Source organism: Taudactylus pleione, unplaced genomic scaffold (assembly GCF_031769625.1).
Source record: "Taudactylus pleione unplaced genomic scaffold, aTauple2 ptg000087l, whole genome shotgun sequence".
NCBI classification, from domain to species: domain Eukaryota; kingdom Metazoa; phylum Chordata; class Amphibia; order Anura; family Myobatrachidae; genus Taudactylus; species Taudactylus pleione.
Genome location: NW_028284489.1, coordinates 6,075,974 through 6,220,152, shown reverse-complemented (window position 1 = coordinate 6,220,152; position 144,179 = coordinate 6,075,974). Strand labels below are relative to the sequence as shown.

At 41.9% G+C, this 144,179-nt stretch overlaps 1 protein-coding gene across 1 annotated transcript; it reads left to right on the top strand.

Annotated features, from left to right (window-relative positions):
* Positions 1 to 23,441: 23,441 nt before the first annotated feature.
* On the top strand, positions 23,442 to 141,808 carry LOC148529055 (disintegrin and metalloproteinase domain-containing protein 10-like). The gene is made up of 16 exons (XM_088469003.1): positions 23,442 to 23,515; positions 30,869 to 31,019; positions 48,903 to 49,021; positions 50,349 to 50,495; positions 57,677 to 57,762; positions 69,232 to 69,354; positions 74,391 to 74,483; positions 80,111 to 80,279; positions 85,115 to 85,284; positions 90,932 to 91,103; positions 93,276 to 93,420; positions 105,984 to 106,167; positions 112,032 to 112,131; positions 112,815 to 113,032; positions 136,958 to 137,054; positions 141,499 to 141,808. The coding sequence occupies exons 1-16, from the start codon at positions 23,458 to 23,460 to the stop codon at positions 141,588 to 141,590; spliced, it is 2,124 nt and encodes a 707-aa protein (XP_088325129.1). The 5' UTR covers positions 23,442 to 23,457; the 3' UTR covers positions 141,591 to 141,808.
* The last annotated feature ends 2,371 nt before the right edge of the window (positions 141,809 to 144,179 follow it).

The following is a 144,179-nucleotide window of genomic DNA, read 5'->3' as shown; positions in this document are numbered from 1 at the left end:
AGTGCCAATGGCGTTTAGAGTGTGTAATTGGTATAGTGTGATTGAAGTGTTTGTGAGGAAATTTGATTTATTAGGGGTGAGTGTGAAAGACTTCAGAGAAAGGAAGAATGTTATTAAAATGTTGAAGGGGCGTGAGGAGGTTTGTCTTATTGATGGTTTGACTTCCACAGATAGTGTGAGAACATGGAAGATGATTAATATGAGTGGTTTGAATAATAGACAGAGGGAGCTGGTATGGATGAAGCTTCATGGTTTGTTGTCTGTGAGACAAGTGCTGTTGAAAAGACATTTGGTTAGGTCAGAAGAGTGTCCATGGGAAGGGAGTAGAGGGTTTGAGAGTGTGATCCATTTGTTTTGGAATTGTTCATATGCACAGCGTGTGTGGAAGGATTTGGGTGGTTTGATAAAAGTTGTTTGGGATTCAGGTGATGTCATGGAAGGTGGCTATGTTTGGGCTGGGTGCGTGTGGTAGTGTGAATGAAAGGTTGCTGTGGTTAATTATGGTATGTGTTTCTGAAGTTTTGTGGGATGTTAGGAATATTTGTGTTTAGAAGAGATGATATTGATGCATGGGAATGTATTCATATGATACTGGGGAAACTTTACACATGTTATATGTGGGATAAGCATGCTGGTGGGGGAGGATGCAGAGGGGTTGTGGAAATATAGGAAATAGAAAGAAATTGTTCGTTTAGGTTAGCTGGGGTGGGACGAGTGCTAGTGGTTTAGGGATGGTTAATTTTTTTGTAGTACGTTTATAATTTGTTTAAGGGGTTGTGTTATTTTAGCGATAGTACTTATTGGGATTTTTTTGTTTTTGATAAGTTTTGTGGAAAGGATCTATGTCTTGCGTTTGTTTTTTGTTTTTTTTCTGGTAAGTTAAAATGATGTACAGTAATTGGAATTTTTCTTCTGGTGGATGGAACCTAATGATGAGTTGCAAGATACTTCAAACAGTGGTCGTTTCCCATTTGGGAATGGAGAAGTTATCTCACACCTGAACGGTTTCAAAAAAGAAAAAAAAAGATGAAACAAGGTGGGAGTTTGTTCCCAGGGATGTCAAAGATGGGCTTTCTGGCTCTGTGTTGATGGGGAGAAATGAGGCTCATGTGCCCAGTGCATTTTTGCAGTTTCTGGGATGATTGGAGCCAGGGGTATAGCTATAGGGAGTGGTGCACTCCCCTAGGTCACTTCAGGCCTAACACTATGAAGATGTACTGCTGCAGCCAATAGGTTTTGCTTGGTACTGTGGAAAAATCTACCTTGTCCCAATACAGGGAAGACATAGTTGGAGACAGTAGCGTAGTGCATCACCACAATCTCAAGAACATCACAGGTCCTATATCATTTTTTTTATTGAAGCCATAAATCTGTGCTCCAATCACCCAGGAGAGTGTAAAAGCATGTTTTGTAAATAAGCACCTTTTCTCTTTAAGCCACAAAAGCCAAAGACCCATCATCACAGAGAGCAGGGGTGCATCTAACAGAGGAGCCAAACAGCACCTTAGATGCAGGGCCTTCAGGCTCTCTTATGTCTCAAAGCTTGGGGTTGCGCTTCTGATTTGTTACTTTTTTTTTTTTCTCTTTTCCATTCAGATTTTAAGACTTCGTTTTATTCCTCATTAGGATAAACATCCTTACCCTTCCAATAAACAAAGATCTTTAAATCATCATCATGATATAAATATACTTAAATATGTTTTTTTCCCCAAAGTTTGTTTAGTTAGGAAACAAAAAATCCTTTAAAAACCCCATATACTTATTACCTTTATTTATGCACCAAACCACCATGAAAGAACAAAATACACTACACCCTCACACTCCTCCCTCCCCATCTAAGTATATTTAACTAAATACTTCCATTTCTTATACTTCCAAATCCCCTCCGCGTCACTCCCATTCCCAGTCTCTCTATCCCACTTATAACAAAAATATAATTTACCTAACACCCTTTCTATGCACTCATTAACTTTGATCTCCTCTTTCTTGAACACATATACATTCCTTGCATCCCACAGACATTCCACTACACACACCATTATTAACCATAAAATCCTCTCATTCTTTTCCCCACATACTCCCATACCATATAAAGCTGCCTTCCATGTCATCTTCTGCAACCCAGTCAGCTCCTTGCATATACCACCCACACCCTTCCATACTTTTTGTGAATATTTACAATTCCATTCCAGATGAGCAATGCTTTCATATTTCCTACATTCACCTCTAGGACACTCATCAAACATTACTAAATTATGCTTTTTCAGAACCTCTTTTACTGGCAATATGCCATGCAAACTCATCCATACAATATCCCTTTGTTTATTATTCATCCCATCCATACCCACTTTCCCCCATAATTCCTCATATTCTTTCGATCTCCAACCTCCAATATCACATATAGTCTCTCTTCCTCTCAACATTCTCATAACTTTTTTCCTTTGTTTAAAATCTTCTTTACTCACACTCAACAACTCCCATCGTCTCACAAACTTCTCATATACTTTATACCACTTACATACCTCAAAAACCATTGGCTCATTCAACTTCCTTTCATACCACTTCAAACCACATAACATCCACCCTGCCCTATACTTTATCATATATGCCACCTTACTTTCTTTTTCAATCAAAACCAACATCCTCGCTATACCATTCAACATCAGATACACTTCCACATTTGGAAAATCCAAACCTCCATTCTTCCTTTCTTTCATCACCCATTCTCTCTTCAAGCGCTCTATCCTGCATCCCCACAAAAACAAGAACAACATTCTGTTAAACCTTCTTAGTAGCACATCATTTGGTGGAAAAACATTTGCAACATACAGCATCATAGGCAACACAATCGTTTTTACAATCAGCACTTTCCCAGTCATAGACAAATTCCTCATCTTCCAAAACCCCAACTTTCTATCAACCTTTTTTCCTAATTCTCTCCAACTTTCTTCCCCTTTCATATCTTTATCAAACACTACTCCTAACACTTTAATTCCTTTCTTCTCATATTCACTCCCCCTCTCACTTCCCCCATCCTGCCCAAACACTTTAATTTTGGATTTCTTCCAGTTTAGTTTAAAAGCCGATGCTCCACAGAAGATACTTATTAATAATTTAGACCTTTTCAAAGCAGCCTCATTAACCCCAACTATCACAACATCATCCATATATCCAAGCACTTTCACACTCCTTCCATTACTCCCAGGTATCATAACCCCCCTCATTACTTTATCATTCCTTAACATACATAACAAAGGTTCTATCACACATATAAAAACAATTGGTGATAACGGACACCCCTGTCTTACTCCTGATTCAATCCTAATATTCTCAGTCAAAAACCCATTCACCAATACTTTACTACTCACACCTTCATACATACTTCTTATTTTGCTCACAAACACACTTGGAAACCCCATTCTTATCAACATCCTCAACATAAACTCATGTGAAACCCTATCAAAAGCCTTCTCAAAATCCAGCGCCATCAGAAACATTCTTTGCCCTCTATACACACAATCTTCAATCACATCCCTTAACAACACCAAATTATCACTTATTCATCTTTCAGGCACTGCACACACTTGATCCTCTCCAATCACCTGATCAATCACTCCTCTCATTCTATTCGCAATCACTTTAGCATAAATCTTATAATCCACATTCAACAATGTTATTGGCCTCCAATTTTTCAAAAACTTCCTCTCACCTTTCTTATGTATCATAACAACCACACCTTCTTTCATAGAAACACTCATCTTCCCATTCTCAAACATATACTTAATAACTTCTACAACATCCTTACCTACTATCTCCCACCAACTTCTATAGAATTCCACAGTCAAACCATCATTCCCCGGCGTCTTATTTTTTCCCATGCTATCCACTGCTTCCTTCACCTCTTTCTCAGACACATCACCACATAATATACTCCACTCACTCTCATCCACTTTGTCACTAATTGCATTTAATACTTCACTCTCCATACTATCATCCCTTGCTTTCTTTCCTTATAAACAACTATAAAATTTCTCCACTTCTTCAATCACTTCCACACCTCTTCCTTCCATTCCATCCTCTTTCATTACCACATCCATATCTTTCCTTCCACCACACACTTTCTTGAAAAAAAACCTAGTACATTTCTCATCCTTTTCCATACATTCTACTTTTGCTCTATAAATTATCTGTCTCCCTTTCTCTTCCATTCTTCTTTTAATCTCCTTTCTCTCTTGCATTCTTAAGAAACATTAAATCCACATTCTCTCATTCTATATAGATATTCCAGTCTTCTATTCATCCATTCATCTTTCTCTCTCCTCACTCTCGCCATTCTACATGCATTCTTTCTAAAAAAACATCCAATTTCCTTTTTCACCCAATCCCACCATTTTAACTTACAATCATACTCTTTCATTCTTCCTTTCCATTCTGCATAGCATTCAACAAAACGATCTTTCACATCAGCATTCTCCAACACACTTACATTTAACTTCCATACTCCCCTACCATAATCCACACCTGTTTTATATTCAATCTTACACTTAATACACTCATGATCAGAAAACTCCACTTTATTCTGTTCATAACTAACATGTGAACTCTTGTAATAAAAAAATAATCTATACGTGACACAATCATTCCCCTATCTGCCTTATAAGTAGTTCTTGGTTCTCCTATACCACACACTCTCGCAACATCCTTCAGTGAAAAATCCTCAATCATTCTTCTTAACATACCTCCTGTGACGTCAATCTTAACTTCACTCATTCCTCTCTTCACACCTCTATCGCACAATTCATGTCTCCTGCAATCACTACCGGCATCCTTTCAACCAAAAAAAACCATTCTCAAACAATTCTTTCCTTTTGTTCTTATCAGCATGTGCATATATGTTAGATAAATTTATACCTCCACCCACCAAAATTCAAAGTAACAACAATACATCTACCTGGTTCAATAATTGTGTAAGATTCTATTTTAATATGTCTACCCTTCACCAAAACACCTATACCATCACACTTATTTTCCCCTGACCCACTCCACACTGAATCCCCATGTGCCCACTCATCCTTCTCTGGTGCATGTGTTATCCCACATTCCTGCAAACAAATAACCTCACCCCCTACTCTACTTACATAGTCTAACACAGCCGCCCTTTTATTCCTGTTTTTACATCCCCTTACATTAAGGGATGTCAGGCATATACTTTTTACAGCACTAAATGCTTACTAATAAAGACCCTTCCCCTTAAACTTATGTTATTCCATTCCCTGTTCCACAATGGGAGACTTTATTTAATTCTTCCATACTCCCTTCATCCAGAAAAGGCTGTTCTGGTGAATCTGGGGCAGGAGAAAAACAGGCAGAAGAGGCTCTGGTCTCTGGACTAGACCCCACTCCGCCTATTAGTGAAGGAAAATTTTAAGCATTGTTCTTGTATCCATCAAAACTTCAGGTGCTTTACCCTCAACTGGATTTTCCTTACAGGGCTTTTTGGCATTACAAAAATCAAGTCTTCCTCTCAACTGTTCTGGAGTTCTTCTATAGTCTGTGTCACTGTCTCTCTCATTATGGTGCCGCACATTTCATTTGGCAATCCCCTGTTCTGTGCGCATTTCATCCTCACTGCTGCCGCCGGACTCATCCGCCTCTGCCCCATCTGTTAGAGCAGCCTCATCCATACTACTTTCAATTCAAAATCCTCTGCTATTTCTTTGCGCGGGGAACCCCTGTTAGAAAGCATGGGAATGTCCCTGTTCACTGCCGGGACAGTTGCAGAGACCCCAGGGCTCTCAGCTCTAACCACACTTTTAACCCCTGTCTCTGCAATAACTCTTACCCGCGTCCTGCCTTCTTCAAAGTCTTTAGCCACGGATTCTGCTTGCATATGAGTCTCTTCCTCCTCTTTCTGTCTCCTCATTTCAGCTGCTGCCTCTCTCCTCCGATACTCCTGTTGCTTTTCCTTTCTTTCTTTAATTTATCACAGTCTCTTGCCATATGCCCTTGTTCACCACATAAATCACATTTTTTTGGAAGGTGACACTCTCCCACTTTGTGCCCTGGTTTACCACAATTTCTGCAAAAATCCAGATTTGGACACTCATCTCTAGAATGATAGTGTTGCTGACATTTTCTACAGAACTCTGGCTGTTTCTGGTACCATAAATACCCCCTGAAACCTCCAACTGAGAAAGAGGCTGGGGGGTGCTTTACCCCCTGTCTGTCCTCTTTATCCACCTTCAGCCTCACCCAGAATTTCCAATTGCCATTGAAAATCCCACAGCAATTTGTCTGCTGCAGACCTCCACGAACCATAGAGCAATACTGTTTCAAGAAGACATTAATTACTTCTAGATCCGTAAAGGGATCAAACAAGTGTATGAACAAAACTCTTTCCTCGCACATTTCTGGCACTATTTCAACACCATCTAACTCTGTGTTTTTGGCTTCTCTCAAAAACCTGTTTTGCACATCTTCCAACACCCCGTGTTCCAAAAAAGTCACAGCAAAAATACTTAGAGATGGGATTTCTTGAATGCAATAAATTTCCTGCCTTTGTACATGGAAAAGTCCCTCCAATACATTTTCAACCAAATACCTTAGAGCTCCATTGCCTGTATGCCTCTTCACCCGCAGTCTCAAAGTGTTCTTGATATTCGACATCCTGGCTGTCCTTCTGGAACACCGAAAAAAGAAGAAAACCACACTCCTAGCACAGACCAGAGCCAAAGAAAGGCCTTCAATGTCCCCTTCCACTACATAGCTGCAAAACAAGCAGCTACCTCACATAGAGAGACATTGATATTTGCAGATTAACACAATGGGTAGTATAAATCATATGCTATTACAATTAGTGAGAGCTTTTCTTTAATAAAAAATAAAGAAATCTATATATATATTATAATTTGCAGTACATATCATATGCTAACCACCCATAATTCAATGCTTAAATGTTAACTAAGCAAATAGATCAGGGTCTTCAAACTTGGCCCTCCAGATGCTGTGGAACTACACATCCGAGCATGCACTGCACATAGTTTTAGCATGCTGTTATATCAAAAAGGTGGCAGTGCAAGCTGGGATGTGTAGTTCCACAGCAGCTGGAGGGCCAAGTTTGAAGACCCCTGAAATAGTGCACACATTACTTCATTTATAAGCATAAAGTTTAGCTGCAAAATATTTTGCATATATTCAAATTATTTCACAGCTTGTACATTTTAAGTGTAAATGAAGTAATATTTGCACTGTTTGCCCACTTAGTTGACTTTAAAAGATTAAATATATGGTGATTAGCATATGGTAAGTATTATAAATGTAAACACATATACATTGATTTATAATGATATATGATATAAAGTGGTTTATAAAAATGATTATTTATGCTTTGTTCTCAAGTATGGTCGGCTCATTATGTCAGAGCTTGGGCTGGTAGTTAGAAACTGCAGCAGTATATTAGGAGCTGGGTATCTAGAAGAAAGCACTGCAACTCCCAACCAAGCAGCAGATTTGTCTTTTTCTCCTATATATGTTTTTTCATTTGGCCTGGTTCTTTTTTTCCCCCATCCTTTCGTCCTCCTCCTTAATCTATACTTTCATTTCTTTCATTCATTGTTACCAAAAGAGAGCAGAGGATTTCAATGTCATTTAGAGCCTTGGAGTTATAATATTTTTTTCAGTTCATCTCTGTTATCAAATTAACATATGCAGACTTCTTTCTCTCTGGCTGCATGATTTGTGAATGCACTGCCTCCTGCAAGCCTCTGCCACACCCACAAGCCAACTGGCAGCCTTCCTTTCTTCATGTCTTGTCTCGGCAGTTAATCAGATGTTCTAAAACCTTAATTGGAATGTTAACAGTGTTTACAGAATGTTCACATTGTCCACAGAATGTTCAGGAGTCTACGGAATATTCATACTGTCCACGGAATGTTCTGGAGTGGCTGCCATGCAGTCACCATGGCAACAGAATGTAAACAGTCAGCTAGCAGATTCTGCCACTATAACAACATTCTTCTATGATGTCACAATCTACTGCTGCTTATAACCATTGCACTTCCTCGAAGAAGCCTATTTGAGGGAGACAAACACCTCGAGATACATCATATCACTGCTCGTTCTTGCAAATGGAGAAAATGAATGCCTCCCGCTGGTCCCAAGTTAAACAATGAGGAAAATTCAAGCGTTGCAAACCTAAAATATATTTTCAAAAGATGACAGAAATTTTCTGAATAGATAATGTGAACTACTCTAGCAAATTTTGCCTCAATATAGAAATGTAACAAATATCCAAGTTGTGAGAAGTAATGGATAGCAATTCATGGCTCCAACAGTTGTATCCATGTGGTTGCCCCCACAATGGTGCGAAAAAGTAAAAACAGGAGACCTGATAATCAATTTCTAAATGGCATTGCAAAAGTGTCTTAGGGGTTGGATAATCATGACACAAACAATAGAATATATTCATTATTTAATTAACCAATCCTCTGCAAATACATCCACTTTACAGGGACTTTGACTTTAGTCCCAGAATTAGGCTTAAATAGAGGCAGATAAATGGAGACAAGACATGGAGACACCAAAAGATCAGTCCTCTTATCAGTTGTTTAATGAATCATATGAAGTGTTTATAAATGCAAAAGTGCAAGCAGATGAGTGCAGCAGCAGGTTGTAGTCAAATGTGATTGTAGAACACGCACTGGGGGCATAGGCCCCATTTCTCCCCATCCACTCAAAGCCAAATGACCCCCATTATGGTGAAAAAACTGAATCTTCAGGTCCCCCTTCACCGATGCTAGTGGGACCCTTGGACATACTTGATCCCTGGAGCAATTTAGTTTTTTTTGTGTTTTAAATTGTAGTGGTATATGATTTATACTACCCCTAATGGCATTTGAGTTTTCTGTTGATTTTTTTTCCACATGTTACATGGCTACTTGTGTATGTCATGTAACAGGATGTGATTCTCGGCCATTTTGGCTAGGACCAGGTGTGGTGTAATTGCTGCATCTGGTCTGATTGGAAGGAATCAGGGTCTCCTTGCTAGGGGATCCTGGGACATTGATTTGTGATTGCCTATTGCTGTTTGGAGTCCTTGAGGCTGCCAGGATGTCTGGATTGAAGAATACCATTCGCTTTAAGTATGCTGAGGAGGTTATTGGTCAAAGAAGAACCCTGCGTACTTTATGGGACAGAATTTTGGTTGGTCTGGCTGGGGTAAGTAAGGAGGAGATTTACTGTATTCAAGAGTTTCCTTCAACTGGGATTTATGATGTGACTTTTTGCTATCCTGAGAACTGCCTGAATGCTTTTGAGAAGGTTAAAACCTTTGCAAAAGACCCTTTATTACATGGAATTGAGGTGTTGCCTTTATTTATGGGAGCTAATAGGCCATTAACAGTGCACATGTACAACCCCTTTGTGGAGCCAGACATTATTAGAGCTTTTCTGTCCAGGTATTGCTCTTCAGTTCATGGAGGAATTCGCCTAGAAAATTATGTCGGCATATTTAACGGCAAGACTAAATTTTGGGTACGCTTGAGACTTGACCCCAGTGGCATTGGTGGAGTTATGCACCCTCCTGGGAACTTTAATATTGGAGGAGCTAGAGGGTATTTATTTTATCCTGACCAGCCATTTTTTTGCAGGAGTTGCTTTAAGTATGGCCATACTAAAGAAAATTGCAGTGTGGGAAAATGTTGCAGAAACTGTGGTTTGCCTGGGCATGAAGCTGCAGAATGTCCTTAGGCACGGAAGTGTGACATATGTGGGGATACTGGTCATGTTATGAGGAGCTGCCCTAAAGGGCCTGAGGAAATGGCTAAGGATACGAGAAGGCTGCATGAACAGCTTAATGTACCATCACATTCTTGGAGTGGAATAGTTAACAGGAGTGAGAGTAATGCTGAAACACCTGCTGTTAATGAGGCTGAGCTGCTGGAACAGGAGCGGCAGTTTAAGTTTAAAGTGGAGATGGTGGAAAGATATGGGTTTAAGACTGTGTGGGAGGCTGAGAAAGGCAATGTGCCTGCTTCAGTTGTTGGACAAGTTGTCTCCCCTGTTTCACAAGTCAGTTCCTCCCCTCCTGCTTTGAGTGGCACTGCTAATGTAGCAGAGTTTCCAGACACCTCAGCAAGTCCTTCTGAGAGCAATGTGACAGCATCCTTGAAATGTAATTGGAGTGAATTCGAATCTGATTTTGACAGTGTCTGGTTGTGGAAGTAGTCCTGCAACTGTTAGGAGTTCAGACGAACTGGATGGTTCTACCTCTGTAAATAGGAATCGTGGAGTAGCCACTGGTAGCGCTTCAAAGCACCCACGGCTGGATGTGAAGGTTGCAGTAACTACAAGTAATCGTTTTGAAGGCCTGCCAGTGGAAGAGGGTGATATGGAGGAAGCCAGCCAGGAGGTGGTGGTGATGGCGGGTGAGCCTGTCTCAGATACTGGCATGCAGTCTGCTGGGTGTTTTCCTGGCACAATTGTTGCTACAGTCCCTATGGAAGCTATTGATCAGCTTGTGCAGTGCATACAGACTGAGGGTGGTGTGCAGGGGGATTTGCCTGCTCAGCCTTTTTTTTTTTTTGCACTGGTGATGTTGAATCCTTTATTGATATAAGTAGTGGGAAATTAATGTTGGCAATGTAGTCATGATGTAATGTGCTGCATTCTTTTAATTTGCCTGGCGAGATGTCTATATCTATAATTTCCCAAAATGTAAGGGTATTTAAGTTCAATGCCAGGAGAGCCGCAATTTTGGAAGATATTAGGGCTAAAGGGGGGGATTTAATTTATTTACAGGAGTGTGGCATATGTGAAGCTCCTAAACAAGATGAATGGCCACATGGTGCTGCAATATGGTCTGGTTCTGCATTAAATAGAAATGATGGCGTGGGGGTATTCGCCCAGAGTAGGGAGATTTCTTTTGAATCCTGTGTCATTATTGAGCAGGGTCGTTGCATTTTGGTTCATATTTGTTTTAGAGGGTTAAAATTAAGGGTCATTAATGTTTATGTGCCAGTTAATTTGATTGAACGCAAAGAGTTGTTTGAAAAGATTGTATATTTTTTACCAGGTAAAACACCTGTTGTTATTTTGATTGGTGACATGAATTGTATAATTGAGGTGCAGGGGAGGCAGAGCATTTGTACGAGTAAGGTGGATGTGACTGGTAATATGTTAAAAAAAAATGATTGTGGATTTTGATTTAGTGGATGCTGCAAGTGTGTGTACTGGTGGTAAGCCATTATTTACTTATAAGGCTGATAGAGGAATGATTAAGTCTCGTTTGGATTACGTTTTTGTTACTAAAGTTTTGAAGTGTGTTAGTTTTGTTCAAGTGAGTGTGTCTTACTCTGATCATGAGTGTCTGATATGTAAGGTAGAATGTAAGAATGGTGTGAGGCATGGGAAAGGTGTGTGGAAGCTGAATGTACGGTTGCTTGAAGATGACCAAGTTAGAAAACATTTCTTTAAAAATTATGCTAAATGGCAGATGTGTAAAAGTGAGTTTGTGAAATGTGCTTGATTGGTGGGAATGGGTGAAGATGAAAGTGGGTGTGTTTTTCAGAAGAAGTGGCCATATTGTGGCTCGGCGCAAGCGTAATAGGTATGAATGGTTGAATAAGAGATTGTGGTTTTTGTGTAGGATGAGAGAAATGGGGCAAGAGGTTGCGGTTCATATTAAGGCAGTGAGGTTTGAGGTGAATAAGATGTTGGAGGAGAGGGGTAGACAGATTATATATAGTGCGAAAGTTGAACATATGGAGAAGGATAAAAGATGTAGCAGGTTTTTTTTCAAAAAGATATGTGGAGGGTCTAAGGATATGGATGTGGTATTGGATGATAGTGGTATGGAAGTGCGTGCGGAAGATGTTATGTTTGAGGTTAAGAAATTTTATAAGAAATTGTATGAATGGAAGGTGGGTGATGGAGATATGCAGAGTGAGGTGTTGAGTGCTGTTAGTGAAAAAGTCAATATGGGTGATTGTGATTTATTATTGGATGATGTGTCTGAGGATGAGGTGAAAGATGTATTGAAGAGCATGGGGAGGAATAAATCTCCTGGTAAGGATGGTTTGCCTGTTGAATTTTATATGAGTATGTGGGATGTTGTGAAAGTTGATTTGGTTGAAGTCATGCGTTATATTTTTGTGAATGGCCGGATGAATGATTCTATGAAAGGTGTGGTTGTTTTAATTCATAAAAAAGGTGATAGGTGGTGTTTGGCAAATTGGAGGCCTATTACACTATTGAACTCTGATTATAAGTTGTTTGCAAAGCTGATAGCATGTCGTATGAGAGTGGTTATTAGTCAGGTGATTGGTGAGGAGCAGGTATGTGTGGTCCCAGGATGTCATATGCATGATAATTTAATGTTGTTGTGTGATATGATAGGTGATTGTCTAGTAAGAAAGCAGAAGATGTATGTGATGGTGCTTGATTTCGAAAAAGCATATGATAGTGTCTCATGTTTTTATGTTTAATGTTCTGGTGCGGATGGGTTTTCCTGGGGAGTTTGTGAATAAGATTAGATGTTTGTATGCAGGTGCTTGTAGTAGATTGTTGGTGAATGGGTTTTTGAGTGAGCACGTTAGTATTGAGTCTGGTGTACGTCAGGGTTGTCCTTTGTCTCCTATTATGTTTATTTGTGTGCTTGAGCCTTTGTTATGTATGTTGTGTAGGGATAAGGTTGTTAGAGGTTTTTTGGTGCCTGGAAGTAATGGGAGATGTGTGAAAACACTAGCTTATATGGATGATGTGGATGTTGTGGGTGGAAGTAAGGTTACTTTGGACAGAGCAAAATTATTAATCCAGTTGTTTTGTGGGCATCTGCCTTTAAAGTTAATTGGGACAAGTCCAAAGTGAAAGGGTTTGAGGACAGTAGTGTGAGGGATAGTCAGATGGAGTGTGTGACAGGTGGGTTAAAGGTGTTAGGGGTTATTTTTGATGAGTGGTAAGGAAAGTTGGGATGAAGTAGGGAGGAAAGTGGCTAAAAAGCTTAACTTTTGGAATTTAAGAAAATTGACTATGTTTGGGAAGGTTCTAATTATTAAAGCAGTGGTGTTACCTATGTTATTGCATATTGCAAATGTGTTTCCGCCAGGTTCCCGATGTGTGAGGAAGATTAATAGAATGCTGTTTCTTTTCTTTTGGGGATGTAAGATGGAGCGTCTGAAACGTGAACATGTGATGAAAGAGTGGCGGAATGGAGGTATGAGGTTTCCAAATTTAGAAGTCTATTTTGGGTTGAATTATATTGCTCAAGTTTTGAGATTGATGGAGATTGATAGTAAGGCTGCTTATATGATGAAATATATGGCTGGTTGGATGATGTGTGGCTTGAAGTGGCATGTCAGGGAAAATGCAGTGCCAATGGCGTTTAGAGTGTGTAATTGGTATAGTGTGATTGAAGTGTTTGTGAGGAAATTTGATTTATTAGGGGTGAGTGTGAAGGACTTCAGAGAAAGGAAGAATGTTATTAAAATGTTGAAGGGGCGTGAGGAGGTTTGTCTTATTGATGGTTTGACTTCCACAGATAGTGTGAGAACATGGAAGATGATTAATATGAGTGGTTTGAATAATAGATAGAGAGAGGTGGTATGGATGAAGCTTCATGGTGTGTTGTCTGTGAGACAAGTGCTGTTGAAAAGACATTTGGTTAGGTCAGAAGAGTGTCCATGGGAAGGGTGTAGAGGTTTTTAGAGTGTGATCCATTTGTTTTGGAATTGTTCATATGCACAGTGTGTGTGGAAGGATTTGGGTGGTTTGATAAGAGTTGTCTGGAATTCAGGTGATGTCATGGAAGGTGGCTATGTTTGGGCTGGGTGCATCTGGTAGTGTGAATGAAAGGTTGCTGTGGCTAATTATGGTATGTGTTTCGGAAGTTTTGTGGGATGTTAGGAATATTTATTTGTTTCAACGAGATGATATTGATGCAAGGGAATGTATTTATAAGATACTGGGGAAACTTTGCACATGTTATATGTGGGATAAGCATGCTGGTGGGGGGGAGGATGCAGAGGGGCTGTGGAAGCATAGGAAATGGAAAGAAATTGTTTGTTTAGGTTAGCTGGGGGGGAGGAGTGCTAGTGGTTTAGGGATGTTTTTTTTGTAGTACGTTTATAATTTGTTTCAGGGGTGGTGTTTTAGCGATAGTACTTATTGGTGTTTTTATTTTTGATAATTTCTGTGGAAAGGATCTATGTCTTTGTTTTCTGGTAAGTTAAAATGTTGTACAGTAATTGGAATTTTTCTTTTGGTGGATGGAACCTAATGATGAGTTGTTAGATACTTCAAACAGTGGTTGTTTCCCTTTTGGGAATGGAGAAGTTCTCTTACACCTGAACTGTTTCAAAAAAATAAAAAGTGATGTAACAAGGTGGGAGTTTGTTCCCAAGCCTTGTGTTGGATGGGAGCCTTTTGGCTCCAGGGGTGTCAAAGATGGTCTTTATGGCTCTGAGTTGATGGGGAGAAATGAGGCTCTTGTGTCCAGTGCATTTTTGCAGTTTCTTGGATGATTGGAGCCAGGGGTATAGCTATAGGGAGTGGTGCACTCCCCTAGGTCACTTCAGGCCTAACACCATGAAGAGGTACTGCTGCAGCCAATAGGTTTTGCTTGGTACTGTGGAAAAATCTACCTTGACCCAATACAGGGAAGACATAGTTGGAGACAGTAGTGTAGTGCATAACCACAATCTCAAGAACATCACAGGTCCTATATCCTTTTTTTTTTATTGAAGCCATAAATCTATGCTCCAATCACCCAGGAGAGTGTAAAAGCATGCTTTGGAAATAAGCACCATTTCTCTTTAAGCCACAAAAGCTAAAGACCCATCATCACAGAGCAGGGGTGCATCTGACAGAAGAGCCAAACAGCACCTTAGATTCAGGGCCTTCAGGCTCTCTTATGTCTCAAAGCTTGGGGTTGCGCTTCTGATTTGTTACTTATCAGACACAAGCAGCTATCTCACATAGAGAGATATTGATAGTTGCTGATGAACACAATGGGTAGTATAAATCATATGCGATTACTATTAGTGAGAGCTTTTCTTTAATAAAAAATAAAGAAATCTACATATATATTATAATTTGCAGTAAATATCGTATGCTAACCACCCATAATTCAATGCTTAAATGTTAACTAAGCAAATAGTGCACACATTACTTCATTTATAAGCATAAAGTTTAGCTGCAAAATATTTTGCATATATTCAAATTATTTCACAGCTTGTACATTTTAAGTGTAAATGAAGTAATATTTGCACTGTTTGCCCACTTAGTTGACTTTAAAAGATTAAATATATGGTGATTAGCATATGGTAAGTATTATAAATGTAAACACATATAGATTGATTTATAATGGTATATGATATAAAGTGGTTTATGAAAAAGATTTATGCTTTGAATTTAAAAATAAGGTCGGCTCATTGTGCCAGAGCTTGGGCTGGTAGAAACTGCAGCAGTATATTAGGAGCCGCGTATCTAGAAGACAGCACTGCAACTCCCAACCAAGCAGCAGATGCACCCCTATATTTGTGTCTTTTTCTCCTACATATGTTTTTTCATTTGGCCTGGTTCTTTTTTCCCCCATCCTTTCGTCCTCCTCCTTAATCTATACTTTCATTTCTTTGATTCATTGTTACCAAAAGAGAGCAGAGGATTTCAATGTCATTTTGAGCCTTGGAGTTATTATTTTTTTTCAGTTCATCTCTGTTATCAAATTAACATATGCAGACTTCTTTCCCTCCCTCTCTTTCTCTCTGGGTGCATGATTTGTGAATGCACTGCCTCCTGCAAGCCTCTGCCACACCCACAAGCCAACTGGCAGCCTTCCTTTCTTCATGTCTTGTCTCGGCAGTTAATCAGATGTTCTAAAACCTTAATTGGAATGTTAACAGTGTTTACAGAATGTTCACACTGTCCACAGAATGTTCAGGAGTCTACGGAATATTCATACTGTCCACGGAATGTTCTGGAGTGGCTGCCATGCAGTCACCATGGCAACAGAATGTAAACAGTCAGCTAGCAGATTCTGCCACTATAACAACATTCTTCTATGATGTCACAATCTACTGCTGCTTATAACCATTGCACTTCCTCGAAGAAGCCTACTTGAGGGAGACAAACACCTCGAGATACATCATATCACTGCTCGTTCTTGCAAATGGAGAAAATGAATGCCTCCAGCTGGTCCCAAGTTAAACAATGAGGAAAATTCAAGCGTTGCAAACCTAAAATATATTTTCAAAAGATGACAGAAATTTTCTGAATAGATAAAGTGAACTACTCTAGCAAATTTTGCCTCAATATAGAAATGTAACAAATATCCAAGTTGTGAGAAGTAATGGATAGCAATTCATGGCTCCAACAGTTGTATCCATGTGGTTGCCCCCGCAATGGTGCGAAAAAGTAAAAACAGGAGACCTGATAATCAATTTCTAAATGGCATTGCAAAAGTGTCTTAGGGGTTGGATAATCATGACACAAACAATAGAATATATTCATTATTTAATTAACCAATCCTCTGCAAATACATCTACTTTACTGGATTTTTTGCAAAACATTTTTTTCCTGATTCTTCTTCATAATTTCTTTTTTGGACTTTTCTTGGCATGTTCTGTTGTTCTTCTATATCTTCTAACAGTGTTCTAAAATTCTTCTGTTCTATTACTTGCTGATTCTGCTCCTTGTTGATATGATTGTCTAATGAGTTTGTATGGATTATGTTGTTGATATGGTTGTTTTTTCTGATATGAAAAGTTCCTTTGACCATATGGTTTGTACTCTCTTGGTGTGTTCGTTCTTTGTGGGTGATCTTGTAGGTTGGGTCTTCTCACTTTATGTGGGTTTTGAGTTTTCTTAAACTGTTGATACCCTTGTCTTTGTTTCTTATTATCCACAGTGGATGTGATAGTCTTTTTTTCATTGTTGGTTTTGGTGTATAGCTTTTTCTTCATAGTCTCTTAGGAATTTTCTTTTCTTTTGTGAGATGACATCGTCTTCCAGTTTTTCCATTTTATTTCTTGTTAGTTCCATTAGATTTTGGTAATCTTGCATTGTAGTCAGTGGCTCGAATTTTTTTTCTATACGTTGGATGTTCTCATTTATATCTTTCATTGAGCACTCTTTGTACTTGATGATTTGTTTTATTAATTCTCTGGAACAAATATCTAAAATGTTGTTCCATTTTTAAAAAAAAGTTTATTGTAATGGGTATGAATGTTGGATTTTTTTGCATCCTTAGGCCTTTTTGGGATAAGACCTTGTTCTAAATATTTGATTAATGTGGTGTTTTCCCACCATTGCTGTGTCTCTTGTGCATAATATTTCTCCAATTTGAGGAACTGTTTACAGAAGCCATCTTCTTCGGCAATTGGTTCGATGGGTGCTGTTGTTGTTGAGAAGATTTCTGCGATGTTGCAAGTGTTACTGAAGTCAAAATTATTGATTGAATGACAGTAGATGCAAACCAAATGAAATAAAATCTGAAAATGGAATTTAAAAAAAAAAAAGTTTTTTTTTTTCCCTCAAATGAAAAAAAAAAAATTAAGATAAAATGAAAGTTCAACAATAAATGATTAATAAACACAGTGAGCAAAGAAAGAAGGAAAGGAAGGAGTCAAGAAAAGAGATTGGCATACAATTGTTAAAATAATGTTTATAGTCTTAATAGACTATTTGGAGGTGTGCCAGTTCTGTAAGAAGCCCAGTTGGATCCACTATGATGCAATGCTTCTAAACCGGTATTACGAGGTCAGGTTATGGAACATGTGGCCAGGAGACATAAATTACTGGCCTCTAGGCTAGAAGATGTTAGTCAAACACTCTCAAAGCTTATGATGCTCATATTTTGAGTGAAGCCTCGGAGACTAGACAGGTCTATTTAGATGCAAAGCACTAATATGATTCATTGTGCACTGAGCATGCTCAGTTCTCCTACAATATTCAACACAGTAAGTTTTTTTGTGGTGCCAATAAATCTGGTGAATTATTGGCAAATTTAGCTCATCTTACTCAGCTCCCTCCCACATTTTATAACTGAAAACTGGTACCTCGCAATGCATTACTGATTCATTGGCTATTTCTGAGACATTTTTACGCAATTATCAGATGTTGTACACAGCTCTCCAAGATGCTCCAGCTTTGGATATGCAATTTAGTAGTGATGTTGGTTTGCCTATTTTAACTGATGCAGAGTGAGACTCTTCAATGGAAATGATCACAGAACTCAAACTTCTCTTCTTAATTAAATCATTTAAGAAAGGGAAGTTACATGGCCCTGATGCCTCATTTATTAATTTTCTTTAACTCATTACTGGAAGGCCACCCCCCTCCATCTAGTTTCAATGAAGCCAGAATTGTGTTTTTTCCGAAACCTAGTAGAGACCCTAATCTTGTACAATCTTATAGGCCTATACTGTATCTCTCTTAAATCAAGATTTTAAAATGTTTACTAAGCTTCTTGCCCAACGTCTTCAATGTATCCTTCTCCGTATCCTCGATCATGCGCAAAATGGATTTATTTAAGGTTGAACGTCAGTACATAATATTTGTGTTTTAATCGCTGCAATGACCCATTCACAACAAATGGCCAATCATGAGGTTATTATAGTTAGCTGTGATGCGGACAAGGCCTTTGATACATATTTCTCAAATGCTCTTCGCTCAGCCGACTGCATTCCTTACAATCAATGGTCTCAATACCTCTCCCTTTACATTGCACTGAGGTAACCGACAGGGCTGTCCCCTTTCCTCTTTGCTCTTTAATATTGCTCTAGATCCACTGACTCAAACCTTTGTCCAATATATATCTTGGAGGGGAATCTCGGTCAGATATCATGATATTAAAGTCTCTGCTTTTGCAGATGATCTCTTGCTGTACTTTAGTGAGCCCGTGTTGCACTCCCTTCCTTAGTGACAATACTCCAAGACTTTAACTCAGTGTCGGGCTTCCTTATTCATTTTAATAAAACTGAGGCTCTGGCACTTCATGACACGGCTAGGACTGGGTGGGGTGATATGTTTCCTTATTGATGAGCTCAGGGACATTTGTAATATTTGGGTTTAAGGATTCCTCCCTCACCCTCTGATTTTATATTCCTCTAGCATCCCGCATTTAATTCACAGAATGCTAGATGATTTTGAGAGATGGAAATATCTTCAGATATCATATCTAGGATGATGTCATTTATTTAAAATGGTCTATTTCCCTCACCTCCTCTATCCACTCCAATTACTGCCCGTTTCCCTCACTAAACGTGATACAAAATCAGTTAATATGACTTTGAATAAAGTCATTTGGACCGGTAAATGTCCTTTCACTATTTAAATTACAACAACCATTGTCTCTAGGTGGGGTTAATCTCCTTGTGCGCAAGATTATGCTTTAGCGGAAAATTATAGTAGCAATCGTGCACGCAGTTCGGCTGCAAAAGTATGCTAATAATTGCAATAACAAAGCACTCACTGACAACATATAGATACCCTCTTCCCCTCTCGCACATCCGTAATACCATACAATCCAGCCAAAACATCGGTAACATTGAAGAACATTGGAGCCACTCGTACATTTAAGGCAGGACTGGCCCTAGAACTAAATTGCTAACTTTTCTGCACGCAGTGAAAGCTCAAGCTTAGTATGCCATCGCAGTGGCTAATTTATGCATACCCCTGCAACAGCATTCAAACACACTGGCATGCCTAAGTTTCTTCAACAAACCCCCCGTCACCACCCCCAAATGGTGCTTCCTGTCAATCACTCTGCGATGGGTCTGCGTAGTCACTGTGATCACAGTGCTGATCACAGTGGTGCCTTCATGCATGTGCACTGTGATGCATACGCAGTGCGCAACATTTGGCCATCTGCGGACGCTTTAGCAGTTGTGATCCTTGCTAAATCAGGCCCTATGTCTGTATGTGAACCTAGTGAGCTTGTTGCACTCACCCCCTCATTTTTTTACCCCCAATTTAATGGCTAATCCTCTTCTTCACACACCATCAGGGGCAGAACTATAGGAGACAATGGAGGCGCCAGCCGCCGGGCGTCAGCACTGAAGTGGCACCTTCTCCATTGCCCACAATATATTCACCCCACTTAGGGCTGTAAATATGTACCTGGAGTGTACCATCACAGCCGCCAAATACATGACAGCTCTTTCCAGCACCTGAGAAGCTACCATAACCATATACTACTTGCGGGCTCCATGTTGGACCCTCAGATGATCTATCTGTAGCCTGTCCCCGCTCATTGATGTTGCTGCTCCTCAGCAGCTTCTCATGCCAGGGTGACTCTGGCGCCCCCCCTCACCCACAACTCCTTGTCCCACTCCTCCCTGGTGGCAGCTCTAGCCACGGACCTGTGTGGCTGACCCGAGCATAAGTGCGGCTGCAGATCTTCCAGGAGCTGGATATCAACAAGGATTCACCAGACGGAGCTGCAGGTAAGAGGGTATGGGAGGCGGTGGCCTGGGGCACCAGCGACTGAGTCTGGGGGCAGATCTTTGGTGGAGCAACCACCCAGCATGTGAAGTGGTCGGTAATAGACTGGGCATTTTATGATTTGTAGTTCCACCATAGTAGCAGTCTTACAATATCTAGACTCAAACTCAGTCCTCAAAGTCCTCAAACATCAGTTGTTTTTCCCCTCCATCAGGGGTGTCAGGAGAGCTCCCCACCCCACATCAGATGGCTTTTGCCTCCATCAGGAGGACTCTGAGCCTCATGCTAATTGCACTATACAGGTCACTATCTTATCTGTCACTAATACATAGCTGTATATACACGAAAGGGGGGGTATCCTGCAAATTTACTTTAGTAAATATACCTAAAAGAAACAAATTCACATATTCTATATTAGCATTTTTGTATGGATAGATGGATAGATATGCACCATATTTATTTTGCCTTTTTTTTTTTTTTTTAGAGGGGGGGCACCAAATTATAACTTGCCTTTGGGCGTATGGGATGAATTTACGCCACTGCACACCATGTCATGCCTGGCGTACACTCTGGCTTGGCTTGGCCCTTTCCCGACTCACTCATTGTGGTGAGTCACTGGTGAGTCTAATGTGGCGGTTCAATCTTGACACTTCCAGTGACTCAAACTGGTATTTCAATTTCTGGATTTAGAATGCTCATCAGTCCTTACCCTGTCACAGCTTAAAAAGAAGTACCTCTCTCTTGGCTTCCCACTTTTGCTTACTTTCAGGATCATAGTTATATTACACAATTATTATCCGGTCTGAAACCGACTGATTTGTCCTGCTCTCTAGATGGTATTGTAAGACTTAGACCCTGGTGCCCTCACCCCATATCAATGCTTTATGACCATACATAACGTAGGTTAGATTTATCTAAAGTGACTACAGGGCTGGCCAAATCGAAAGATAATTTTACAGACATAGATTTGAAATCTGTTATTCAATCCTGTATGCAACTTAATAAGCAATTGGTATCCTCCTCTTATACAGAAATGCATTATAAATTGCTACATAAGGTGTATTATACTCCTAGACTTCGGTTTCTCACTGGAGTCTATGATAATTCCAATTGTTTTAAGTATACCACCCCTGATGCTGATATTATACATTGTATATGGATGTGTTCTGTGGTGCAGACTTTTTGGATTGATGTAAAAAATTATATAATGAGTTAGATATATCTTTTATGGTCCATATGTCCTGGGCGTAGTGGAATCAAAAAGTTTCATCAACTCCGTCTCAGATATCTAAGGGAGTTAAATTACTATTGGCTTACATAGCAGCAGCTTCAAATAAAACAATTCTATCCCAGTGGAAACATTTTGACCCTATTTCTATTTCTCTTATGCTACTTTGTTTAGCCTATCTCTACCAGATGGACTGGATCAAGTGTTCCATTGATGTAGAATCCCGAGCAGAGATATTATTTCTGATTTGGCTCCCCTATTTAGTCACTCTTCCACTAACTTCTAGAGAAAATGTTAGAAAAGTGGTTAGAATGACCACATGGTATAATATGGAGGTGCTTGCTAGAGGGTCTCCCCCATTTTAGGTAGGACGGTTACTACACATATTAAGAATTTGTCTGTTGCCACAAGTTTCTTAAATATTCTTTTTCTTTTATTGTTGTTCTGGACTTTGTTTTATTTTTTCTGTATATGTTTGTCTGTTTTGTTCTTATAGGACAGTGTATTTTTCTTACTGTAACTGTCATGTGTTTTTCTACAGTATCAACTGTATTGTATGATGTGATTTTCTTAATAAAAATATATATTTTTTAAAAATTAGTAATGCTGCTGGAGTGCTAACACTGTCAAGTCCTTCTATATCTGTATACTATTGTGGGACATAAATTTACACACTTGGGGGTATATTTACTAAAGTGCGTGTTTTTAGAAGTGAAGATGTTGCCCATAGCAACCAATAAGATTCTAGCTATTATCTTCTAGAAGGTGCAAGATAAATGTTAAGTAGAATCTGATTCAGTGGCAAACGCAGGATTTCCAGAGGGGGGTTTCCAAATGCTTAATTTTAGAGCGAGTGCGGCCTGTCAATGAAGAGGGCAGAATTAACTTAACCAGCTTTAATAAGCGTCATACAAAGTGTATTGTGTGTATTAATTCCAGCATATACAGGACCAGTGATCACAGTAAGCCATAAGATGCGTCGGTAGGCCATCCTGCCTGAGGTGAACGTATTTATTTTAGATGTGGGCACCATTCCAGACTATTGGAGCAAGTTCAGGAGCCTGGAGGAACAGAAGAAGAACCTACCGTAGAACGGCCCTGGACATATATGTACATATTTGGCTCTATAGCAGTGCATGTTTTCTAGATCTTCTAGTTGATGCACAGGTTATTTATTACTGGCTGATACATGTTGAAAGATCCACAGGTAGTGCTAATTATTTCATTTGTGATACTGAGAACATCATGCAGCACTAGTAACAATCTATTATATTACTATTTCTATTGTGGTCATGGTGTGGGCTGGGGAGGGGGGTTTCCAGGCAGACGGAAACCCCCCCTGCGTTTGTCTATGTGATTGGTTGCTATGGGCAACAACTCCACTTCTAAAAAGAAGCACCTTAGTAAATATACCCCTTATAGTAAGCCTGACATATATCTACAGCAAATGCTACTGTTTTGCAGTTGGATGCAACTTATAGCCCAATTGTATATATGCATGTTAGTACAGCTTTTCTTCTATGCATTTTTTAAATGTATTGCAACTACTTATGAATATCTGTTGACAGTCGTGTGTTATAGTGCTGGCCTTTCACCTGAAACTAAACTAAAATAGGTAAAAAAAACATGTTTGAATTCAGAACCAAATGTTTGCAAATACAAATTGTTTCATATTTGACTCTTTTCTCCAAAGCCAACATGTCCATGCATGTGCTATTAGGTAAGGGCTTGGCAATGCACTTCCTGATCCCCTGCAGCAAAATACTGTACCAGAGCACATACACAGCAGCACCATGCTCCTACTTCTGTGTGCTCCTGTTTTTCTGATATCTGCAGCTAATTTCCTGAATGGTGAGTACTTATATCACACTTTTTCACCCACAACTGGTGTTCTGTAAACTCACCCTCCCCTGTCAAACTCAGTAAATGTCAGGTAAACCTAGAGGTTTTTTTGTAACTCAGATCTGTAACATTCTCTCACAGTGATGGGTTCCTCACTGCAGTCCATCCTGTTTCCAAGACTGTAGATCAGTTGCAATGACAATTAGTTTTGCTCTTGCTGAAAATGGTCAGCTCACCCCTGGCTGCAATCACTGCCATTCTGTGGTCTGAGTATACCTAGTGCATGCAGTGTTCTTAGCATTTTGTGACCTCTCAAATAACATACATAAGGAAGAGGACTAATTTATGTAGATTAAATACATGAAAAAGGCAATTGTGTGTAACTGTCTTTGTAATGTAATGTAGAACATGATTCCTTTAGCTATACTTCCACAGTGATACTACTATAGCAACATTTTAAACCCTTAGTGTCTGCCTCTATGAAGGGACAGAACATCTTTTTGAATGAATAAACTATTCCCTGTGTTCTTTTTCTCATATTAATCTTTGTGGATGTATTGAAGAGTAATATTATTGTGAAGTGACAATACTGTATTTTGTTTGTAACTATAATATAAAAATTAAATTGACAGCGAGTTCTCTATTACAAGCACGATGCAGTTATGTAAATGTCATGCTGTATATCAAATTTTATTACATATATATAGCTGCATAAATGTAAGATACTATCAGAGGAGGTAACATTTGCTCCTGTTACTCCCCCATATCACTGATAAATGCCATGCATAAACATAGCTTAGTGGCAGCACAAATATTGGGGGTACTTCAGCACACAGAGCCAGTATGCTTTAAATGAATGTTACACAGCTGCCTTTGCTGAATGTACTCTTCTACCTTTCCTACAGTATGTTTATTCAGAAATTGTGTGCTGCTTATGCTATACAGGGGTCTATTTACTAAGCAGTGTTAGGAGACAGAGTGAAAAGTGATAAGAAAGTGATAAGGTACCAGCCAATCAGCCCCCAACTGTTATTTTTCAAACACAGCCTGTAAGATGGCAGTTAGGAGCGGATTGGCTGGCACCTTATCACTTTTCACTCTGTCTCCTAACACTGCTTAATAGACCCCACTGTATGTAGCACACACATGATGCTAGCTAGTATATATGGGATCGTATACTGCTTGAGTGTGAATTATAACGAAGCATGTTAGAGGTCACAGGGGAGTTCCACAAACATGTAAATGAGTGTTGTTAAACAGATTATTGCATTCAAACTTTTTATCTATTAATTATCAGTAAGGGATAATTTTTTGGGGTCTATGTATTAATAATCGCGGTACTGACGCGATTATTAACGGTCCATCTCGCCGGGGATATTTTCATTTTTAATAAAAATATCCCGGCTATGTACAACCGGAAAATCGCAGGGAAAGCGGTTGCAGTAACAGCTGCCCCCGCGAGTTATTACCCTGGCATTTAGGAGAAGTCTTTCACAGAAGTGAAAGACTTCCCCGGGGGAATCTGACACTGCGTATGCACACAGCGTCAGCTTCCGGAACTGGCCAGATGACTGCGGGGGAGAGATTGAAAGATCTCTCTCATGCATCGGGAGCCCCCATAGGCTAACAGTATTTTACACCATCTGAAGAAAAGCTTTGCTTTTTGGAGTTTAGTACATACTGTAGTGGTCAGATCATAGTTCCCATTGAAAATAATTGGGACTGCGATCTGCAGTGCTAATTAGCGCTTTGTTGGAGATTTCTGTGATGGTACATAGGATCGATAGATATTATTTTATTTAGAAACTTCAGTTTCTGCACAATTTTATGTAAAAATCAGCTTGATACATATGCCCCTTTATTACAATATCAAACAGTGAGTTTAACAATGCATTGCACATCTTTTCAACTTACCAATGACATGCAAAATAGAAATCATTAAACATCAGTGCTATAATGTCTGCATTTTATAATTTATATACTGTATATATATTTAAAGAAAAAAAAAAACCCCAAAAATTAGATTAGATGTGGAAGCAACTGACATACAAAAGAAAACCTATAATAATTCTAAGTAACAGAATAAATGTATTAGATATTTGAATAGAGTTACAAATAAACCATGGTTCCTATATGTGATCAAACTCATGTTTGTGGATTAGTTAGATGATGTTCTCCATGCTCGCTATAAACCATATATTGTTATGACTGTATGGATATGGGTCAGTGTTGACTATTTCCATAATATTGCAATAGAACATCTAGCTGTCTGAAGGACATTTACTATATTATAAACTTGTTATTGCTCTCAGCAAATCTTAACTTTGGGTGTCAAAAGGGATATACAGGAATTAATATTAAAAACATGATTATCTCACTTAAAAGAGAAAAAAATTCAGACTAGAATGTAAAATACTGTAAGTGCACAGTCTCACCAGGAGGGGAGAGGTTCCCAGACGCAGTCCTCAAGGCTCCCCAACAGTACAGGTTTTAGAGAAATCCATGGTTGAACACAGGTGGATTAATTAGTACCTCAATCAATTTGATTTAACCACCTGTGCTCAACCATGGATATCTCTAAAACCTGAACTGTTGGGGAGCCTTGAGGAATGCATTTGGGAACCTCTGTTTTATGTAATCTAATCGGGGACAAATACCATTTTGTGTGAATTTGATATGAATTCTCATTAATTGTAATAGAAATGGAAGATTTGACTACTAGTTGCTTGAAAGTCTGTTCAGCAGGGGTCTACACCTGGTGGATGGACAATATCCTGTTCCCGTTCTAAAGATGTGTCCACGCTCATCTTTGCTGCCACTGCGACTTGCTGCGGCATGCATGCTGCAAGTCTCGTGCCCGTTAATGGGTGCGTGCATCTCGTTTTCTCCTGTGATCCATAGGATCGCATGGTGTGAAAGCTGCTACGGCCTGACATATTGTGACATACAATTGCATGGAAAATCGCATGCCACAATGTGTGAGCACGTTTGCTGCACCGGCAGCAAAGATGAGCGTGTACACTTCTGTACCTTGTTTGAAAGCCGATTCTGCTGTGGAGGAATAAAGTATACAAAACAGAATACAGATAATACCCTCTTTCTCAACAATTTAGCCTTATGAAAAGTTTGTAAGAAAGAGCATATATGACAATAATAAAGAAATGTAGTTTGAGAGATACAGGGGGAATTCAATTAGCCGCGATAATGCGGTAACTTATGTGCAAAGGTTTTGCATCCTTTGTGTGCGAATTCTGCTTATTGCATCTATGCATGTACCTGTTTTTTGTGCAATTCAATCCCAAAAGTCACAAAGCGGCATTTGCCCGAAAATTATTCCTGCTTTTACCGGCGATAAGTATAAGTGACATTGGGGAATTCTGCCTGTACCCCACCCCCCCAAAAAAAGTGATATAGGTTAACAATATATAAGTTTATTAGTGGCCCTAATAAAAGTATATGGTGTTCTTAATTTGTGTCAAATGGCTGTTATATTTATTTTTCTATAACAGTGAAATAATGATAGAAAGTAAGTGTTTTTCACAAAATAAATGTTCTTTATAAATTGGGAGTGCCTAAATATGCCTATAAGTATATATTTTAAGACACTTTTACAAAGCTTCAAAATATGCATCTAACACCCACCTGCAATATTAAAAACACCTGCCCCATTTATACAGCAACCCCCAGTGGCTGGTTGGTACTTTATCTCCGTCCACTTTATTTCTCTTCAAGGCTTAGTTAATACATAGACCACTGTATTTGATAGATGTTAGGTAAAAGCTGATTTGTTGATATTGGCAATGTCTGCTCTTGTCCACTTATTCACTCTTTAGAAGATTTGATACATTTTCTCCATAGGTACAAATGTATTAGCATGAAAAATGCCTTTAAAAAAATTGGCGTATTAAATCCAGCAGCTACAGCATCGAAATATCACAGTTGCCCACATCTCACAGGCTATTATTGTCACAGACGTAGGATTTGGAGGCTGTGTTCCAGGCTGTGTCTTGGATCTGTTTAATTTGGTTCAGGTATGCTCTGGAAAGAACTGGGTTTGATGGAGTTCCTGCTCATGTAGTAATATGTCAGTTTCAGGGACCTTTGAGTAAATACTGAAGATCAACTAAGTTCCAGTTAGGAATGGAGGGTGACTGGACTCCAGGTATAATGGAGGATGGCTGGAACTCCAGGCAGGACCGGAGAGTAACTGGACTCCAGGTTCAATGAAGGATGGCTGGAACTCCGGGCAAGATCGGAGAGTATCTGGACTCCAGGTTTAATGGAGGATGGCTGGAACTGGCTGAACCGGAGAGTAACTGGACTGATGATATTATGGAGAATAGCTTGATACACACAGTAGCGTAGCAGTGAAAAATCAGCAGATACCTGATGGAGCACAGTAAGGAAGCTCACTAGATGAGGCTAAGAATCCTATTGCACTGGCAATTTGTTAGTGGGACAGGAGGTCCCTTTATATGGGCTGCTGGAAGCTGACTGGCTGAAAATTGAGGGGCAGCTGCTCCATAGGTGGAAACAGTGTCACATGACTCAATCCAAGATGGGTGCGCCCATCGTCCCCGGATAGCGGCAGCCAGACCATGTGGGACGCCCGATCTGCCGCAGTAGAGAGACTGCAGATGCCTGCGGGGACTTGTTGGAGAAGACAGAGCTGCTGCAGCACCATGTGAGTGCCGAAGATGCCGCGGGAGAGCGCCTGCAAAGGTAAGTAGTGGGGTCTGGTTCTGGAGTCTCTGTGGTAGCGTGTGACAATTATACAGTATTTGGACCAGAGGCAGATTCAATTAGGGGAACCGCACCAACTGCCAGTGAGCCCTGGCCAGTGATGTTTGGAAGGGCGATTGGTGTGGCCCCCCTTATTTGAATTTTAGAATGCACACCACCTCTGGAACTGCCACTGATGTGGACCATTGTATTTCTGTGCTAAGGAATCTAGGGAGTGCCAATTTGTGCTATCTGTGAAGTCATAGACAAATTTTGGTATACTTGGTAGACTCTTGCTGTCCCATATAGAACTTAAAGGAGAAGGAACAGGAATACCAGATTGAGCAGGACAAATTAGTTGATGGATTATCAGTGATGTCTTTATTTCTTCCTATGTACTTTTTAGTTAAAATTGAAGACATGGATGAAAACCCTGCTCCATCTGTTTCAATTTGGACCAGAGATGCAGGCTTTGGTTTAGCTACCTACGTAAGTGGTTGCCTTAAATTTGAATATTTGGTAGACCTCTGCCTCAAGTGCTTCTAGTAAGTGTCAAGAATTTAAGACTAGGGGGTTTGTCTCACCAGACAAATTTGGAAATTAATTTCTGTACTTGGCACAGTGCCTCAGATGGCAAACCTACTGGTATTGTCTCTACAAAATAAAGAATTCTTGGTAAAATATGAATTTATTTGGCAGTCATCTTTTATTGACCATTAAATCAAGTTGTGTCTCCATGACAATATATATCTCAATTTAATTTTTGCTAAGAGGCTAAGGATATTTAACCAGTTAAAGTTTTGGGCCAAATGTAGTTTCTCATTTTGAGCATTATAAATAGGTAATGTCTCTGATTTAGCATAAGTTAATCAGTAACCTAATAGAATATGAGTAAGCTCATTGTCAGAACAGTCCAAGATTTGGTACAAGGGTGCACAAAGGTTCTGTATCAGCAGAAGTAGGAAGGCACTTAGCCTTATACCAGTCCAAGGTTTTGTACACTAATTTATTAGATAACAAGGGTCAGGCAAAGCAAGGTCAGGTATTATCAGCAGTTCTGGTACACAGGAATCAGAATGCAAGTGACCAGGCACTAAAGAGATTACTGTAGGTCAGTAATCAAAGCCAGGGCTGTAACTAGAGTAGTGCGACCAGTGCCATGGCACAGGGCACTGCAAGACAGGGGGTGCTATTTGGACCTGTCAATTTTCCTGTTTATTATCATTTTCACTTGTAGCTTCCTCTTCTTTTATCCCCAGCATCTCCTGACTTCCCCTATCTCTTCCCTGTCCCTTCCCCATGAGGCTGTGGTCCTTTTTCAGATGTCCCTATTTAAAAAATGGGAAGGGGTGGGGGGGCACCAATGCTCTCTCTGGCACAGGGCACCAAAAAGTCTACTTACGGCTCTGATCAAAGCCATTATATCAAAAACCATGCTAGAGTCCTCCGTCAGAGACCCCTGCATCTTCCCATGCGCTGGTGTCATCGCGGCTTGCTGAGTCACCGGCCGCTGCTTTCAGGGGAATCCAGAGTGGGGCCTATGCCAGAAGGTGGTTCCTTGCATCCCCGCTGTTGCCTAGCTGTTCCTGCTGCCTCTCCATGCACTTCCTGTGCTTCTGCATGCCAGACATCCGGATCATGGGCGCGGCCATCTTGGATCAGGTCAGGTGATCCAACCCCATCCAGTCAGCAATGCTCTCAAGTGACTCGAGCCAATCACCATCTGGCCAGGGGTATAAAAGCCCTTCCCTGACTCTGTCTCATTGCCAGTACAATAGTGCTCTTGCCCTAACCAGACCTATGCTTTTGTGCCCTGCTGTTTCCAGTTCCAGTTCACCTGTGACTCTGTTCCTGTGTACTCCAACCGGGTATACTTCTGCCCAATCCAGCACACTCCATCCCAGAGTTCTATTCCAAGTGCTCACCCAATCCAGCACACTCCATCCCAGAGTTCTATTCCAAGTGCTTCCCCAATCCTGTATACTCCATCCAGGAGATATAGTCTACTCTACTACAGTATTCAACTCATCTACAAGTTCTACAGTATTTAACCCTGCAATTGTCCTCCACAGTACCCCCTGAACCTCAGAGACTTTTTTGTTTGTTTTAAGTATCTGCAGTTGTGCATCTCTGCACCAAGGACTTTATTTACCATCACTCAGTTAGTCCTCTTTCATCTGTATGTTAAATAATTACATTAAACCATCTAAATTCAAACTCCCTTCTGGTCCAAGTGTCTGTCACTCAACCCAGCTCGGGTTCACCCTTTCCAATTTCCCAGCCCATGACACATGGTCAGAATACAGAGACTTTTTCCAGAGCATGTTGTGGAGTAGTGGTGCAAGTAACACTGGCAATTACCTAGCACTGACCTTTTATAGTACTAGTGGTTGGAGACTTCGGGCAATCTGTGAATGGGTGATTTGGATTCCATAAAGCTGGAGACTCGCCCCAGGTAAGACTTTCCTGCTGTCAACCTTTTACTTGTCAAAGCAAACAGATGAAGAGAAAGCACTAACACATCAGGTAGTATTTTCAGATTTAGTTTCCTATTAATATGCTACAGTGAGGAATTAGAATAAATAAAAAAAATATATAATGTGTTATATGTAACACTTGTATCCATAATTCATTTTATAGGAAGTTATTGTGGCAAAACCAGACCATTTCTGAAGTATTATGAGACCCTATCATATGATAGGGATAGACTTCTTCAAAATCACCAGAGATCAAAACGAGCTACAAATGAAGTGGAAAGAATAATACCCCTAGAGCTTTTTGCATACAAAAGGTAACACCTGGGAATAACATAGCGTGCAACTTTTTGCAATATAAAAAAAATTGTGCAGTTGTAACTTGTATACTCAAAACTTGTGCAGTCCTAAGGAAACCTTGTTTGCAACTACAGAGGTAATTATTGGAGGAGATGGACTTCAAATATTATATACTTTTTCATAATTTTTTTAAATTGTATTTTATTGCTTTTTCAATATAAGTGACAAGTACATAAAACATAAACACAATTAAGACATGTTATTACAGAAAATGTTTCGATGAAGAAATCCCACTAGACATTGTTTGTCTCAAAAATAAAATTAATACAACTAATACAAACTGTATTGCAAGACTAGAAACAACATAAAGACATCAGATTTGTATAGTTTGCATATAATAGATCTTTGGATTACTGTAATATTGTAATATTGAATTAATATATCACAATTAACAAATGAGAATTATGCTTTCTTCCATCGATGAAAAAGGAAAAGACAAATTACAAACAATTTAACAGACTAAATTAGCTAGACATTGCCAAATGATACAAGAAAGAGGGGGGAGGGAACACCGCTTTGAGAGATAAGGGAGGGAGGGGGGAGGCATAAACATTTCCCAGCCTGAGTATTCTCCAATATATATTCAATAATCATTAAAACAAAATAAAATCACTGAATGCTTCTTAGAAGGAACCAATTAGTATCTTTAAACAAACTAACTATATGAGTTTGGGATAAGGAATCCAATGACTCTATATATTTCCCCCATTTCTTGTAGAATCTTTAAATTCCTCAATCCACTTCTGGTACTGTTGCTTGTCTCTCAAAATAAAGAGTTTTTAATAGCATTATCTTAACCGTTGCCAGTAAAGGGGCTTTTTTGGAAGTCCACTTCTGCAGAATCACCTTCCTTGCAATGGTAACTATGATGTTAGAATAGGTAATAAATGAGTAAGGGAAGTCGAAATCTACCAATTTCAGAAATCTGTGCATAAAAGTGCTAAAGGATCTAGAAATATATGAATTCCAAAGGTTAGGTTTATAAAATTAATTATTTTGTGCTAAAATCTTTAATTTTTGAACACCTCCAAAAGTTATGATGGAAAAGTGCCTTTTGGGCTGTGCATTTTGGACATTGACCAGATTCCTCTATAACCATATGCATGCGTTGGCCTTGAGTAATATAAGCTCTATGAATGGTGCAAAAATGTACTTCTTGGAGATTTGCAGAGGGGAGATATTTTAAAGGAAGTTCCATTGAGGTCAGTAGCTCTGCTGACGTGAAACCCACTGGAAAATCTTGTATCTATTTATCATGTAGCTTTTCCATAATTTGGTTTTGTCAGTAGACATAAGATCTCAATAAAGGTATTTATTTTTATAAGAGATGGTTGATATGAAAGACAATAATTTTTGCAGAACATCATCATTCTTTAATATACGGATTTGAGTGGTAAAAGTTTATATAATGTCTTATTTGCAAGAACATATAGAGATGAGTATTTGGAAGGTCAAAAGTTGTTTTTAACATTTTTTATTGCAATAATACCTTTTGATTTCTATAATTTAAATTGAACATTGTCAAGCGCTGGAGAAAAGCAAGGATTACCACATAAGGGTATGTATTTAGAGACTGTATGGTTCCCAGTTACAAGTTTATTAATTTTTATCCAATAAAGATAGGTGTCTTTAATAAGAGGGTTATCTTTTAACACTGTAGGGAAAAGATTGTGGGGCGTATGTAAGAGGGCCTCAAGTGAAAGTGGAGAAACCAAGGCTTCTTCGATGTGCAGATTAGTATAAATAGATCGGTTAAGTATCCAGTCAGAAATGTATCTAAAAAATATAGCATACATATATAATTTTAATATTAGGAATGGCTAATCCTCCCTCACTTCGCCTTAAATATAATTTGGACATCAAAATTCTGGCTTTTTTCCCCAGACCAAAAAAATTTTGAGAATATTTTTGAACAAAAAACCAATCTGAGGTTGTGAGGCTCAAAGGTATCATCTGTATAATATACGATAATTGGTGAAAATGATATTTTTTTATAACAGCCGCACGACCTAGCAAAGACAAGGGTAATGAGACCCAATCTTCAAGTTGTTTAGCAATTTTTTTTACTGGGGTAAAATTGGTTTTGTATAGGTGTCACGATCCGGTGCAAGTGTTCGTCTGTGGAGGACGGTGAGCCGGGGGGTTCGGGTGACTAGGAAGTGACTGTAGCTAGGTCTCCTAGTTTCAGCCGAACCCAGGTTTGGCTAGACCTGCCCAGAGGCGCGGAGTCTAACTCACTTTGTAGTTTTCTCCAGAGACCCCTCCAATTGGGATTTGGAATTCCACTGCACCAAGTGAAGAGGTTGCGGCCCTCTGGACAGGTACCTGGGAATGGCAAAAGACCGGAAACTATATTAAACTAAGCAAATGCTAGAGCACTGGAGATAAACTGGATGCTTTGAATATTAGAATGGAACAGAATACTGGAACACAATTAGAAATCCTGATCACAGGCTTGCATGAGATTACTGAGAAAAGTACTGAGAATCGCTGAGAAATCCAGGGTTGAATAGCACAGCAGCTCAGGGAGAAGTGGACACTGGCAGGTACTGGAGTTTGCTAAATGTGCAGGTGCTGGCTTACACAGACAAACACAGAGCAGACTGGACACATGCATATACTGGTAATAGTTACATATGCAGGTGCAGATTTGCACAGAAAAACACAGATGTAGACAGGCTGAGAATGCTAAAATGCAGCTGGGAGCTAATAGTAATAGCAGGTAATCTGACACCTCAGTGACGCAGGGTAATAGCCACAGAACTTAACAGCACTAAACAAGACACACAGTCATAGAAAACATGAAAGACAGGATACTGGGAGGGATCTAATCTCTCAGACTGAGAATAGTATGGAAGCTATACTGGAAACTATAGAACTGTGAACAGGCTGAGCAACACTCTAAAGGAAATAGCACAGAGCTACACTGGTGAGTATCACAGGCACTGGAACAATGAAGTTGAACAGCAGGTTCCTGTTCCTAGAGTCAGACTTAAATACCCCTGGGTAGCTGATCATTGGATCAGAGGGTCAGCAGATTGACCACAGGACTACCATTTGGAGAGACTAGACAGGTGATAAGAACCAACATGGCTGCACCCATGCCCAGCACCCCGGAAACCAGGACACACACATGGAAGCCCTAGCGGACCCCAGGGAGAATACTCAGTCACCACTCACCTCCACTCCCAGCGTCTGGACACCTAAGCCCAAGGACACCAGCGCAGAGGTGAGTAGTGGCCGATCCCAGGCCGCATCCTGACAATAGGTCAGACAATTTAGTGGGAATATGCATTCCCAAATATTTCATAGGGGATGATAGGAATTTAAATTGATCTAACTTTTCCCGAATTGATTTCGGGACAGGAATTCCACCTAATGATAAAATTTCAGATTTCTCTGAATTTATTTTATAGCCTGCAAAGGCTTCAAATGGTGAAATAGTATGTAGTAAGTTAGGTATTGAGTGGAGAGGGTCTGTTATAAAGAGCAGCATGTCATCTGCATATAGTGCAAGTTTGACTTCTTCATTATTTATCGAAATTCCTTTAAAGGATGTGTTGGAGAGTAAGGCAATAGCTAATGGTTCTATGGCTGCAGCAAAAAGAAGGGGAGACAAGGGGCACCCCTGTCTTGTCCCTCTATAAATATTGATCGATTCTGATAGATATCCATTGCACATGAGTTGTGATTGGGAACTAGTGTATATTGTTTCTATAAGTGCAACAACTTTGTTGGGAAAGCCGAAGCGAGAAAGGGTCACAAACAAATGGTCCCACGAGACCATATCAAATGCTTTTTCAGCGTCTATGGCCATTAAACAGGGGGATTCACATGAGTTCTAGATTCAGCCCAGTAAGCCACGGCGTAGGCTTTCCTAATATTACAGGTTGAATGACGGCCCCATATAAATCCCGTCTGGTTTTGGTGTATTATATCTGGGAGAAGTAGCTTAAGCCAATCAGCTAATATTTTGGTAAAAATTTTGTAATTGACATTTAATAGAGATATTGGTCTGTACGACCCAGGTTGCTCTAAGTCCCTTCCCGGCTTCGGCAATACCCGAATAAGAGCCGAATTAAAATACCGGGGACTTTTACTATTTTCCAATATATAATTGAAGACAGTAGTGAGTGTCTCTGAGACTGTTAAGCTGGCCATACACCTACATGACCAGCATAAGATCCAATTCATCATACGATTTCCCTGTGACTCCCCGGAGCTCCCTGGCAGTCCCGACAGTATTTTTGTTGTTTTTCTTAGCACAGGATCTGTCGTAAGACCGATCCTGTGTCTCACAGTCTCATAAGGGAAACAGTCATTGAAATGACTTGAATTTCCGCACGATGGATCGCATGAACAAAACAAATGGCACGATCTGCACATGATACGATGGACAAGATGTGCTGCACATGTGATCATAAGATCTGATTATAGGAGCTGCGGGAGCACGCATCGGATCGTATCTTGCTAAAAAAATACACGATTTTCACAAGATCCATCTTATGACCTGTCGCAAATCGGGCAAACGGACCAAAATTGTGCAGGTGTATGGCCAGCATTTGAAAGAATTTTATAAAAATCACCAGTAAATCCGTCTGGACCTGGGGCTTTAGACTGCTTTAAACGTGAGATACCATTTTGTACTTCTAATTGAGTGATAGGGGCTAGTAAAGTGGAAACATTTGTGGGGTCTAACATGGGTAAGGAGACATTTGACCAAAACAATTCCTTTGCTGTTGGATTTACAGTAGGTTTGGACAGAGCCGGCCCTAGCCAATTTGGTGCCCTAGGCAAAATTTTGACTGGTGCCCCCTAGCAGATAATCCCACCACCTATGTTATGGCCAGTATACACTAGTGTACCGAGCTCATTAGTGATGAGACCCGATGGGGTGCCGGCATCGGCAAATGCATACACAATTGCCGATGCTAGCAGCAAAGAAATTATGGCCGGGGCCATGCTGCATTTGGCAGCATAGCCTTTGCTAACGATGCTGCCCATCAGACCTGCATGTAGGTCCGAGGAGCAATGTCGCTGTCAACGAGCGGGGTATTGAGTAAAATGCACTCTCACCATCAATCTTCACAGAAGTGGGCTGCACAGCTTCTTACACACACATATGTATATGTATATATATATAAATATATATATATATATATATATATGCACATATATATATGAAGCAGAAGGTGCGGCACTCACGGACCAAACTTGAAGAATACAACGGTGAACCAGGTAATAACGTTTCAGTTTTTTATAACTGTCTTCAGAAAATGCAAACATATAAAAGACACATACCTTAAATAGCCCCTCACCAATCACCAGGTGGATAATTACCGGCGTTTCTACAGCGTGGACATCACCACTCTTCCTGCTGTATCTGGCCGTAAGAGATGACATCACCACGATCGACACACACCATGTGATTCCCCCAACCAGCATTGCTAAGCAACCATATAACAAATAACCAAATGTCAGTAATCGAGAGCATATTACATTATGTAACAGACAGAGCATGTTCATACAATGATAACAATAAAAATGAAAATAGCACACATCTGAGAATAACACTGCCCATATAACACTGCTAGCTAAGATGAAAATGAAGCTGATAAGTGGCCAATTTGCATAAAGGTATCGACTTGCCCAGTCAGAGATCGTGAATACCATAGCACTATGCATTTGCATAATGACAACGTAGAATATGCTACTCTTATATTAATACACACCGTAAGGAACCCATATACAGAGATAAAATACAGAAAGGAAAAATAAAGGAAAAAATATAATAATAATAATAATAATAATAATAATAAATAAACTGACCCTCCGACCAAAGTAACTACTAAGGCAGATTACATTCAAACTAGCTCACTAACTAGTAGAATAACATCTCTCTCTCTCTGTATATGTGTATGTATGTGTGTGTATGTATGTATGTGTGTATATACATACATACATACACACAGGCGTAACTGGAAATATGTGGGCCCAATAGCAACATTTTAAGTGGCCCCCACCAACTCTCGTGTGTGTGTGTGTGTGTATATATGTGTGTATATATATATATGTGTGTGTATATGTATGTATGTGTATATATATATATATATATATATATATATATATTTATATTATGTGTGTGTGTGTGTGTCTATACAAATACATGCAGTGATTGTGCAGAACGGAAATATTTGAGTGCCGAGGAGCCCTCGCTTTAAAAAATTGGGGTCCTACTCAACTATTTCTCGGTCCCATTACATATTATGGAGGGTGAGGGCAGGCAGCAGGGGGTAAAGCTGGGGTAGAGGGGAGCAAGAGCAGGCAGTGCTGGGGATAGTGAAAGGGTAAGGGGAGATACCAGCTGGTACAGTACTGTGGGCAAGGAGGGGGTTAGGGGTAGGCAGTGCTGGGGGTAGAGAGGGGGTAAGGGTGAGTAGTAGATGGGGCAATACTAGGGGCAAGAAGAAGTTAGGGGCAGGTAGTGCTGGGGTAGGGAGCAGCTGGGGCAGTTCTGGGGGGGGGGCAAGGATTGGGTTAGGGCAGGCAGTACTGGAGGAGGGAGGGATCACTGGTAAACAGCATCTGGGGCAGTATTGGGGGTCAAGGAGGATTTTAGGGGTAGGCAGTGCTAGGGCTAGGAAGGAGGTAAGGGTAGATAGAAAGGCAGCTTTCTTTAAGTAGTAGTATTAGTAGCTGGCCTCCACCACCAAACATCCAAATGTACTTTTGTAAACTATTGCTACGTTACTTATGTGCCAGGGCCTACCTCCCACCTGGTGCCAGGGACTGCCGCTGGGTGCCGGGGCTGTCCTGCCTCTGCGCCTATCCTGCTGCTGCCAGGTGCCATAGCCTACCTCCCGCTGTAGCCATCCTGATGCTGAGTGCTGGGGCTGTCCTAACACCGGGTGCGGGGGCCAGCCTGCCGCCTGGGCCATCCTGCCAGAGGCTACCTTCCTGCCAGGGCCATCCTGCCAGAGGCTACCTCCTGCCGGGGCCGTCCTGCCAGAGGCTACTTCCCGCCGGGGCCATCCTGCCAGAGGCTACCTCCCATTGGGACATCATGTGCGGGGGCCAGCCTGCCACCTGGGTCTTCCTGCTGCCGGGTGTTGAGTAAGTGGCCGCTGGGTGCCGGGGCCATCCTGCATCTGGGGGCATCTTGCTGCCGGGTGCCAGAGCCTACCTTCCGCCGAGGCCATCCTAACACCGATTCCTGGGGCCGTCCTGATGCCGGGTGCTGGGTCCAGCCAGCCGCCTGGGCCATCCTTCCAAAGGCTACCTCCCACCGGGGCCATCCTGCCAGAGGCTACCTCCCACCGGGGCCATCCTGACGTCATCGGCGGGGGCCAGCCTGCCGCCTGGGTCGTCCTGTTGCCGGGTGTCAGGGAAGCGGCCGCTTGTCCCTCTCTGCTGATGTGATGTAAGATGGAAGGTACGGGGCACCTACTGTAGCTGCACGAGTGCACATGGAAGGAGGAGGGGAGGACACTAACACTGAGTGACACCTACACGGTCCAACTTTTATTTTTCATAAAAGTTTTATCAAATATTTAGTGTTTGCATGCTGGAGGATGATCTAGAACCGTCCTCCCATCTTATTGATGGAATTATAGGGGATTTGTAAGAACTATGTAATAGGTTAGATAGCAGTTTACCCACTCGATTTCCATGTTTATGATATCTAAAATCCTTTTGGAAGGAGTATCTCCATAAAATTGAAGCGTTTCATCATAATGCTGTTTTATCGAGAGTATGCCAACCTGGATTGGGGAGAGGCTAATTGTTTATAATTTTGAGTAGCATCTGTCAGATTTTGCTCGGCCGTACAAAATTTCTTGGTATATTGTTATCGAGATTGTGTGGTATATGAAATTATTGAGCCTCTAATCACGGACTTGGCCGTCTGCCAGAATAAGAGGGGATCTGAGGTGGCATGCTGAAGATTATCAACTTTATATTCTTCCCAGAAAGATTCCATCTTATTACGGAATTTAATAGAATCTGCTAAATGATTTGGGAAACGCCACTGCCTATGTGACCCTCGATCAATCCCGGTTGCAAATGAAAACCATACTAATGCGTGGTCGGAAACACTCATTCGTTCAATTTCAGAAAATATAATTCTAGAAAACAAAGAATCTGACACAAATAAATAATCGATTCTAAATAAGGTCCCGTGGGCAGCTGATAGGCAGGTAAATTCTTTGTCAATAGGGTGTTTAGCCCTCCACACATATATAGTATTAAGTTGGTCACTAAGCCAAGTAATATCATTTTTGGGGAGGTGAGAGCTGGCAGGAATAGGGGTGTTTCTATCCATATACTCAGAAGTAATTAAGTTAAAATCACCCCCTAAAATCATTTTGCAAGATGAATAAGGCAAAAGAAGATTGGAAATCTGCTCGAAGAATGATCTCTTGTATAAATTAGGGGCATAAACGTTACAAAGAATATATCTGTCATTATTAAGCATTATGGGGGTCATTCAGACCCGGTCGTTAGCGCCGATGCGCTCGGACCGGGTCGATGGCCCCCCACAGAGCATGCGCAAGCCAGTGCCGGTCGTAGCGGGTCTCGATCTAAAGGGGGCGAGCTGTCGATGTTGATTGACAGCTCACCCCGTTTGGAAGGCGGGCCGGGGGGGTGGCAGCCCAAACGGAGGCATTCCCATGGGGACGCCTACCGTTTGTGGGAGGCCCCACTGACATCACTAGTGATGTCAGTGGAGAGCTTCCGGCTCAGACAGAGCCAGAAGCTCTCCGGGGCTTACGACAAGGGAGACCCTACCCTAGGGTCTCGTTCGTAAGCCCCGATGGTCGCAATGGTCACGATGGCCTAACGACCGCAACAGAGGCGGGCGGTCAGGAAACAAGCGGCCGCCCAGTTTCTGAGCGACCGCTTGCATCCTCCAACCGAATGAGGCCCAATGTCTGCCAGGACAAATCTACCCGTGGGATCTGTAACAATATCATTAATAGAAATATTAAGATTCTTGGATACAAAGATTGCAACACCTCTCGATTTAGAATAAAATGTGAAGAAGCAATTACCATCATATTTGAGGAATTTAATTTAAGCATCTCTGGAGGGAGTAAGTGTAGTTCTTGTAGAAATACTATATCTAAATAAAGTTTGCGTAGATAAAGTAATATCTTTTTTTTCTTTTGATAGGTGAGTTGATACCACCTACGTTTAGAGAACCAATCTTAAGTTCCTCCATTTATTGCAGCATTTTTTGTATATAAAATCAAAAGAGAAAAGGGTTTTGGAGTTGATTCAAGATCAGGAAACTTGTATTTCCAGTTGGTGTTATTGAGTAAGGTAAGAAGAAGGGTAGGAAGACACAATAGGTAGGGAAGACCAATACAGACAAAAATTTGCAATATATAAGAGATAGGTGAGGCCTAAACGAGGCCATAAGAAATATTGACTATAGAACTTCACGGTAATAGCCATTTTAGTCAAATTATTAGGGAATGGAGCAATTAGCTCCTAACCCATATCCAACATTTTACATATAGTTAGTTTTCAACCCTAGTATGTTAGGGACCTACCCTAATGAGGTTACCTGGATATGGTGGGTAGGCCCATAACCTTGGCCATGATTATGCTAAAAACCTCTCTTGATTGCAAAATTTTATTGCATTTATATATTATTAATGATTTGGAGTTGTGCACCTGAGATTTGTCTGTTTCTGTGCCAGCTCCGGTGAGTAGTCTTGGAAGATAAGGATTTTTGAATCTTTCCAAACAAGATCTCTCTTCCATCTGGATGCATGCCACATATCTTCTTTATGCAGAAATTTAAGGCATTTAAAGAGAACTACTCTTGGTCTGGATGGATTCGATTGCCTAATTGGACATGTTCTGTGTGCCCTTTCAATTACTAGATCTCCGCATTCCTCGTCTATATCTAGCAATTTTGGGAGAGATTGCTTTAGAAATTTGTATAAAGCCGGTCCCTTAATAGACTCAGGTATGCTGACTATTCTGAGATTGTTCCTGCAGGATCTGTTTTCCAGATCGTCTAACTTCTCCCATACCTGCGAAACTGATTTCTGTAAAGAGGCTGTAAGATCTTTCAGAGTGTTTAACTCTTGAAATTGTCCCCTACTGGATGTTCAACAGTGAAGAGTCTCTTGACAGTTGTTTATATTGACTCTTAATGTCATTAACCGCCTGTTGTAATGCTGCTGCTGCTTGTGTTTTAGCCTGTTCAGCTAATAATGGCTGAACTGTTTCTTTCACTGCCTGTATTATATAAAAAAGTAAGGGGAGCAATCACAGTACCTGGTGGGGCTGGAGAAGCAGCCCTAAAGGATATTTTGCCCTGTTTCTTCAGGTCCTGTTGTGGCAAAGGCATTTGCTGACTGGCATCTGTGACAGGAGCGGTGGCCATCTTGGGCGCGGCTGCGCATTCACTCTCCTTTGCTTTCCGCGGTTTCCCCGGCATCATGGAGGAGAAAAATCTCTCCATCCGATAGGAGACAAGTCTCCTACAGGCAAGGCTGGCAGGGGGGCTGCAAACTGGAAGCCACTTGCGGCTTTAGCAATGGTAAATGGCAGACGGGTAACAGAGCTCAGCAGAGATGCTTCCAACTCCATTCTCGCCGAAACTGGAAGTCAACATTATATACTTTCTAAACTCAAGGAGTGCCTAATGAACATAGGATATCTGTTTTTCCCCCCCAAAAAAACAAATTTCTAGCAGCTTATTTATCACAGAAACAGTTTAAGCATACAATGTATGAAATATCAACCTTCAGTTTAACAAATATGAGGAAGCCTGAGCAGAGTTTGGACTTGGTAGGCTTTACCTTAAGTGAACATAAAGTCAGAGCACATGTAAAACATATATCAATTTTACAAGTGGTGATAAATGTGATCAGTAACCACCCACTCAGATGTTAATGAGCCCATACCTGCGGCCAAAGCATCTTTAAATTTATTGTAATCTGTAGCTATTTGATGAATCACTGATCCCTTTAAAGAAAAATTGCCTGTTCACCACTTAGGGCTATACAGTGGATGCCAAGCCCAAAATGTGTTTTTCTGTATGTTGCATGTGCAGTAAATGTTCTTCTGTGTGATCCAAACACCTCAAACTTCGATTCGTCTGTCTATAACACTTTTTTCCAATCTTCCTCTGTCCAGTGTCTGTGTTCTTTTGCCCATATTAATCTTTTCCTTTAATTGGCCTGTCTCAGATATGGCTTTTTCTTTGCCACTCTGCCTAGAAGGCCAGCATCCCAGAGTCACCTCTTCACTGTAGGTGTTGACACTGGCGTTTTGTGGGTACCATTTAATGAAGCTGCCAGTTGAGGACATGTGAGGCGTCTATTTCTCAAACTAGAGACTCTAATGTACTTGTCTTCTTGCACAGTTGTGCACCGGGGCCTCCCACTTCTCTTTCTACTCTGGTTAGAGCCAGTTTGTGCTATTCTCTGAAGGGAGTAGTACACACCGTTGTAGGAAATGTTCAGTTTGTTGGCAATTTCTCGCATGGAATAGCCTTCATTTCTAAGAACAAGAATAGACTGTCGAGTTTCACATGAAAGTTCTTTTTCTGGCCATTTGGAGAGTATAATCGAACCCACAAATGTGATGAGATACTCAATTAGCTCAAAAGAAGGCCAGTTTTATAGCTTCTCTATCTAGCAAACCCGTTTTCAGCTGTGCTAACATAATTGCACAAGGATTTTCAAGGGTTTTCTAATCATCCATTAGTCTTCTAATGCCCTTAGCAAACACAATGTACAATTAGAACGCTGAAGTGATGGTTGCTGGAAATGGGCCTCTATACACTTATGTAGATATTCCTTTAAAAAAACAGACGTCTGCAGCTAGTATAGTCATTTACCACATTAACAATGTATAGAGTGTATTTCTGATTAATTTAATGTTATCTTCATTGGAAAACACAGTGACCCCAAACTTTTGAACGGTAGTGTATATTGCCAGACTCCTCCATATACCACTTTTATGCCATCAGAACAATCCAGATACCTGTTATATGCTTTCAGACCTGTCCCCCCAGGATGCCTCATGTTGTCAGACCCCTTCAGGTGAACGCATGCAATGAAGTGGGTAAGCACTCTTTCCTTCTCCCACTCCCACAGGAGCACACCGATTCTGACCTCCCTGCATTGTGAATAGGAGGGGGTCACTTGACGCATCAGCAGGTGCTATCCAATGCCATCTGCAATGTCACAACCCTGTTTCTGCTGGTCAGAGTGTCATGCCTGGCATACATTCTGTGGATTGCAGATGCATGTGCTATAGTGTGATGATTTATTCCTTTCATAAAAGTGCTGTCGATTTGTTGTTGATTTATGTTAAGTAAGCTTAAGCATGCTTTAGTGAGATACTTGACTGGACATGAAAATATGGGCCTGATTCAGAGCCGCTCATAAGCGGCCGCTCGTTCTTTCTGACCGATGTTCGCACATCTGCGCATGTGTACGGATTGTAATACGCATTTGCGAACCAGTCAGTGCGGCCAAAAATCGTTTGTTCGCTATATAGCGAATGCCTGCTACTTTGAGTGACAGAAGGAGGCGTATGTGGGTGGTAACGGGAAGGTGCTTGAAAACGGGGAGTGGAGAACAGAACGCAGGCATGCTTAAAGGTCAAAACGGGCGTTTTAAGGGAGTGCATAATTAATCCAGCAGCGTCATTGACCACGTCACTTGGTTTTTTTTAACTCAGAACTGCTCGCAAAATAGCGGTTGAAAAAACCAACCACAAGAATAGCGAGCAGTTCATACGCTGTACGATGTACTCGATTAATCTAATAAATAGCGGACATGACGTATGGTGCGAGCGGCAAGGGGCCGTTTTTTTCAAAATCACAACCGCAAGTTTTGCTCGCTCGTTCAGACTTAGAGGCGTGAACAGACCACAAAGTGCGAACGGTTCATTTGAATAGCCACCCCTTTTTATAAAACGAACGACCGCAAATAGCGAGCGGCTCTGAATCAGGCCCTATGTTCTTATTAGGGGTGTGCATCGGCCACTTTTCGTGTTTTGGTTTTGGATCTGGATCTTTCTTCGTGTTTTGGATCTGGATTGGTTTTGCCAAAACTACCCTTCTGTGTTTTGGGTTCTGTGTTTTGGATCTGTATTTTTTTAAAAAAAAAAACATAAAAACAGCTAAAATCACAATTTGTGGGTTTTCTGCTCCTATGCTATTATTAACCTCAATAACATTAATTTCCACTCATTTTCAGTCTATTCTGAACACCTCACAATATTGTTTTGAGGCCAAAAGGTTGCACCGAGGTAGCCGGATGACTATGCTAAGCGACACAAGTGGGTGACACAAACACGTGACCCATCTGGGAGTGACACTGCAGTGGCAGACAGAATGGCAGTTTGAAAAACTAGGCCCCAAACAGTACATAATGCAAAGAAAAAAAAAGGTGCAAGATGGAATTGTCCTTGGGCCCTCCCACCCACCCTTATGTTGTATAAACAGGACATGCACACTTTAACAAACCAATAATTTCAGTGCCAGGGTCTGCCACATGACTGTGGCTTAAATGATTGGTTCGTTTGGGCCCCCACAAAACAAGCTGGCAATGAATCTGTCCCTGCACAAACTGGCTCTACGGAGGCAAGATGTCATCCTCATCCTCCTCATCCACCGATTCCTCACCCTCTTCAGTGTTGTGTACATCCTCATCCTCACAGAGTATTAATTTATCCCCACTGGAATCCACCACCACAGGTCCCTCTGTATGTTCTGGAGGCTGGTCTCCCTGAAAGAATTGATCATTCATTTTGATGAACAGCATCTTCACATTTTGTGGAAGCAACCTCCTACTCCTTTCACTGACAAGGTTCCTGGCTGCACTAAACACTCTTTCGGAGTAAACACTGGAGGGGGGTCAATTTAGTTAAAATAGAGCCAGTTTGTACAGGGGCCTCCAAATTGCTTCTTTTTCCTGCCAGTACAGGTATGGACTGTCTGACATGCCTACTTGGATGCTGTCACCGATGTAATCCTCCATCATTCTGTCAATGGTGACAGTATCAAATGCAGTGACAGTAGACATGTCAGAAATTGTTGCCAGGTCCTTCAGTCCGGACCAGATGTCCAAACTTGGTCCTGCCTGCCCTGAATCACTGCCAGCGGGTTGCTTAGGATACCTAAGTTGTTTCCTGGCAGCCCCAGTTGCGGGAGAAAATGAAGAAGGAGCTGTTGACGTGTCACATTCCGCTTCAGCTGACAGTGTGTTCACCAGCAGGTCTTTACACCTCTGCAGGCTTGTGTCGGCCGGAGAGAGAGACATCACATAGGCTTAAACCTAGGATAAAGCACGGTGGCCAAAATGTAGTGGTCTGATTTCAACAGATTGTCCACCCTCAAATCCTGGCAAAGCGAATGAAGGGCTTCATCCACAAGTCCCACATGCCGAGCGGAATCGCTCCATCTTAGCTCCTCCTTCACTTTCTCCAGTTGCTTCTGCAAAAGCCTGATGAGGGAAATTACCTGACTCAAGCTGGCATTGTCTGAACTGACTTCACGTGTGGCAAGTTGGAAGGGCTGGAGAACCTTGCACAACACGGAAATCATTCTCCACTGCGCTTGAGTCAGGTGCATACCCCCTCCTTTTGCCTATGTCATAGGTGGATGTATAGGCTTGATTGGCCTTTTGCTGCTCCTCCATCCTCTGAAGCATATAGAGGGTTGAGTTTTACTGCGTCACAACCTCTTGCTTCAGGTGATGGCGGGGCAGGTTCAAGAGTGTTTGCTGGTGCTCCAGTCTTCGGCACGCAGTCGCTGAATGGCGAAAGTGGCCAGAAATTTTTCAGAAAATTCTGCACAACCAAATTTATTGTGTGAGCAAAACATGGGATGTGCTGGAATTTGCCCAGATGTAATGCCCGCACATAATTGGTGGCGTTGTCAGATATTGCAAATCCCCAGGAGAGTCTAAGTGGGGTAAGCTACTGGGCGATTATTTCCCTCAGTTTCTCTAAGAGGTTATCAGTGGTGTGCCTCTTACTGAAACCGGTGATACACAGTGTAGCCTGCCTTGGAACGAGCTGGCGTTTCTGAGATGCTGCTACTGGTGACACTGCTGTTGTTGCTGCGTAAGGTGATACCCAGTGGGCTGTCAGTCATATAGTCCTTAGTCTGCCCTGTTCCACTTGTCCACATGTCCGTGGTTAAGTGGACATTGGGTACAACCACATTTTTTAGGACACTGAGGACACTTTTTCTGTTGTCTCTGTACATTATCGGTATCGCCTGTCTAGTGAAGTGGAATCTTGAGGGGATTTGGTACCGGGGACACACTACCTCCATCGATTGTCTAAATTCCACTGCACTAATGGCAGATACCGAACATACATCTAACACAAATATAGCAGTCAAGGCCTCAGTTATCCGTTTTGCTTCAGGATGACTGCTGTCGTACTTCATCCTCCTTGCTAAGGACTGTTGGAGGGTCAATTGTTAAGTAAAAGTAGTGGTGTTCCTACTTCCTCTCTGGGATTATGAACGACTCCCAACAGCAACAGCAGCAGCGGCAACAGTAGACATAGCAATGCAGGATCCTCCTAAGGAATCTCGGATAGGAGAGTCAGTCATGCCAGTGACATGGCCTGCAGGACTACTTCCGATCCTGACTAAGGAGGAAATTGACAAGGAGGGAGTTGACGGTGTGGTTTGCAGGCACTTGAATACAACAGGACAAAGGGATTTAGGTGTCCCTGGACTGCTTAGTCTTAGCCAAAGTTTCTGAACTTGACAGTAACTTTTTATGAATGCGCTGCAGGTGATGTATAAGGGAGGATGTTCCTAGGTGGTTAACATCCCTACCCCTACTTATTTCACCTTTACATATCAAATCACATCACCATCAGAATCCTCCTCGTCAACTTCCTCCTCAGCGCCAGCTACACCAATATCCTCATCCTTTTGTACTTCAACAGTGACATCTTCAATTTGAATATCAGCAAGTGGACTGTGGGTGCTCCTTCCAGCAATTGCAGAGGGCGTGCAAATGGTGGAAAGAGCCACCTCTTCCCGTCCAGTGTTGGGAAGGTCAGGAATCGTAACCGCCGCCACACTTGGACTCTCCTTGGGGATTTGTGATATCCTCTTAGAACACACAGTTCTTTGCTGTAGTTTTGCCAGCTTAACTCAATTGATTTTTGTAGTGGGAGGAGGGCTCCATCGTCTTGTGAAGCTGAACCACTAGTTATGAACATAGGGGAAGACCTTAGCCATTCCTTGCCACTCCGTGTCGTAAATGGCATTTTGTCAAGTTTACGTTTCTCCTTAGATGATTTTAAAGGTTTTTTTTTAAGGTAATTTTCCTGAATTTTGTCATTTGGGATTTTATATGCCCTCTACTATGACATTGGGCATCGGCCTTGGCAGACGACGTTGATGGCATTTTATCGTCTATGTCATGACTAGTGGCAGCAGCTTCAGCACTAGGAGGAAGTGGTTCTTGATCTTTCCCTATTTTATTTTTATCGGACAAAGTTTTGTCCTCCATTTATGTTATATTGATATATACGTGCGGCTAAGGCGCACACAAACACACAAAAGAAGAATTTTTTTTTTTTGGGAGTGCACTTTGGGGGTTACACCACCCTTTAACAGACTTATGACACAGGCGCACGCTTGGCTCTGCTCCTTTGTTGATACACATGCAGCTACAGTGCACACAATTCACAAACACAGAAATATTTTTTTTTTGCACTTGGGGGGAGCACCCCTGCTGGACAGATCACCCCCTGGACAACACTACAGCACCCCTTTAGGACTACCGCCTTTATGGGACACTGCACAACACAGCCCAGCAAGCCCCTATAGACTTTTGGAGTGGACACAGCCCCTATGGACAACTGACTGCACAACACAGCCCAGTCAGCCCCTATGGACAACAGCAGCACAACACAGCCCAGCCAGCCCCTATGGAGTATGGACAACAGCAGCACAACACAGCCCAGCCAGCCCCTATGGAGTATGGACAACAGCAGCACAACACAGCCAAGCCAGCCCCTGTGGACTTTGGAGGAGTGGACACAGCTCCTTTGGACAACAGCAGCACAACACAACACAGGTCAGCCAGCCCTAACTCCCACCCTCCCTCTCCACTGTCCAGAGCCGGAGTGAGAAATGGCGCCGACGCGAGGACCTTTTATAGAGTCCAAAACCAGCGAGATCCGGAAGCGGGATGATGACATTTTGCCTCGATTTCAGATCCGAGTTAGGCGGGAAAACTCGAGCCTGCCTCGGACCTGACTTGGATCGGGGGGCTCAGGGGGGTTCGGATTTCAGAAATCCGAACCCGCTCATCCCTAGTTCTTATGTTCATGGTACTCAAGTGATAGACTAATAAAAAGTTTATGGAGTATTTTAATTTGTAATTTAATAAAATATAACTTTATTCTTTTGATATTCGACATTACAGACTACGTTGTGCTGGTCTATGTAATAATTCCAAAATAAATCTATTTTGAATCTATGAAGTAGAAGATGAAATGTGAAAAATATTAAAGGGCATTACATTTTTTAGAAATGGTCTATTTCAGCTCTTAATCAGTGGTTAATTCTGACATTTAGAGGTAAATTTACTAAAGTGAGAGTTTTTAGAAGTGGAGATGTTGCCCATAGCACCTAATAAGAGTCTAGCTATAATCTTCTAGAAGGTGCTAGATAAATGTTAAGTAGATTCTGATTGGTTGCTATGGGCAACATATCCACTTCTAAAAACGCTCACTTTAGTAAATGTACCCCTTAATATTTTTGTTTTTTGCTAATGATAATCCGTATGTGTTTTGAAACATTAATTAAAATTTTTTGTATTCTATGATAGGAAATTTGAACTGATGTTAAGAAGAGATAGAAGTGTTTTTGCAGCTGGTTTTGAAGTGATATCTGATAAAAGGCGTCTACCCATGGATATCTCATTTCTATACACAGGAAAACTGAGAGGTAAGAGATTACCAAATTATCTCCATAATAGACACTAAAATATAAATAAGGTATATATTATACCATCTGTGATTCTGGCAAGTGACCATGAACCTCAAAATCACTGTACTTATATGTTCTATATACAACTACAATTTCCCACAGGTCAATAGACTAAAAAAAAAAAAAACCAACTCTTCTTACATCCAATTTTCAGTTAACTTCAATGCAGCAGCTTTGAGTGTTGGTCAGTAAATTTACTATAAAGTGGTAAGTGGTACTGCATTGAAGTCTTATAGATGTAAATATTGGTACTTAATTGATTAGCCATTACATTCATCATTAAAAAGTATTAGTGTATGCATGTGATGGGTATTTATTTGACTGAAATATATTTGGTGTACTATTTCAGGAAAGTAAAGAAGAAAAGAGCAATGTATTAAAATAAACAATGCTAGCAGTATAAATATATAGAAGCTCATAGAGGAGTGTTATATGAATTTAGTTTTGTGCAAGAGTAGTGCTTTCAACCCCAGGGCCGATGCTACCATTAGGCAGCCTTAGGCGGCTACCTAGTGGCGCCAGCCACTGAAGGGCACCGCTGAGTCCACAAAAAAAGAAGGCTGTCTCTTTCAGTCCAGGCAGGTATGTGTGAGTGTGTGTGGGAGAGTAGTGGTAATTGGTTCTGATGTATAATGGGGCACAGATGTGTGGCATAAGTATATATTGGGGCATGGATATGTGGCATAATGTATTGGGGGTACAGCTGTATGGCATATAAAGAATGTGGGGCACATGTGTGGCAAATGTACTAGGGGAATTGTATAGCATAATTTATAGCTATGTGGCATATAATATATTTTGTGCTCAACTGTGTGGCATATGTATTGGGGCATTGATGATGTATAGCATAATTATGAATTGGGGATACATCGGTGTAGCATTTAATTAATTTGTGGCACAAATGTGTGGCATATTATGAGGGCAGTGTTATGAAACACAGTATGATTTGGGGGTTCTGCTGTGTGGCATATTAGTTGGTGCATTTCTATACAGTATACTATGAGTTTGGGACACTGCTGTGTGGCATATTAAAAATTGGCATCACTAAAGTGTGGCATAGTATTGAAGGGAGCAGGGGAGATGAATGAAATGTTGCCCAGACACCTTGCACCACTTCTGTTCAACCCCACTCTACCACCATATGTGAAAAAGGGACAGCAACATTCTATTACTATACTTTGTCAAGGCAAATGTATGCACACATTTTTCACTATTTGTGTTGTGCCTCTACTTGTATATCTGACTGGTTAATATTATTATTATTATTATTATTATTTGATTTTAGATGAGAACGATTCATTTTGTCATGGTTCTATCATCAATGGCCATTTTCACGGTTCTATTGAAACAACAAATGGCACATTTTATGTAGAATATGAAGAAAATAACAATGGCACAATTGATTCATATATCTATCATGAGACAGACATCGGTAAGTAATGTACTTTTATTAATGGTATGTAGTTATAATACCGACAGCCTGGGATGCAATCTGTATAAAACCCAGCTTCAAAATCCCGACCCGGGACTAAACATAGATGGCTAAATCCTGACGCCAGCCGACATATTGATGCCAGAATCCCGAGAGATGGCATCCCGATCGAAGGTAAGCCGGGGCATCTTAGCCGCGCGGGTTGGGGGGGTGTTAGGTATAGACACCATGGGGGAGGGGTTAGGGTTAGGTTTTGGGGGGGAGGTTAGGCACCACTGGGGGGGGATTAGGGTTAGGCACCAAGGGGGGGAGGGTTAGGTTTAGGCACCAAGGGGGGGAGAGTTAGGTTTAGGCACTAACAGGGAGGGTTAGGTTTAGGCACCAAGAAGAGAGGGTTAGGGTTAGGGGAAGAAGAGGGGAGGGTTAGTAAACTTACCCAACCCCTGTTGGGAATGCTGCTGTTGGCATTTTGACAGAAGGCATCCCGACTGCCAGTATTTCATACCCAACCCATATTAATTTAACTTTCATACAATAAGAGGACTAAATATAGAGAATTAGGACTTTTTACAGGCCAGTAAAATGCAGAGATGAAGCATATTCCCCAACTGTCCCCTTACATACACACTTGCAGCAAACTTTGTGCTCTCACTTGCATCCATTCAGATGTTTTGCAGCACTGTGGTCCTTGAAGTGCTGGGTAGAAAAAGTTAGAAGACATCGATACAAGCAATCCCTTAACCGCCAATGAATGACATGAGAATAAGGGGGCATTGGGAACTGTTACATTATTTTTCGCGATTTTTATATATTGTTGCAAAGTTAAAGTGCTTTCCATTACTAAATGAACAAATGGCACATAAAGACTAAAATAGACACAATGATGCGTCGTCACTGCCAGAAATGTAAAATTAAGATGTTCTGTGAGTCTTAAAATGTACTTTTTTTCTCCCATGAGGTCAAACATGACATCTAATTTATTATTATATTTATTTGCAGCTGCTATAATATGCAAATGTTAGTTTCTCCCTTCCCCATGTGTACTTGCGCGCGCCGAACATTGCAAACACACTAATGTCCATAGACAGTGCAAATCCACCAATGGACTCCAAAACTCCACCATCTGCACACCATCGCAATTACCAACCATAGTTATGACGTCCTATGGCTGGCACAGTGTATCCTATGGACTTTCTCTAAACATGACCTCTGTGGCTGCAGCTCTGTGTTTGAGAACACAGTTGCATTCCCTGGCACACCCATGACACACCAATAAAATGGCCATGAGATGGCCTTTTTTGTGATCACTTCAAGTCACCTCCTACTCTCCTAGGAGCTCCAATGGCTTTCTTCCGCCAGCTGAAATGGTAACAGTCACCTATGCATTAGAGATCTCTGTGTACACTCAGTGGTAGGCATGTGCTGTAGGGGTTTCCAGGACTATTTGCACATGCTCACTAGCAAATAATCTCTCAACTTCGCAAACATCCATACTGCATCCATCTCCGAATCAGGACAATAATCAGGTGTACTTGTGTCAGACTTACATTCAGCGAAGAAGTCACCCGTCTGCGCACTTATGATGCAGAGTTGTTCGCCATTACGTTCCAAATTGCAGGGACAAATTGTCTTCACTATAAAAGTCACAATTCTGACCATATGCAAACTGGCAACTATCTTAAGATGGGTTCTGTCAGCAACATTACCATATGCCCCTGCTTTACTGCTGGCAAATGTTACAGACACATTTGCATCCTTGTACTAAACCATTTCTTTTATGACCAACAAATACATTTACTATTTTGTATCAATTAAACAAACGTAAAACACCCCTGTAGTAGGGGTGTGCACCGGCCACTTTTTGTGTTTTGGTTTTGGATCTGGATATTTCTTCATGTTTTGGATCTGGATTGGTTTTGCCAAAACCACCCTTCCGTGTTTTGGGTTCTGGGTTTTGTGTTTTGGATCTGTATTTTTTTAAATAAAGCATAAAAACAGCTAAAATCACAGAATTTGTGGTTTTTTTCTGCTCCTGTGCTATTATTAACCTCAATAACATTAATTTCCACTAATTTCCAGTCTATTCTGAACACCTCACACCTCACAATATTGTTTTTAGTCCAAAAGGTTGAACCGAGGTAGCTGGATGACTATACTAAGCGACACGAGTGGGTGGCACAAACACGTGGCCCATCTAGGAGTGACACTGCAGTGGCAGACAGGATGGCAGTTTGAAAAACTAGGCCCCAAACAGTACATAATGCAAAGAAAAAAAAGAGGTGCAAGATGGAATTGTCCTTTGGCCCTCCCACCCACCCTTATGTTGTATAAACAGGACATGCACACTTTAACAAACCAATCATTTCAGCGCCAGGGTCTGCCACATGACTGTGGCTGAAATGATTGGTTCGTTTGGGCCCCCACAAAACAAGCTGGCAATTAATCTGTCCCTGCACAAACTGGCTCTATGGAGGCAAGATGTCGTCCTCATCCTCCTCATCCACCGATTCCTCACCCTCTTCAGTGTTGTGTACATCCTCATCCTCACAGAGTATTAATTTATCCCCACTGGAATCCACCACCACAGGTCGCTCTGTACGTTCTCGAGGCTGGTCTCTCTGGAAGAGTTGATAATTCATTTTTATGAACATCATCTTCTCCACATTTTGTGGAAGCAACCTCCTACTCCTTTTGCTGACAAGGTTCCCGGCTGCACTAAACACTCTTTCGGAGTACACACTGGAGGGGGGGCAACTCAGGTAAAATAGAGCCAGTTTGTACAGGGGCCTCCAAATTGCCTCTTTTTCCTGCTAGTACAGGTACGGACTGTCTGACATGCCTACTTGGATTCTGTCACCGATGTAATCCTCCACCATTCTGTCAATGGTGACAGTATAATATGCAGTGACAGTAGACATGTCAGAAATTGTTGCCAGGTCCTTCAGTCCAGACCAGATGTCCAAACTTAGTCCTGCCTGCCCTGCATCACCGCCAGCAGGTTGCTTAGGATACCTAAGTTGTTTCCTGGCAGCCCCATTTGCGGGAGAAAATTAAGAAGGAGCTGTTGACATGTCACGTTCCGCTTCAGCTGACAGTGTTTTCAAGAGAGACACCACATAGGCTTTAAATCTAGGATCGAGCATGGTTGCCAAAATGTAGTGGTCTGATTTCAACAGATTGACCACCCTGGAATCCTGGCAAAGCGAATGAAGGGCTTCATCCACAAGTCCCACATGTTGAGCGGAATCGCTCCATCTTAGCTCCTCCTTCACTTTCTCCAGTTGCTTCTGCAAAAGCCTGATGAGGGAAATTAGCTGACTCAAGCTGGCATTGTCTGAACTGACTTCACGTGTGGCAAGTTTGAAGGGCTGGAGAACCTTGCACAACACGGAAATCATTCTCCACTGCGCTTGAGTCAGGTGCATACCCCCTCCTTTGCCTTTGTCATAGGTGGATGTATAGGCTTGAATGGTCTTTTGCTGCTCCTCCATCCTCTGAAGCATATAGAGGGTTGGAGTTCCACCGCGTCACAACCTCTTGCTTCAGGTGATGGCGGGGCAGGTTCAAGAGTGTTTGCTGGCACTCCAGTCTTCGGCACGCAGTCGCTGAATGGCGAAAGTGGCCAGAAAATTTTCAGGCCACCCAAAGCGTCTCCTGCACGCCTCTGTCAATTTTCAGAAAATTCTGCACCACCAAATTTATTGTGTGAGCAAAACATGGGACGTGCTGGAATTTGCCCAGATGTAATGCCCGCACATAATTGGTGGCGTTGTCGTCAGATATCGCAAATCCCCAGGACAGTCTAAGTGGGGTAAGCCACTGGGCGATGATTTCCCTCAGTTTCTCTAAGAGGTTGTCAGTGGTGTGCCTCTTACTGAAACCGGTGATACACAGCGTAGCCTGCCTTGGAACAAGCTGGCATTTCTGAGATGCTGCTACTGGTGACACTGCTGTTGTTGCTGCGTAAGGTGATACATCTACTCAGTGGGCTGTCAGTCATATAGTCCTTAGTCTGCCCTGTTCCACTTGTCCACATGTCCGTGATTAAGTGGACATTGGGTACAACCACATTTTGTAGGACACTGTGGACACTTTTTCTGATGTCTCTGTACATTATCGGTAAATCGAAAATTTTTCAGGCCACCCAAAGCGTCTCCTGCACACCCCTGTCATTTTTCAGAAAATTCTGCACCACCAAATTTATTGTGTGAGCAAAACATGGGACATGCTGGAATTTGCCCAGATGTAATGCCCGCAAAATATTGGTGGCATTGTCAGATATCATAAATCCCCAGGAGAGTCTAAGTGGGGCAAGCCACTGGGCGATGATTTCCCTCAGTTTCTCTAAGAGGTTGTCGGTGGTGTGCCACTTACTGAAACCAGTGATACAGTGTAGCCTGCCTTGGAATGAGCTGGCGTTTCTGAGATGCTGCTACTGGCGATGCTGCTGTTGTTGCTGCGTAAGGTGATACGCCTACCGTAAGGGAACGCCTACCATCTGAAGCCGGCCCCACTGACATCACTAGTGATGTCAGTGGGAGTGATTTTGGTTCTATGAGAAAAACTCAACCGCAGGCTTTTGCTCGCAGTTTCGATGGTCGCGATGGTCAAGACCATCGCGACCATCATCCTGCACGCTCGTATATGCTGTGGGTGGTGACCCACAGCTATACGAGCGTCCAGGAGGACGCTCCATATTAATAGAGGTGGGCCCTGATTCAGAGCGAGCGCTCTGGTCAGAGCGTCCGGCTCTGAATCAGGGCCAAAGTTTGGTCCTCCATTTATGTTATATTGATATATACGTGCGGCTAAGGCGCACACAAACACAGAAAAGAAGGATTTTTTTAATGTTTTTGGGAGCGCACTTTGGGGGTTATACCACCCTTTAACAGACTTATGGGACACAGGTGCATGCTTGGCGCTGCTCCTTTGTTGATGGACATGCGGCTACAGCGCACACAATTCACAACACAGAAAAGAATAATTTTTTATTTTTGTTGGCGTTTACTTTGGGGGTTACACCACCCTTTAAGAGATGAGCCAACCGGCCCTTTACTTATGGGACACAGGCGCACGCTTGGCGCTGCTACTTTGTTGATGCACGTGCAAACACAGTGCACACAATTCACAAATACAGAAAATATTTTTTTATTTTGTTTGGAGTGCACTTTGGGGGTTACACCACCCTTTAACAGATGAGCCAGCCGGCCCTTTACTTATGACACAGGCGCACACTTGGCGCTACAGTACTTTGTTGATGCACGTGCGGCTACTGCGCACACAATTCACAAACACAGAAAATTATTTTTTTTTTTTTTGTGCACTTTGGAGGTTACAGCACCCCTTAATGGAAAAGCCAGACGGCCCTTGATTTATGACACAGGCGCACGCTTGGCGCTATTTTGTTGATGCACGTGCGGCTACTGCGCAGTGCGCACACAATTCACAATCACAGAAAAAAAATATATATTTTTTTTTGGAGTGCACTTTGGGGGAGCATCCCTGATGGACAGATCACCCCCTGGACAACACTACAGCACCCCTTTAGGACTACAGCCTTTATGGGACACAGCCCCTATGGACAACTGACTGCACAACACAGCCCAGCCAGCCCCTATGACAGCAGCACAACACAGCCCAGCCAGCCCCTATGGACAACAGCAGCACAACACAGCCCAGTCAGCCCCTATGGACTGAGTGGACACAGCCCCTATGGACAACAGCAGCACATCACAGCCCAGCCAGCCCTAGCTCCCACCCTCTCTTTTCACTGACCGCAGCCGGAGTGAAAAATGGTGCCGACGCAGGGACCTTTTAGAGAATCCAAAACCCGCGAGACCCGGAAGGCAGGATGATGATGTTTTGCCGCCTTTTCAGTTCAGAGTCGGGCAGGAAAACCCGAGCCGGACTCGATTCCCGACTTGGATCGGGGGGTTCAGATTTCAGAAATCCGAACCCGCTCATCCCTACTCTGTAGTATAGCAGATCTCCCTGTCTTATGTGCTGTGTGCCATAAAAAAAGAAAGTTTTGGTTAGGAATGCTCATGAAAGCATAATATGTCTGAATAATCAAGAAATCACCAATCAGAACCAGCAATGCATTTTCAAACAACCAGTAAGAAGGGTTACAGTAGATAAGGAATGTTGACAAGCACATTGCAGACAATGTACTTTTTGGCAGCATAATATCAGTAGCACTACAGTATGTGGACCTCGTTAAAATGGTAATTAAAGCATTTTAATGCTGTTGGTAGTACAACTGGATCTATACTGTAACAGATGTTTAGTTATACTGTCAGCAGCGTTAAAATGCTTTCATTAACATTTTAATGAGTTCAATATAGGGGTCGGGGATTATGCTGTCTGCAATGTAATGTGGACATTTTGACCACATGCTCTCATGATCTGCTATTTGCATCTGCCCCTGACTACCCTCATATAATATAAAGTATAAGAGCATCTTTTTCTGACCTGAATGTTTTTGAAATTACTTTAAACCCTTTACTATACTTGTTCTACCTTAGAATACACCCGTACCACCACAACCCATCTGCCCAGACACAAGCAGGTGTACTTATACAGTAAGTGGGGCATGTGAAGGATGAATTCACACAAAATATGTTATGTCAAAAGGCAAAGTACAGTACTTTGGCTCATTGAAGCTCTTTTTATATATTTATATCTTTTTATATGTAAATATCTTCCTTAAAAAATGCGGCAAATGCATGTAGAAAAGTACAGTATTATCCAGCTCTAAAGTTTATTTACTTATTTCATGGAAAACAGATTGCCCTTGCTTTGTGACTTTCTGGTTCCATTGTGTCTTGAGCTTATATTTAGAATTTTTTATAACAAAGTTGACTGTATATGGTTCATTGCATCCTTCATAGTATTCATGACTCTGGCTCAATTAGTCTAAACTACCTGTTTGTGCACCAACATCTCACAACATGCAGCTATGGCAAACTTTGGGCAGAGGAGGTTGCCCTGGTACATTTCACAATCTGCTTCTCAGCCAGGCTTAAGCAGTAACCTCTGCCTACAACTCATAGACCGCATGAATGATAAGCACATATTAATGAAAACTGACAGATATTGGCCAACAAATTTGACAGTATTTCTAAAAAGAGGTGGTATTAAATTTTTTATAAGATTCAATTGTCCATTCCTTCTCTCTATAGATTACACTCTTATGAAAGATGACAATGCTTTTGAAATTAATTTAAAAAAATATAAATTTTTGGAGAAAATGAAATGGAAACCAAAGGTAGGTACTTTGTATATTGTTTCATTTACTTCCAAAATGTTACATTTTGCATACTCTAAAGCAGGGATGGGGAACCTCAGGCCCGGTAGCCGTATAAGGCACGCGGAATCATTTGGTCTGGCCCTCTGAGCTTTTTTCTGTTAGCCTCAGCTGGCTAGCAGGGTGCCAAGAATGGCACCATGCAGCCAGAATCTATATAGCAGTGCAGCCTGTAGCATCCTTAGGATGCTTCAGATGGTCACACCACTGCCCTCACAGCTCCCCGGGCATCGCTGTATGCACCTGCAATTGTGGTCCCGCCCCCAGGTGACGTTATAAGGAGGGGACGTGGCCTGCACCAATAATGTTATATATATATTAAAATGGCCCTCGGCAGAAAAAAGGTTCCCCACCCCTGCTCTAAAGAAATGCTTATGTATTGTGGATAACACTATTAGTGAGAGTTTGATTTACATAGCACACTGCAAAATATCCTGATACACCTGCATGTCTGCACAGTGCTCATGAAGTTGAGCCTACAAATGTTATGTCACGGGGGTGACTCTGAGGGTGTAAACTGATTATCGCCTTGAGGGCGGGTCATTTTTGGTAGGATGTGGCCGTGCTTCAGCTTTGGGAGCTGGACAATGTCTTGGCAGGATGGGCCTAAAGGCCGTGAATATGAGGCGGCCTTTTGCCATGGAGCAGCCTTGAGGGCTGTTTCAGCCTTGGCTGGTTGCGGCCTGAGGGCCGGAGATGAGATGCAGCCTTTGGGCTGTGGAAGCAGCCTCGAGGGCTGGTTGGCCTTGGCTAGTTGCAGCCTGAGGGCCAGAGGTGAGATGCAGCCTTTGGACTGTGAAAGCAGCTTTGAGGGCTGGTAAGTCTTTGAGATGAATACAAAGAGGTGACGTGTCGCTGGGTTGACACTGGCGCAGGCACGCTGAATTGCACAACAAAGACACTGGAGTGCGGCCAATGGTGCCGGGTTGACACTGGTGTAACAATACTGGGTTGCTCCCTTAGTGCTAAAGTGCGGCCAGTGTCGCCATGTTGACACTGGCGTTGGTATACTGAATAATGTTCTGAGGATGCTGGAGTGCGGCCAGTGTCGCTGGGTTGACGCTGACGAGGATGTGCAAAATAGCGCTCTGAGGACACTAAAGTGCGCTGGGTTGACACAAGCCACTGGACGCAAACTCTATCACCAGCATGAAGTGAAGAGCTGGCTGGAAATTGACAAACAGGGCCCAACCAGAGCAAGTCTCCCTAATGATAGACCAGTGAGCACCTGTGCTGTGCAGAGATTGGATAATCAATCAGTGTGCACCCGATAGTGCACACAGACAGGTAGTAATTAGTGCAGAGGCTCAGCAGTAACCAAGACTGGATCTGCAAACAATATGCTGCTAACCACAGGTCCAAACAGGAGGAAGGAGGAGACTTCAGTGAACACTTGTACAGCGTTCGCCTCACATGGTATTCGCAGTGCGGTGGCTTGGAAAGTTCTCAGCGATTCTTCTTCGCAAGTGGGAGCATGCAAAGATCTTTCTGGAACCCAAGAACGCTCTTCTGGCCCATACCCTTTCCAATGGACCAGAAATTGAAGATGTTCATGAAAAAATCTGGAGTCCAGGTTCTTCTCCACAACAAACTCCTGGCGCCCCTGGACGAGTACTGGTGGAGGCCTGATAGGATGACTAGGAGTAAAAAAATACTGGCTTTAGTAGCGAGCAATGAAACGTGCTGTTGATCTTCAGAGACCTTGGTAACTTTAGCTGAAAGGCTACTGTATTAACCTGGGCGATGATAGGAAATGGACCGATTAACATAGGCCCCAACTTCTGAGACCTCTTGCACAAATTTATGTTCCTGGAGGAAAGCCATACCAAATCACCGTCTCTGAAATTACAAGGTCTCCAAAATGTGTCTGCCTGCGCCTTGGACTGACCGGATGCTTGCAGAATGGCATGATGTACCTTCTTCCATACCAACTGTAGTCTTGAAATAGAAGAAGAATGAGTTCCCGTTGTTGAAGGCTCAAATGAGTTACTCCTCGGATGACTCCCATAAATGCAGTAAAAAGGAGAGACGGTGGAGGCAGAATGCCAGGAGTTATCATATGCGAATTCCGCAAAAGGCAGCAGTGTGGAACCCAATTGTACTGGCATTTGGAAATTAAACAGCGGAGGAACTGTTCCAAGGACTGATTGGCCAGTTCCGTCTGACTGTTGGCCTGCGGATGATAGCCTGGGGACAAACTGACATTGATCCCAGATCGGCACAAAAACACCTCCAAAACCAAGCAACGAACTGCGTACCATGGTCCGAGACAATATACACTGGGAGTCCATGGAGCCTGAAGACATGGTGAAGAAATAGCGCAGATAATTCCTTAGCAGATATTAACTTGCTCAAGGGAACAAAGTGCACCATTTTGGAGAACTGATCCACAATAATCCAGATTACAGCACAGCTTGAAGAGACCGGCAAGCCCATAGCAATATGGGACCATGGTGTCGGAAGAGGACACAGTAACCCTTGAAGAGCAGTCCAGAGAGTCTTATTCTTTGAACAGTCATCACATGCCAAGACAAACTCACGAATGTCTGGAGACATGGACTGCCACCAGATAGAATGAGACACCAGCTACAAAGTCCTGGCGATACCAGGATGACCCCCGCTTTAGAGGAATTAAAATCCTTCAATATGTCCTTGCACAGTCTCTCAAGAACAAAGAGTACTCCAGGCAACGTTTCCTGATGGGCTTCAGACTGACAAGATGTAAGAGAATCTCCCAGAATCCTGGATACTGCAAAGTGAATTCTAGAACCTGGAACGATGCTCTCTTCGAGACATGGCATCCTCTTTAATAGTCTTAGACCCTGGCCTGAAGGATATCACATAATTAAAGTGGGTAAAGAACAAGGCCCAGCGGGCTTGTCTCGAATTTAACCTTTTAGCTTTCTCTATATAGGCCAGATTTTTATGGTCTGTGAGAATGACTACCACATGATTCGCCCCTTCTAGCCAATGCCTCCAGTCTTCACTTGATGGCCAAAAGCTCCCGGTTGCTGACGTCAGTTTATTTCGGTGGAATCAAATTTCTGGGAAAAGACGGCACATGGGTGAAGTTTGCCATCCTTGATGTCCTTTTGTGAAAGGATAGCACCCACTCCAACTTCAGAAACATCAACCTCAAAAATGAATGGAAATTCTGGATTGTTGTGCCAGAGAACAGGAGCGGACACAAAAGCCTCTTTCAAAGTATTAAAGGCCTGAATAGCCATAGAAGACCATTTTGTGACCTTTGCTCCTTTTTTTCGTTAACTCCACGATGGGTGCCACAATCGAGAAGAAGGACTTAACAAACCTACGATAATAATTGGCAAACCCAAGGAATCGCTGGATGGCCTTCAGCGTTGTGGGTTGTTCCCAATCCAGGAAGGCTTTCTCTTTGCCAGGGTCCATAGAGAAGCCTTGTGAAGAGATTATATAGCCCAGGAATGATACCTCCTTCACATCAACTTTGCACTGCTCTAATTTGGCATATAGGTTGTTAGCTGAAAGTCTTTGCAGAATTTGCCACAGATGCCCATGATATTCCTCTTCTGACTTCTGAATAGATGAGGATGTCATCTAGATAAACCACTGCACAGACTCCCAGGAAATCCCTTAACACCTCATTAATGAAATCTTGAAAAACGTCTGGGGCGTCTGAAAGACCGAATGGCATGACAAGATATTCAAAATGAGGTTGTATGCGCCTCTAAGATCGATCTTAAAAAAGATGGAAGCCTCTCGCAGTTGATCAAAGAGCACGGAGATGAGTGGTAAGGGATACGCATTTTTGGAAATTGTGATCTAGTTCAGTTCACGGAAGGCTATGCAGGGTTAAGGGATCCATATTTCTTTTCGACAAAGAATAACCTCGCTCCCACCAGGGATTTCGAGGGTTGAATGAATCCCTTATCCAGGGCTTCCTGAATGTATTCCTGCATGGCCTTATCCTCTGGAATGGATAAGGCATACAATATGCCCTTAGGAATTCTAGCACCAGGTAACAGATCTATGGTGAAGTTAAAGGTCCGGTGTGGTGGCAGGACATCAGCCTTTTTTGGAAAAAACTTTGGCAAGATCATTGTAAGGAGCAGGAACAGACAAGAGGACAGTGGCAGCTAACCGGACCGGACAGACATTGAGAAAAGCACGTTGATCCTCACTCAAGAATCTCACTGGTTTGCCACTGGATAACGGGATTATGACATCTAAGCCACGGTAACCCTAAAATGATTGGAGCCAGTGGACACTGCAGGAGCAGAAATGACAATTCTTCATGATGGAGAGCTCCAATGGACAAATGCAAGAGTGGCGTATGGCAGGTTACCGGGAGTTTAGACAGACTGGTCCCATCTAGACCGATCACCAACATAGGTGAAGCCAAGGACTCCGGATTAATGCCAAGGGTCTTGAAAAAGGTGATGTCCATGAAGTTTTCCGCAGCCCCGCTGTCGACAAATGCAGGAACAGAGACTTGAACGTTGGACAGGGTGACAACTGCGGTGATGAGAACCAAATTCTCTGGGGAGATGGATGCAAGGCCTAGATGCCTTTTCCCGACTTCAAAGGACAGACTCGAGCAAAATGTCCTTCACTGCTACTGCCCCAACACATGCCTCCTGAACTTTTAATCAGGGGAAAACCGATATACTCCCAACTGTGTCGGTTTCCCAAAGTCGAGTAAAGAAAAAGAAGACCCACTCTTCTCTACATGGTGCTTCGGAGTCTACGATCGACATGGATGGCCAGTCAAGAGAGTTAGGAGAAGGATACTGGACCAAGATATCCTTGATGTTATCTGACAACCCCCAATGATACTGACTACGCAAAGCTTGGTCATTCCAGCCAGTATTGAGTGCCCATCTGCGGAAGTCAGAACTGTAGTTCTCAGCCACCCTATTTTCCTGTTTTAAAAACCTTTGATTTGCTTCTGAAATAGCCGCTTTATCTAGGTCATTATAAAGCAAACCCAAAGCAGCAAAAAAGGTGTCTAAGGTCTGAAGTGCGGGACTAGTAGAAGGAAGACCAAAAGCCCATGTCTGTGGATCCCACAGTAATAAGGACATGACAATCCCGATCTGTTGGAATTGAGCGCCTGAGGACCTAGGACGGAGCCTATAACTCTCTCTGAAATTCAAGAACTCCCTTCGGTCTCCAGAAAACCGGTCAGGCAAGTTCAGTTTTGGTTCAATAATCGAGAGAGTTTCTGCACCTGCTGTGTAAGCAGCTGAACCTGTGTGGTCAGAACATGGGCTAGGCTCTGAGGATGCTACATGGCAGGATATCAAAGGGAACTGCCCTTAGTGAATTATGTATGTGGCCGGTGATAATGTTATGCCATGGGGGTGACTCTGAGGGTGTAAACTGATTATCGCCTTGAGGGCAGGTAATACTTGGCAGGATGCGGCCGTGCTTCAGCTTTGGGAGCTGGACGATGTCTTGGCAGGATTGGCCTAAAGGCCGTGAAGATGAGGCAGCCTTTGGGATGTGCAGCAGCCTCGAGGGCTGGTTGGTCTTGGCTAGTTGCGGCCTGAGGGCTGGAGGTGAGATGCAGCCTTTGGGCTGTGGAAGCAGCTTTGAGGGCTGGCAAGTCTCTCATGAGATGAATACAAAGAGCTGACATGTTGCCGGGTTGACACTTGTGCAGGCACGCTGAATTGCGCAACAAGGACACTGGAGTGCGGCTAATGGTGCCGGGTTGACACTGGTGTAACAATACTGGATTGCTCCCTTGGGAAGCTAAAGTGCGGCCAATGTCGCCACGTTGACACTGGCGTTGGTATACTGAATAATGTTCTGAGATTGCTGGAGTGTGGCCAATGTCACCGAGTTGACACTGGCGAGGATGTGCAGAATAGCGCTCTGAGGATGCTAAAGTGCGGCTAATGTCGCTGGGTTGACACAAGCCACCGGGCGATAACCTGTACCCAGGGGTGCACTCTATACCGCTAGGATGGCACACACGGCTGAGCGCAGAGATGCACGCTGTGCTGTCTGGATGACTCGAGCAGCACACAGCAGGTGGAATGCAGATCGTGCCACCTGGGTGAAACACAGCGGCCGACGTAATTTATCATGACTGGAACAATGGAGAGGCTGGAACACTGGAACTCTACTGGCATACAGGAGACAGTCACAAACCGGAACACGAAACTCTATCACCAGCATGAAGTGAAGGGCTGGCTGGAATTTAACAGAAACAGGACCCAACCAGAGCAAGTCTCCCTAATGACAGACCAGTGAGCACCTGGGCTGTGCAGAGATTGTAGAATCAATCAGTGTGCACCTGATAGTGCACACAGACAGGCAGTAATTAGTGCACAGGCTCAGCAGCAACCAAGACTGGAACTGCAAACAATATGCTGCTAACCACAGGTCCAAACAGGAGGAAGGAGGAGACTTCAGCGAACACTTGCCCAGCGTTCGCCTCACATGGTATTCGCAGTGCGGCGGCTTGTGGCAACACTCTTGGGAAGAATCTAGTGAAGTAGTGAGTAAAGGTGTGTGCCAAGGAGGAAAAATTTGAAGCTAAATGCTATGCATAAGTTTTCATGTCACATCAAAGTTCAACTTCCTTCCACTTTAGCATCCCTTTAAATAATTAAAACCTTTCCATTTTTTCTCTTAAAATACTGCTAAGTTTCGCTATTTTATGAGCGAAATTAATTGAAGTAGCCTGATGGAGCTTTCCCATGTAGAAGCTTCCTTCTTTTTTTAGTTTTGCAGCACCAAACCCTGCTCAGAGAGGTGTAGGACTTCACCAAGGTGAAACCCCAAGAAACACACTCTTTATAGTTAATGGTGGTGAACAAGAGTAGGTTTGTCATATTTAAATATTATCTATTTTGTTAACTCAGATATTGTCTTACAAAGTTCCATAATAGAAAATATAAACAGCATTCACATATTTCAGTTCCATCCCCTTGAGATGTCAAATGACCCCTAAAATGGTGCTATACTGGCCTCTTCTTCTAGTGCAGCAAACAGCAGAATTAACCACAGGACCAATTTGAATTCAGAAATTGTCCACTGGTATCGTCCATATGCCCCTCAACAAGACAAACTTGCCTTCGAAAATCTTGACCAGTATACAGGCATGTGCACAAGACAATGAAAGGTTCTATGCACCTTTAATGATTTTATAGGGCCCAATATTTATCCAGGACTGGATGATTTAGTTTAGAGGCAGACAAAGTCACTTCAAAATTAGGAAAGAAAAGCAGCCTGCAGAAAAGATGCTTGTACTGTTTTCCAGATAGCCTTAAATGGAAGGATGTCTACCTAATTTATACAACTGTACAAGAAGTAGATATAGACAAAGAACAGCATTTGATGATCCATTTACATGTAAAAAAGGAGAAGATATTTTGGATATAGGGGCAAAATATTTTTATGTGAATTCAGTCCATAGCAAGTATTCTGCCCAATCCAAGTAATGGAGACAAACATTTTAAGTATTTAAGTATTGTTCCATTAGGTGGCAAATCAGCTTGGTTTGACCATTAGATGTACAATCATATGTATGAGAGGTCCATTCTGAGACTATTATTAAAAGCTTTGAAGAACCTGGAAACAAATTCTAACCTTCACTCAGAAAATATCTCGAATGCCATTGAGTTATTAATTTTTCAACCACTACCCAGATTGTTGTGTAACCTCTAAATAGAGAAACTTTTGCAATAAAATCCATGCACAGTGAGACCAGGGCTTGCTAGTTATCAGTAAGTGGCAGAGTTTTAGAATTTTTGTTCCCAACACAAGTCTTAAGGTGGGTACACATTAGATGACCCATGATGCGATGCATGACGCAGCCAATGGTAGATGTTCAGTATGTACACACTGCACGATCTGGTGACCGACTGCACGATACTGTATGTTGTTCACTAGCCGCATCCAAAAGCATGGAGTTGTTCATCACATTGACAGATTGAACAGCATGTACTGTACATACCACCCTGAGGAAGAGTGACCACACTTGAAACGCGTTGGTGATGGTGTATGGACCCTTCTGCACCTACCTGATGAACCTAACTGACCTTCCTTGGATGGCATGGCAGTTGCCTAGAAGGGAAGGATTCTGGATATCTCCTACTAGACTCACTTTCTGGCACTTGGTCAGTTGCCGAACACGGTACGGTTCAAACTTTTATCAAAAATAGTTGATTGGAATCTTTATTATTTATTACTGTGCACTTTATTGTTTGGTCTTTTGTGTACCTAAAAGTGACACTTTGAATTTTTGTTCATGAATAAATATGTATTTGTTTTTTTGACCTATTACACTGTAGCCGTTCTATTGTTATTTATCGTTTTATGAGAATTTGGATGCACATTGGAATATTTCTTGGTTGAAAACCCAGAATATCATTTAAAATATGACACCTCTCATGTGGGAACGTGTGTACATCGATGCATCGTATTAATTATTTGAAAGAAGGACAGATGACAGACTAGTAGCACTGCAAGTGTCATACAAACTTTGTTTTTGATTATTGATGCTTATTTGGGACTTGGTGGAAACCCATAGTTTGACGCTGTGGCTTCTTGAATCCTAGTGCACCGGTGCTTGTTCACAATCTCTATTATTTGTATTAGCATGTAGTGCAGATCTGTCAATACATTGAACGACCCTGCGGAGCACACATGGTCCGACATAATGGGTACATTTGCCGATGTGCGCGATATGTCGAACCATTCTGCTGGATTAGGTGACATATCGTCTAATGTATACCCAGCTTTAGGAATGAAATCCCTAATGTCTTTTTTTTTTTATTGTGAGCCACCATACAGACCTGGATAATAATCAAGTAGTTTTATAGATGACAGGAAATCCTGACCATTTCCTCTCGTGGGCCCAGTTAGAACTGCTCGTCGTAAAGTGTCAGGACCAAATGGAGATGTTCTGAGGTGCTTGTTTTTCAACTAATAATATTTGACTGGAGAAATCTGTAATCTAAATATACTATATTCTGATTCAGTGGGATATGGGATCATAAGGGAGCTCAAAGTGTTTATGGAGAAAACTACAAGACAAAACACCATACTAAATTCATGGCACCATGTGTGTATGTAAAAGTAAAATTAAATCTAGAAAAGAAGTACATCTACCAATTTCGACACTTAGGCCCTGATTCAGAGTCGGACGCTCTGACCAGAGCGCTCGCTCTGAATCAGGGCCCACCTCCATTAATATGGAGCGTCCTCCTGGACGCTTGTATAGCTGTGGGTCACCACCCACAGCATATACGAGCGTGCAAAATGATGGTCGCGATGGTCTTGACCATCGCGACCATCGAAACTGCGAGTAAAAGCCTGCGGTTGGGTTTCTCAACCGCAAGGCCAGGAGTGTTTTTGGCTCTATCAGAGCCAAAATCACTCCCACTGACATCACTAGTGATGTCAGTGGGGCTGGCTTCAGATGGTAGGCGTTCCCTTGGGAACGCCTCCGTCTGGCAGGCACGCCCACCAAAGGGGGCATGCTGTCAGTCACCATCGACAGCACGCCCCCTTTGATGAGACACTCCGAGCGAAGGAAAGTCCTTCGCTCGTCAGGTCTCGCGCATGCGCACGACGGAGCTCCCTCAGTCGTGCGCATGCGCAGTGGGGAACATCGACCCACTTGCGAGCGTACTGTCGCTCGCGAGTGGGTCTGAATGACCCCCTTAGTCATTTCTTTATATCAAAGGTTTTTATGGTCTGTGTAAACTGTGATGGAGTGGCTAGCTCCTTCCATTCAATACCTTCATTCTTTAAGGCCCAATTGATAGCTAGGATCTAGCAGTTATCAATATCATACTTGCAATGGGAGCAGCTTGTTATCACAAGGATTGCTTTGACAAAAGGGTGCCCCTACACAGCATCTGAAGAATCACTTAATGAACAAAATAGGATTAGAATAGGTCAGGAGCACAAGTGAATGCTTCCTTCAGGGCTTTGAAGGCAGATAAAGATACAGAATACAATGGTGCAGGATTTCCTCCCATCTCAGTTGATTGGGTAATAAGTGTTACAATGCAAAAAAAGATTTAACTTCCTGTAATAACTGGAAAATCTCTGTATAATATTGAAAGTTCTGTAAGGTCTCATTTTACTATAGCTCCATAGTCACTTTTAGGAATTATATACCCTTGAAATGTAATCTCAGAAGCCTCACTTACACTTGGCATGTAACTAATTTTGTTTCAGGATTGCAGAACCAACTCAATGGGCCAAATGTAATAAGGTGAGAGTTTAGAAAATGTGAGAGAAAACTGTCACATTTTTATATTTAGCCAATGTAATAGTCACAGAACATGCAAACTCACATGTTTTTCAGACTCAAAAAGCTCTCAAGATTTAAACTCTCATCCATGTGTTTCCTGTACAACTCAATCAGTGTATTAGTGTGAGAGTTTTACTGTTAAACGCTCACATTTTCTAAACTCTCACCCTATTACATTTGGCCCAATATGTCTGTAGTATTCTGAGTGGGAGGAATTCAAAAGATAAGAATATAATTGTGGTAGGTCACAATGAACCTATCCAGAAAGTCTCTAATAGCTTAATAAGTGAAATCAAGGGAAATGTCAGGGGCATTAATGAGCCCTTAGGGCATAACCAGATATTCAATACTGATGCTAAAAGCTGGTTTTCACTAATTTCTCCCTCAGATCCAGTCAAATGATAGGTTCAAAGAACAGTTGTCAAATAATTTTGAAATTTAAGGCCAAAGGGATTACTTTTCTTTACTATAATATTGTTAAGGCCTGATAGTCTACATAGGGATGTAATTAACCATCCTACTTGAAGATTAAAAAGAAGCCAGACCTGACTAGAGGTGAAGTTCTAGTAAAGACTTTATCAAGGTTTAATATAATTTTCCATTGCCTTGAATTCTGGATTTGAAAGAGGGTACAATTTACTTAGTGTTAGTGACAAGGCTGAAAGGTCAATTTAAACCTCTGGGAGGAGGAAATAGTATATCAGTAGTTTCTTTGTTCTAGGCAACCAAATTTTCTCTTTGTAGGTCAATACGATTCTCCGAATCAGCAGCATTTTGTTTCTATTTATCTATATGTTTTATGAACAAATCGCTGAAAAACCCTGTACAGATGAGTTATTATCATTACTTTGTCTAAAGCGGGATTTGCTTAAACATATGCTTTAAGCATTTCTTACTCTAATATATGCAGCCAACACTCATACTGAGGAAAATAACCCAATTTACACCTACATTTATGGCATATACAGTACAACTCTGCACCCTCCCCAATACAACATACAAAGGTGATTATTTATCTTGTTACCATTATATATTATTATCAAAATCTGGTATTCTATCTACTGGATTTCTACACATTGATCAAATTAACATTGTTGCTTTTGACAGTGTCATTTTTCTTTGTATCATGTTATGTGAGCATTTATATAATTTGCTCATTTGTATCCATTTAGGAAAAATCTGACAGGAGGCCTAAGAGAAGTGTGGATTTATCCCGTACTACTTGTCTTCTCCATTTGAAAGCTGACTATTTATTTTTTAAAAGATTTACAAATTTACAAGAAGCAATTTCTCAGGTATGGAACTTACTAAATAAACTATTTGGTAAGAGTAAGGCTATGTATAAAAAAAAAAAGGAATCGTTAAAGTTCTGTTAATACTATATAGTAAGCCAGAAAAAACAACTTCATCTATTCACATAATAGTCAAGAGAGTAAAATGCCTTAAAGTTTTACCTTGACTCTACATTACAGTATTAAATCATGCTAACTCCTTTAGTTTACTTAATATTTATCTAATGTAGAGTATATATTAAGATGGATGTATAATAATATGCCCCTTGTTTAGCTTCTACTTTGACTTTGCCTATCTTCTACAAATGATTGGTTCACACTATGGGGCATATGTATTAAGCTAATTTTATGTATCGATCCTATTTCACAGAAATCTCCGGCAAAGTGCTAATTACTGCAGATCGCAGTCCTCATTATTATGAATGGAGACTAGATCTGACTCCTATGTACTAAACTCCAGACAGAGAAGCTTTTTAGCGTTTAGCACCAGTAGTTTACACCATCTACTGTTTGTCTATGGGGTCTTCAGGGAAAGAGAGAGATCTTTTGATTTCTCCGCTGCAGCCCCGAAGCCGACGCTGTGCGCATGCGCAGTGTCAGCTTTCCCCGAGGAAGTCTTTCACTTCTGTTAAATCATTCTGTTGAACTTTGCATGGATAAATGGCAGATTAGATTTACTAAACAGCCAGTGGCATAACTATAAATTTTGCTCCCCCCTGCCAAAAAAGTTTCAGACGCCCCCCGCCCATAAAAAAAATAAAACAAACACACCCAAAGATGACATTTAAGGTGTGTAGTTCCATGACATGGTAATGTCCCTTATGACACAATAAGTAATGCCCCTTATAACACATTATGCCACACTGTAATGCCCTTACACATTATGCCATAAAATAATGCCATGTATAACACATAATGTTGTATTGTAAATAAACCTTTAGTACATTCCTGCCTATAAACCTCTAAGATTCACCTGCCTAGAACCTCTAAGACAAAACCTGCCTATACCCTCTAAAACCACAAGATGTCGCTAATTAGCGCTTTGTTTGATTATACCATTAATGAAATACTGAGACAGTTGAATAGCGGTCCAACGCGCTAAGATTATTATTCAGGTAAAAGTACAGATGTTACAACACTATGATCTAATAATGAGCGCAAATAAATTGTACAAACATTAGGTCATAAGGTACAGTTAATATACATGAAACTGTTATTAAAGATCAAAATACAATGAGCATTATGAGACAGAGAGACAGAGAACAGAGAGAGAGAAAGAGAGACACATCAAAATACAATGAGAGAGATATCAATGTCTGCTGAGAGCACATGTCCAAGATGGCTGGTGATGGTGTGTGTGTGTGTGTGTGGGGGGTTGGGAATGCTACCTGCCCTATTGTCCAAACCGCATGGTCTACAGACAAACTCCATTATGAAGAAAACCCACATTAAGTTGTAACTCTGTAAATCATACATCCATCGATGATCAAAATTATAATAATTACAATATACCTATCTGACCCATACAACACCATAACTGGGTAGAATTATAATTTCCTTTGTTCACCCCCACATGGAGGTAGCCATCTATAACAAACTGCAGACTATCTTCCATACGGCAATTACTTATGACCATTCAAAGCTGTTATTAATTCAACTTCCATAATATAACACTGATACCAGCCTATGATTACATTCATGAGTATACAACACATACCAAGCCTATCTCTCCCAAGCAGAGATATTGTTCAAGCACATGGGAAGGCCCTAACACAGCTAACCAGCGGATCTCAAACAATAGTATCAACCAGCATCAATCATTACAAATATTACAAACACTCCATAATCAATCCCTTTCCTGCATGCTGATAACAGACTATTGTACCCTACAGTGTACATGAAAAGTACAGATTAGATAACATTATATCATCCACTGTATGCTAATACAGACTCATGAATATCCTTAAACTACAAACCACAACCTTAGATAAGCTAATAACAGGTTAACACCAAAAATAGCTACAGACACCCAAATAGGCTAAATATTGCACAATTTATACTTAGCCATATCCCAGGGGAACTGAGACCCATTTTCCGTTGTCTTGTGAGAGAGGGAACCTCTCTCTTCCAAAAATCCCTCCTGCAAGTGTCCTGGCCTCTGAGTGTGTCCAAAATGTGCATGCCATGTTCCCACCCCCTTTCACCTGTGAGGTCATCAGAAAGGGAATATCCTTTTGGTTTCCTGAAACTACTGCTAATTAGATTCTAGTCTCAGTCAGCCATCTCTATTGATTAGACTGGAATAACCAGTCCTTTGGACGAAAATGTAAACAAGCCTACACAATGTCATTGTCCTTTGATAAGGGTTAGAAATCTGTTACAGGGCATTTATTGGACAATTTCAAATGGATACAAAAGGTCTCCAACCTCCCTTTGCATCCCTCTTTCTCCCCCGCATGCAAATCTAAGCTGCTATGGCATACAACATTTCAAGTAATTATTCTCTCTAACATTCATATTTCATAGCTGCATGTTCTGATCTTCATATTGATGTCATCGGAACGCTGTGGGAACAGAACGGATCAGTACGGCACCAAACACTGTCCATTTATCATTTACTATGCCATAGTTACAGAAAACATTAATTTCTTTACACGTGGGCACTGTAACTAAACCATATAATAATAATTCCTTTTACGCTGCAGGACCATTGCTTTTAAATGTGTATGCAGGGAAAACACCACTGCTTTGCTATTGCTCAAATATAAGTCTGTGGTGATTTTAATGTGTTGGAAAGTTATTTTATGTATTCTGAACACTGTCGGTATGTGTTTGGGGAAGATTGTTAATAAGCTGTTCGTGCTACTTTTAGCAACTTTGTGTACTATGTATTTTTGACAAAATGGCGCTTGTGTAAGCTTTCTTTTCTAAAATGGAGTCTTGCTGCCATTCACAAGATGGCGTCATGCAGGTTTTCCTGATTGCCAAACAGATTCTGTCTTACCCAATTATTCGGTTTCGACAATATTGACACACAGTAATACCCTTATAATATATTATGCCACACCGTGCCACTTATAAAGTGCCCCTGTAGTAGTTCTCCTGTAGTTGTGCCCCTAATGCAATGCCCCCTGTAGTAGTGCCCCTTATGCAATGCCCTCTGTAGTAGTGCCCATTATGCAATGCCCCCTGTAGCAGTGCCCATTATGCAAGCCCCCTGTAGCAGTGCCCATTATGCAAGCCCCCTGTAGCAGTGTCCCTTATGCAATGCCCCCTGTAGCAGTGCCCCTTATGCAATGCCTCCTGTAGTTGTGGCCATATGCCTTGTCCCCTGTAGCTGAGCCCATATGAGCCCCCACCCACACCTGTGTACCTCAGTCAGGTGATTCGGCTGCGGCGTCCACCTGCTCCTCTCCTCTGTAAGCATGCTGCTCCTCTTCGGCTTCTTCTCCTCACAGGCAGCCAGAGAGCGTGCGTGGTCCGATGCGGTGGTGGAGCTGGCCTAACAGACACTAGAGGTCCAGTAGGGCCTCTAGCATCTGTCTCCTCCTAGGTGGCGGTCATTTTTGGAGGGACATTTTCAGCAGATTTCATGCGGATGGCAAGTGCGCATGGAATCTGCAGCCCCCAAGCCACCGCACCCCACAAGCCTCCGTGCCCCCAAGCCACTGCGGGGTCTGCAGGGAGTGTAGTTATGCCACTGTGAACAGCGGGTTTGTAAAGCATCTGATTTTTTGTGGCTTGTCCATGGGATTTAAATACAATAATATTACATTTAATGATTTAGCAGTAATTATTATTGCCATTCAAGTCCTATGTGCAAAGCTGCTAAAAATCTGCAGCTTTGGACACCTGCTGCTTAGTTACTACTGTATACGCCATCTGTTCTGGTATCTTGTCAACATGACCAAAGCAATTAAACTGCGTGACTGGTGCAGTGTAAAGACAAGAATTTGTTACTTCCAATGAGAGAAATAAATGTACTTACATTAAGGAGTGATGGTAAACCTGAAGGCACTTCATACTTTGGTAGTGCAAAAACCTATACTTTTAACACAACCTCTGAGGTAGTTTTAAGCACTATTTTAAAAATATGCCCTTTGGTTATCCTAAGTGCTACAATGAAACTGTGTCAATTTGTACTGTACTTCTTTATGAAATCATTGACTGAAAACATCAGTGACTGACAGAGATTAAGCAAAGGCACAAAAATCTTATAAAACCATCAGAGAGAAACCTGTGTACATGAGGGGTATGGTATAAAAGATAGACAGTTAAAAGGTCGACAATGTCTAGATAGACAGCAAATCTTAGGCATGCAATAGGTTGACAGGGACAAAAGGTCGACATGGAAGAAGAACAACCAGTACAAATGGTCGACATGTTCAAAAGGTTGACACAAACATGTTCGACACACAAATGGTCATCATTGTTTTTTTGTTTTCTAACCCTAATCTTCACCCTAACCCTCTCTGCTGGTGCCTAACCATAACCATCAGGGTAGGTGTCTGACCCTAACCGTCCCTTCTAGTGCCTAATCCTAATTCTCTGGTAAGTGCCCAACCCTCCCTCCTGGCCTAACCCAAAAGTAAGTGCCTAACCCTAACCATTGGGGTAAGTGCCTAACCCTCCAGAAAGTGCCTAACCCTAAACCTAACCCTAACAAAAAAAAAAACTTGGATCAACCATTTGTGTGTCGAACATTTTCCCGGTGACCTGCGCATGTGCTATAAACTCTGGGCACACTCTAGTGCCCAGACTGTATAAGTGTGGCACTGGCTGCGCACCACACAGTGTGCAGCTGGTCGCCGGACGGAGAGGAGGGGGCCCATGACGGAGACTGCACACGTGCCCCCTCCTCTCTAGAAATGCCCCTGCATTTAGCCCATATGTGGTGATGTAATAGGTGCAGATTTCACAGAGCTGTCTGTTTTTCTGCAAGAATGCAGCTAAAGAAGCAGGAATCATGTGTGATTTTATATGTCACAATTGCAGCAGTAACAGTATTCACCTTCTATATTCACTTAATTTCCTTACAGATTGCTGGATATTTGATATCAGTAAATGCAATATTTGATCAAGTAAACTTTAATGGCATCAGACATATTAACTTTAAAGTAAAAGTGTTAAATGTAAGTATGACTTGATTGAGCTTTTGATAATGTAATAAATCTGTCATTCTAAGAATTATTTAAACTGGCTTTTTGGTTATACACGGTGTAAATAATTTAAGTAATATTACTATCATCTTGATGATGTTGATAATAATATTAAGAGAAATGAATACTTACAGTATAGCACTTCTGAGTTACTTAAAACTTTAGAGACCTTAAGATGAGATATGCAAATATAAGTGTTTACCCATTTGTAGAGATTCTATAAACATGTCTATGCCCCTTTATGCTTATTATTATTATTATTATTATTATTATTATTATTATTATTATTATTATTATTATCATCATCATCATCAATCCCTTTGCCTTTCTTCCATTATTATCCCTTATCTTGGTTAAAATGGTATGATCACAATAATAATTATAATCACTTCTACCCGTGAATAATATGTGATTGATATTCTTTTCCATACATACAGCAATAGGAGCATACTAAGGGTCATATCCAATTAGCCACAATAACGTTTCTCTGGAGAAAACTTTTTGGACCATTCGCCTGAATTAGACACTTTTCGCATGTTTGTGCGGCCCCGTTTATCGAGTAATCCCATTGCAAAAGGCGCGATAACACATTTGCCTATTAATTCTTGCATTAAAGACTGGCGATAAGTACAGGTGAAAACTTGGAAATCAGCCTGTACCCTCAATAAAAGGGTAAACTAAAATAAAGGAATAGTATACAAGTCTGTTAGTGGCCATAATCAATGGCTTTGGGGTACTGAATTTGTTTCAAATGGCTGTTATATGCATTTTTCTATAACAGTGAAAAAATAAATTCTGCAGTTAAATTAGGGGTACATTAAAATAGGTGCAAATATATTTTAGTGTCATTTTGACACTTTTAACAAATTTTGAAAATACACCTGGTGCAGCCACCTGCAATGTTTAAAACACATGTCCCATCCATACAGCCCCCCCTCCAAAAAAAAAAAAAATACCTGACCCACTACTTTAAACCCATTTTCCAACAATTTTTATTTTTCCCCCCCATAATTTACATGTCATTATTGGATAAATTCAGCCAATTAAAATGTTTGCCTAATTAGTCATTAAGGTGGGCGTCCAAGGGGTTCTGCACCAAGTCCCTAAATTTTTACCCAAAAATAGAACTTTTACAAAAACTTATTACCTGCTCTGTGATGGTAAAAAGTAATTTGCAATAATTCCTACATCGTTTTTGCAAACGCCAAAACCGCAGCTAATAGGATTTTGTGATATCCATTTTTTCCGAAAAGTTCTCAGAAATGAAAACTTTTCGGGGAAAAAGCCATTGTCGCGGCTAATTGGATATGGCCCTAAAGATGATACTGAATCAAGACAGTGTATACTTTGGAAAACTAACTACACAATAATGCTGTGTTACAACATATCTCTCCAATAACAATTTTGCAGAATATACTATACATAATAAAACAGTCAGTTTCATTGCTCATCTTCTTGTGCCTCCCTCTATCATGTGTAGTACAGGTACTGTTCTTCTTTGTCCCTATTACATCTCCAATGCTTCCATGTATCTTCATACAGTATCAATAATGATTCTCAAACACCTATTCCATAGTTTCCAATTCTCCCTAATTGTCATGGAGAGTACCTGAATTAGTAGTAATCTCACTGACTCCCTGAAGAGTTTAGCAATATCCCTGATTACAGCCTACCCCCATTATATAGCTGGTATATTAAAAAATAAATATATATATATATATATATATATATATGTATTCAATGGGATCATCAGTGTCATTTTCCTGCATTGGTTATAAGGCAATGATCCTTATGGCTACATGCATTTTCACATAAGGTTTCTCTAGGCCACTTATATGGACAATGCATGAGCAAGCCCTGAAAAGTGTCAGTGGGTTTTCATCAACAAGTAGATTTTACTAAATGCACTGGGGCTCATTTACATTTGGATGTAAATCAATTTATGGCACACCTCCCAGATGTAGCAGCACACGCCCACAAGTTGCTTTCACAATATCCCTGAAATGCATTTTCAAAAAGAGGCAAGTACAGTATGACTTCTTCCCATATCAATATTTCAGCATATTCTCAGCAATACCATATAATTAATTTTATCTATCACAGCCAGCAGCGTTCGAATGATTTTATTTTGGGGGGCAACATAAAGTCATTCTGATGCCCCTGTGCTGCCCCCTCTCTCGTGCTCTTTTTGCTGGGCACGAAAGGACTGGAGCAGCTGCCGCAGATGGTCAAGGGCTGTGCTTTATAGCAATAGGCTGCACGGCCCCTGCACTGTAAGAAGGAGGAGGTGTAATGTGCTGTCTTTAAGTTAAAAGACAGCACATTACACCTCCTACTCCGTACAGTTCAGGGGCCGTGTAGCCTATTGCTATAAAGCACAGCCCTTGACCGGCTGCGGCCGCTGTGCCTTTCAAATGTTTTTTTGGGGGGGCGTGCCACCCCCCCAATCCAATTCTCATTATCTCAGCTATATAGCTTGCCTTATCAATCTCAGCCACCCCATATACAAGTATGTCCTCCTACAGTACAGGAGTGGGCAATAAGCGGCCCTCCAGCTGTTGAACTACACATCCCAGCATGCCTTGCAAGAGTTTAAGAATGACCAAATAGCAAACTGTGGCATGGCATGCTGGAATGTGTAGTTCTACAACAGCTGGGGTCTGCTTATTGCCCACCCCTACAGCTAGCCTCAATACGCATATGGCGCAAGAGGCCCCGGGCAACTGAGTCGCTCTTTACATTTTGCACCTTATTTGCATCGCAGACACAGCAAAACACCGACCAAAGTGTACTATAAATGCTGGGCTGTGACTTTAACCACACTGGAATTAGTTTTTAATACATACTTAGTCGCAGATGAAGCACAATTTAACTCGGCATGAGAGGAAGCCGCAGCCGCTGCATCCTATTCCCATATAACAATTCCCTTACATTTCCATCACCCAGTCCTAATACAGTATGTCATTGGCAGGACTAGGGGAGTGCAGTAGGAGGGTTTCATTGATACTGTATGTACAGTAATTTTGGTCCGGCAAAAATCACACACAGTTTGAACAATAGTCATAATACTGGCCTAACTACTGTACTACTTTCATGTCATGTGACGGGGAGAAGAGAGGCAAAGCATGTGTAGGTGACAATACTATAAAATCCATCTGTCACCAATGTATTCCCCACTTTCATCATTATGCCCCTTAGTGTATTACTAGTAGAGATGTGCGGGTTCGATTTTACTCGGTTTTACTCAGATATGTTCGGATCTCAAAAACTGCATTTTATTGGCTATCGGCTATCACGTGTTTTGGATAGCCAATAAAATAAATCCAAACTAATCCGAACTTGCGATAATTTTGGCAAAAAGAACCGAGTAAAACCGAACCCGCACATCACTAATTATTATTAGGGTGTGGATTAACAGATAGACAGTATAAAGGTTGAAAGTGTCTTCATCGACACCAGGGGGTAAATTTATTAAAGTGAGATTTTTTAGAAGTGGAGATGTTGCCCATAGCAACCAATCTGATTCTAGCTATTATCTTTTAGAAGGTGCTAGTTAAATGTTAAGAAGAATCTTATTGGTTGCTATGAGCAGCATCTCCACATCTAAAAACTCTCACTTTAGTAAATTTACCCCTAGATGTTAGACAGTCAATACGTCGACTGGGCCAAAAGTTTGACAGGGACACAAGGTCGACACACTAAAGGTCAACATGTAAGAAGGTCGACAGGTACAAATGGTCGACAGGGTCAAAAGGTCGATATGAAAATTGTCGACACATGATTTTTTAGCCCTCTGACCCTCCCCTTGGTGCCTAAACCTAATCCTTTCTCCTGGTGCCGAACCCTAACCATCGGAGTAGGTGCCTGACCCTAATCGTCCCTTCTAGCGCCTAACCCTAACCCTCCAGTAAGTGCCTAAACCTAAATGTTGGGGTAAGTGCCTAACCCTAACCCTCCGGTAAGTGCCTAACCCTAACAAAAAAATAATGTGTTGACCATTTATTGTGTCGACCATTTGCGTGGTGAAATTGCGACCATGTCGACCATTTGTACCTGTCAACATTCTTACATGTCAACATTCAGTTTGTCGACCTTTTGTCCCAGGCGACCTATTGACTGTCTAACATCTGGTGTCTATCTATACATGGTCAACCTTTTTACTGTCTATCTATAGTCCAGAACCCCTATTATTAATGCTCACTTTCATCACTCTGTCTAACCTTCATTATTATCTCTCTCTCTCCTCCCCCGCCCCATGTATGAAAATGGCAGCAGTAAAGCACACTGATATGTTCTGAGGTGACAAATGACACATCAGTTCCATCCAGTGCTCAGCACTGGGTACTTCAGAATGCTGGTCGTAAGGCATCCACTTATGCAGAACTGATTTTCAGACATTACTTTATCAATCATACACATGTAGCAGTGATTATACTACTAATTATTTTAATAATTCCAGTGTATTACTTAAAAAATAATTTCAGCTCATTTGTAGGGGTTATTAATAAATGACAGTGCCTTATTTAAACACTTTAAATGTTTACGTGTTACTTAAGGTTTAAGCAAGAGATGCTACTTGGCCACTTACGTAAATCTAATATTGCTTACATTGTAATGTAAGGTGACCTTACTTAATAGGCTTTAGAGAGTCTAGTAGAGTTATCTTTCTGTGAACTCTCCTTCAAGTGAGTGTTAAAAACAACAGTTATATATATATATATATATTAACTATGAGCGGGGTAAGGGTCCCTCTCCTGGGGTTGGTGGACACCTCCTTATACACAGCAGCCAGGAAACAGCACTCCAGTAGTGGGTTTTCGTGCAAGCTGGTCGGCACCAGTTTTTATTGTGCTATAACAATAGTCAAATAAACCAAACATAAAATAACTCCTGGCCCGGCTGGGCACTGAATAGACAGGTAACTTCCTCTCTACAAGTGGCAAGGCCTACTACCTCACCACAAACACAAAACTTTCAAAAGGTCACAGTGTCTCTGTGTCTGTTCTCCCCAGTGTGTGTGAGACACTGCATCTAAACTCTTACACAGCTATATTGAGCCACTTCCAGGTGTAATCCCTAATTAGCCTGCTCTCAGGCTGAAAGGCCGAACACCTGAAATGGCCCTGTGGATGGAGCCCTCCCTTCTATCTCACATGCACACCCCCAGGACCCATTCTCTGGCTTTTACCAAAAACCGACACTCAGATCTGTTTGTAAAACAGACTTTTCCTGGGGGTTAAAATACATATCACAGGGATCTGGGACACACATATATGCCATCCCTAACTTCTCCAGTGATCCTATCACTATATATATATATATATATATATATATATATATATATATAACATTTGCTTAATGTAATTTTTCCCTATCATCACACAAGAATTCGGTTATCTAAATGATGATTTACTCTCACAGCATTACATATGTCCCTGTACAAATCTGCTTACAAAAACACTCATGGTAAGTTTGATATAAGACAAGAGTATACTTATAATAGTAAGTACTGGCCTACTAACCTAAAGTATCTCTTTTACAGAGTAAATGGTAAATAGGTCATTTTCACAAAAAATATTTTATTATTATATCCACAACAGATAATTCAGGAGGAGCAGCCTGATAGTGCTATGCATTCTGCTTTCATTGGTCCAGAAAAACTTCTAATGTTACATTCAACATCCAACTGGAACAGTGTATGCCTGTCATACTTACTGACAAACAGAGATTACAATGGGCTCCTTGGACTTGCTTGGATTGGCCTTGAAGGTAATGTCAAATAATGATGATGATGAACACACAAGCATTATTAATCTGTAATGCCCCCAATATTCCATAGCTCTGAACAGTCGGTATAGCACATCAGGGAGATAGCTGCCCATAGCAACCAATCAGCCTCTAAAATGTCATTTATCTAGTACAGTCCCTCTTCCTTGAAGGTATGAAGAACCTTTCTCATTAGAACAAGTAAATACAAGGTTGGTGAGAAAGGTGCAGTGCCCTGGGGCAGCTTAGCTGGGCCAGTTTGGGGGGGTCCTGCGCTCTGGATTTGAACCCTAGTATGTTAGGGACCTACCCTAAAGAGGTTACCTGGATATGGTGGGTAGGCCCATAACCTTGGCCATGATTATGCTAAAAACCTCTATTGATTGCAAAATTTTATTATTTATAAGCCAGTCTAATAGCAGCAGACCCAGTACTGTACTGATGCATTTGATAGTAGCCTGCCTGCCATTGCAGCACACAGATGAGTTCACCAGTTTCCACTCAGAGATATGCACAGCACTGCGGCGAGAAACTAATGGTCTCATATATCAACTAGAGTTGAGTGGGTTCAGTTTACAGGGATCCGAACTCACCCGAATTTAGCATAACCGAGTCGGATCCAAGCAGGCTCGGATGTTCCCACCTTACTCGGATTTCTCAAATCGAGGCAAAACCATAGAGACGAAATCTCGCGGTTCGCGAGCTTTGTCTCTATGATCAATGTAGTATATAAGGGACCACGCGACGGACACCATTTCACTCCGGCTGTGGAGACTGAACAGGGAGGGTGGGTAGTGTAGGGCTGGGAGAGGTGCTGGTCCTGTCTGCTGTGTCCTGGGCTGATGACCTCTGATTCATTCTGGTCTCTGGTCACGGTGCTGTCACTGTCACACTGCTGTCTGCTGATCCATATGGGCTATCTGCTGTGTCCTGGGCTGGTGCTGCTGATCCATTCTGGGCTGATGTTTTTCATGTCTGCTGTGTCCATCTGGGCTGGTGCAGAACTGCAGATACATCTGGGCTTGTGCTGTGTCCATCTGGGCCCAAGTTCTGGACTCAAAAAAAAATAAAAATATATAGTCAAAAAAAAAAATCTGTGTCTTTTATATTTTTCTGTGTGTGTACGTGTGTGCGTGTTAGGCTTAACCGCAGTACCGCACAAGATCCAGCCAGCAACGCAAGTTGCAAGCTAGTGCTGCCCGACTCCAGTCGTGATTAATCTGTGCTCTGGGCCCAAGTTCTGGAGCATAAAAAAAATAAAAATCAATTGTCTTTTTTTCTAATAATTGTCTGTGTGTCTGTGCGTGTTAGGCTTAGCCGCACAAGATCTAGCAAGTCGGCAATGCAACCTAGTGCTGCCCGACTCCAGTCGTCATCAATCTGTGCTCTGGGCCCAGTTCTGGACCCGAACCCCCCCCCCCCCCAAAAAAAATAGTGTATTTTGTCTATTTATTTTCTGTTTGTGCGTGTTAGGCTTATCCACACAATGGCCCTGATTCAGAGCCGGACGCTCTGACTAGAGCGCTCGCTCTGAATCAGGGCCCACCTCCATTAATATGGAGCGTCCTCCTGGACGCTCGTATAGCTGTGGGTCATCACCCACAGCATATACGAGCGTGCAGGATGATGGTCGCGATGGTCTTGACCATCGAAACTGCAAGCAAAAGCCTGCGGTTGAGTTTTTCAACTGCAAGGCCAGGAGTGATTTTGGCTCTATCAGAGCCAAAATCACTCCCACTGACATCACTAGTGATGTCAGTGGGGCCGGCTTCAGACGGTAGGCATTCCCTTGGGAACGCCTCCATCTGGCAGGCACGCCCCCGGCACGCCCACCAAAGGGGGCGTGCTGTCAGTCAACATCGACAGCATGCCCCCTTTGATGAGACACTCCGAGCGAAGGAAAGTCCTCCCTCCGTCGTGCGCATGCGCAGTGCAGACCATCGACCCACTTGCGAGCGGACAGCCGCTCGTGAGTGGGTTTGAATGAGGGCCTATATACAGCAACACAACCTAGTGCTGCCCGACTCCAGTCATCACCAATCTGTGCTCGTGTGTGAATTTTCTAACCGCACCTTGGCTACACTATTGGTGCTTGTCTCAAGACCGCAGAAAATATGGAGGGCTGTCACATGACAGGAGAGCAAGGCCAAGAACCACATGTTGTAGCTGCCGCCAGCAGTCATCATGATAATGCAAGGCCATCAACTTCCTTGTGCTCTATGAAGGCCCATGCCTTCAATCCTCAAGGGTATCCCAACCATCATCTTTGCACAGTCCTCAACTCTATTAATAATTATATCAATCAGTTTTGAGCCTGCAAGCTGGATGCAACCTTTTGGCCCTTTAACTAGATGAAAGAAAATCAATATTGTGAGCTGTGAGGTCACCAAAATTGACTGGAAACGAGTGGAAATAATTGTTATTGAGGTTATTAATACTGTAGGAACAAGAAAAGGCAAATTTTATGTGATTTTAGCTGTTTTTTTTTATTTTTTTAAGAAAAAAATCCAGAACCAAAACATGAAAACAAAACACCAAGGAAAAAAATCCAAAACCAGATTCAGATCCAAAACCAGGGGAGATCCAAAACCAAAACACGAGTTATACAACTTGTTGCCTTCGGTAAATGGTGCTCCAGCCAATCAGCTCCCAACTGTCATTTTTCAAACAGATGACAGTAGGGAGCTGATTGGCTGGAGCACCATTATCATACGTGAAGAGTTTTATCACTCGTTGAGAATGATAAAACTCATTGATATACATGAGGCCCTCAGCTAGGTCACCATTCAGCAGCCCATGTCCCTCTCCTTCACGTCCATCTCTGAACCCCACTGAATCTGAAAATCACAGCTACAGTAGCTGACCCACCATCGTACCATGTAAGCCTGATCCCTTCACTCCCTCAGCTGAACTTAATAATTAACTTAAAAAGTTTATACAGTAGGAATGATTAACATCTCAATTTATTGCACTTTGTGGAGAGTAAAGAGGACTTACTAAGGAAATATCATTACAGCCCCATGAGATTTAAATATAATTATACAAGTGAATGCTACCCTGTGATATTTAATGTTATTTGTATTTTTTATTTTTTGTTTGTATGCCATATTAGCAACGTTAAACATTTTTCTGTATATTACATCCACAGTCTTCCATATCACATTATTGGAGACTATCCAGTGATAGATAGCAGCAATTAATCAGTGTAGTTTATTTAATAATGGTTGATTCTGACTTGGAAGCAATGCCAATGAACGCATACATTTGAAATTTCTTATGTGACTGCACATGCTGCACTTAGTACTTTAGTTTTCACCTGCCACTACAGAACACACCCCTGAGTGGCAGTAGATGAGCCCATTGGTGGAGATAGACATGCCCTTTGCCCAAGAATGACACGCGCGCTGCACATTCTACTACCAACTATAATCCTCTCTCTCTCTCTCTCTCTCGCTCTCTCTCTCTCTCTCTCTTCCCCCCCCCTCCCTCCCTCCCTCCCTTTAAACATGATCTGAAAATTCACAAAACCTATTGATTTTCTGCCACTCAAACTGTTCCTTGCGCGATACAGATATGGTATGCCATCACATCCTGTGGTTAACGGCAGATTCAGCATTCTCACAGAATGAGATTGCTGTCACTCACAAAATGGTGGAGCTGCTAATTCACTGAATTGTGTGCTCATTGGAATACACACATACAGTCTATGCAACTTCACTTTTATCCACAAAATATATCAGTAAATAGACTACCAAAATTGTAAATAACATTGTTACTATGATCCCTATGTCATAACTCTTTCATCCATTAAAGAAAGTAATTTTTCAGAAAATTATTACATATCACCTTCATCCACTCACCTCATTAATTCCTTTCTAATTAATAGAGTGACACTGTAATATTATCACTAACTGTTACATTTGCTGCAAAGGACTGAGAAGGGCATGGGAGGAGTAAGAAATGGTGCAATGTCCATGATTGTGGCTTCGCTTTGGTCCTGCCATTCCCATGCCCCTGCAAAACATGCCACATCTTGGTTTTTATCCGCTGCTGTGAGATTGAGAACATACCTGAAATTGTATTAATTCCATTATATTCCACCCTCTTAAGAACACCATGCACCATGTATTTGGCTTGCTATATAAAAATGGAGTACTTATGTTTCACTATCACTACACCTTTACCTAAGGGCTGAAGGGCTGCACTTCTTTTCCCCCAGTAAAATCTGCCACCCCCAGTGAGCCAATTAATCCGTGCACTGGCTTCACTCTGGCAATGGTCTCACACTGGAAGCATTATTGGCTACTCACACGTAGGTCAGGAAGTCCCCGAGATTGTCAGTTCGGGCTGCTATTAACAGAGAGAGTGCTTCCAATAGGAAGTCTCTCCTCTGTCATGCCGTAAGCTGATGAATTCCCTAGAAGCTGGTGTTTGTGTGCATGTGCTGGTCCCATTGCTGTTTGTGCACATGTGTCGGTCCCGGCAATTGCCTGACCTATAACGCAGGCAGCAGGACTACCACTGTCTCCGAGTTCGGACTGCAGCATTGGAAGCCCCCCTTGTTGGAGAGGATAGGAGCCGTCTGTGATTAGCAATAATATTTACATTTAAAAATCTATATATTGCAATTTCTTCATACAATGCCCCCATTTATTTAAAGCTTTAGAGGCAAAAGACTTTTTCAGTATTGCCAGAAAGAAAAATAATTAACTTATTAAAATTAAATAGAAATTAAGAACTTCCTCTTTTATGGAGACAAGGAAGCAGTGCACAACTTTAAATATTTAGAATCTACACTGATATGATATGCATTACAATCTTCTTTCATTTTTCCCCAGGGAATGGTGGAGGCATATGTTCTAAATTTACCAAATTAAACAAAACTATTGATACACCGGAATCACGAAATACTGGATTTATTACAATACAAAAGTATGGATATTACTTACCTCCAAGACTTGTCCATATTACACTGGCACATGAATTGGGCCACAGCATGGGATCTCCTGTAAGTCTACTCTGAGAAGTTAACTTAACTTTGAGGTAACAGGTTAAAAATTAAACAGACTACTGTTAGCTGGGAAGCTTACCAGCAGAAATAGTTTAGATAATTGGCAATGACAATTCAATTGTAGTAAGTATGTGAGTACCTTGAATACCCACCCAAATGGGACAATCTCTTTTTTCTGATTTGCAGATGCATCTTTAGTTACAATTTCCAGCATACCATATACAGGATTCAAACTCCCAACCTCATACTTCACAGTCGGACACTTACCACACTTACTGCATTGGAAGACTATCTATATGAAGCTAGTTGTAATTGTTAGTTTAAACCAGGGTTTCCCAAATGCGGTCCTCAAGGCACCCTAACAGTCCATGTTTTAAGGATATCCATGCTTGTGAATAGATGATGTAATAAAACTGGCTTAGATACTATAGGGTGTTTCACTGGCTATTGCCCCCAAAGTTTTTCTTAAAACTTTTAAAGTAATTGATGTAATTTAGTGAAATTTGACACAGACATTCCTTGGTCTTTGAAAACATTAGGAAGTCATAGCAAGTGTTGAAAGTGTACCAGGTTTGCAAATTGTTCATGTGTTAAGTGTCTGACTGTGGTGTATTTAATGTGGGTGTTCTAGTCCCCTGCACTGCATCCTAAACAATGTGTATTTTAAATAAAGGGGGAATTAACTAAAAATAAATACTGACAAGCTGCACACAAATCACACTATTCATGATAGGAGGTTTTGTGCGCAAATCCCTAATTTGGAGTTTTCTGAATGTGAATATATGTGTTCATGTGTGTATACAACCCTGCATACCACACAGTCAAGCTCCTTGATTTGACAATAGTGTTAGTGAGCGTGAGCTCAAGAAAATGGGTTGTAGCCTTGAAAGATGATAGAGGAAGACTAACCTGGTAGAGGATACGCCTAAATGAATCAAGCATATCCAAGATAACCAATCCACAATCACCCGTAAGAAAACAGAGTTCCTGTCGAGTTAGAACATGACATAAAACAATAGGCCAGCTCAGCTTTTCCGTACAGTGGAGGTGCTTTGCAGACCAGCATGCCTGCAGTCTGACGAAACGCTCTCCCAGTCAAGATGCAATGAGTTTGAAAACTTCTTTACAGATACAGTATCCTCCATCCTGGCTAGATTCGCCAAAGTGTCATCAAAGGAGTGCAAATTTCCAAGCCTACTAATGTAAGATACTTATCTTCATGGACCAACTTTGACCCAATGGATGTAAAAGACATTGCTCAAATTACCTGAATGTTGTGTCCCACCACCTGCGATCTAAACCCTGCCTTAACCAAGCTTCTAATAGGGTGTATGGACATGATTGGGCCTGTATTTACAAAACTAGTTCAATGCTCTCTGCAGACAGGCATTTTACCTGAACCACTACTAAAAAAAGCAATTGTTAGACCTCTTCTTAAAAAAATGTAGATTCTACTTACATGACCAACTACAGGCTGGTATCAAATGTACCTTTTCTGGGAAAGGTTATTGAGAAAGTGGTTGCAACTCAACTGGAAACCAATCTGTCAACCATGATATTTATAATCCATTCCAGCCTAGATTCAGGAGAAGACATAGCACTGAAACAGCCCTGGTATGTGTGCTAAATGATCTTCCGATTGCAAGAGACAGAGGTGAAGCATCTTGACAATTTCTGTGGACTGGATGGCACAGTCCTTAACTGGTTCAAATAATTTCTCAGTGGAAGGTCGCAGAGTTTCTTCTGGAGTATACTCCTTGTTACCAGTGTCACTGCCATGCAGTGCTCCACATGGTTCTATACTGTCTCCCATGCTTTTTGCAGTATTCATGCTACCACTGGGTGAAATAATCAGACGTCATGGCCTGGTGGTCTACCACTGCTATCCAGATGGTACACAACTGTACCTGTCCTTTGCGTTGGGCACTGAGAACCCATTAACAACAATGAGTGCCAGTTGGCTGCAACTGAATCCTGATAAAACAGAGGTTATTATAATAGGAGCTCACCATCAAAGGACAAGAATGCAACTTTACAAAACACTGAGTATAATCTAGGTATTGTCCTAGATGGTGGCTTGACACTTAAACATCAGGTATCAGTCACAGTCAAATCTTCATTCATTGATTCATGCATTCATCTGAGGAACATCAATCACTTGATTCCCTCAGAAAATTTGCCTAACGTCATATGTGCATTTGTATCATCATGCTTAGACTAGTGCAATGCCCTCTACCTGGGTCTCCCAGCAAAGAAATTGCACCACTTGCAGCTGGTACAGAATACAGCTGCCAAGCTACAGTATTAACTAACCAGCCATTTTCCAGCCACATAACACCCTTTCTCTATTCTCTCCACTGGCTCCCTGTAAGTTGGCAAATCTATTTCAAATTTGGCTAACTGGCTTATAAAGCTCTACATAACCAGGGTCCAAGTTACCTGAAGCAGCTTCTGATTCTTTACTGCCCCACTCGATCACTGTGATCTTTAGATGAGGGACTATAAGCAGTACCTAGAATATCCTGGAATTCATCTGGGGGTTGAGCCTTTAACTTTTCAGCTCCAACTCTATTGAACTTGCTTGCACAGTTTTAGAGGCTTTCACTATAGAATCCTTCAAAACACATTCAAGACTCACCTGTTTACCCAAGCATTTCACTAATACAATGCAACCCAAATGCTTAGTTCTCTTTTCTGTTAAGCTTATCTTGTAGCCTGTGCTCCTTAATGCATATATAAAGCACTTTGGGTCCTATTAGGAAAAAAAGTGCTATATAAATAACATTATTATTATTATTTATTATACCTACCCCCCTTGCAAAACCCGTGATTGCCTTTGGTTTTCCCCTTTGCCAGTTCCTGCACTAACTTTATTTTAAATATATGTAAGGTACTATCAATGACTTAATCATTTTTATATATTCATTAAAAAATTGTTTACAAAAAAATCCATACATCCTCAACCTAAACCATCCTACTGTCAGTCACTGTCCTGCTGTCCCACCTGTGTGCTGTAGTATCTAGCAGGGGGAGTGGAAGGTTGGGTGAGCATTCTCTCACCGCTGCATAAAGCAGCAGGTGGATAAAAGCTGTATGTATTGTAATAGGATTGGGGTAGGAGGTCCCTCTCCCAGGTTGATGGACACCTATAAACACACAGCAGCCAGGAAACAGCCCACCAGTCCAGGGTTTTCGTGCAAGCTAGCTGCAGCTAGTTTTTGTGCAATATAAAATGGAAAACAAAAATAAATCATAGCCCGTCTGGGCACTAACTGAACAATAAATGCCCTCTTTCAAAGTGATGGAGCCTACTGCCTTCACCACAAACATAGGCATGTGCACAGTACTTACAAGTAGTACATCACAATGACTCTGAACAAGCCTGACTGCCTGCTCTCCCAGGTATGAGACACTGAGCCAAATCCTGACACAGCCTTTATTAGCCTCTCAAAGCTGCAATCACTATCCTGCTCTCTGGCTGAAGGCCTCAACACCTGAAACAGCCTTGTGGATGGAGCCCTCCCTTCTCTCTCACAACCACACCCCCAGGACCCATTATCCAGCTTTTATTCAAAGCCCAAATTCTAATTAAGCAGACACAGATGTTTCCTGGGGGTTTAAAATACATAGGTCAGAACCTTGGGCAAACATATATGCCATTTAGCACTTTACCAGTGTTTCTATCACAGTATCCTTACAGCATCTAGAGAGAGCCTATGGGCAGCACAAAAGTTCAGGGGGTGTTGGAGATGAGAATGGCATTGCACGCAAAGGGTTCCCCTCTATGCTTTTTTGTCCCCTATTTTAGTTGGTATCAGCACAGACTACATAGCACTCTGGCTGTTTAGTTAATGTAAGAGGAGGCAGTCTTAAAGGGATGGCAGTAAATGGATAGACAGTGAAAAGTTCAACAATGTGAAAAGTAGACACCAACTGGTAGACAGGCAATAGGTCAACAGGTACAAAAGGATGACATGGTCAAAAGGTCAACACACAAAAGGACGACATGGATGAAGATCGACAGGTACAACAGGTCAACATAGTCAAATGGTCAACACATTTTTTTTTTTTTTACTTTAGGGTTAGGCACTTACCAGAGGGTTAGAGTGAGTCTCTAAAAGGGACAGTTAGGGTTAGGCACTTACCCAAATGGTAAGGGTTAGGCATTAGGAGGGAACGTTAGGGTTAGGCACTAGGAGGGACAGTTCGGGTTAGGCACTAGGAGGGACAGTTCGGGTTAGGCACTAGGAGGGACAGTTCGGGTTAGGCACTAGGAGGGACAATTAGGTTTAGGAACTTACTCTGATGATTAGGATTAGGCACAAAGGGGAGGATTAGGGTGAAGATTAAGGTAAAAAAACCAAAATGTGTCTTCCATTTTGTATCGACCATTTCAATGTCAACCCTTTGACCATGTCGACTTTTTGTATCTGTCGATCTCCATCAATGTCAACCTTTTGTGTGTTAGCCTTTTGACCATGTCGACCTTGTGTACCGGTCGACTTATTGCCTGTCTACCAGTTGGTATCTATCTTTTGACTGTCTATCTAAACCATACCGATCTTAAAGGGGAGGCAGTCTTAAATTATGTCTTCATTCTTTTCCTGTAGTGTAAGACTTCTAATATACTGCATTATACAGAATACTATGTACTGTAAACTGCACATTGGAACTCCATGTTACTGTATATACAAACACACTCATCCTGCACCCTGTGTATACTAGGTGAAAATAATTATATAACCGGTATTGTAATGAAAACATGATAAAATAATTATGATGAATGCGGTCAAAACAGATTACTGAAAAAAGTAACATCAATTACAAAAATATAATTTTTCATTATAACCCTATTTGTTTTAAATATTATAATATCTAATGTGGCCTCTTTCCTCATTACTGTGTTGGCTGAGAGCAATCAAACTCTCCCATAGCCTTCATATGTTAAAACATAGAAATCTAGCATATTGGGGGAGATGTATGTTATTGCAACTTAAATTGTGATCATCTCCCCTTATCTTCGGATGTTTACCGGCATTAAGTTGTGCTGGTATGTATCCTATTTTGCAGAGACAACCGAAATAGAGCTGTCCCAGCGATGCAGTCACTTCCAGGTTTCTCCCAGCACTGGAAATGAGCATGCGCAGCCACGACCTGAACGTGAACATTCTGCAAGTAACGGAGAGGGATCCAAGGCTTTATTTTGTGATAAGAAGCCCATAGGCTTCAATAGCCAACTCTCTAATGATGGCGTGAGCTCCACAAAGTGACTTTATATGTAGCTTGATGTATGCGGCCACATTGCTATAACTATGTAACATTATGTATAAAGTACAGCTATATGGTACTGGTGTGCTCAGGAGAACTAGACAATTACAGTCTGATGTAAATATTTTAATCTTGCACTCATTTTTTTAAAGTATATATAAGATGCAAAGAAATGTGTATTTAAAATAAAAAATATTGTCCCATCTGTTTGTTACTTAATATAAAGCAAAATACACTATATTCGTCTATGATGTCAAAGGAATAATAACATACAATTTATTTTCATAAATAAATTATTTTATAGACATTAAATTAAGCAACTTCTTTGTACACTGTAATAGCAGGTAATCTATTTGTACTGTTGCTTCTTTTTCAGCATGATGAAAGTAAACAATGTGAGCAATTCAGTGTTACCAACCTGCATGGAAATTATTTGATGTTTCCAAAAGCCATGGATGGAAGTCAGTACAATAATGACAAGTTCTCCCCCTGTTCAATCCACTACATTGGGTCCCTCCTGAAAGTCAAAAAGGATCAGTGTTTCATTGGTAACCAATGTGAAATGTATATAATATTAAAAGTATTACTAATACACCTACATGGTGGGCTAGGTCATCATTGGAGAGCCATAATGCAGATTTTATGAGACTAACAGTAACAATTCTAATTGTAATATAGCGACTAGGATGTTTTGCTGAGTGGACAAGGACTAAGGACCTCATTCAGAGGTGGTCGCAAGAAGCAATCGCTCTCTGAATGAGGGCGGGCAATTCTTTATTTTTGGCCTCCTCCTGGTCGCAAGCTAAGCTGTGGGTTACCACCCACAGCTTAGCTAGCGACCAGGGTGATGGTCGCGATGGTGATCACCATCGCGACCATCGGGGCTTGCGACCAGACCCTAAGGTTGGGTCTGGGCACTCGCAAGCCACAGGGAGCTTTCTGCTCTGATGGAACAGGAAGCTCCCCACTGACATCACTGATGACGTCAGTGCGGCCGCCCACAAAACGGTAGGCGTTCCTTAAGGAACGCCTCTGTTTTGGAAACCACCCCCCCGGCCCACCTACAAAAAGGGGCGAGCTGTCGATCAACATCGACAGCCGCCCCTTTTGTAGCGAGCTCTGGAGCGAGAGAGTTTCACTCTCGCTCCGGGGCTTACGCACGTGCAGTTCAGCCGCTGCGCATGCGCAGGGCTACCCATCGACCCAGTTGCGAGCACATCGGTGCTTGCGACCGGGTCTGAATGACCCCCTAAGTTCAAATTATAAATATTCCTTATTGCATATTTTAAGTTCCATAATCTTTCTTGCATAAGCACCCAGTGTTTTTTTCCCATAGCACTAAGGATTTATTTACTATACTGGTATAGGGCCTTATTTGGTACTGTAGGTAGAAGGCCAGGTATGTATTTTCAGATGCTAATTTCGCAGAAATTGGGTGTACAGGATTTTGGTCATGAACTGCATACACATTAAATGCATATTTGCATGTATGAAGAGTTGTACACAATTTGCAGTGTATACCTGGTTTGCTAATAGTCATCACCATCATTAGTGTGCACGTACGTGTATAAGATATGTTTGTAAATAATCATGTATACGCTTATGACCTCTGCGTAGGCATAGTTTTGTTGTCACATCCTCGCTGGACTTTGCCTATGTGAAAATGCCTCATTACAGCTTAGTTATGCCTCTTCAGTCATTAGTGTAGATGTGTTTGCTAATATGGATGATGGAGAGTCATACACATTCCAGAGTATCGGGGTGACAGCAGGCTAGGTATGACCTGACAGCAGAGTAGACTGTCACTATAATGCCCAAACAGATTGTGCTGGGAGCAGTAGTCCTCCAGACAATAGTTAAACCAGGGTATAATGTGCTTGGCCAAGGTGCATGTGGTGTTAAGTATATAACGCAGTTGTTGGTGCTGGTGACTGTTAGTCCACATCTTTAAGGGGGCCACATCTTTAAGGGGTGGTGGTGAGCAGCTTGGGGAAATAAACATCATACCAATTCCTATATGTTTATGTTTGGGGAGAATCTTGAGCTACACACAATTCCAGGACATTGTTATTTAGCAAGCATAGGTTATTAATTTGGCTGGAATTGCAGTGTAACCTGTAATATTAACATTAGCTTTTTGCTTCATAAAAGAGCTTTTTAAATGTATTTATAGCAGATTTGCCTGACAATTGTGGCAAGAAAGTAAAGCAAGTTGGAGCATGCTAAGCGGGCACATTCAAGTTTACCTGTCACCAGGGGGACACCTGGATATTTTTTTTTACTAGAAATACTACAAAACTACAAAACATATACTGCAAAAAACAATGTTCCATTTGTTCCCCTGGAATATATCCTGCTCTCCTCTACCAGCTCCCTTCAGTACAGTAAGACTTCCATTATTGAGGTTTTGAAGATGCTCACTATATAATATAATAAACAAGCATATTCTGAGGTCCTAGACCCTAGGAGTGTGTCAAGGATACAACAAAACGCAAAGCAGCCACTGTTTGACTACATACAGTACATGTGAATATTTATTTGGACATTGTGACCTTTATCAAGCTGTATTTATTCTGATCATATCTAACGGTCCTGCTATGTGGGTAGCAATGTATCATACATATTATGGTGAATTAGTGCTTTCAGCTTAAATATTTTCTTTACTTAAAAATAAAAAAAAATATATCACAGCTATTCATGTCGTATGTGTTTATTTTCAGAGAGTGACAAACCTACATGTGGCAATCAAATAGTGGAAGATGAAGAACAGTGTGATGTAGGGTATAAAGACAATGACCCCTGCTGCTATAGTGCCAATGCAGGAGAAGGATTGCAATGTACGCTAAAGCCTGGGAAACAGTGCAGGTATGTTATCTTTCAAATATAGGTGCTGTAAGACACGGAAAAAAAATCTACAAAGAGATCTTACATACTGTGTGCATTCGGTGTCAGCGTGAAACATGGTGATTGTTTAGACATAATGGGGCATATTGTCTTATGCTGCAGTTATGTCTGCATCTTTGTGCTAATGCCAGGGCCTATTTTGATCATACTGAGATGCCCACTAGCATACCATTAGCAGCTCTAATTAATCTTAGTGCATCTTTGGACGCACCATTGAAGTTTGCACCAGGCCTATGGCAGGTGCAATTTATCCATCTAAATATGGCATCCTGAGTCAGCATTACTGCGTCTTTAGATGCAGCTGCTGCCAGTGACAAGCCCGCGTCTTTCTAGACACCCCTGTTACCTCCCAGGAACACCCACTGAAATCCACAGCTCTTGAGGCAAAATTTGTTCTGCGGTAACCATCTGTGACGTCCAACATCGGCCAACTGTATGCTTATTGGCATTGCGTGCAGCTAGCGTGCATCTCTGAAACAGGCCCAATGTTGCATAAGGTTTAAAAGTTGGTGTGAAATTTTCTGAAAAGATAAGGAATATATTTACATTATTACATTCACTCTTTAAGCTTATTATTACACCTATGTTATGTAATGAGTACTTCTAAAACCCGATATAATCACTTGATGCTTGACTTAGGGGTCTATATACTATGCAGTGTTAGGAGTCAGAGTGAAAAGTGATAAGGTGCCAGCCAATCAGCTCCCAACTGTAATTTTTCAAACACAGCCTGTGAGATGGCAGTTGGGAGCTGATTGGCTGGCACCTTATCACTTTTCACTCTGTCTCTTATCACTGCTTAGTACATAGACCCCTAAGTCTAATAGATATGTTTAGACGGTGGTTGGAGTTGGAAGACTAAAGATACCCTTTATAGGTTTACCCACTCACGTATTTATGTGAGTTGGGTGCGTGATAGGAACAACCCTTCCTCGTTTGTGTATGAGATGACAGTTGGGAGCTTATTGGCTGGTACCTTATCACTTTCTTATCACTTTTCACTCTGTCTCCTAACACTGCTTAGTAAATAGACCCCACATTCTTTTATTTTTTTCTATATATTTTTTACTTTATATTGGGCCTCATTCAGAGTTGTACGCTAATCGCATCATGACTGTGTCTTTGTACGTAGCGGCGATGCAAAATGATGCTAATGCAGCAGGAGGCTTCTGTATAAATAGACGCCTCCTGCCGCACACAGAATATAGGCATGCCGCATATCATTTTAATAAGCATAAGCTGCTTTGGCATCCAATTTGCATTGCTTTGCGAGTAAGATGTATTTTAAGAGAGAAGAAACTGGAAAAGACACTCAGTGCTACCGAGTCACACAGCGCTTACGTGTTAAGTGTAACGTGACTTGTAGCGGACAGAGGATAGATGTATGTGGATACATCTGTAATTGCATCTGCAGACTACATCATTACATTGGGTAAACAAAGGAGGGAGAACTCATTCTAGAAGACGTTTATAATGAGTCATGTTTTAACAAATAGTAATGCTACATTGCAGTGATTTTGGGGAGCATTCACATTTGTGTTCTCACATTGTTATAATGGCAAATTTTATAAATCTACGTCTCTCATGGGCATATTCATCATCACCATCACACATGCTCAATAAAAAATTTTGAAAATTAGTGTTTAACGGGCCCATTCCTCATTAGTGGTCCAATGTGGCGTCCCTGTAATCAACTGAAAGTTTTGTTTAGAGTTTTTTTTGTGTCAACTGATGCCATCTTTAGATCATTTTTCTTTCCCATTGGCCCACTGTTTCCTTCTTACCGGGTTGTGTAGAGTGATCCAGTTGGATCCCTCTGTCTTTAGCAGCCCTCTCATTGCACATGCGTGAACTCAGTGTCTGATTCATTACGAATGGTCTAACACACCTTCATTTTGCTGACCACCCCCCCGTCAACACCCCCAAACGCTCACTTCCTGTCAATCACTCTGCAATGGGTCTGAGAATTCTCTGTGATTGTAGTGTGATCGCAGTGGAGCCTTTGCACATTACAATGCATACACATGCACTGATCGGCCATCTGCGTGCGTAATCGCAATACTGTGCGTAATCGCAATACTGATCTGTAATGAATCAGGCCCTCAGTTCATACATGCACATTTAGACTGGCCAGCAATGTAAACTTTCACCTGTAAAGAATGATATTATTTATAGTTTATTATCAATATTACTTAAGCACCCAAAGCCCTAGGGGTACAGTGAAAATCCCAGGGCTGGTTATTCTTGGGGAGGGGGGACCCCATAGGGATTCCAACTCTTGGCTGACCAGTCGAGAGCTGGTTGCCATTATGGCAGGGGGACCCCATGCTATGTGTCCCCCCTTGCCATAGCGTCAGCTTTCAGATACCCTGACTGGTTCACCCTTGTGAAGGTTATTGCATTATCAGGGGGTATCCCATGCAGTTTTTCCCCCCTATTTTTCAATACCAGCCTAGGCTGAAAGGCCTTGGGGCTGGTTAACGATTTGAGGAAGGACCCCCACACCATAATTCTTTTATAATTTTTATGCTATTTTCGACAAAACCTGCACAGATCATAGTGACAGTTACTCGCTGCAAGAGGCAGGTCTATTATTTGGGCGGATTTGTTATCGGCTTTGCGGCATGTTCTAAACCCGCAACATAGTTTTTCCAGGATTTGTAATTTTCTTCTAGTTAAATTAACATTTATAGTTCTATTTATTGGCAGAACCTATGGTGTTGATAGGTGACAGCGGTGTGTCCACATGGCGGATAACTTAACCAGGATATTGGTTTATTAGCCGACAGATAACAGGAGGCAGGTTAACACTGGGTTAATGCAGGTATGTACATATAACTAGCACAAACAGGTCCAGCCTGGAGCTTATGGGGTTATTGAAGGTGGTGTGCATTTTAGGGAAGCACAAACCTGTATTATACATTCAGTGGTGGGAGTGGCTCTTTAAGAGTAAGTAGTGGTGATACAGTGGCACTTATGGTACCTCAGCTATATGATCCAGTCTCCAGGGCACGTTCTGTTTCAATGGAGGAGGGAGAGAGAACACGGTAGGATAAGCCACGGACTTGGTTCAGAGGTTTGCGCCATAGCTTCAGTGCACCTTCGTCTAAGGCAGGGGTGGGGAACCTTTTTTCTGCCGAGGGCCATTTTGATATATATTCAACATTTATTCGAGGGTCCTGTGCAAGCCGTTCCCCTCTATGTGATGTCACACGGGGCAGGGCCACACTCCCCGGTGATTACAGCAATGCCCGGAGCATCCCAGGAAGCTATAAGGGCAACAGTGTGACCGTCTGAAGCGTCCTAAGGATGCTCCAGGCAGTACTGCTGCATAGATTCTGGCTGAATGGCACCCTGCTAGCCAGATGAGGCTAACAGAAAAAAGCTCTGAGGGCCAGGCCAAATTATTCCGCGGGCCTGACGTTCCCCATCCTTGGTCTAAGGTACCGAGTACACTTAGCAGTATTATTATTATTATTATTATCCTTTATTTATATGGCGCCACTTGTGTTCTGCAGCACCTTAAAAAGTATATAGACAAATAAGTGAACAAGCAACAAGTGACTTACAGTACAATACAATGCAGGACAAGAACAAGGTTTATATAAATTCCTGCATTAGTGATTATTACACTCAAATAAGCAACAAGGGTGTAAGAAATCAGGTGTTATACGCCCAAGTGAGGAGTAGTTGACAGTATAAGTAAGGAGTAGCACAAGAGGATAGAGGGCCCTGCTCATGAGAGCTTACATTCTACTTCCCAGTAGAGGGGAGACAGTGCAGAGCACACCCTCGCTCAAGGCTGTCTCTGGTTATACAACAAGTCCACATTTAGGATGTCTCACCTGTAACTGAAGTACAGGGTATATACAAATCAGAAATAACAATTAAAGACACATCAACATTACAAATTGCATTCTAGTCCACATTTCTGCAGAAGAGCACTTAGGGCCTGATTCAGAGTAGTACCTTATGCACCCAGCAGCTGCGTCTTTGGACACATATGCTAATGCTGCAGGAGGCGTCTGAAGGAAAAAGATGCATCCAGCCAGCATTGCAGATACATTGCCTGCAAGATCGGATTGATGTTTGCTGAATAGGCCAACTGAGTAAGCAGATGAAGACAATGGCCTCGGAACTCCCAGAAAACGAGGCCACCATACCCCCATTTTGTTACATGCAATGCAGATTATGAGCCTGATTCATTGCAACTGCACAAGTGCAAAAAGTCCTGAAAACCTCTATGATGCATGTGTTATACAGTGTATGCACAAAGAAGCTGTTGCAATTGGGACAGACGGTATCAGATATGGGGGAGCAAAGTGATGCACGTTCCTGGGTGGTGACTGGGAGCTGGCCTGAAGTGAACACAAAGTATCTCATGGGTGTGTCATGGGAGTGTTGTAGGCCTGTCAGTGAAAGCAGCTGTGTTCTCTTACACACAAAACCACAGCCACACAGACCAAGTCTAGACTGAAATATTGCACCTGCCATAGAGCTGGTGGAAATGTCAATGGTGAGTGCAATGGTGGCATGTCAACAATCACCATCTGTGTTACAGTGTGCAGAAATGCTGAAAGTGGGCATTTTCAGGGCTTGCTCATTCAGACCCAGTCTACTACACAGAGGGAATGCAGCAACTATCATTTGCTTACACAAGAGTGGACACACCAGCATTCACCTCTGAATCAGGCCCAATGTCTCTTGGATTAAGAAGACCTAATTTACACAATAGGGTAAATTGACTAATGGTCAGTTTTCCCATCAGTTTCTAAACCAACAGAAACCAACTAATAAATGATGGTGTGTTGCTATCTAAAAATGCAGATCTATCATCCATTGGGTTTCAGCTTAGATTGAAACCCAACTGCAATGTCTTTTGTTTTTTGTAGTTAATAATGCTGTTGGCTTTGATCTTTCAGTTCACAACCTATGGCATATATAAGTTAAAACACTATGGCAAACCCAACCAAAAGGAAGCACTGCACAGATTGCTATAATATGTGCATGCTTTTTCTTTTACTATTACAATTAAAGACAGGGGACCTCATTCAGACCCGCCCGCAAGCGCTGAGCGCTCGCAAGTGGGTCGATGTTTAAGCCCTGCACACGTGCAAGCCCAGGAGCGAGAGAAAAATTCTCTCGCTCCGGAGCTCACTACAAAAGGGGCGGCTGTCGATGGTGATCGACAGCTCGCCCCGTTTTGTAGGCGTGGCGGGTGGGTGGTTTCACAAATGGGGGCGTTCCTTAAGGAACGCATGCCGTTTTGTGGGCAGACGCACTGACAACGGCAGTGATGTCAGTGGGGAGCTTCCTGCTCGATCAGAACAGGAAGCTCCCTGGGGCTTGCGGTTGCTGAGATCCAACCTTAGGGTCTCGTCACAAGCCCCGATGGTCGCGATGACCTTGACCATCGCAACCATCAACCTGGTTGGTCGCTAATGCTGTGGGTGGTAACCCACAGCTTAGCTAGCGACCAAGAGGCAGCACTTCAAAAGATAAGCGGCCGCCCACATTCAGAACGAGCGCTCGCATATTGCGAGCGCCTCTGAATGAGGGCCAGGGTTAACAATAAAAATAAAACATGGCGTGGGATCCCCTCTAAATCCATAACCATCCCATGACCTTTCAGCCTTGTATCCTGTCTTTTTCAGTACACTGATGGCAGTCAGAATGGATCCTAGATCTGGCACAAAGACTACAGCTTCAATATCTGTGACAACTGCTTTGACCTCGATCCTCACATTCACAATAATGGTCTTGACTTTCATGGCATTTAGGACTTTATCTTCTATTCCCTTAATGTTTACAGGATCACATGGCTTTAGTGACTTGAACCAACTTTCATTACAGCTGAAGTGCCTTGTAGCTCCTGAGTCAATGAAACAGCATTCTTTGTGGTGACTGTCTTCTACATTAAGTGCTGACTCATTCATTCTATCACGCTTGCATGATAAAGTACCACATGCTCTACATTCTGATGCATTATGTTCTATCTTGTAACACTGTCAAGGTCTGGGTATTATGTAGATCCGGCTCGGGACCCTTAGGCATGACTGACGTGCATAGGAAACAAGGTGGCTTGATGATATTTTGGCTCATGGTTGAACAGGAGCTTAGGTACACTAGTGACAGTGTAGGAACCACAGATTTGTGATATGCATGGATACTGGACTGGAACCGGTGTGAGCAGACCAGGTCCACTGGGCAACCCCTCGTCTAGTGTCCTATGAAGGCCAGTAAGATCACGAATATACTCCAGGGACAAGGGTGATCTCCAGAACTCAGAAAAGTATAGTACAGGTAGATAGGAACTCATTACTAAAGCCAGGAATTGGAGAAGCTGTAACTCTGGTACTGCTTTGATGCAAGACCTGGAACTGGAACCAGCGAGGAACTCAGAATCTGACAGGATAAGTAATACAGCTTACTGGACACCTCAGTGTACAGACCGTATACTGCACACTGAACCCTAGCCTGGAACCAGCACCCTTCTCTGTACCAGCCCAAAACAATAGGACACAATGCAGTGAAACCAATACAAGGTCAGCACAATAGTATAACCTGGACAACTACTAAGCATAGAGCATAAGTAACTTGCATGCACTGTCCCAGAAGTATGATGGAATGAAGTCCGCAGCTGTACTCGCCGACTCTGAACTGAGGAGTAAAAAGTTGGTATGCAGCCTGGAAGGTGCCGCGCTGATAGGTGTCGATACACATCAGCAGATGGAAAGCCGTATACTTGCTGGTTGAGACAAAGTGGTTGAAGCAAGTCTGTATGCAGCGTTGGAGCTGCGGCGCTGACAGGTGATGCTACACAGCGACAGGAGGAAAGCTAGTAGTTGTAAACTTGCTGGTTGACCAGACTAAAAGAAGCAGGTCTGTATACAACATGGAAGCTGCAGAGCTGGCAGATGACGATAATCAGCAGCAGATGGTAAATAGTGAGAATCCAAAAAGTAGCAGATAGTCACAGAGGACATGATCACAGGATACAAGAGTAAGCCTGGAGCCCAAACTCTTCTGGGAAGGAACATGTTGTTCAAGTAATGGGTTGCTCACAGGATCTTGTTTAAATAGGAGGTGGTGAATAGCCATTGGCTTAGCTGACCATGTAAACATACAGGTACATTAGTTAACCACAGGGAGGCGTCCCTGGGATATCTTGGAAACCGACGTAAACAAATGTCTGAGTCTGTAAGGAATGTTAAGACCCCGATTCGTGACAAACACTTGTAGCACTTGTACTTGGGCTACTTGTCCATCCTAATCTGAGTCAGACAGAACTTGGCTGGATCTGTGAAGTACTGTAGAGTGTTTCTGGAGCATGAACTGGGTGGTGACAAATTCAATGCAATTGCACATAACTGCCCTGTCTTGTGTGGAGTGCCATGGGAGTATTTTGGGCATGTATCAAAAACTCAATGCGATATTGAGTCATGCATATGGGGAAGTGCAGCCTCTTTGTATGGGGCTGGTGAAAGTGCAGATAGTAATGATGACAGTTGTGGCGGCCAGCATAAAATCAATGGGAAGCACTTATATCTGCTTGCAGACACCCAAACCAATGCATTAATTGAATGGAATCCGGCATTGGATTCAAATTGACCCTTAGTAAATATACCCCTGGAGTTTCCATGGAATACAGAATATTCCTTATTCTAAAGTTGTTACATTTTGAGTGGTTCTCAAGATCTTCTACTTGATCACATAGTACATCTACATCCTTGTGTCACCATATGTTAAGTTACAGATGTTGCTAGTTTTATGCACTAAGGCATCAGTGACAGTCAATGCAATATCTTCTCCAAATTCTTTCACCACCCTTAATTATTTTTTAAATATAGGGCCTGATTCTGACTTAGACACATCTGCGTCTTCCTTATGCTAATGCAATCATCCACCCATATATGCTGATAATCCATGTGTCTGCATGTGGAAGCCTATCTCATAACTGATTTTACATCCGCAGCCATCATTAGTAGTATCTGGACTCCACCCACCCCATGTTTGGTGCAAAAGATTTGTCTGTAACTCGCATCCAATTTCCATTCACACTTTACGTACAAGCAATAGTCGGCTTCCGCACTTATGACACGCCAGAACACTCCCACTAAAAGGTACAGTTCTGTGTATTCACATGATCACAGCCCAGTTAATGCCCATTTCACAAAAAGTGAGCTTTTTTGACGTACTGTACGGATCAATCTGGTCTGGAACTTGTTCAGTTACCGATTTCTTACTTTGGTGCATAAGAATCATTCTGAAATCCGCAAGATCAGTCTATTTTTTTGCAGTGGATAGCTGGCAGAGAGTTTCAGCTTGGAGACACTGGGCTCATTCCAGAATAGCTGGACAACAGTAGCATTTGGCCCTAGTCACAGGATACAAGAAGATGCAGGTGTCTTAATGTAAGATGTTTATTGCTCAATGTTTTTTAAAAAGACAAGTCCTTTGCTAAAGTTGTTTGGGACAATCACAGCATACAGATATCACAGAAGTACAATCCTTTCTGATGTTTAGATGATACACTGTATTAGGGCTTGCAGGCCTTTTTTTAACCAGTTCTTCTAACACACAATATCAAAGGAGGTAAGCCCACCCTGGGTCCCTTAACCAATCAGGCTCAGTGCATGTTCTGTGCATGTACACATTTAACTTTGTCACTAATGCGGAGAGTGGTCATATCTCTGCACCTGGACAGGTAACCACACCCCAAGTGCCGGCATGTCTGGATTGTTCCCTCCAAAACTTACTTCCAGGATTCTTCTGTGGGATCTTATCACCTTCTTTGGCTGACTTTTGGCACCAGAGGCTTGGAGGCAAGGGCCCTGATTCAGACCCGCTCGCTGCGACAGGCAGCTCGCAGGGTCTCTGGGCATTTTTTTTATTTTTTTGTGTCCAGACCGCTCGCAAAGCTGTCGGTGTCCACCCACAGCTTGTGTGAGGGGGCTGGAGACCGTCGCGATTATCGCGACCAACGGGCTTGCGACGAGACCCTGGGGTAGAGTCTCAGCTGCCGCAAGTCCGAGTGGACTCCCTGCTCTAATAGAGTCCACAAATGCCCGGCGTTCCTAAGGGAACACCTGCATTTGTGTCGCCACCCTCCCTACCCGCCTACAAAATGGGGCAAGCTGTCACTCACCATCGACAGCTGCCCCATCTTGTAGCGAGCCCTGTAGCAACTGAAGTTCAGTCACTCAGCGGGGCTCATGCATGCGCACACTGGACGCAACGCATGCGCAGTGGCCAAACATCGAGCCGCTTGCGAGCGCTGTGCACTCGCGAGCGACTCTGAATCAGGCCCAATATCCCCAGAAAGCATTCTTCTGGCCACTGAGTGAGAGCTCTTTGGAGCTCCAGCAAACCAATTAGCTGGCTGTGCTAGCAAGCTCTCCCTACACCTCCTGATTTCACTTTGATCATTCCAGTTCCCTCTAAGGGGGACTGGGGGAAACAGCTGCCCACACAGGGACTTGAAACAGCTGCCCACACAGGGACTAGAAAATAAAAGATAAGTGCAAATTTACTTAAAATATACATTTAATAAATGTTAAATACATTGTGAAATATATACTGTATATACTATTGCTAGTGCTCATCACTAGGTTTAACATATCCAAACCCTAAAGCAAAATATATTTTATTTTATTATATATGCAGTAATTAACCTGCTCCCTAAATACTAATGTTTATAACCACTAAAGTACAGATGGAACCGGAGGCTACTCCCCTGGACCTCTAGAGCACTGCAATGCACCTTGAGTGCTGGGCTCCCCCTTCTGCAGCTTGGGACTTTTCAGGTACTCTTCCCTGATGCAGTGCAACAGGCATAAACCTGCTGGATTGCTGCAGCTGCTGGACTCAGTCCAGGCTGCTGTGCTCAGCTGCTGTCCCCTCTCAGTGCTGGAGGGGTACCATGAGCTGGTCCTTCTAGTCCCCTAACACTAGGCAGTACACAGCCGAGCAGCTCTGCAGTACTGGGGCGCCAGGAGCTAGGCTGCCGATCCCAGCTTTTGGCACTCAAACTTGCAGCCTGGGACTATGTCCTGACCAGGGGTGCTGAGAGGGGGGGGCAAGTACTAGTTACTCGGGCTTGTTGGAGGGGCCTGGCACCGCCCCCCCCAAGCAGCAGCTGAATCAGTCTCCTATCCCTGTGGGGGGAGCGATCACACTGATCGAGCCCCCAACTGACTATGTGCTGGGCTAAGGGGCTCACAACACCCCTGCAAAAAAAATATTTCCCCTAAGGGGGTGTGGCCACACCTCCCATGATTAGGCTACGCTCCCTTCAACCAGGCCTGCTGGACTTTGTTTGGGCTGAGGTGCACCTACTCCCCCTCCTTGCTGAGCATTGCAGCTGCCGTACTTCGGTAGGAGTTGCAACGCATGTATAAATATATGTCTTTGTGATATATGTAAGGGGCACTACTTGGGGCACTGTATAAGGGTCACTGCTTAAGGGGACTACTACTCGGGGCACTGTATAAGGGGCACTACTGGGGGCACTGCATAGGGAGGACCACTACTGGGGGCTCTACTGAGGGATTTTTGAAGTGGATGAGATTTAGATAAATCATCCTAATTGGCAGTTTGAAGTACTGGATAAGAACAGTAGAAGAGGAAGCCATGCTTTTTGCTCACTTGAAAATCCCAATCAGAGCAGGCAGAGGCGTATTAAATGAGAAGGCGTGTGTGCAGTCTCCATCCGGGTCCCTTCCTCTCTAGCCGGTGGCACAAGCAAGCAGACTCTGGTGCCAGAGTCTACTGCTTATGCGCTGGTCTCTGTGGAAAATAAAGGCTGCTGATGAGCCATTTTCTCTGTGATTTGTGCAGCGCTGGACTACAGATAGGTAAGTCTACTGCTACTGCTACTAGGCACTGAACCATCCTGCTTTAGGCAGGGCAGTCCCGCTTTTTGGGCACTGTCCCATCTGTCAGCTGCTGTGCCCTGAGGGGAGATTTGGGGAGCACTCATAACTGCTGCTCTGCATAAACATAGTTTGGGGAGACTGGGGGTAACCCAGCAGCTCAGGGAACACTGTAAACACTGCCTAAGTGCTGTAAGCGAAGGGGTGATGTGAGGATGTGCCCCTTCTTATGAGGTGCCCATTTTTGGGTGAGCACCTTCCACATATGATCATACAGCCCTACAGTCCCAGCAGGGACGTGCAGTCAGGGTAGGCAGGGGAAGCAGAGCCTCCTGTGTCATATTCCTGAGATTTGATAAAACAAATTATTAGAATAATGCAAATAAGATATTTATAACTTATAAACATCTTCTTTATTTATTGTAATAATTTTTATAGTTAACACTTACCAGCTTTGTGGAGCTTCCTGGGACTGCATGGAGATGAGAGAATAGGCAACAGCTCAGCCTCACTTCTGTATAGTCAGACACTGCTTGGAGAGCTTACGGCAAGGCCACACCATGGGCAGTAAGCTGCACAGAAAGAAAGCTATTAGAGGCATGCCTCTGAGTATGGGGGGCATGCCTTGAGCACTGATGGACTCACTGCAGTGTTTAGAGATTGGAGCTCAGCAGCAAGAGAAGTCAGTGATGCAGGTAGGAGAAACAATGGACACTGAAGCTTAGTGTAGTGAGGGGGGAGTTACAGTGAGTAGGGGATGAGGCAGGCTCCCAGCACTCAGACCCATCTCCAGCCATTGACCTCACTGCACGTCACTGACTCCCAGATGTTGGCAGGTACAGTATGCAGATTCACTTATGGTAAAATATTTCACATTAATGAGTTCATAGGCTAAAGAACAGACTTATTGGCCTTCTTTACAGGCTCTTTCTGTGACCATTACAGATTTTCTATTACTATGACAACTGAGCTTGATTAGCAATCTATCACTTTCCACGCTGCCCCCATTATCTAGCTGATATATAACTTGGAAAATAAAGAAAGATCAGAGATTATAGGTGCCAAACTGTTTCTGGTTTTGGGCTCATTTACAGTTAGACGTAAGTAAATTTTATGACATGCCCTCCTCGGCGCCGCGCTCATAAGTGTTGCCTACACTTGAGGCACTCCAAGTTCCAGCATGCATGTGCCCCCATCATTTAATAATTGTGCCCTATAAATATATTTATTAATTATTTGGGACCTTTAATTAAGTGTTTGTTTATTTGTGATATTTAAATACATATTTTTAAAGTGCACCTGTATAATGTCCTGCCAGATGAACTGCATGCAGTCAGGATAATCTCGCCGGTCAGTGGCACTTCCATTGTTTGGCAATTTGTCTAGTTAGTTTGATGATGATTTTGATCCTGTACCTTATTACTTCTGATGATTTGTATTCTGAACACAGAAACTATTGTGATGGTGAATTGCATTCTCATGTTTGTAGTTCAGGTTTTTCTGTCAATTTTGCATTTAATATAGCTGATTTGCAATAGCTGAAAACCAGAAAGGAATTCAAACTTACATTTACACCTTTTTCTTTTGAAATGATCTCTGCAAATGTCCCAATGCATAGCTTAGAGAGTTTACTAATCTATTTTCTTTTAGTCCCAGTCAAGGAATGTGCTGCAGTCAGTTGTGCTCACATAAGCCAAAAGGAGAACGCTGCCGTGGAGAGACTGAGTGTATAGTTGAAAGTTTCTGCACAGGAGAGTCTGCCAGATGTCCAAATCCTTCCCCGAAAAATAACTACACATTGTGCAACTACGGAACAAGGATCTGTTTGAATGGGGTAAAAACTGTATCTTGCCTAAGAAACTGCATCTCACACACTTTACTCACAGGTAGAATTACTCTGGGCGTACTGGTCTCCGGAAAGGACAAATACTTATGGGCTCATTCACATGTTTGCACTGGGACAATTGGTAAAATGCATTGGGTAAAATGCTGCATTTTAGCGATATATTTAATGTCTATAATGTGTTGTGCTTGTTGATTCATAAGAAATGGACTGTGCCAAGTTCCATAATTTTGCAAGTGACATTACAGTTTTAGAAAATAATGGAATACATATGGGATGCTGGTGTTCGAGACCCTGTCGGTCATAAACTCGGCGCCGGCATCCCAGGGTTAGAATACAGACTCTTTATTGGTTGGTATCCTAACCGTCCCCCTGTCCCTACCATAATCCTCCCTCCCTGGTGCCTGAACCTAACCCTCCTAATGCCTAAACCTAACCTCCCCCTTCCCGCACCCTAAACCTGACTCTCCCCCTTAGTGCCTAACCCTCACCCTATTGCCTTTTCAGACAAAATCCTACTATATATATATATATATATATATATATATATATATATATAATTTTTTTTTTTTTCCAGAGGCATGGTGTTTAATTTAATATACACTAATATATATATATATATATATATATATATATATATCTCTATATCATGTATATACATATGTTATTAGTTTTCTTGTTAAATTGTATAAAGCTAATTCTTGAAGTCCTGCATAAAGAACAGTCACCAGCAGGGTGTAGTCTTTCCTGAGGTGCATCAGGAAGCACTGAGCAGACTGCGGGGAGCTGCCTGTGGCTGTCTTGACTTCCTGCAGCTGCTAGTTGCCCATCATTCTGCTGCCTGGCTGGCTGGGGAAAGCTGGGGGAAGGTTGCCGCAGCAACTGGGCGGCCGGTCAGGTGGACTGAGCATAGTGGCTTCCAAAAGATTATCTTCCAGGGACCACCAATAGCCTTCTCTAACACAGTTGTATCAGTTGCAACCATGTCAGGGAAAGCTCATCCTGACGTGGTTGCATCTGATTTGACCACACCAGGCAAGTGGTTAAGACGAAAGCTGTTCCTATAAAAAGTATTCACTCCCTTTGGTATTTTCTCATTTAGTTTCATTGCATCATGGAACTAAAATGAATTACAGAATACACTGTAATGTCAAATAAAAAAGATGAATAAGATTTTTTTAATGCATGAAAAAACAGAAAATAATTTATTCATCCATAAGGTAGGCTACACAAAAAAAAAAATCATTGTTGAAAAACATTCACATAATGGGTGGAAAAAGCTAAAAATGCTGTCAAACCCCCCTAAAATGCAGTTTTCAGGGGTTTGACCGCAGATCTCATATACAACAACCTTTGGAAAGTAAAGGTTTTCGCAGCTTGGACCCGGTAGGCAAGGTCATCTTCAGATGGCGTTGCCCAATAGAAGTCTATGGGCTTCTTATCGCAGTGTCCAATCAGATCTCTCCCACCACCTCCCCCAGTGCAACGCATGATCAAAGGGAGTCCCAGGTCATAAAGTCGTAAGGCCTTCTATTGAAAAAGGACAACTCTAATAGGGAGAGCTGTCCTTAGCGATTTTCTTCACTCTTATTAACTCTGGTATGCATGCGATTAGTGACAGGATACATCGCATGCAAAATGCGATGCTTGATGCATTCCATCAAAAGTCTCATCTAGAATTTACCAGAAAACTTGTGAGAGATTTTAACACCAAGTATAGGAAGTTTCTATGATCTGATGAGACCAAGAGGTAAATTTACAAAGCAGCAATTTTCCAAGCTGCCACATCTTCAGCTGTTTTGCCCACTGGATTAAAAAAGGCAATAAAATGAAAAACAAAACACAAATATATAAGTGCGTGTCTGCACTTATATCAACACAAATATAATATTATTATTATTATTATTATTATTATTATTATTATTATTATTATATCCCAAAGGCTGTAATTCATAAAACATTTATTACAAAAAAACCATTAATGACTCCTCTCATATAAATTCAAAACATCACATAAATAGAAACAATCATCTTTGATACAGTATAACGATATAATTAAGTTGCCAGTCTGTAATTAAAAATAAGTAGCTAAAATGTATCCAGTAATTCTAGTAGGATAACACAATAAGGTATGCAATCGGGAAGCCGACTGCCTAAATACCGGCAGCCGGCTTCCCGACTGTCATATCCCGGCAAGGGTGAAATGCCGGGCGTCTAGATGTGGAAGCCCGGCATTTCCCCGACGCCGGGAAACCGGCGCCCGGCATCCCGATTGTAGTGATGCCGGGTGCCGCGAGCGGACAGCCACGGGGGGGAGAGTTAGGTTTAGGGCTCCCGGGGGGGCTTAGGGTTAGGCACCCCGGGGGGGACTTAGGGTTAGGCTAGGGGGAGGGAGGGTTAGGGTTAGGCACCCCGGGGGGGGACTTAGGTTTAGGCAGCAGGGAAGGGGGTGGTTAGGGTTAGGCACTTAGAGGGGGGATTAGGGTTAGGCACTTGGGGGGGAGGTTAGGGTTAGGGGGGTTAGGTTAGACAATACTTACCTATCCACGATCGGGATATCCAGCGCTGTCGGGCTTCTGCTGCCGGGATCTCTGATGTCGGGCTGCCGCTGCCGGGAATCATACTAATTCCCACAATAATCCAGCAGATAACTCAAATCAAGCTGCACTATTGCCTTTAAAACTTCTCCTAAAGAGGAGAAACATGTCAATGTGTACCTTTACTGATTGCATGATTCACAATCATTGCCAAGTCTGAACTCTATGTTCTAGATTGCATATCATATATCTACTGTACACAGGTTAGCATCTACGCTTAAGCACCCTGGAATTTTGCTTTTAAATACAAGACACAGATAGCTTTATATTTACTATTATTGCCCCTTTAGCAGTGGCGTCCTTGACTGGGAAAGGCATCCATCACTGCGTGAGGCGCGCCGGTGATTTTGGGGGCATGGCATCATGGGTGGGCGTGGCTCCGCGTGCCGAACCCCCATTTTTTGTTACCACGGGGGTGCTGGAGGTGCAGGCTGCCCCCAGGGACCAGCCTGTTTGAGTGCTGGCTCCCTCACTGTGCTAGGAGCCAAGTACTGCAGGTAATGCAGCACCTGGCTCCTGTCACTGAGGGGGAGCCAGCACTTTGGTGTCACCCCTCAGCTGGTGACACCTGGTGCGGCCCGCAACCCCGCACCCCCTTGTGACGCCAGTGCCCTTTAGATCAAGTGTCTGAAACCGCCAAAGTGTAAACTGTGATCTCATCGCAAAGATGTATGTTTAGCACAAACCTCACAATGGGGTAGATGTATTATAGCGGTACTTAACGTGCCGCTATAACGCTTCCCGCTTCGCCTCTTTACCGAGGCGAAGCAGGAAGCACTACCGATTAGATGTATGAACATCTCATCAGCCGGAGAGGGGGAGCGTTAACTCCCCCCTCCGGTGCTACCCGCTAGTGACTACAGCGCATCAGCCTAGTGCTGATGCGCTGTGTCAGTCCCGGACGGCTCCATTGAGCATGCGCGGGATCTCGCAAGTATCGTGAGATCCCCGCGTGCAGCCTGGAGCCGGCAGCCACCACAGCAGGGACAGCGCTGTCCCTGTTGTGGGGATAGGCTAGCGCCAGGCTGTAGCTGTCAATAACGACAGCTACAGCCAGTCGAATGGTCATGCGTTGTGACCATTCGTACATGGCCCTGCCGCTCGGCGCTGCTATCTTGTAGATAGCAGCGCCGATAATGACAGGGGCGCATAGCGCCCCTGTCATTTACCGCCCAGACCCCCGATCATTCATTGGGGAGAAGCGGTATCAGCGCACATAACGTGTGCTGATACCGCTTAATGTGCATTATCCCAAGATCACTAGGCCAGATTCAGAGGTGCATGCAGTGTCAATGTCGGAACAGTAAAGCTACTGATATATTTGAGACAACATTCGCATCAAGGATTTTTTTGCAAAGTGAGTGACAGTTTCCTGGGTCAGCCCTAGTGAGCCTCTGCAAACTTGTGCACAGCTGCAGGTGACCCGGCGTCTTAGGTGAGATGAACATTCTGAGACAGTATAGGGTTGCTCAGATGTTCAATGTGCAACTGATGTTCTTCAGGTTTCATCTTTTGTAAGCAAGCGGAGCGGATGTGAGATGCTGGAAGTGGGCGTCTCATATTTTTACAGCACCTCTGCGTTCAGAATTGCAGTTGCGACTGGATTTGTGTTCATCTCTGTATCAGGGCCACAATCCCCTCTGTGAAGCATTGTGGTGGGACCATAATGCTAAGGAGATGCCTTTCTTCTGCAGGACCTGGAGAAAATGGATATACAGTAAGAAGCTACTGATAAATCTTATAGTAAAACTTTCAGTCTTCAAGAGAATGATGATTAATAGTCCTGCAGGACAATGTAACAAAGCATACAGCAGAAGACACGCTGCAGTGGTTAAAATACAAAAAAAATTACAATTATGATTCTGAGGTGGCCAAGACCTTTATACTATTGAGAATCTGTGGAATGATTTGACAGTTGCTGATCCCCAAACACTAGTGCATAAAAAATGGTTACATTTGCAGTATATACAAACGCAAAGCTGGTAGTGATTTATCCTAATAGGCTCTCATTTGTCATAGTAGTCATAAGTGCTACTGCCGTCTATTAATTAAAACAAGGGGGTGAATACTTATGTTATTAATTATTGCCTGCTTTAATTGGTAAGCTTTTGAGTTGCTTTTTATTTGACATGAATTATTTTATGTTGATCAATAATAAGAATTTCAAAATCAATTTATCTTGGGTTCATGATGTAAGAAGGTAAATTGTAACAAAAGCTAAATGGAGTGAGTACCTTTTTAACTATTAAATACAAAAAAAATCCAATCTTCTCTTGTTTTCACCTTTAAAATGAAATGGGAATCTTCTTTCCTGTAGTAATCCAAACAGAAATCTTAATAAAGTAATACCGATAGAAGGGCGCAACTTGAAATAATATTGCAGCAACATTTACTATTTAAGTTAATAAGCTGGAGTAGTCAATATGCAGTCAGCCAATCAGAAACACCCAGGCAGTCTCCTTCATTCTTGTATATTATTGCACTAGCCCTCTACCACGTGTAAAGGTGCATACACACGTAAAGATTTTCTGTCCAACCATCCAACTAGTTGTTTGGTTGGAATGAAAATCTGGTAACATATGGGAGTAACTGACAATCAGCAATTTGCTCCTAAATGCCAGAAAACAGATGAAAATGGTCGTCAGACAAGTTTGTTAAATGTTTGATCTAAACAATTTGTTCAAACAGGAGTTTTTGTCCATTTTCCGGTGTTTGGGAGCAAATTGTTCATTGTCATTTGCTTTCATACCTTACCAGATTTTCATTCCAACCAATCAACTAGTTGGATGGTTGGACAGAAAATCTTTATATGTGCATGCACCTTTAATGCACAGGACTACTATGTTGTTGCAACTACATTACTGTACTTGGGCTAAGCTTGCCCCTGCCCTTGTTCTGCCACTCCGGTCATAAGGAGATAGAAGTTAACAGTATGCAAAAGCCTAAAAGCAGAACAGCATGTGTAGTACAGAAATATGTGTTTTGATGCTAAACCCCCCCATATGTGAGTCTGCCTTGAACCCGATTTCAAAACCTTGTTTCTGAAAGTATATAGTATGTCAATTTAAAAATTAAACAAAAGCTAAAAGCTATACATACAGTGTGTGTGTGTATATATATATATATATATATATATATATATATATATATATATATATATATATGCATGATGTGTAATTAATTAATATTTTTTACAATTATCTGAGACATGCTATTCATTCTACAGAATACTGATCTACAGGTAATATTTTTTTCTAGATGTGTCTTCAATCAATCTGTGTCAAATTTGGTTTAGAGCAATGCGATTGTAATAGTCTGTCTATGTATGAGATGTGCCAACTGTGCTGTCAGAAACCAGGTAAACATAATAACAAATAAATATATGAGATAACCACAAAAGATCAATACATGAATCAAATGAATCACAATTAGAAACCTCTGGATCCATTTACTTAATCTAGAGTTGCAATATAAACCATTACATTACTTGGTCATAGAAAATGATGCATAACTACCTACTGCACCCTACAGTACATTGCCTGTGTGTTTGCTTATATTTGTGTGAGCTGTTGGAATTAAATATAATGCAAAACAGCTCTGCACACCTAGGCAGATGTGTTTACGGGGCAATACAGGGGCAGGGACAGCCTGCGTTCCAGGAAATAGGGATGTGTCGCTCTTGTTTTCCAGGAGTGGCAAGGCTTACTCAGCTGGCCGATACTGTCCAGCATTGGGACCAGGCTGTAACCTCGGTCGCAGTGCTGGGATCGCAGAATCAGCGGAGGCAATTTCACATTATTTGTGGCACCATTACCCTACTCCTTCCCCTTAAAACGCACTGTATCTCATTGAGCACAGAAAGAGAATGCAGAAAATTATGATTCCATATGATGTGTATACATGAAGATGAACATAATTCAGACTCAGGCAGATACATTTTGTCTAAGGAACTCTTGAATGAAAGTGCTGTCAATATGCTTATGTAGACTCTTGCAATAGCTGGATTGTTGATAATAGAGGTGTACTATTATTGATTGACAGGTGATGTGGATTCCTGTAAAAGTACATATTCCCCAGAGCTGCAACATCTATTCGGGAGGACTGTAATCGTACTTCCTCCTGGCACACCATGTGGACAAAGGCAAGGTTATTGTGATAAATTTCACGTCTGTCGACTAGTTGATGCAGATGGACCAATTGCCAGACTGAAAAATACTTTCTTGAATTTGATAGAGTTTGACCCTGCAGCCTGGATGAAGGTAATTATATTTAATGATATAGAATGAAACAAGATGAAAAATTCCCTACTTACAAGTAGTTTTTGCATCACGTTATTTTTCTTCCTGCAAACGTCAGCGAAACTGTGCACTATTCCTTACAGTCCTTCTTATTTTGTCTTGTGAAAGCTGATGTAATAAATGACAAAATATCAGAATAGAAGCTGCTATAATGGTGACGTTTGGGATAAAATCAATACGTATTTCACAAACAACCAGAATTTGAATGTTTCAGTCAGTAGAAAGTAAAGAGGTACAATGTCTGTCCAAGAAGAAACAGTACAGCACTAACCATACAGTTTTCTGGATTCATTTAGTAATGTACCACTGCTCACACCCCTCAGAGTGACTGTCATGGTTTTCCCCACCAGACACAGTAGGGAAATCCTTTACCACCACTCAACACTCCCCCCCCTCCCACCAGTGTAGTATGGTAAGTGCCATATTGATTCTACTTGGCTTGTAAAGATTTTCATGAACTTGTGGTCCTAAAAACTGTATAGGAAAATAATGTGTAGGAACTAGGGGTGTGCATCGGCCACTTTTCGTGTTTTGTGTTTTGGTTTTGGATCTGGATCTTTCTTCGTGTTTTGGATCTGGATTGGTTTTGCCAAAACCACCCTTCCGTGTTTTGGGTTCTGGGTTTTGTGTTTTGGATCTGTATTTTTCTTTAAAAAAGCATAAAAACAGCTAAAATCACAGAATGTGTTGGTTTTTCTGCTCCTATGCTATTATTAACCTCAATAACCTTAATTTCCACTAATTTCCAGTCTATTCTGAACACCTCACACCTCACAATAGTGTTTTTATGTCCAAAAGGTTGCACCGAGGTAGCTGGATGACTATGCTAAGCGACACGAGTGGGCGGCACAAACACGTGACCCATCTAGGAGTGATACTGCAGTGGCAGACTGGATGGCAGTTTGAAAAACTAGGCCCCAAACTGTACATAATGCAAAGAAAAAAAAGAAGTGCAAGATGGAATTGTCCTTGGGCCCTCCCACCCATCCTTATGTTGTATAAACAGGACATGCACACTTTAACAAAGCAATAATTTCAGCGCCAGGGTCTGCCACACAACTGTGGCTGAAATGATTGGTTCGTTTGGGCCCCCACAAAACAAGCTGGCAATTAATCTGTCCCTGCACAAACTGGCTCTACGGAGGCAAGATGTCGTCCTCATCCTCCTCATCCACCGATTTCTCACCCAATTCAGTGTTGTGTACATCCTCATCCTCTCAGAGTATTAACTCGTCCCCACTGGAATCCACCACCACAGGTCCCTCTGTACATTCTGGAGGCTGGTCTCCATGGAAGAGTTGATAATTCATTTTTATGAACATCATCTTCTCCACATTTTGTGGAAGCAACCTCCTACGCCTTTCGCTGACAAGGTTCCCGGCTGCACTAAACACTCTTTCGGAGTACACACTGGAGGGGGGGCAACTCAGGTAAAATAGAGCCAGTTTGTACAGGGGCCTCCAAATTGCCTCTTTTTCCTGCCAGTACAGGTATGGACTGTCTGACATGCCTACTTGGATGCTGTCACCGATGTAATCCTCCACCATTCTGTCAATGGTGACAGTATCATATGTAGTGACAGTAGACATGTCAGAAATTGTTGCCAGGTCCTTCAGTCCGGACCAGATGTCCAAACTTGGTTCTGCCTGCCCTGCATCACCCCCAGCGGGTTGCTTAGGATAGCTAAGTTTTTTCCTGGCAGCCCCAGTCGCGGGAGAAAATGAAGAAGGAGCTGTTGACGTGTCACGTTCCGCTTCAGCTGACAGTGTGTTCACCAGCAGGTCTTTGCACCTCTGCAGGCTTGTGTCGGCTGGAAAGAGAGACACCACATAGGCTTTAAACCTGGGATCGAGCACGGTGGCCAAAATGTAGTGGTCTGATTTCAACAGATTGACCACCCTGGAATCCTGGCAAAGCGAATGAAGGGCTTCATCCACAAGTCCCACATGCCGAGCGGAATCGCTCCGTCTTAGCTCCTCCTTCACTTTCTCCAGCTGCTTCTGCAAAAGCCTGATGAGGGGAATGACCTGACTCAAGCTGGCAGTGTCTGAACTGACTTCACGTGTGGCAAGTTTGAAGGGCTGGAGAACCTTGCACAACACGGAAATCATTCTCCCCTGCGCTTGAGTCAGGTGCATACCCCCTCCTTTGCCTATGTCATAGGTGGATGTATAGGCTTGAGTGGCCTTTTGCTGCTCCTCCATCCTCTGAAGCATATAGAGGGTTGAGTTCCACCGCGTCACAACCTCTTGCTTCAGGTGATGGCGGGGCAGGTTCAAGAGTGTTTGCTGGCACTCCAGTCTTCGGCACGCAGTCGCTGAATGGCGAAAGTGGCCAGAAATTTTTCGGGCCACCCAATGCGTCTCCTGCACGCCCCTGTCGCTTTTCAGAAAATTCTGCACCACCAAGTTTATTGTGTGAGCAAAACATGGGACGTGCTGGAATTTGCCCAGATGAAATACCCGCACAATATTGGTGGCGTTGTCAGATATCACAAATCCCCAGGAGAGTCTAAGTGGGGTAAGCCACTGGGCGATGATTTCCCTCAGTTTCTCTAAGAGGTTGTCGGTGGTGTGCCTCTTACTGAAACCGGTGATACACAGCATAGCCTGCCTTGGAACGAGCTGGCGTTTCTGAGATTCTGCTACTGGTGACGCTGCTGCTGTTTCTGCGTAAGGTGATACATCTACCCAGTGGGCTGTCACAGTCATATAGTCCTTAGTCTGCCCTGTTCCACTTGTCCACATGTCCGTGGTTAAGTGGACATTGGGTACAACGGCATTTTTCAGGACACTGAGGACACTTTTTCTGACGTTTCTGTACAGTCTCGGTATCTCCTGCCTAGTGAAGTGGAATCTAGACGGGATTTGGAACCGGGGACACACTACCTCCATCAAATGTCTAAATCCCACTGCACTAATGGCGGATACCGGATGCACGTCTAACACCAACATAGCAGTCAAGGCCTCCGTTATACGTTTTGCTTCAGGATGACTGCTGTCGTACTTCATCCTCCTCGCTAAGGACTGGTGGAGGGTCAATTGTTTAGTAAAAGTAGTGGTGTTCTTACTTCCTCTCTGGGATGATGAACGACTCCCAGCAGCAACAGCGGCAGCAGGAGGCGTAGCAATGCAGGATTCTCCGGAGGAATCTCGGATAGGAGAGTCAGTCATGCCAGTGACATGGCCTGCAGGACTACTTCCGATCCTGACTAAGGAGGAAATTGACGAGGAGGGAGTTGACGGTGTGGTTTGCAGGCGCTGGGATACAACAGGACAACGGGATTTAGGTGTCCCTGGACTGTTTACGGTCTTAGCCAAAGTTCTGAACTTGACAGTAACTTTTTATGAACGCGCTGCAGGTGCCGTATAAGGGAGGATGTTCCTAGGTGGTTAACGTCCCTACCCCTACTTATTCCACCTTTACATATGGTACATATGGCAAGACGGTTGTTGTCCGGATTTGGATAGAAATATTGCCAGACCAAAGAGGTGGAATGTTTGGTCTTCTGCCCAGGCATGACCGTGATGGGCTTTTTCATCCCACGGACAACAACTGTCTCCCCCGGAGCCTGATTTAAACAAACCACATCACCATCAGAATCCTCCTCGCTAACTTCCTCCTCAGCGCCAGCTACACCAGTATCCTCATCCTGTTGTACTTCAACAGTGACATCTTCAATTTGCATATCAGCAAGTGGACTGTGGGTGCTCCTTTCAGCACTTGAAGGGGGCGTGTAAATGGTGGAAAGAGCCACCTCTTCCCGTCTAGTGCTGGGAAGGTCAGGCATCGCAACCACCACCACACTTGGACTCTCCTTGGGGATTTGTGATATCTTCTTAGAACGCACAGTTCTTCGCTGTGCTTTTGCCAGCTTAACTCGTTTGATTTTTTTAGTGGGAGCAGGGCTTCCATCGTCATGTGAAGCTGAACCACTAGTCATGAACATAGGGAAAGACCTTAGCCATTCCTTGCCACTCTGTGTCGTAAATGGCATATTGGCAAGTTTACGTTTCTCTTCACATGATTTAAATGTTTTTTTCAAGGTCATTTTCCTGAACTTTGTCATTTGGGATTGTATGTGCCCTCTACTATGACATTGGGCATCGGCCTTGGCAGACGACGTTGATGGCATTTTATCGTCTATGTCATGACTAGTGGCAGCAGCTTCAGCACTAGGAGGAAAGTGGTTCTTGATCTTTCCCTATTTTATTTTTATCGGAGAAAGTTTGGTCCTCCATTTATGTTATATTGATATATACGTGCGGCCAAGGCGCACACAAATACAGAAAATAATTTTTTATTTTTGTTGGAGACTAGTGCACTTTGTGGGTTACACCACCCTTTAAGAAATGAGCCAGCCGGCCCTTTACTTATGGGACACAAGCGCACGCTTGGCGCTGCTCCTTTGTTGATGCATGTGCAGCCACAGTGCACAAAATTCACAAACACAGAAAATATTTTTTTATTTTGTTTGGAGTGCCCTTTGGGGGTTACAGCACCCTTTAGCGGTCAATCCAGCTGGCCCTTTATTTATGGGACACAGGCGCACGCTTGGAACTACTTTGTTGATGCACGTGCGGCTACTGCACACACAATTCACAAACACAGAAAATATTTTTTTATTTTGTTTGGAGTGCCCTTTGGGGGTTACAGCACCCTTTAACGGACAAGCCAGCCGGCCTTTTACTTATGGGACACAGGTGCACGCTCCTTCGTTGATGCACGTGCAGCCACAGTGCACACAATTCACAAACACAAAAAAATATTATTTTTTTTAGCACTTGGGGGGAGCACCCCTGATGGACAGAGCACCCCCTGGACAACACTACAGCACCCCTTTAGGACTGGGACACTGCACAGGACTTTGGAGTGGAAACAGCCCCTATGGACAACTGACTGCACAACACAGTCCAGCCAGCCCCTATGGACTTTGAAGTAGTGGACACAGCCCCTATGGACAACAGCAGCACAGCACAACACTACACTGCACTACACTACACTACACTACAACACTACACTACACTACACAGCCCAGCCAGCCCTAACTCCCACCCTCCCTCTTCACTGTCCACAGCCGAGTGAGAAAATGGCGCCGACGCGGGTACCTTATATAGGATCCAAAACCCGCGAGACCCAGAAGGCGGGATGATGACGTTTTGCCTCGATTTCAGATCTGAGTCAGGCGGGAAAAGTCGAGCCTGTCTCTGATCGGCCTCGGATCGGGGGGGCTTGGGGGGGTTCGGATTTCGGAAATCCGAACCCGCTCACCCCTAGTAGGAACCCACCCCCCTATCCTCTCCCCCTTCCCCAGCTGGTTCACAATATTAACCTGGTCAAAGAGTCATTCTTGGTTGTCAGTTGAACCATTTACTCTACCTGGGGATGGCCTGATTGAGTCTCTTGCTGTAAGGCCATGGGGTACTTTTTATTTTAAACATGTCACTCAGATCTAACCTGTTTTGGATTTTACGTATGAAAAATATTAACATTGATGTTGGAACAGCAGATGGTATTAGTTTTTGTAAAAACATTTAACACAAATAAAACAAGGCTGCTTTCTTCAAGCTTGGAATAGTAGAAAAGGTGCTGCCAAAACATACATACTCTGACCATATAGCCCATCTGAAGAGGAGATGCAGAGAAATTACATACATAGAAATCACATGTATTTAGTAATAGTTGCAGGAGGGCACTTAAAGGGATTTTAATTCTGAATTTCATTTATTTAACTCAAGGACACAATTGGGAGTTTCAGATGCGTATCATATACACGGCACAACTATTTCAGTATACTGTTATAAGGTTTAGATTGTAGCCTTTTATCTAAAGAATCAGTTAACTTTTAATTAGTTGAACAACTTCTAATCGTAAATTATCTGGCTAATATTTAAAACCATCATTTCAGCAGTAGTGCAGTCACGTGAGGCCTGACAAAAGGGGTAGGGGAAATAAAAGCTTTTTATTTGTTGTAATTAATTATTTAAATATATCTTTCAATTGGAGCAGATGGATGCAGATAGAACTTGATCCATATCTCCTCTGCAGCAACTGATCCCTTGTAATAATGACCTAATGATTGCTGACATGCAGGTTTCAGCAGCAAACTAAAGAAGTAAAGCTATTACATTGGGTTAGTCAGCTTTTAATATACATGTTGTCTGTTCAATGTCTAAACACTGTGTTCCTGGGAACAGTTCTAAAATTGGATGATATTAATTTCTGGCTGTACTGGCAGCCAAAGTAAAACTGCCATTGTCCCATCGTTCAGCAGCAACTAAAACTGATTTATGGGGTCAGTAAGGAATCAATAACAAACCAAATATTTTAATTTCACCATGAATGTACAAGATCAGAGGATCCATTTCCAGAATGGGAAAGCTAGTTATAACGTTATTATGGGCAGTGGAAGTAATAGATGTGGTGGCAATAAAAAAATGCTTTATTATTCAAATAAAACATTTTTTCTTTTTTTAAAAACTAGATAAAAATTAATTTTTTCTGTTTTAGGATTTTATTTTATATATTTTTAAAAAACATGTAATGCCATGTCACACAAATGCAGAAGGAACCCTACCTGGCAGGTTATATGGTAAATCACTGCTTACTGCTGGTCACTATTGTTGGGGAACTAAGCATTGCCCAGCAGCCCCAGCCATTTAAATTTTGTTAAGTAGGCGCTCAAATTATTTTGTATCACCACAATGAGCGGTGACAGAAAATTAGTGGTCTCTCAGTACCCTTTACACGAGATGTGTTGCCCATTGCAGCCAATCAGGTTCATCAAAAAGGAAGGTGACAGAAGCTTGTTTTCTTCAGTCCAAACTGGGTTGCTCGTATCATGTTGACTTGTATACTGTATCTGTATCTAAGAGGGCCAGTCGGCATGGAGAGTCTATTTATGTGGATATGGATCGCATTGGCAAATATATTGGAGCATGGAAAGATGCAGTTGGCTGTGCCGCTTGAAATTAAATTTAAATGATGGATTTCAGCTGCCAATAACAGAACACTGTGCAATATTCTCCGTAAGCTATCTGTTAACAAATTGGCTGCACAATCAACATCACACTATTAAAATAAAAATATCACATTAAACTCAAATCGCATTTAACATCAGCACAGAGTGTTAATTAACAGTGTTCCCTGTCAGCCTCCCAGGCACATACTTAGTATGTAGAGAGGAAATATAGCTGACTGGACAGCTGCAACTGGGTTTTCAGACATGGTTCCAACCCAGGTCAAACTCCTTGTACACAGCACCATCGATCTGGGTTATTCTCAGGTCAGCCCAGTTCACACTTAACCTGGGTCTGCCCTGCTAAACTTGTGAGGTCATAAAAAGTGGGAGGTGACTGCTCCACAACCACCATTCAGCTTATTTTAGGCATGACCCAGGTCGGATAACCCGGGTTGCGCCGTTTACACTGCACCATTACCCAGGTCCATCCTGGGTCCAACCCTGATAGCTACCTGGGTTGGATTGCTGGGTCACTTGACCTGGGTTATTTTTCAGGGACCCCTTTATACTGAGCTGCGACCCGGGTAGACCCATTAAAAATCCAGGTTTTTGTTCTGGTGTAAAAGGGGTATTAGTCTCACTCTGGTGCACTATACTGTCATCTTTTGTATTTTATTTTTTCCATCAGGAAACTACAGACTGTGGGCTTGATTCAGCAAGGATTGTAATTGCAAAGCTGCACGCAGGCTATAGATATGATGTATGCACGCAGGCAGCTTTGCAATTGCGATCCTTGCAGATATGTTAATGCAGCAGGAGGCATCACGTCTCCTGTGCATTAATTATTGTCCAACACAGTATCGGATAATCTGTGTAACATCGGCCGGCTAAGGTGACCCATGGGGTCATGCGCCTGCGCAGATTCCCTAACATCAGGAATCTGTGTTCAGCAGTGGACACTAGTGCACTGCTGAATCAGGCCTTGAAATACAAGCATATTCAGATTTGCACTTAATACAGAGCACAACTCAGGAAAATCATTTGTATCTTAACGAAGAGTCAATCAGTATACACCAGTTTAACTGAAATACTTTTATTTTAATACAAAGATACACAATTCCATTTATACAGATTTGTTTTTCTGTATCTATACTTAGGGCCTGATTGAGATTTGGGAATAGTGTAATAAAGAGCAAGTAACTGTGCAACTTGGTAAAACCATGTTGCACTGCCGGTGAGGTAGGTGTAAAATGTGCAGAGAAATGTACAGTAGATTTGGGAGGGGTGTGTCTAAACTGAGATATAAACTATAGTGTCAAAATAAAGCTGTCCAGCATTTGTGGGCTACATGCAAAAGCAGCCAGTATTTACCTCACCTGCAAAAACAATGTATGTATTTGGACCCCTTACTTTGCAACATGGTTTGTCCAGGTACACAGTTACTTGCTCTATCTTACTCAATTCCCAAATCTGAATCAGGCCCTTAGTCTGTTTTATTCATATTGTTTATACACTGGTTATTGTATATTAATAAATGTATTTTTATTTTAATAGTGTGATGTTGATTGCGCAGCCGATTTGCTATTGACTATATTGGAGTGACCATGACATTTCAGTGAGAGCAAAGACTGATCTTTCTTAGCATTGGTCCTTGGGGCTTCCAAGTTTATATTAAATCTTCTGGTTGTCTGCACTCTGGTTCAATATGTCTTCTTCTGTCACAACATTGGCAAATGGGTCATACTTAAGAATCAAATGTCTTCCCTTGTTTCTAGGGGGCCCACCTGGAACTGCTCAGGGGTCTCCTCTCTTGGCTCTAGTCCCCTTCTCCCTAAATCTGTAGTTCTCAGCAAATGGAACACCTCATGTTAATTCAGCATGCTGGTCTTGCAGTTCCCTAATAATATTGAATTTGTGTGCTTACGTACACTGCACTGTTACTTCTCTTGATGCGGGTGTCCAAGTAGCTCAATTGAGTTCTGGCTCCAGGAAATTGGTACTCTTCTGATATCTCTGCATTTCTGGTAAATTCATTGGGACAACTTCTGGAGAAGATCTGGAGCCTAGCACTTTAATTGGGACTTGTTAGAATAGGAGAACTGGCAGTCAGACAGCTGCAATCTCATCAGTTGCAGTTGGACTTTAACATATTTACCTAGTATGCCTTCAATAGACCTGCTTAATAACATTTTAAAACATTGTGCACTTCTTGAGGATCATTGTGCTGAAAGACCTGGAGCACTTTTCTGAGTGACTCAAAGGGCGGAATTCAATTGTTTTCGTGGCCCGCATCTCCCGACTAAAGTGACAGGAGATCACGGGCCGCTATGCAATTGTTCCAGATTTTCGTGCTGATCACGCCCAAAGTGGTCGGATTTAGCCGCGTAAAGCAGCTAAGCCCGACCAAAGTGCTGGGTGCGATTGCGAAAAGTGATGTTTGGGCGCCCAAACATGTCACTTTTCGCACATTTCAGCTCTCATCCCCCAGGGACTGCGAGCTGAAATGTAGCGCTGGCAGGTGAACGTGCCCGATAGGAGCAAGAATTGAATAGCTCTGTCAGGCACTATGGGGGCAGGAATCAATTGAATTTTGCCCATAAATTGCTTTGTATTCAACCAACTGCTGTATCCATGTATTGTACTCTTGACTCTGACACATTTGATATCAAGGGTGGTGGAAATTATTTCTAGTATACAAGCCACATATTTATTAAACTTAGGGATGTGCATCGACCCCTGTGTTTTGGCTTTGGCTCTGTATCTCCTTGTGTTTTGGATCTTGTTTTGGCTTTTTATCAATTTTTGAAAAAAAATACAGATCCAAACAGCTAAAATCACATAATATTTTTTTTTGTCCTATAGTATTATTAACCTCAATAACATTAATTTCCACTTGTTTCCAGTCAAATTTGACCACCTCACAGCTCACAATATTGTTTTCATCTGGTTTAGGCCCAAAACTTGCACCAAGCTAGCTGGCTGACTAAGCTATGCGGCAGCAGTTGGCGGCACAAACACGTAGCAGTTTAACTTCCAACATGGCACATAAGAAAACATATGTTTTCATTAATCAAGAGGCCTGAGGAAGTTGGAGTATGTATGTTGCTGAAGGCAGGGACAGGAAGGGTTGATTGGTAGTAAATTTTATTACATTTTTTGATTCCAAATCAAATTTTATGAGGAAGGAGGGGAGAGCATGGGCAAACAATATGTCCCATGTTTTGCCCACAAAATCAACTTGGTGGTTCAGAATATTTTTTTAAAAAAAGGGGGCATGTAGGAGATGCTGTCTGTGGCCATAATAATTTCTGGACATTTTTGGCATTCAGCAACTGCATGTCAAAGATTGCAGCAGCAGTGGCAGTTCAACTTTGAACATGGCACATAAAAACATTTGTTTCTTTATTATTCAAGAGGTCTGAAGGAGTTGTAGTATATATTTAGTTGAAGGCAGGGAAAGAAAGATTTGATTAGTAGTAAATTCAATTAAATTTTTTGATTCCAAAGCAAATTTATGAGGGAGAAGGGGAGGGAAGCATTTACTAAAAAATATTTTACTCATTCACATCAGTCCTTGCCCCAGAATAATCCTTGAGCACTATGCCTGCTGTTGGGAGTGGATTTTCATCCCAGAAGGGGACCAGGAAAACTACTAGTAGTACTTTAAAAATAATTGACTGTTAAACAATCCTTTGCAAGTATGACCGCAGTCACCCAGTTGCATAGCGGATCACTGACGCCATAACATCTATGCTGGTATTAGATGTGCGTCCAATATCCACCAATAATTCAATGGATTTTAGACAGTTAATTGAGGTCCTGTGTGGCCGCTACCAAATCCCATCAAGATTCCACTTCACTAGAAAAGAAATTCCCAACCTGTACAGGGACATTAAAAATAACCTAGTTAGTGGCCTCCAAAATGCAGTTGTACCCACTGTCCACTTAACCACAGATATGTGGACAAGCTGAATAGAGCAAACGCAAGATTTAAGATAAGGTTTTAAGTCATACGTTGCGTTCTTCTTCCCAAACGGACACAGATCTGAAGAGATGCAAAGAGCTGTTGGTAAGCAAATTGTCAGCTCAAGTGGTACGTGATGCAGCAATGGCTTCTCCTTCAGTTTCTCCAGCAAGTGCATCTGCCAAGAAAAAAAAAACTTTCCCAAAAGACCCACTGGTGATGCAGATGAGTCAACACAAAACACAAAAACTTTTTTGATGGATGCGCTGCAGATGACATAACAGGGAGGAGATTCCTAGATGGCTAAGGTTCCTACCTCTACTTACTCTGGCTTTACAAAGGGTACAGATGACTTGACAATTGTTGTCTGGATTTGGGTAGAAATAATTCCACACATAAGAAGTGGATTTTTTTTGTCTTGTGCCCAGGCATGACAATGGGCTTTTTCTTATCATGGGCAATAACTGTTTCTTCCACTGGTGCCTGATTTACACAAACATCCTCATCAACAACATCCTTATTAGCATCAGCTACACAAATATCCTGCTCATCCAGGTGCACTTCCACAGAAGCATCTTTGATTTCTATGTCAGCATGTTCACTTGTGCTTTCATCATCATAAGAAGCAGAACCACCAGTCATAAATACTAAATGCCAAAGCCTTAGCCTTTTCTTGCCACTTCATGTGGTGAAAGGCATATTGATTGTATGTCTTTCTGCACCTAACTTTCTCTTTGATGTTTTTTCTTTACCACTGTAAAAGATTGGTTCTTGATTTTAGATGCCCTGACTTAAGCCCTGTATGCCCTCAGATTAGTATAATCATGACTGGTGGCACTGGCAGCAGCTCCAACACTAGTATGTGGTTCCTGCTATCCTCTCAACTGATCGTTCTCCATATCAACAAACACGAATGAAGTGGGGTACAGCACACACGTCAATTTGTACCAATTTTAAATATTACACTGTGGTATCCATGACAAACAGTGTCACAAGATTTTTAATGAATAAGAAAAAAATAACACACTGCGCTACCACTTAGTGTCACAAGATTATATATAATCTTGTGAAAGTAAGTGGTAGCGCAGTGTATTTTTTATATATATATATATATATATATATATATATATATATTAACACACTGAGATACCACTTACAGTGTCACAAGATTATTTATGAATAAGTAAAGAATAACATACTGCACTACCACTTACTGTCACAAGATTATATATATATATATATATATATATATATATATAGAATAACACACTGCGATACCACTTACAGTGTCACAAGATTATTTATGAATAAGAAAAGAATAACATTCTGCACTACCACTTACTGTCACAAGATTATTTATGAATAAGAATAACATGCTGTGATACCACTTAGTGTCACAAGACTTTTTATAAATAAGAAAAGAATAACACGCTGCACTACCACTTACAATATCACAATATTTTTATGAATAAGAATAACACACTGTGCTACGACTTATAGTGTCACAATACATGGACAATAAACTGCGGTCTGGCCGGCAGTGTCACCAAACAATAATAGCGCAGCTAAGTTGCTAACGCGCACACACACACACAAATAAAACCACTTATTTTTTTGGACACTGGGGAAGAGCTTCCCTGAATGAGGCAGCAGCCCCTTGATGAACAACACAGACAGCACCCCATTTTTATGGACAACAAAGCACCCCTGTCAAGTGCGGAATGACCACTTGTAGAGTCACAAATGCGTGCATGATAAACTGCGGCAGTGTCACTAAACAATAATAGTGCAGCTAAGTTGCTAATGCACACACACCAAAAAAGAAAAGAAAAAAAAAGTACTTTTATTTTTTTTTACACTGGGAAAGAGCACCCCTAATTGACAGAGCACCCCCCTGGACAACACAGCACCCCTTTATGGACTGCAGCCCTAGCCTGATGGACAGGACAACAACACAGCAGCAGCCACAGTTAATTGACAGGACAAATGACACACAAAGAGAAAAGGTCTATTTGAGCTGATAAGACACCATTAATCTATATTTATAAAATAAAATAGAATAATCAGTGGGTCTGATGTTCACTAAATAAATATATATACCGTATATACTCGAGTATAAGTCGACCCGAATATAAGCCGAGGTACCTACTTTTACCCAAAAAAACTGGGAAAACTTACTGACTCTAGTATAAGCCTAGTGTGGGAAATGGCAGCAGCTGGTAGTGCCCCCAGTAGTAATTCCCCCTGGTTGTGCCCCCAGTAGTAATCCCTCCTGGTAGTGCCCCCAGTGGTAATCCCCCTTTCAGTGCCTCCAGTAGTAATCCCCTCCTGGTAGTACCCCCAGTAGTAATCTCCCCTTTTAGTGCCCCCTGTAGTAATCCCCCACTGGTAGTGCCCCCTGTAGTAATCCTTCCCTAGTAGTTCCCCCAGTGGTAATCCCCCCTTTTAGTGCCCCCTGTAGTAATCCCCCCTTTTAGTGCCCCCTGTAGTAATTCCCCCCTGGTAGTGCCCCCTGTAGTAATCCCCCCCTTGTAGTTCCCCCCAGTGGTAATCCCCCCTTTTAGTGCCCCCTGTAGTAATCGCCCCCTGATAATGCCCCTTGGTAGTGCCCCCTGTAGTAATCGCCCCCTGGTAGTGCCCCCTGGTAGTGCCCCCTGTAGTCCCCCCCCCCCCCTAATAGAGAGAGACGTGAAAAGAATAAAAAAAAAATAAACACTTACCTTAAACTCCCGCTCCTGGTCCCGCCGCTGTCCGCTCCTCCGGCCGCTTTGTATGGGAGAGACGTCGTCATGACGACGTGTCTCCCATCACCCACTGCGGGAGCCGGAAGATGGCTCCCGCAGTGGGAGATGCAGCAGCCGCTGAGAGTCTGATAGACTCTCAGCTGCTGCTGATTACACCGAACACGCAGCTGCCGGCTCTGGCGGCTGTGTGTTTGGCAGTGTGTAGCGCTGACCGAACTCCGTCCGGTCAGCGCTACACTTGACTCGAGTATAAGCCGAAGGGGTACTTTTTCAGCACATTTTTTGTGCTGAAAAACTCTGTTTATACTCGAGTATATGTATATTTATTCAGACTAGAATATAACTAGCCATATTGCAAACATGTATATTTGAGCATTTAACACTTACATATGTACTGTAGCAACAAATATTGCATATAAAAATACATAAAACCAAGTTAAACAACAATAATGATCACAATAACTCCATGGAGAACTCCAAGTCTAATATATGAATGACACTGTGTTTTTAAAAGGACATATATTCATAAGATATCGTTCCTGGTTTTAAGCCACAAATAAAATGCGGATGGAAACATGAAAGCTTGTATAGTCACCACTCTCCACTAATGTTAATAGTCAGCACTCAATATGCTTTGTGGGAATAGGCAGTCCTGAATATCTATAGTAGGTGTGTATTCACAAATACACGTTATTTTGCTGCTATTAATTAAAAATATTTTGGTAATTTGACTGCAAGAATATATATATATTTATTCCTTTTATTCTTAGCACCTAACATCTATTTGCACCAGGCATCTATTATAGAAATACCAATGCTGTCTGGAATACACTGATTTTCTAGGTATATTGTCTTTAATTAATATCGGTAAACTCCAGAGTGACTTAAGATCAGACCATATAATTATATATTATCTCCTAGATTCATGGGCTGCTGCTTAGGTTCTGTTTGTATTAGAATTGTATAACTTGTATCTGGTGTGGGTGAGGTTATTGGGGGTGGGTGCAATCAGTGACTACACATGTTATGCTTCACTATATACTCAGTGGGTTACAAGGCTGCATAGGTTTTTAATTCAAAGTATTTTTTTTTTCTAAGTGGGACTACATGTATAGCATAACTTAAAGAGTTAGACATGAGTATAACAGGAAGAAGACAAGAGGACAACATTTTAAAAGAACTCTCTATAACTTGGAAAAAATTGCAAAGGATCTTCTAAGCTTCTGGATACCCTGCAACTCAGCTTTCATTATAACCTGGGCACGCCTTTTGCCAACACCCTGCTTCAGCATTGCAAGCAACTACCTGATTGCTGAACATGTAATTCTTGTATGTTTGTGTTTCCACTCTACACTGTTTAAATCATTCCAGTACCACTGTCAATTTATCTCTATACCATTGTAGTATCTATCATTGTTTCACACATACACCTTTTTTTTAATAATCATAATTTATACTGATTCTAAAGTCCTGCAACTTTAACAGCTCTAAACTCCTTTTGTTTATAATATACTATTGTAGTTGTTCCTTTACATCTTCCAGCACTGTTCTTCCTTTTATCTGATTTTGACATAAGAACTGCACTGCTCCTGTATCTCACACTCATTACTACTACTGACTCCCCCTCCACCCAAACTGCCTCATCTTATCTATGGAGCTCGTTCAGACCCACTCGCAAGTTGCTGTCGCTCACTGCCAAAAAGGGGCCGGTTATTTAAATGAAGTGCTCACACTACATCGCGTAAGGACGCCCACTATGTTTTAGCGAGCTATGGCAAAGTGCGCTCGCAAGTGTCTAAAGACGCCCCCTTGCCGCTCACAACACACATCATCTCCGGGAAATGTAGGATAAATCTGGACCATCGTGAGCCATCAGAGCTGCTCGCAGCCCTTGGGGTTGCCTTAACCCGCCGCTAGCACAGCGATCAGTGCTGGCTGAAATACATGCAGGTGACGTGTACAATGACGCTACTTTGCGAATTATGCACGCCCTTTAAATGGCATTTTGGTGGCTTGACACGCCTGCGTTCGCACATCCACCCCCCCGATTCACAAGCACCTTCCCCTGTTACCACCCACAAATGGCACTATCTGTCACTCAAAGCAGCGACCTGATAGTGGCTTATGAACAACCAAAATTAGGTCGCAACGACTGGCTTGCGCACGCGCACTGTGAATTATATGCATGCGCAGATAGGCAAAAATCAGAGCATGCGATCGTGCCTTAGCGAGCGGGTCTGAATCAGGTCCTATGTCTCTTTTCTTCTACTCCTCCCTCACTCAGCAGCTACATTATTTTCTCCTCTACCACCAGTTTTCACCTCTTTTCTCCATCCATAGTCCCCTTTACCTTCTCCCCCTCCTTCCCCTCCTCTGTGTCTCTTCATCACATATAAGTCTCTCCACTGCATCTCCAACAACTCCCATATTATTCACTTCTCTTCCACCATTGTCCTGCTGCACCACCACTAAACCTTGCACCCTCTCTTTTCTCCAAGTTACCTGTCCTCTCCCCCCCACACCACACTAAACCACCACCTTACCCACCACCTGCTGTCACCCTTCCTCATTCAGAAGCCAGCCACATACCCCCACACTCCTTATCCCCCTGCTCTAGATCAATATCACCTCCGCACTACATCAACCCTAATAATCTCATTCTTGTCTCGCCTCTTAACTCTGTCCCTCTCTCCTGTTCCCTCTGGAAAGCCAGTTCTGTTTATAATTAACTGGTCCCCGTTCATGAGCTCTTCATCTGCAATGCCTTGATTCTCCTTGCCATCACCAAACCCTGGATTTACCCATCTGACACCACTGCTGCTGCAGCTATCTCATTTGGGGGCCTCACATTCTCTCATACATCCTGGCCTGGAGCTTTCCATTGTGGTGGTCTTGGGGTCCTTCTATCCTTGGGTCACTCCTACCAACTCCTACCTTCTGAACCCTCCATCTCATTCTTTCCATTCAACACTCATGACATTTGCCTCTTCCAACTTCTACGAGTAGCTGCCTTTTTTTGTCTCCCTGGCCTTCGCTCAAAATTCCTCCATCACTTGGCTTCCTGGCTCTTAATCTTCAAATGGGCTCTCAAGACCCATTTCTTCCTCAATGATTTCTAGCGCTCATCCTAACCCACTACTCTATGCTCCTTCCTCACTATCTAGCCCATCTGTGTCACCCCTGTTTGTGTGACCCTCCCCTTTGGAATGTAAGCTCTCGCGAGCAGGGTCCTCTTCCCTCACTTGCTTCTTCTTGCCTTTCTTTTACTTTCATTTACAATGGCACCTAAAACTTGGTTACTGACACCCTGCTGCTGATTTTAAATATTATGCAGCAATGTTTATAAACCATGTCCTTATCATGCATTGTTTGTACTGTTAATAACGTGTGCTCATTTGTTCTGTACTTTGTAAGGCGCTGCGGAACCCTTGTGGTGCCTTTATAAATAAAGGATAATAAGGATAATAATAATAACATAGCAGCCGCAGCACCCACTGAAGGAAGTCCCCCTTTATATACTGCAGCCTAAGCCCCTTTATGGACAACACAGCTGCAGCCTTCAGGCCAAGACCCTGACTGGACACACACACTGAGTGACTGACAGTGACTCACTACATATCTGCTAGCTTCTCTCTCCACTGCCGGAGTGAAAATGGTGCCGATTGCAGGGACCTTTATTTACTCCAAAACCCTTGTGAATCCGATAGTGGGAGGATGAAGCGTTTTGCCTCGTTTTCGGATCAGAGTCAGATGGGAAAATCTGAGCTTAGCTCTGTTCTTGCCTCATATCTGGAAGTCCGCTCATCTCTGATATCTTATCACTACTTTATGGAGGAATTCTACCACAGGTCCAGTGGCGGCTCCAGAGGTGGGGCTGCATCGCAGTCCAAATTTAAAATAGGGGAGTCACACCAACTGCCATTTCGAATGCTGCCAAACATAGATGGCTGGGACTCACTGGCAGTTGGTGTGGCTCCCCTATTTGAATTTTGGACTGCCCTGCAGCCTCACCTCTGGAGCAGCCACTGCACAGGTCTCATTATTATGTTGTGATGTGAAAAAGTAGTGAATGCGAAGAGTACCTGAAATTCACTGACCTATCTTACAAAAGTAACAGTCAACAGCAATATTGGTTTAGTGTCAGGTTCCAAAGAGTGGCATCATGCAATGGCTCAAATGTTTTTTTTTTTTAGCTAGGGCCACTAACAATAGAAGTAAGTACCATGATGATATGTACATAATGGACATTTTGACTACTGGATCCCTGAGACTGCAGACAAGCCAAGGCATGAAGTTTCAAAGCTCTGTATTTATAGCATGTTATCCAATCCTTCCTGCAGAAAACTGAGGATGCCTGATACTGTATATTGAAATATTCTATGAAATATTCTCTTGGTTTCCCATTCTAAACCTACTGTGGATGTTGGATTGGTCCCTGGATCAGCATAATTGGAAACATTTGAATCTCCATGTTTTTCTATCTCCTGACCATCATGAACCATGAGATTTTTCTCCAATCGGGCACTCATTATAACTTTTGGTCTGTGCCAACAGACTTTTTAAAGTACTGGACAGATACAAGGAATTGTAGGGAACACATACTGTAGGCCAGATAAATTCTCAATCTCTGTAAAGTTCAATTTCACTGATTTTTTTTTTTTCGTCCTTTGGTAAAGAATCTCTAACAAAAATCTGTTTGCTTCAGTGTTCGGTGGAAGCACATTCTGATCTGCATGAACATTGATCCTCCCAAGGAACAGGCCAGATTATGCTCTGTCCAAACAAGGATTGTTTTCTATCCTCACTCTCACATAAGTTCTCTGCAATATATTGGAGTCAACTCTGTCAGATACTGACTCCACTGCCCTTGGGTCACCCATTTGCTGTGGATCCCCAACTCTGGAAAGAGGCATCCATGGTCATCACCTTTCAGTTAACAGTTCTATATTCCAATCTTTTTCTGAAATGTAATTAATCTTGCAATAAGCTCTACTTCATCTTCAGCCATGATGGAAGAGTGAACTTCTGCTTGCAGTTCTACTTGGCATGATTCCAGTATTGCAGGACAAAAGCTTGAGATAGTCATCTGGCTTTCAGTATTGAGGTGTTGAGGTTCATGGAAACAAAAGCCTCATGAATTTCTTTGCTATTATCCTTTATCTTAAGCTATTTTTCTTTTTTCTCTTGTAAAATAACTAAGGTCCTGATTCAGAGGCGCTCACTATTAACGAGAGCTCGCCCTGAATCAGGGCGGATTTAAGAAAAAAAAATATCCGCCTCCAGGCTGCTCGCATAGCTGTGGGTGACCACCCACAGCTTGTGCGGGCGGCCTGGCGATGGTCACAATTATCGCGACCATCGGCCTTGCGACGAGACCCTTGTGGTAGGGTCTGGTCCACCGCAAGCTCCAGTGAACTTTCTGCTCTAATAGAGCAGGAAGTTCACTACTGACATCACGTGTGATGTCAGTAGAGCCGCCCCCACAAACGGCAGACGTTCCTTCGGGAACACCTCTATTTGTGCAGCCACCCCCCCAATCCACCTACAAAACGAGGCGAGCTGTCGATCAACATCGACAGCCGCTCCGTTTTGCTGCGAGCCCCGAGCAAGTGAAGTTCTCACTCACTCCGGGGCTCGCGCGTGCACACTGCCGGACCATTGACCCGCTTGCGGGTCTGAATCAGGCCCTAAATCTCCTGTCAGTCCTCCCAGTTACACTATCTATCTCTAATTCCTTTTTTTTTGATTATTCAGAATCCAGTCATAGGACCATATTCAATTGGAAGCGAAAAGTCAGTTGCCAGACTTTTCACCATCATCGGAGGTTTTCAGGTCGAAAACTTATCGCGCTCGTTCCGGCATATCCCTGTATTCAATTCCAAATCGTTGAAAAACAGGGCCCGGAGAAAACGAAAACAGCTAAATATCCTTTCATTTTTGGGGAAATCAGTCTGACACCTCCCAAAAGATACTCTGACATGGGGGTTCACTAAGGGTACACCCAAATAGCCCTGCTAAAGGTATTTGGGGTCTTTAAATGGTCTCAATAGGTGCTATTCAGCGTCTTTGAGCAAGTGGTGAAGAATAATATTTACCACTTTTTTTTGGAAAAATAAATAGTCCGATCAAATTTGGGGTGCATGAAATTGGATGCAAGCATATTTAGAAATCGCTAAAGTCAAGCTTTAAAATGCACAAAAAAAAATTGCACCTTCAGCAGACACCTGCTATCAACAAAACACCTACCCCATATTTGCAACCCCCCCCAAAAGGCTATTTAGCTAGTTTTTGTATTTGTACCCCCACTTTGAACTTTTTCACCCACATTTTCAAAGTGCTTTTTTAAGAATATTTTGACGCAGTTAGCATCAAGGGGGGTGTACAAAGGGTGCAGAGTAGTTTCTGCACCCCGAAACCACAATTCTGCACTTTTTTCCACTGGGTATTCATAGGCGACACTTTTTCGCCTATTACTTTGCATTGCATTTTCGTACTGGTGAAAAGACGCTACAGTTGAATACGGGGATAAGTGAGAAATGCGAAAATGACGTCATCAGCATAAAAGTTTTGCAGAGAACGGCTTTTCACTCCAAATTGAATATGTCCCATAATCTTCAAGATATTTTATAACCCTGGCTCAATGCTCCAGTAGCACTTCTGGCATCCAAGCATTCATCAGTAAATCATCCTGATACTAGTAAATGGCAAAAATATGTATCTTCTGCTCTGCTATGAAAACTACTAACACTTTTGTAAATGTTCTTGGAGATATAGACATCCCAAAAAGAACACAGGATGTAGTGGTTTTTCCCTGTCATGGCTCTAGGGGTTTGTTGAATTGGGTCGGGCCCCCTGGGCTAGCTGTATGTGTTGGAGTGTGAATGAATTTGGATGGCTTAATTATGCTATTCCTCATTCAGGCTACTAGGAGTAGCAGATGACTAATGCTGCAGAGTAATTAGTAGAACTGGTATTGAGAACATGTGCAGGCTAGCAGGATAGGACATGACTGTAGCAGTAAGTAGGCTATATTGGAGCAGACTGCAATTATACTGGAACTGGGTGCCAGGAGCACAACTGAATCAGGCTGCAGTAAATAAAGGAACTGAGGGCCTGATTCAGACCCACTCGCGAGCGTAATGCGCTCGCAAGCTGGTCGATGGTGGCCCAGTGCGCACCATCGCGACCATCATCATTGCCGCTCGCTATAGTTGTGGGTGGTTACCCACAGTTATGCGAGTTGCCAGGAGGCCGTTCTGAAAAAAACAAACCCAGGCCCTGATTCAGAGCGAGCGCTCTGTCAGAGCGTCCGGCTCTGAATCAGGGCCTGAGTGCAGGAGCACTATTGGAGCAAGCTACAGTGATATGTGCTGTGAAGTAATTACTGGAGCAGGTGTGTTGGAAACACTGAGACAGTATGTTTGGAGCAGGTTTTCTGGATAGCACTGGAGCAGTTCTTGGTTTAAATAGGACATCCTGAGTGCTGATATGTTGGGTGAGACATGTGACCAGAGTGCTGGGAGCTGGTTAGACAGAATGGATCATGTGATGCAATCAAAGATTGGGTCACCCATGATGCATAACAGCATGAACCACCGGGAGTGGATTGCCAGCCACATTTACAGGTAAGTAACCATAGGTCTCAGGGATGCCAACAAATGGCCAGTGATGACACCACCGGACCCGATAATGGGGACTTGGAATGTGTGACATTCCTCTACTGCAAATCTTAGGAAGAGTTGAGGTTACACTGCTATGGGAACATTTTTGAGGTCTATGGAGAGCAGCCAAGCTGTCAGATGGACTACAGATATAATGATTATACAGTATGGATTCAATCTTTACTTTTGTTACAGCAAGAAAATGGTTGACTCTTTTAAAATCAATAACAGGTCTTCAATCTCTTCTCAATCTTTTTCTATTGGAGAAGAGCAATATATAAATAAAATTATTAATAAATGTTATTAACTGAAACAAATATTGAATAGACTACAAACTTTTATCTGTAAGAATTGGCTTCTTGCTCCAGCAGCTGTTGCATACAGAGGTTGACTGTCTCTCTAATTTTGAGATTGCAGTATAAAAGCAATGACAAAAAATGCCTTCTGGGCTTTTTCCAAAATTCCAGCCCATATCCTCTTTTAGGCCTCATTGGTCTGAAATGTGTTCAAACTGTATCAATCTGTCTCCTAGTTGAGAACATCTTCCCTAGGGAATTTACCCCAGGACTAAAGCTGGCCACACACTAGACCAACTTTCATCCAACCATCCAACTTGTTGATTGGTTGGAATGAAAATCTGGTAAGGAATGAAAGCAAATGACAATCAGCAATTTGCTGCCAAATGCCGGAAAATGGACAAAAACTGTTGTTTGAACAAATTGTTTAGATCAAACATTTAACAAACTTGTCTGAATGACCATTTTCATCTGTTTTCTGGCATTTAGGAGCAAATTGCTGATCATCATTTACTCCCATACCTTGCCAGATTTTCATTCCAACCAATCAACTAGTTGGCTGGTTGGATGAAAGTTGGTCTAGTGTGTGGCCAGCTTTAGTCCCATTACAGCAGTGGGGCACTATGCTATATGTTTCCCTGTTATAGCCCAACCTGTCAAAACCTGTTGCTGAATTTGGCTTTTATGGGTGACACCATGCTATTTTTCCACCAATGTTAGCACTAACCAGTAAGGATATGAGCTCTTTCATTTACCTTTGGGGTGGGGCTCACACATTTTATTTTTATTTTTTCATTTTTATTTTTTCAACACTGCAAAGATAAAGCACTAACAAACAAGAATATGTGCATGTGTGTCCACCTCTAACTGTGTTGCAATTAAGTGAACACGTCTACATTGTACTCATATGGTCAGCGGGTCACCCGTACACACAGCCAGATTCACAGATATATCTTTCAGATATATCGGTCTCGGCTGTGCTGCAGGGTCGACCTGATATGTCTGTTAACAATGTTGTCCACAGACATATCTGGTGTACACACCCGATATGCACTTGCAATATATATTGCTTGTCGATATAACAAGCAATATTTTGCCAACTATGTACCCAGCAAAAGAGTCCATAATGGCAAGAAACAATAGGGTAACAATTACAGGTTGAGTCTCCCATATCCAAAATGCTTGGGACCAGGGGTATTTTGAATATTTGAATATTCCGTATTTAGGAATATTTGCATACCATAATGAAATATCTTGGGAATGGGACCCAAATATACACACAGAATGCATTTTTGTGTTATATACACCTTACACACACAGCCTGCAGGTCATTTTATACAATATTTTCAATAATTTTGTGGCTCAAGCAAAGTTTGTGTACATACATGAAATTAATTTATGTTTCATATACACCTTATACACACACAGCCTGAAGGTCATTTTATACAATATTTTTAATAATTTGTGCCTTTGACATAGTTTGTGTACATTGAGCCATCAAAAATCAAAGGTTTCATTATCATAGTCATGCAAAAATAATTCCGTATTTCAGAATATTTGGATATGGGAGACTCAACCTGTATAACATTTCTTTTCCTGAGGGAAAAATGCAAAACAGAAACACAGCAAAAAAAAAAAAAATTAAATGCAGAAAAAAATTCAAGTTAAAATGACAAAGCGAGAGACTAATAATTAAACACCAAAGGGTCAGTTACTGTTGCTCGCCTCCTTGAAAATTTCAGCTATATTTACTAATTTCAGAGTTCCCAGTTATGCTCATACAGCATAAACTTTTAACATCAAAATCAGTAGCACTTGTGATTAGGATATTTAAAAAGTGCATCTCCTCAAAGATATTTTACTATTTTGCTTGGTAAGAAAATTATATCTGTTATATAAGCTAAGAAGATAGCTAACTAGATCATTCACACAGTGATATGTTTGGAACATTTTTTTTGTGTGTTTGTGAGCTACAATTATTGAATTTACATTAACCAGAAATAACTTGTTTGTCATTGAGGCACTTGGGTGATTATCCACTAATCAAAATTAATAAAACTCCTTTACGCTGTTTGATCTCACTGGCAAATGTGTCTAGTTTAAAACAGATTTACTCCACAACAGTCCTACAATTTTTTTTATATACACACTTTTCCATGAAATGTTCTTTTAGTTTAACAGAACAAGACAATAAGGTATAAGTAAATAAGTTATTTGGCAAGAATGTACAATCTCTTTACCTGTGTTCTATACTATACAGACACGTTGGTGGGCCATACTTCTAATTATATTAACACTGGCGGCTATGATTGTTGGAACGATATATATTCTTGGCAGAACTCTGGACTCTAATAAAGGTAATATATACTAAAGACAAATATATCATGTTGATGTTGAAACTATTTAAAGAGCAATGAAAACCTACTATTAGATGGTCATGCATATCAAAGAATATTACTGAACTAAAAATATTCCTGAAATAAATCAACTGTTTATACTTATACTCTATAACTAAACATGCAAAGAATCCATTTATTTTGTTGAAAACATGGCCTTGTAAATATCTACATAGCAAAGTGAAACATTCATAATATTTATCACTCAAGAATAGTGTAATTAACATAACAAAACCTTTTTATGATCATTTGGTAAAGCCTAGTTTTATTGACTTTTTGCTCTGACAATAAAAAATTCTAATTAAAATAATTAAAATTCATCTTAATTTTATGTAAGCTGTCAGTAAGCTACAGAGCTGGAACATCAGAATGATAAATCATAGTTGAGATCAGAGGGCAATGATGAAGCTGGTTAGAAACTGGTGAGAGTGTGGAGATGGGACCAGCTGGTAGAGCATTCAGGGGGAGTAATATCAGGTGGGGGAGCATAACTTATGGTGAAGAGGTGGGTTTTTAAAGAGTGCTTGTACTGTGCACACACTGTAATTGGTTTGCGATTACTCTCTCACAGTGGATCCAACACAGCAGCACTTGGACTGGTCCAAGTCCTACCATGAGACCCAAGTGCATGATCTTGCATTTTTTGGCATTAAACTGTAGTTTCCACATTCTTCATCATTCCTCTAGTCTACCTAGATCATCAGTCATTTGTTTTACCCCTCCTGGTGTGTCTACCCTGTTGCATACCTTTGTGTCATCTGCAAAAAGGCATAGTTTCCCCTCAATACCATTTGCAATGTCACAAATAAAGATATTAAAAAGCACTGGTCCAAGTACAGATCCCGGTTGTACTCCACTGGTAACATTTCCCTCTTGAGACTGCACTCAGTTTATTACAACTTTGTTTCCTATCCTGCAGCCATGATCTTATCCATTCAACTATCTTTGTATCCAATCCCATGCTTTCCAGTTTATTTAATAGTCTGCGATGTGGAACAGTGTCAAAAGCCTTACTAAAGTCTAGATAAGCTATATCTATGGCCCCCTTTATCTATTTCCTTAGTCACCCAGTCAAAAAAGTCACTAAGATTTGTTTGACATGATCGCCCACCAGTAAATATATGCTGTTTGGGATCCTGCAAATTGCTGGATATACGATAATCTACGGCTCTTTCTTTTAAGAGTGTTTCCATCAATTTCCCTACTACTGATGGAAGGCTCACTGGTCGGTAGTTGCTTGCCTCTTCCTTGCTTCCACTTTTGTGCAGTGGGACAATGTTTGCTCTTTTCCAGTCTTCTTTAATTACTCCAGTTGCTAGTGACTGGTTGAATAATTCTGTTAATGGTGTTAACAGCACCCCTTTAAGCTCTTTTAGTATCCTTGGATGTATCCCATCTGGCCCCATTGAGTTATCCACTTTCAGTTTTGAGAGTTCTGTTAGGATCTTCTCCTCTGTAAATGTGTTTGTTCTTACCTCATTTTTCTGATTACACCTGTAACTTAACCGTGGCCCCTTTCCGTCTCTTTCAGTAGTGAATAATGAACAAAAATAATTAAGATCAGCTATTACATTGTCTCCCTCAACAAGACTCCCTCTTCCTGTCTTTAGTCTTTTTATTCCACCTTTTGTTTTTCTCCTTTTGCTTATATACTTTAAAAAAAGGTTTTGTCCCCTTTACCCACTGACTGTGCCATTTTCTCCTCAGCTTTAGCCATTGCACATCTTATTACTTTCTTAGCCTCCTTCTGTTTTACAAGATACACCTCTTTGTCTTCATTATCTTGCGTCTGCTTGTATTTCCTAAAGGCCATATTTTTTTGCATTCACAATACTTGCTATCTCTTTACCAAACCACACTGACTTCCTTTTCCTTGTAGTTTTCCTAACCCTTTTGATACAAAGGTCTGTTGCCTTTAATATTGCACTTTTTTAATTTTCCCACCTCTCCTGCACTCCTTTCAAGTTCCTCCACTCTGCCAAAGATTCGCTTACACATATTCCCATCCCTGCAAAATCAGCCTTCCTAAAATCTAACACCTTTGTTTTTATATGGGGTGAGTCAGTATCTGTCCTTATTCTGAACCATACTGCTTGATGATCACTGGATCCCAGGTTTTCAGCCACTTTTACATCAGATATTCTGTCTCCATTTGTAAGTATTAAGTCTAATATTGCATCTTTCTGAGTGGGCTCCCTCACCAATTGCTGGAGGGACGCTCCGTGCAATGACATCAGGATGTCCCTACTTCTAGTGGAACTTGCCACAGACATCTCCCAGGTTATATCGGGTAGATTAAAATCTCCCATGATTATAACCTCTCCTTTTAATGCCATTTTAGTGATGTCCTGCAATAGTTTATTGACCAGTTCCTCTTCCTGACCTGGTGGTCTGTAGATCACCCCAATACGCAATACGAAGAATCACTTTCTCCCCTGTTTCTATAGTCACCCAAAGGGACTCGTTTTTTTCTTCAATACTGTGTATTGACATAGTATTTATGCTTTCCTTGACATACATTGCTACTCCTCCTCCTATTCTTCCCGTTCTGTCCTTCCTACATAAAGTATATAGCGGTATAGCTATGTCCCAGTCATGATTTTCATTGCACCATGACTCCCTAATAGCCACAATATCCAGATCATCTCTTGTCATTATTGCAATTAGTTCAGGGATTTTATTTCCTAAGCTCCTAACATTTACACACATTGCTCTTATAGTTTTATTTGTTTGCTTATTTCTCCTGTTCCTAGGTATGTTCATCTCTCTGCCTATGTTTATTTGGTTTTGTTCTGAACTATCTTCTGTTGCTGTGGATATGCTTCCTGTTTCATTTGCCAGCAGAAATAATACCTCTTTATTGGGGGAGAAGATTTATTTTTTCTTGTTTGCTTCACTGTCCCCCTCTTCTAGTTTAAAAAGTTCATGGTGAAGATTTAAAACTGTTCACTCGGTATTCTAGTTTCTTTTGAAGATGGGTGCAGGCCATCATATATGTTTAAGCTTCTATCTTTCCAGATGACATGGCTATGGACTGTCAATCCAAATGCCTCCTCATAACACCACTTCTGTAGCCAAACATTGAAGTTTCTGATGCAATGATTTCTATCTCCCCCTCTGTGTACTGGCAATATACTTCTGAAAAAGTTGCAGTGGTTGCCACCTGCTTTAGAGCAGCCCATAACTTCCTGAATTCATCTTTTACTGCCATGACTTCAGCATTGGCCAGATCATTTGTCCCTAGGTGGATAATGACATCCACCTCTCCATCTTTTCTTGCTGCCTTCACAATTCTCAGCATGCACTCTTTATCCCATGGAGCTGTGGCTCCAGATAAACATTACTTGTCTCTCTACTTCAGCAGTGTTTCCCAGATGTACTCCTCTAATAATGGAATCTACCTAGAGAAGTGTAGTCCCTTTCCTGTTCCTTTTCCTTTTTCTATAATCAATGGAAGACCCCATATCTTCCTGTTCTATATTGCCTATATTAGCTGTACCTTCCCGCCTTGCAAGAGCAGCATATGAGTTTTGCAGTGTCACAGCTTGTGGGAGGTGTCTGTGTCCTTCTCGAACTCTATTCCTTTCAGAGCCCACAGTAGTCCAGGCAGTATGTCTTCTGGGGGCTCTCTAAGGCAGTGGTGGCCTCAAGGACACAGACATCCTACATATATCAGTATACAGTTTTGCTCTCTCCTCCTGAGTCTCCAGCAATCTTCCTGCAAAACAAATGCATTACATCCCCTGCACTGCACTAGGCTAAACATTGTCTCAGATATAAGTGGTATCGGAAATATGTGTTACTGTTTGTGTATAATAACTCACCTTTTTCTCTATATTCTAACTCACCTGCTTCTGTTTCAAACTCACAATTCACTTTAGACTGCAAGCTTCTTTCAACATCAACCAACTGTCTCAGAAAACCAAAATTGGTCCATTGGGTTGCACCACTAATGTGCACATGGTATTAGCTGCACCTGGCAACATTTAGAAAAGAAAAACATACATTTTTGGATCTGATTTCTATACAATGTATGTTTTTCAGTTTTGTCCAGATTGTTTTAATAAAAAAAATTAAAAAAATGTGGACAAAATGGACAGCAAAATTAAATAATGAAAATGTGTAAAAACAGCCTAAAAACATTCATGTTAGTTCAGGGAAAACTTTGATAGATTTATGGTAAGTTAAATTGTTCTCTTGAAGTAAAGAATGTTGATCTTTTTGAGTTTGTCATTTTTCATGCTGACTAGGTAAATATCGTATGAAGTCAAGACCTAGTTTGTGCAATCTAACGAGCTATAAAAACAATATGAATTAAACACAACATAGCCGTTACTGTGAGACATGTCAAAATATTAATAAATATTTTTACTTTATATGAAGTGTATATTGTTTTTGTTTTCAGTAAGAGAAGAGAGCAAACAAACAGCCAGAAGAATTACCTGTAAAAGAGAAGATGTTTTCTGGGAAAAAGAAGATGATGAGTATATTGAATGAACCTGCTTATCTACAGTCTGCCAGACAGTGATTAGAGTGGCAGGAAAAATACTACTGACCCATCTGATATTTCAGTTGATGTTGAAATATGATGATTGATCTGTCACTGAATAACACAAAGAAAAGACTATGGTGATCAACTTATTACAGTGTTAGGGCACTATTGAGCAAAGCAGCACTGCCCATACAAAATTACATAAATGATTTTTTTTATTGTACTAGCATTCATGTTTCATTGGAGTAGGACAACAAACCATGAAGTGCTTACAACTGGGAAAATACAACAGCGCAAAGATATTTAGATCAATACTGTGCTTCCCCAATACACAATAGAGCAACCACTGGGCTGAGTGTAAATCAGTCTACCAAAGACTTGTTCCTAGTGCATGTACTAAACCAGGATTACTGTGAAGGCAACTAAGAATAGTGCATTGAGCCTGGTCCATTGGTAGACCATTGCATTGTATATTGAATATTGGAACTGTTTTTAAAGATTTGTCATTTAAAGCTCAATCATAATTATCAATTCTCGTGGGAATGTCTGGGAGAGTTCAGAATTATAAGGTGCACTCCTGAACTTCCAAGAGAGTGGTCAGTCACCCACATGCTGCCCACTTTATGCATTGAATCACCTCATTGTTGCTCCACCCCCACTCTATAATGACTTGAATCATGGCTTTAACAGAGAAGGGTGGGCCATGATTAGCCCCCACCACTACCCCACACATGGTTGCCCCCCACTCTCCCTGAAAATCAGCAAGTATGGCTCAATTTTATAAAAGTGCACCTGACATATTTTTGCTGGCTAAGCCAATATTCATGGAAATGCAGCTGGTGGAGTAATCTACTGAAGGAATCCGATACTGTACAGTACACAGAAGAGAGTTCCTGGGACTATTTCATTTAAAGACTGTTTTTCTGTGATATTGCTTTCCGAATACCACTGCAGGAGTAGTAGTAATAATTGGCTGGTTCAAGATAACACATTCTTAAAGGGCAAGTAACTGTCAGCAATTATGTGTTATTCTACTCAATAGCTAAATATTCACTATTAGACCTTCACTACCTGTGTCTCTTTTTGATATTTTCATGTTCACAAAAAGTACCAGTTTACCCAAATTGTGTTGCAGTAACTGTATGTTGCACAAGAAGACTTTATATTAGGTGTCCTTTCCCTGTTTTGGTCTGCACACAAACACTTACATAAGCATGCTTTTTGAATTCTAACAAATAGCACAAAGGGTTTACAAAGAAGAATATTTATGGACAACAATTCTATTTTTTTGCAGGTGGTGAGGGAAAAGGATCATTTTGGGGGATATATCGCTGATTTTTAAAATTCTTGATCAAGTTTGATGATATTTAGTTTAGTATACACTTCAAGAATTGTTTAGATTTGTTAAGAATCACCCTTACCTACACTATTCTATATACTTTGGTGTTTGTTGGCAAGCAGTCAGGCACAAACAATCTCAGTCAGAAAAATTTAGACCTCACACCAGATAGTGGAATAAATTATACTAAAGTAATCTAATCAACCTAATGGTGAAATAAATGTGTTAATAATAACTAAAACAAGTTATGCTGGACCTTTCACAATGCCAAATAGAAAAAAAAACTAAAAGGTAGCGCTAGACAAAGAATTAATATAATTTTAATATTAATAAAGACCAAATATCTTGATTCAAAAATACACACTAACAACAATATGGACAGTTTAAAAATACATGTATAAACTGAGTATAATATATAAACTAAAAACAATTAGCCCACTGTGCAATGGTTTAATAGATCTGCATAAATATCAGACCCTAAATCCAAATGATTTGTAGATGCAAAGAAATTTCCAAATAATCCAAAAAAAACCACCCCACAATGTCAATGATGGCAACAATATTGCACTTATAATATATAAATATGTTTTGTATATCAGCAGACAGTTAGACTGAGATAGAAATATAGTTGCAGGATCAAGGCCAACAGTGTCCATGCTTAATAGTGTGTGCTTGGGGAAGAAATCTCCCAGCTCCCAACAGGTATAGAAAATGTTGATTAATGCAGAAAACTTACACCTGGAGACTCTCTGTCAGGAGGCTCAAGAAGTCAATAGATAGTCTCTGGCTATACCGAGAGTATAGAAGCCGTTGATGTATATGCGGAGACCAATGTAAGTAGCACACTGTGATAGTGAGCGTACCTCTAAGCGAGACTGGAGAGCAATAGTGGCATGCAAGCATACGGCTCTCAAGGACACCCCAAAAAAGCACTTTGAAAAAATAGCCAAAAAAAACCAAAGTGGATGTACAAATTCAAAAACTAGTGAAATATCGTCAGCAGGGGCATCCGACATTAAGATATTCCAGTGTTTGTACAGGATCTCTTCAAAAGTTTTATGATTCCCAATAAATTGTGTAATGAAGGAACTGAACTGTCATTCTCCTGATTTTTGTTTTATATTCAATTAATGTCTTCCTATTGCTTTTGGAGACTTGGTCAAGTTCTAATGGAGCATACACACGGTCAGATTTCTCAGATATGTCAGATGAACGATTTGAACGATTGAACGATTTTTGACTGCATTAAAATGAA

Bases quoted from the DNA above. Each gene is read 5' to 3' on its own strand.
- LOC148529055 (XM_088469003.1), top strand. From the start codon at position 23,458: ATGCTCCTACTTCTGTGTGCTCCTGTTTTTCTGATATCTGCAGCTAAT. The intron at 91,104-93,275 runs GTAACCAATGTG...GTTTATTTTCAG, and splicing joins AAAGGATCAGTGTTTCATTG to AGAGTGACAAACCTACATGT. The intron at 93,421-105,983 runs GTATGTTATCTT...ATTTTCTTTTAG, and splicing joins AAGCCTGGGAAACAGTGCAG to TCCCAGTCAAGGAATGTGCT.